Source organism: Gavia stellata, chromosome 1, assembly GCF_030936135.1.
Source record: "Gavia stellata isolate bGavSte3 chromosome 1, bGavSte3.hap2, whole genome shotgun sequence".
In the NCBI taxonomy this organism is placed as follows: Eukaryota; Metazoa; Chordata; class Aves; order Gaviiformes; family Gaviidae; genus Gavia; species Gavia stellata.
In genome coordinates, this window is record NC_082594.1 from 72,740,305 (window position 1) to 72,884,483 (window position 144,179).

The 144,179-nt window shown below is 39.2% G+C and overlaps 1 protein-coding gene across 1 annotated transcript; it reads right to left on the reverse strand.

Annotated features, from left to right (window-relative positions):
* Positions 1-7,309: 7,309 nt before the first annotated feature.
* On the reverse strand, positions 7,310-111,102 carry TMEM131 (transmembrane protein 131). The gene is given in 42 exon segments (XM_059815445.1): positions 7,310-8,069; positions 8,071-8,343; positions 11,609-11,772; positions 13,182-13,279; positions 14,321-14,417; positions 14,526-14,647; positions 14,993-15,164; positions 15,922-16,080; positions 16,230-16,354; positions 17,810-17,937; positions 19,174-19,349; positions 23,346-23,941; positions 24,523-24,681; positions 28,149-28,334; positions 29,226-29,412; positions 30,538-30,680; positions 32,007-32,158; positions 33,117-33,183; positions 33,572-33,681; positions 33,790-33,928; positions 35,861-35,978; positions 36,090-36,165; positions 36,318-36,470; positions 40,353-40,439; positions 41,794-41,898; positions 42,376-42,510; positions 42,597-42,707; positions 43,028-43,198; positions 43,300-43,453; positions 44,292-44,400; positions 46,122-46,230; positions 51,529-51,590; positions 52,572-52,628; positions 52,742-52,892; positions 55,909-55,989; positions 56,710-56,832; positions 57,683-57,799; positions 58,747-58,870; positions 68,363-68,431; positions 76,063-76,103; positions 89,157-89,218; positions 110,946-111,102. Coding segments are annotated over 42 exon segments (5,697 nt in total). The 3' UTR covers positions 7,310-7,997.
* Positions 111,103-144,179: the final 33,077 nt, after the last annotated feature.

The window sequence follows — 144,179 nt, forward strand, 5'->3', positions numbered from 1 at the left end:
TTGAACTCATGGTAGTTTCAAAAGACTGAGAGAAGAGGAGTCAACTGCTGTTCTCGTCCCACCACTTACTTACTCTACCAACCTGATGAAAGATTCGGTAGCAGCCCAAAGTCTGTACTTGCAGAGATTGAGAATGACCATGTGAGGGCATGCAGGGGTGGTGCAGGGTCATCCACAGTGTTAGTACTCCAGTGCCACTTCAGTGTCTCGCAGATGCAGGGCACGGTGTTCTTGTTGTTGGTTGAAGGGCTAAGCCAGGAGTCAGGGCTAAAGCTGAGTAGAAAAGTGGTACTTAGAAGGGCAGACGCTTTGAAGGCGCTTAGACCGAGGGTGGTTTTTGCTTTAAAACATTTGCTCTTTAATCAATATTTATTCATGAATCTTGATAGATAGGTGACCTGTGGTGACCTGAGTTCTTCATGGGTGAGGCATGAGGCTCTTTTGGATCTCGGGAAGAAAGGCACAATGGCAAATAGTGTAATAACATTGCCGTTTTAACACGATAGAATAAGAAGTGGAGTATAGTTAGCAAGTAAATCTCATGTCCCATCAGGTGCTGGGAACCCTGCTTTTATGCAGTATTGGACAGACCCCAGATGGATTCCCATGGCAGGCTGTGCAGATCCCGTCCCTGGGGAGGTTCTGTCCCCTCCTGCACCATGGCGCCTTTTGTCTTGTGTAAGGCGCAAACCCATCTATCTCCTCCTGACAGGTAGGAGTGTCCTGTCCTCTCTTTCATGATGTTCACCAGAGTGCAGCACTGGCAGGCACGGGACATTCCAGCACGTCCCCTTACAGTGCTGTGGGGGGGGGGCTTATACAGCAGTTAGTTACTTGTGCTAACCTATGGGCTTCTCAAGCCTGAAGTAGGAGACTCAGCAGGGCAGGCATGGCTTGTCCAAGATCACTAAGAATGCCTCAAATACAACATCTTCCGCAAGGCTCCCAATACAACCTGGAAGAGGGCAGGGCTTTGATACTGAAACTAGTTAGTGGGACAGAATGAACAATAAGAACTGAAATACTCAGAGGGGAGAGAATGTGGAGCCCTGGAAAAAAGCTCCGCAAAGGTCTTTCACAAGGATAAATTGAACTGAAAGGCTGGCTGAGGGGGCAGAAACCAATGTGTTGGGGATTTGAACAAAAATACAAAATAACTCCACAAAATTCTTCAAGTAGGGGTGTAGAAATGAGTTGTAAAAAAGTTCTGTGCGAATTGGAGGAGCTGAGTTTCTTGAACACGTACAGAACATCACAGGTTAAAAGGATTCAGTATTGGGGAAATAATTTTTTTAGGTGAGCAGGTATAGAAGAAAAGATACTGAAAGCATGTAGAAGGCAAAAGAAGGTGGTTCATTTGTAGATAGTTTGGTGAAAGAAATATTAAAATAAATATAGGAAATAAATAGTTTGATTGTATTAGGCTTCTCTGGCATGTTGTGGTATTATGCTTGAAGAGAAGTAAAAGCCCAATAAGCCTAACAGGGTGCCCTGATTTGTGGACTTTCACCACTGAACTGCAAGAACTTTCCAGTTCCTCTTGGTTTATGATTTTTGGCACATTACTGTTGAGGAATGATAGCTGTATAGACTGGCGGTGGGGAAAGCAGTGTTAGTTTTCCCAGTGTACAACTCGTTAAAGCAAAATGCTGCCTCTGTAGCTGAGATTTTTTTTCAAGGTTTCAGGAAAAATCATAAAGGAAGTTTTAAGGCCAGCTGACGCTGCTGTGATGGCCTGAATGCTGTTTGTAGCCACAGAGGGGTGCTGTTTATCTAGATAGTACGACTCTTATTCTTCACTGTGCAGAGAAGAAATTGCATTACTCAAATTTATTGAGTTAGGGGAAGAGTTTTCTGCTGATTTAATGCTGATTTAATCAGAATTCCTGAAAGCCTACTGGGATTTTTTTTCCCATGGGTTAATATTGCTGTATAGACCAAATCAGTGACTTTTCACAAGGAGGCTCTATTTAAAAACAAAGCCAGCAGAGTTAAATACTGTCCATTTTCTGAAGCTCTCTGGTGCCGAACCTGCTGACTTTACCAATATTCAGTTTCTGTTGTTCTAATAACTGCATCGTATGGATTTTTGCATGCAGTTGATCCATGCAAGGGCACTGTCAGTACCCAATGCGCCTCATTCTCATTCCACGTACCTGGAACCATGAGGTCAACTCATGGCCAGTGCCCAGGTCTCACATTTGTGCATCTGAGATTAACACTGCATAACGGTGAGACATTGTGTGTGCCACTTGTAGCATGGATGTTTGCTTTCTGTCTGAGCTATGACGAGTTACCCTTTTGGAGCATTTCTTTAGGCTGTTGAGTTCAGCTGTTTCAAAGAATGGAACCCTATTTTATCCTGCCTTTCCTCCCTCCCTTCTTCACACGTACATGAAATCTGAATTTGTCACTAGCTTTCTAAATGTAGCTAAACGGTTTTATTCCTTGTCTCTTTTTTCCCCTTTGATATTTCAAAGTATTAAGATACTTCATTCTGCCATGGCCTTTGCTTAGTTTAACTGAAGCATTAAGGCATTACTGATGTTCTCTTAAGCTCTTTTGATTCTTACACTCATCCCTCCCTTGAATTGGAGGCTGAGTCTTCAACCACAGAATAGAATTTGACAGGCAGGCAAATGTAAGCAAGGTTTGGCAGTTAGACCTGCATCAGAAGCTCATAGGAAGAAACTTCTATGTTGCTGGTTTGGAACGAGACATAAGTGAATGTTCCTTGAAATTATTGTTGTCCAAAAAGATTCCTAGTTTGTACAGCACAGCAGGAATTTCCCTGTGAGCCCTAAGCTGAGTCATGCCTATTTAATGTAGACTGTTGCTTAGTTTTTAGGGACTTTCTTCATTCTTTGTTGCCAAACTCTTCAATGTTGGCAGAATTTTGCTGGTAACTAACGTGACTGCTAAGGACAGGCTATACCAGGAGGGTGGGTGATGTAAAGTTGAAGGGGCTGAAAGTACTTTCCCCTTCCAGAGAGCCGACAACAGCCAGTGAAGGAGCATACCAAGGAGCATTTCAGTCTCTCGTCTGATTCCAGCTTCTGTTTCGCTCTTGAGAGGCAGTGAGCCATCCTCCCTAGCTTCTCTTGTCTTCTACATTGCCATAAAGCAGGTTAACGTCCTCTCTCCTGTGAGTATTGTCTTCCCTGACAATAACTTCAGAATGGACCGGTGAGTGGTACTGGGCGAAGCAGAAGCTGTTCCAGGTGCTCACCTTCCCAGTATACTTGCTTCCCAGCAAGTTCCTTGTAACTAAGCCAAAACACCACAAGTGACTTCATCCTGCCATGGACCCATACCAAAAACCACCCAGGCAACTTTCCAGAATAGCTAATTTTTTTTATCCTTGGGAATCTTTTATTAGCCCCAGAATTATAAAATGGGTGGCTTGTACCTCCTTCCTAGAGGTATCTCTTCCACTCCCCCCCCCTGCCAGCACCCCCCTCCCCAGCCAATACCTTTTGTCTCTTGTAGGATGCCAGACTCCAGATCCCCTGTCTCATTTAGGGGAAGTAACTGAACGGTGGGTTTTCAGCTTACAAGAGAATCCTCCTTGGACTCCAGGACAGTCTGTTCGCTTCACCTCATGTAAGTACTCTCTGGCATGTATCCCGTGTGGATCCTCTTATCACAGTGCTAGAATGTCCCACTCATATCCCACTGCCACTCACAGACTACTTGAGTATTATCTTGTAAAACTTCAGGAGAGACTGAGCATACCCCACCCCCCCAAAAGATCCTGTATTATCCAGTGTTAATGACATGCTGACTCAAACATTTGCTTCACAGCAGGCAGATAGGGAGTGAAGTCAGGTTCAGATACTGGGTGCTTCCTGAAGGACCACTATTTGGTGATCCTAGCTTTCCTTAGGAAGTGGCCGTAATATCTTTCTTGGCACTTCCCTCCACTTTCTGCATTTCTCTTGGTGCAATGTGATCTGCTGTTCAGGTCAACTGATCCAACTGTTGTTTTTGGAGCAGCTACCTTTACACAGTTCTGTGGGGGGAAAAAAAAGTTTTGTTCAGGACAGTCCTCATATCCCAGCAAATACAGTCATATTAGGGTTTTCATTGCCTCTTAAGACTCTCAATCTTTATTAGTCTCCCAGAGTTTAGGCTAGCGCTTCATTGTGTTTTCTCTGGCCTCTGCAGAGGCTTGTGGCTTTGCTTTCTGGTTGTTTGACTACTTCTTTGCTATGTATTAAAAAAAAAAAGTCATGTTCCACTTACTGCTGGATCACACAGCATCTAAGTAGCAAATTAGTAGTCGTATGGCTAGTAGTTGCATTTAGAGGGCTGCTGAAGAGCCTGCTGATCCCATCATCCTGAAGACTGCTTTAGTATTGATCTGAATAAAGCACCGGTTGAACATAAAGTCCATCCTTGACTGGCATTAGAGGAAAACAGGCACTGGGCAAAAGACTCAGTTTTGAAGCAGAACCTGTTTAAAAAAAAAAAAAAAGTGACTGAATGCTCTTCCAGTTGCAGCAATCGTACAGTAGAAGCTGGGTTACTTTCAATCCCAGTGCGTGGCTCTCTTCTAACAAACTAACTGACTCATTGTGAGCTGATGTCGTTGTTTCATGAGGCTGAAACACTGAAGCTCAGAAAACTTGCTCATAATTACAGACTGGGTAAAGAGACAAGGCAAAGTTAAAGCTATATTTAGTGTAAAACATCACTCCGGGTGAAATAGTTTCAGTGAAAGATAGCTTCTTACCCCATGAAGGTAAACATTCGTGCACTCTGTATTTTACCTCTCTTTGGGTCAGACAGACGGTTCATGGTCAGCTGGAATCCAGTGGACAACCTCAGTATGATCTGACTGTGATGCTCGTGTTGAGAATCTGCTGTTCACTCACATTCTGCACCCTATGTCATCCTAGAGTTTTCCCCAGTTTGGTACTTGTCTCGCAGGGCAGTGGCCAAGCTACCGTATGTACTGCTGCTGACAGCTGCAGCCTGGGCTGGGCCCAGACCTCTTCGTTGGTATGTTGGTTCATTCCAAGTGTCTGTATAAATAGTGAAATGAACAGGCCAGAAACTTTACAGGTTTTTAAAGGTTATCTGTTAGACTTGGCAGAATAGAACTGCCCTTTTGGAGCACCAAAATAATTACTAAAATTGACAGCAATTACTGCTTTTCCTTGCTGGGAACTTTGTATTCTGAGTAGCTTCCAGGTCTGCACTTCAAGCTGGTTTTGCCTCCTCTGGTCTTTTTACTCAAGGTGGAACTTCTCTCGTGGTCTGAGTTTCAGTCTTGGTCATTCTGCTTTTGAAAATAGAGTCTACCCTTGCTTCAGAGCTTTTGACCTTACTTCTCCCCATGTTCTTTTAAGTAAAGTAAGTCCTTCCACGAGGCTGCAACATTTTCAAGCCCATCTAGATTTTTATATGACTTCACATGTGCTTTGCCAAAACCTTATTTTCTTTTATTTTTATCTCATCATAAGAGGTCTGTCCTATTATTCTGTGATGTGTGTGGATGCTTCTGGCTCATCACACACCCCTAGTTTTCAGTAAGTTTAAAAGTGTTTTTAATGCATGTAAAGAGTGACTATACCATAACAGCTGGCAAGTAGACACCTCAGGGAGAAGGCAGCAAAATGTGTGTTGTACATGTACTTACCATACACAGAGGTTTCTTTAGAAATACCTTTTACCCAGATTTTATTTCACCTAAATTCTGTCAATTACAATTAGGACTTCTTTTTAAAGCAGCTCTTTCGCTTTCTTTAACTAGGCAGAGCAGAGTGAAGGTGGTCTCCAAAATAACCTTTGAGTGGAGGGAAGGAAGACAGGACCCTGAGAAGTAGGAAGTCTTTAGGCGTAGGACATTTTACTTATAAATTTGGGGAGAAGTACATGCTTTTCCTCTCTTAGGAAACTGAAAACTGTGTGTCAAAGATCTTGATAGTTCAGGTTGTTTCATCCCTGGAACTTACTTAAGTAATATTTAATTGGTGCTCAAGAGGAAACTCATCAAAAGCAAGAACTGAGAATATTCTAAAGGTGGCAGAGGTTATTTGCATTAACAAAAGGGAACGGCTCACATTTTTTGAGAAAAAAGTCTAAATCACTTGTGTGTTGCCTTGTCTTGTTCAAAGGGAAATGCTTTTAAAGCAGAAATCTTTCCTGTCCTCACAACTGCTTAAACCACTGAGGACTATTAGTATCTCAGAATTTGTTTCTGCTTCTATCCTCCACTGAATCCTTTCTAATATAAAGACCTGCTGGGAAAAAGAGGCAGCACATTACCTTATGCAGCTCCTTTCACCTTGAAGTTACTGCTAGTTATCTTCCCAAATTCCATTTACAGAGAAGCAGGCCCTGGCATGTCAGTAGCTTAACTACTTATTCTTTATTTTCCATGCAGTAAGAGACTTGTTTGCCCAGTTATTAATAAGGAAATTGCATACAAAACCAAGCTGAACATTTCATGACCTTGCATGGTTCTAGAAATACCCAAATTTTTAGAACAAGGGACTTCAAGCAGATTCCCATTTCAGAGATCTGTATCTTCAAGCTTCTGCTGGTGGCAGCAAGAAGACGGCTAGCTGACAGTGGTAGAGATTTTGTTTACATAGTGCGAGCTGCAAAAGCAGTCACTTAGTCTCAGTTTATTTAACCCTCATATTTTGTTGCATACAATATTCCTTGTAGCATAAAGTTTTTAACTAAAATATAGAGTTCTTACTCTTTAAAAGGATGGATTCCGATAAAAATCTGCTGCCGTAAATTTTACGTAGTGCCACTGAGTCATAAATTTACTTATGTTGCTAGTGTCTGTTAATGCTTTCTTGTAACGGAAGGGTTCATTTTTACCTGGCTTTAGCTCAGATGAATAGATGTAGTCACTGGGGCTTGCCTTACTGTTAATGAAGGGAAACAGGCACCTTCAAGGGACAGATAAATCATACCTAAAAATAGCGAAGTTCTTGTTCAGACCTATACAAGAACATTGTTACAAAGGTACGGGTGTAGCATAAACAGCAGCAGCTGCTACTATGCCTGATACTTGGAAACTTCCAGCAGTCTAGATGTTTTTCCAGCGTTTTGCTATCCAGCAAATTTTCGAGTGGGTGGCACTGTGTAACCCTGAAAACAACTTCTAATTCTCCACTGCTATACAAACCTGTGCTGCTGAGGAGCCAGGTTTCTTCTGCAGTGGAGTTTCTGGTAATATAGGCCCTGTGTGCAGCAGATTTTGGCCTGAAGGCTACCACCACCAAGTAGATTCATGCACACACAAGTTTAGAAAATACCAGGAGAACACAATTACAGCAGACAGATCTTGAAAAAAGCAGTATTTATTTTAAAGTACAACCCAAAGTTGTATCCGTAAGAAATGCACAAGGTATCTTGTTTCTTCCACAAGTCTTGGCTGTGTGCATTTCAGTTCAACTTAAAAATGCATTCAGGTTTACAAATGTACAAACAGCACAGAAAGTGTATTACAGTCTCAACAGAATGCTCTTACATTCAGCCATTTTGCTCTTAAGGTTTGGTGTTTGTTTTATTGGTTTTTTGTTGTGGTTTTTTTTTTTACATTCTTAGAACCTGTGTTAACAAAGACAGCCTTATTTTAAAAAAATACTCTGCATTTTAGCACAAAGTGCCTTTTGATTTTAAATTAGAACTTGGAAGATAATACTGGAAAAAATTTAAAAACCCAAACCGGTACTTTTCATAAAACTATTGCATGCCAGGACCGTTTTATAGTTCAAATTGTTTCCTAAATAAAGATGGCAGATGGTAAAATATGAAACCAGTGAAATTGTTCAGATTTACAGGCTTCAGCTGCAGTTGGGATTCATGACCACACCCAAACTTTTTCAAGCTTATCTGCAATCTCACACTACCATATTGCAGGACAGACTTTAAAAAGGAGCAAGTGATGAAAGCATGACTGGCAGGGCTGGGCAGGGGGAGGGAGCAATGAGCAGCAACAGCCTGAAAATGATGTTTCAAAAAATTTGCATTCAGAATTGTATCATGACCTGGATAAGAGTTCTTTCCTTTTGCTTAACTTCAGTTTTCGTGAGGATAGTGTGAATTAGACCAAGGATCTGAACTTCTTCTTCCAATTGTTGGGCTCCAAATTCTCCAAGGATTGTAAGTCTGTCCCATGTCTTCAGCAGGATTGGCAACGGTGGCAGCAGCGGGCGCAGGAGGAGCAGCAGAGGAGTTTTCACTACCCATGAGATCAATGCCTGACAACGTGTTTGTTGGAGTGGTGAAGGGAAGGCCACTGTTGAGATTACTTGACCAAATGGAACTGCTGAATGGAGTGGTGGACCACAGGCCACTTGGGTTGCCAAGGATCGACTGCAGTAAAGACAGAACCAGGTAAGTAGCAGTTCAGTAACCTCTATTTTCACCTTGTTTACAGCCCCCCGACAGAAAAGTATCTAAGAAGCAGCAAGACCCTTCTGTCTTCACTGCAACATGGAGTTTTGAACTCCCTTTACTAGAGCTTGCCCAGAGGACCCACACTACTAATGGACACTGAATACACCTGGTAAGTGGGCTGCAGAGTGCAATTACATTACAGGCTTTTAAGCTGTTTTCATTTGAGCTTATACATCCCCATACCATTACTAATTTATGTGCTACTAGTATTCAAGCTTTAACACGCAAGGGCCAAAAAGCTCAAGCTTAACTAAACTAGTTAGAATGAGGTAGATAAACATGGTTCAAATCTCAAAAAACCCAACAAAATTCAAGTTGTAATAGAAGGTAGCAGCAGAGTCAATTCCTTGATCCTTTTTTGGCTGTTTGCAAACTTATCTCCTTGTATTCAGACATGTCTGTTATAAACTGTACATTTTCGGTGAGCCTACCTATGTTCAGCCCCACTGTACCTCCCCATATTGCCAGTATGTACTTTTTCCCCTCATCCAGAATTTCTCTAGATGAAGGGAGAGGGGACTGGAGAACTGGACATTTGTCATGGAGTTCCAATAAGTCTGTCCTGGCTCAAGACATCTGGAAGTCTCTGACAAATGGTCATAGTGCAGATGCAGGTGTTCTGCAACACATGTCACAAATGCATTTAGGATGCATAGGACAGGTACAGCAAGCCTAGAGAACACACACAGAAATGAACAAGGCCCAGGTTTTGTCAACTGTTTTATTAAAGCCCAAACAGCAGCAAGCAACAAGCAGAGGAATCTAACCCATGGTGTGGTGGAAAGCGATACCCGGAAGCAGCCAAAGATGGAGATGAGAAAGGTTAGCATAACTTTCATGCTAATATTAGCACAGAACCTGCTACATGCAGGCTTAACGCACTACATATCTCAGCACCAACAGATTTAATGTGCAAATGCTGTAAATTCAATTTGCAAATACACAGTAAACTTGATACATCCAAAAGGCAGCGGACTTGTTGAGTATGTGCTATAAGGTACAAACATCCTTATGTTTGGGTTTACTGGGTGGAGATAGGGCATCCCTTCCCAAGATCTCAGCCCTCAGATAATGCACACTAAAGGTTAACCAGTATCAGTGTACTTTGCATCTGAAGGTTAAAGTAAAAATCCCTTTAGAAAAGTAAACAAGGTAAACTCTGAAAATGTCATCATTTCAGGTTTTTTTCTCCCCTGGAATGAAGAAGATCTGCTCAGTCTAGTCATACCTGAAATTGGTTGGACGCTAACACATTACAAAAGGGTCCTGAAAGAATTTGATGCCGAGGGCTGGACAGGAGTTTTGAGCATACTCAGGGGTTAACTGGGCCAACCTCATTATGACTCTCTGATGTCACTGAGAAGTTGAGCCAAACTAGGGTCACAGTTTATTACTGTTATATGACTAAATGGTTATATTTAAGCTATACAAGTGTTAGAGTACTAAGCCTACAGCAGGAAACACTCATTCTGCTGCTCAGACACCAACCCTCACACACAAGAAGTCCACTCTATTTCCTCCTGCGGGTGAGAGCCAGGAACTATTCCTATGTGTTCCAGAAGCATTTGGGAGAGCCTGATAAAAAGGCAATTGCTGGTAAAGTAAAAGCAACCAGGAAAGGAGTGGCAGGGAAGAGTACCCCGGAAGTCAAATGCTGTTTAGTACAGAGGCAAAGAGTTATGCATAAAATGGGAAAGCAAGAGGAATAAGGAAGGAGAATGAGCAAAATCAATGCCCCAGAAACCTTCCTAGAAAAGAGAGTAACACAGAAGTCACTATGTAAGTGCTGTTTGCAAGAATGTCTTTGGCTCTTGTGCCAGAAAGGAGAAAAGGATGGATCCCTGGCCTGGTACCCGCTCTCTTATCTAGCACTTAGAGCACGAGGGTTCAGTGGCAGGAATAGCTAAGTCTTCCTCTTCTGGCTCACCACAAGCACTTGAAAAAAATCACTGTCATTAAAAAGGCTTTGAACATTTCAGTCTGTTTGCTGCTTCTTGTTTGTTAAGTGATCTTCTCCTTGAATAAGGTCCTAAAATGCCTCCCCCCCCCCCAATCAAAGTATTTAAAGGGAGAGACTGACAATTCTTCTATACCATTTGTCTGGCTTCCATCTCGATGCTTCCTGAAGCACACTTACAGGTATTTTTCAGAAGCAGCCAGGAAACAGTTTAGGAGCTAGAGAGATTGTTCTGGTTGTCCTCAATCCCTTTTTCTATCAAATGCTGATAAATCTGCCCTCCATGTGACCAAAAAGCAAAAATCTCTCCTTACATAGTTTTAGTGAGGTTACAGCTACGGTTGTAACTGCATGCCAAGGGCAGGACCAGCAAGTCTGTGTCTGTAAGAAGCTGTGTGACCTTCTTCGGCTTCCCCTACCCCTCGCCTTCCCCCACTCCATCTGAACTGCTACCAGGTGAAGTAAATACTGCTTCTTACTCACTACAAAAACATTTTCAGAAGACAAGATGAAGAATGATTTCAGCTGGCACTGAAGACAGCTGTTGCAGTCTAAGTTTTATTCTGACAGAGAGAGAGGTACAAGGATGAGAGAGCAGTGCTACAATCTGTGTAAAAGTTGTTTTTTCTTCTTTGGCTATACTCAAGATCTCCATCAAAATCAGTAGTCCGTTTAAAGGCTTCACCTTATGCTCAGTCCTTTAGTGTTTTTTCTAAGCTGAAAAGAATACATTTGAGGTCTTTTAGATAAGTCTTTTTTGACCTTTTGTTAATTTACAAGTAGGTGCAACACTGCATTCAGGAAGCAGAATCAAAGTCTGAAAGTTACCATCTTGGCTACTTTGCAACTGTCCATCGAACTGGAAGTGACAGAGGCAGTGTCCAGCCGTGGCACAGGAGCAGAACAGCTCTTTCCACAGCCCTGAAGCACAAAAGTGTGTTCCATTCCCACGTAAGTGCTGCAAGATGGTCTCATGAGAAGTATTTTTATGTGAAGCAATTTACATGGATTCATCATCCGTAAGTGAGTGGACTAATCACTCTTCGTCCAACAGCCATGTCAACTTAACTACACAGAATGATGAATATGTATAACTTCCCTTTTCCTTTATTCTTCAGCTGATTTTTTCATCCAAATTTAAAAATCCTCTAAATTAAATCAGACGGCAGATACAGAACAGGTTGGTAACAGTACTAAAACGCTGTATTTAGACTGAATACTTACTGCAGTTGTATGAGTCGGGGAACTCGAGCTTGTTGGCCAGGAGGGCACAGAATCTGTAGCTGAAGGATCCCAGATGGATGATGGAACATTACTGAATTCACTCCAGTTTCTCTGAACATCCTGCCCATAAGCAGATCGAGCTAAACCAAGTTTGCTAAAAACCTCTAAAAATAAAATGAAATAAAACTGAGTGAAATTACTCTTCCTTTTTTTTCCAAGAACCTCAGCAGACTAATACTCTTCACAGTTATTTCCCATATTTTTCTAGCAGGTCCTGCTGCAGTGCAAGAACTGAGATTAGAAAAGGTCACACAGTTAATACAGATCTCATCTCACATGGCCTACATCAGACAGTGGCTACAAAGTTAGAATCATGGTTATTAGTGGGGAACAGAGTTATACGCTTACTGTGTATAATTCAGTATTGGCCTATGGGATTTGTTTGGTTCCTGGTATTATTTACCTGAAAGCAAACAGGGAATTGGGCAGAAGCACAGCAATACTGAGAGCCCTGGCAGTTCCTCCTAACAAGTTAACTGCAGGTGGAGTAAGCGACCGTGCTGAAGGAGCCTCTGGTAATCACAGTGCTTGTTTGCCTTGCAGTGAGTGCCCGCTTCGCAGGTAACTCCTGGTACGGGAGGCAGCACTGGCTGTGCCCCAGCCCAGAGCCCATCTCTGCTATGAGAAGGAGAGGGCAGCACCAGTGCTCGCAGTTCGCCTGGTCCCTGCAGACAGAATTGATCTCAAGCATCTTACTGCAGTCCCTCAAAGTCTGGTGCCAGGTGTTGCCGATGAAGATGAAAGAACCCCACAGCAGCAGCTGCTATTGACTGCAGACCCCCAGCATTTTTCAGTAGACACACAATTTTTTCAGTAGACAGCATTTTTCCAGTAGACTTACAAGCCATTTTGCAAATGCCACATATGAAGTTTGCTTTGCTTATTACCATCTTTGGCAGACACCTTAAAAAATACTGTGCATCCCCAAACACGGTATACAAATCTACAGAGAGCATCCATGCCATACAATATAGTCTGCCTGCATCAAGGCCCATCTCAGTAGTCACTTCCGGAAAGCTTACCTAAATATTCAAATACAGGAATTAATGGCTGGGTTTAGTATGCATGAGTTCATCATGCAGCTATACCGAAGCTAGAGGAAAACACAAGAGGAAAGCAACACAGGGGATGGGCCATTGCCTCATTTATACAGCAGTGGTTTAATGCAGGCATAAAGCGTTCAGGAAACCACAGGCCCAGTGGCGCACTTTGCTTCAGGGGGAAGGATGGAGGGGAGGAAGACTAAGGGGAAAACAAGTATCAAGAAATTTTACTGAAACTGAGAAACTGCAAGTATTTCCAGCCCAACAAACACTCTTAAGAGTTTCCACTAACTCCTCTCTGGGCTGAAACACAGAATACACCGTCAAATTTTTAACACGCTTTCCTACACAGTCATCCTTTTTGGGGGCAGGGATCGGAACAGTGCCTGAGCTTAGACCAGGGGAATGGAGACACACCATTTCTTTACTGATATTTGAACACAGAAAATATTTGAAAACAAAAAACTCACCTCCAGTTAAATTAAAAGAATGTCCAAATGCAGAGAATGAGTTGAGAGGCGTGAAGTCGGGACTGCTGGGATTGCTGATAGGACTCCACAAACCCGAACTAAATATTACAGAGTAATGGGAAAGCAATACACAACTCATTAGTGCAGTAGTACCAACAACACTGACTTACTAATCTATATACAAATATATACGTACAAATGTATGCGTGTGTGCATACATACATACATATGTATATATAATAATATATATATTTAATGGGGCTCCAGAGTTTGGAAATCAGCTTGGTTTTGTTTTAACAAAAGATTTCAATGAAATACCATTTTCCTGTGTATACATGTAGTGTGGAGCGACATACTACTCTATATACAATGCTCTTTAATCTGTAGACTGAGCTCCAACAGAAACCTGAGTAGCTCGTTTGCTCAGTTTTTCAGAACACGTATAGTGCCCAAGCCATAGCGCAGGTTTTTTTGACAAGCAGATAAAATGTAGAACCACTCAGAAGGCATACGAATGCTCACACTCCAGTTTGTGGGCAAGCTTCTTGAAAATACAGATGAGTTAACCGGAACCAGTGATAAACATTTACAAAAACAAACACCACCCACAAACTTCGCTCAGCAAAGCAATTCATTTGCATATTGAAACTTGAATTCAAGTCTCCTTCCTATTCCAGAAAGGTTACCAGACACTCACTGCTTTTTACAACCGAGACAGACACGCGCTGCCAAAACATGTCAGAAATGACAGCGTGCCTTGGGGAACATGACTGAGCGCAACTGTATTCTGCTCCTCCTCAGAACGCAAAGCCCAGTGATAGTTCTGGTCTCAGTGTTAAAACTGGGAGTGAAGGATACTGCTGTACAGCAAGACACTCTGCTTGTAAACTGTTTCAAGTGACCTTGGTTCACACTCCTCAATACTGGAAGAGCCAAGGTGATTTCTCATTGTTTGGATGCACGGGGAACATAAGATTGTTGAGTTACTGAGAATGAGGGGAAGAAAGTCACCATCACATCCAGAGGAAAAAAAAAAAAAAGAACCAGAATGAATTCTGTCACTACCTTCAAAATGCCATTAACAGCTTACAATCTTCTTTTCTAGGGGCTAGGTATTTGCCAAAGAATATAAAAATTACCTGTCAGAGCCATCACTGTCACCAACTGTGTGGGAAATGCTGGTATTGCTGGAAACGTCTGTCTTGCTTGGAGAAACCTTTGGTAATCCACTGCCACCTGCAAGAATATATATATATAAAACAAGTAAAATAAAAAACCCAATAAAGTAAGAGAGTATTTGGGAAATATTCAGAAATATTTAGAACTCCAAACTGGTTCTAGTACCTGGGCTCTTGTCATAACCTGCAGCTACAGCAGCAAAAGTGGGGTTACCATTCCTGCCTGGAAGAGAAGCTGCCTTTGCCAGCTTATGTTTGGTACCATTAGGCTGCTTGCTTTTCGTTTCACTTAAAGGAGAAAAAAAAAACAAAGAAAAAAAGAAAAAAAGAGTAAGGTTTTGAACTTCAGTATTTTGATTAAAAAAGCAGCAATTCAAGTTGGCATTCATGAAAATATTAACAACAGCTCAACAGTTCATGTAATGGCACATTTTTCTAATCTACCAAGTCATAAGAAACCCCAGAAAAATATAAATAGCATGGTAAGATATGCACAGTAGTATCTGCAAAAAAGCAGTTTCCATGGGAAGAGGAAATGGGTCTGCAAAAAGGGCAGTACACCCTATGAAGCACATGTGTTGCACAAGTGTTCTGTGCTTGGGAAATCGGTCAGAGGTGCAGATTTGGACTCACTTGCTGCAGCTGCTGTTCACAATACTGCTGTAAGTGCCTCCTCGCGGCCCAAAAGCTAAAGATGCAGGAGGAGGAGGAGATGGAGAGGCGGGTGTCGGCGAGGGCTGGCGCTGTTTCAGGAAAGCATCTGCGTTCAGGGTTTGTAGAGAGAGTTTATAAAGGTTGTCTGTAGCTAGAAAGAGAAACACAAAACACCTTCCTGTAGTAACTACTTTAAAACAAAGGCTTCTGAAACTTCTGCTACCCTTTCTGTTCAAATTGAGGAATTATGACAAAGGCTGTTCCCAGCGGTCAAAGAAGTAGCTCCTTCTCTATATTCACCTATCGTTATTCAGGTTTACTACCTATTTTCAGAGAGATTGTATTGCAATAAAAGCACCGTGATAAACTGATTTGTATGGAAGAAAGAACCTTTCTAAGTGAGCACTGCAGACAGGGATGACTCTGCTTGCATGCAACCAAGAGGAAGGTGATTCGGTTCCCACACAAGGGACTTAACAATGCAACCAAAAAGCTTATAATAGTGCCCCATGCTAACCACTGCATTAAGGTGTTTTCAGTGTTTCCTCTGAAGGACAAATCATGTTAATTAGTTTCAGCGTTGGCTGCAGCAGACTTGACCAAGCAAAACCCCATCTGCTTTAGAAAGTACATTTTGTTTTCGAGCAGTAATTCTCATTTCCTCAATTTCCCCAGCGGCTTCTGAATCCTGTTCATCACTGAAGAACTGCGGAATGGCCCATGTTCCGCCTATGTGGTTTTCAAACCTCCCAAATCGTATCAGATGCTATCAATATGATGCTTACAGCAGGGGATGGGAGCACAACTATGCAGTGAAAAAGAGATAGGAAGACCTATGATCAGACCAAGCCTACCTACAGATACTCATTGCAGAAGACTAATTCTGTCATCCTCTAGCAATTACTTACAGCTGCCAGCTTTATGAAGAGGCACAGAGTCCCACTCTGGTGGTGGAGAATCCTTTTCCCCTTCTGAGCTACTGGTGTTTCCTAGCTCCTGTCCAGAACCACTGGGGAGAAATTTTGCTAATACTGATGGCCTGCTCTCCATTAACTTACTGTTTGGACCTATTGAAACAAAAGAAGAAAAGCAAGTCCGTGGACAGTAAACTGAACAGCTTTCTTCTCACAACAGACTTAGAATTAAGCACTCAAGAGGGGTTACAAACAACTGAATAAAAGTCCTGAGGTATTTATAAAAAATAGCCTCACGCTACCTCTCGTTTTGGGGAGGTTTCTTGATTTAGACCCATTCGTCAAAAGGTGCTGCGTAGATATCTTGGATGGAAAGGTTTTGCGCTGCTTGTTTTCCAGCGGGGGAGTATAAGACAATTCCAAGGAACTAAATAAAAACAGAGATCCATTTATTTTTTTATTTTTAAGCTCTCTGAAGTGCTGAAGAGGAGATTTTTTTTTTACAGAGAGGGAGAGAGAGAGAGAGAGAGAGAGAGAGAGAGAGAGAGAGATGTGCCATACGGTCATACAAAAGACTAGTCTCCTGTGGCTTTCTTATGTCAAACTTGTGTTGATCTTCAAAGCTATCCATAAGCAGAGTTTTTATTCCTCCTATATGCAACTCCACCCTTCCTAGCCCTAGCTCATTTTCTACCCACACTGCTCCGCACATTTATTAGGGCTCACTCACCTTCCAGGAGAAGCTTTCATCCTGGAGCTCCAGGATTACAAAACCTGCTTCATTATACAGAGGCAACAAGAGATAGCAACTGCCATTTTTCTACTCTGCCCCCACACACACTTGTTAGATCACACGCTCCTGATACACTATTGCCCGGAATGTACAGTATCATGTTTTAGTCGATGACATAAAACTATTCAAACCCACCACCAAATTAATTTTTCTCTATATTGTTCTTTTTCTCCAGCTATTTGATTACGTCTCTCAAGCTTTCTAGGGAGGAACTATTTTACCCATTTCTTGTGGAAGAATTCCAAACCAGCTCTCATTGCAGCCTTTGAATACTGACATATGTAATGAACTTGTGATTTATATAATAAAGGAAAGTAGATAATGGTAAGAATAAGTAACATAAGGAGGAGACTTTGCCAGGCAATGTTTTCAGAAATATTTTGAAGAAAATTAATTTATATTGACTACTAATCCCCGTTAGTCTAGTATTAATTACAGCAACAGGGAAAACACAAGCCAATATACCATGCCTCAGTTTGGTGAAGTTTACTTTTGTGGCACTTGGATACCGATCTGATTTCAAAATTTCAGAACACTATTTCAGAATGAACTAGATACAGTAAGACTCAGGTTCTTCATTTTTCCCCTTTCTATCATCTGCAATCAACCAGCTGCCAGTAAGGGAAAGGGACTGGCAGCAGCAGCAACCTCCTTTAATAGCATATCCAAGACTCTGGTCTTACCCTACAATACAAAAAAGGAAATTGCACAGCTGTAATTTCACAAAGGGAAACTAAAGGCACTCATGTTAGCGCTGGCTTACTGTGCTGCCACTAGAAGCTCCTGTAGAAACATTAACCCTATTTTGTGTATGTGATACCTGTTAGAAAAAGCTTAACATTGCTTAACCTGATTTTCTTCTCTGGATTTAGTTCTTATTTATGCACTGTATTCCCATTAAATAATTTATTATTTACAAGCTTCAGATACTCCCTGATATCAGGAAGGAAAAGGAAGCTGCTTAAAGGTATCTGCTGTTGGCATTAGCCAGACTGGCAGCCACAACAGTCGAACACACAGATTTTTATCAATCCATCTTCCCTTCAAGCACGATGCTTTCTCTACTAAAAAAAGCTTTGTTATGCTTACCTGTTTTTCACATCTACAGGGATTTCTTTCTTGATACTTGTTAGCAGTTTTTTAGTTTTCTGTTTTACTTGGACTATTTCATTTTCAGGTTTTTCTGGTATAACTTTTCCCTTTTGTTTTTCAGGTTCCTATAAAGGACATTATAATAACATGTTAATATTCATGAAAAGTAAAGTCCCTCTTGCATCACAACATACGTAGTATAAATACGGCTGAGGAAAGAATGCTATTTGAAAACATGAGCATTTTCGCAGCACAGAAGGTATCTTTTTACTACTTAGTGAGTAAACCTATAAAATGTGGTATCTGTTTTTTCCTACTTGGAGAAGTAGAAATCAAAATATCTAGCAAATCAATGTGCTTCAAGCAGATCTGATGTTTGCAAATACACAGCTCCTCAGGCCACGGCCTCCGCGTCTATTTAAAAAGATGCTAGCTCTTGTACTGAGACCTATACTGCATCTGTTGTACGCAGTCCAGGCCGTCTAAAACAGACTCTTCAACAAAGCAAAGAATATGAGCAACTTCACCATTCAATTTATTGGGGTTTTTTAACCACACTTCTAAGACTTTCTGAATACAAGTATACCGTCAAATAGCCATCCTGAAAAAATCAAAGGTGATTTTCAAATGAAAACTTACTAAGCCGTAACTTTTAAAATATATTACATGGATTTCTTTTCTTTTTCCCCCCAGCTAGAATCCCTATCTTTTCCAAAGTTCAAATTTAAGACATGCCAAAATTTAGGCTTGGTTTTCTTCTCTTTGTGATTACCTTTGCTTTGTTTGGTTCCCTAGCACATGCTTTAGGACAACCTGACCACTACACAAATTGTTAGAGCTTTAGTTTATTACCTAGAAGCATGTAAGCCAAATGAGTAAAATAAAGGTAGGGATATTGTCAAAGGCAAATAAGTTAACTACCTGCTGGCAAGTTACCACCAGTGAACTGACCCTTTATAACTGATGAAATGCATGGTTTCAGCACACACCTTAATTATCAAGTAAAATTAGTGCCCATACTTCGGTGTTTTATTCTGCTAACAGAACAGGCTAGGAGCATGCAGAGAGACAATTACCACAATGCTGCTGACTACTGGTGGCTTATTCAAGCCACAGTCATTCAGGCACTTTCAGTCCTGAGACTACATGATTCAAGCATGTTCACACTCATAGAGGAGCAAATTTTATACAGAAGTGAAGGCAAGGATTGGGAAAGATGTTTTTTAATTAACATTATTCCTTTGTGAGGTATTACAGTATATGAAAGCTGGGGGTGGGGTGGGGGGGAAGAGACACTATTTCTGCTCTAAGAGGTGACACACCAGCTACACCAGAGCCCCCTTTCATGAGCAGTGCCATACCTCTTTGAGAAGTGGTTCTGTATCTGGGTTGGAGGTTTCGGTTGTAGTTGAAGAACTGTCATCATCTGCCAAGGAATCCTTCAGTTCGTCCTCCTGTTGCTTTCCTTTCCCTCTTCTATCCTTTTCTTCCCGCTTCTTCTGTGGCTTAGCCTTGCGCTGAAGTGTCTTCCCTTTCCCTAGGGAGATAAGGATGTTTCAGATTCTCAGCAGCAGTACTCCGAGATGGGCTAATTCACTTAATTTTAAAGGCTAACCCACATGATTAAGCCTCTGAGGTTTGTCATCTGTTACGATACACCAAACATTTACAGCCACTTCACACCAAATGTGAGCAATAGCATCAAACCTGAAGAACCCTCATCTCCACTGTCATGTTTATGCTCCTGAGCCCTACCTCCATTGCCCCTCTGTAGACAGTGGGCACCTGGCTACCTATAATTCTTCTCTGCTCTGTTCCTGGCATTCCTTTTAAACACCTTAGAATCCAATTTGACAGTTTCACCATGTAAGACTAGATCTAAAGATGAACTTCAGAAGTTGGTACAAGCTTTATCATCCGAACAAATGAAGAACAGAAATTATTAGCATGCTTGTCAGTTAAAAAAAGAAAAAAACTTGCAATAAGACTAGAGTAGATAAGAAAAAAAAAAATCACTAATAGTATTTGTCTAGCAAAGATGTAAAAAAAACAAACCCCCAAAACCTGAAATCTCACACTCAAGTATACTTTCTCCCTTTGACATATTTTATTTTTTCAGAGTGTACTATTCTAAGGGGTACGACTAAGCTGAATGTAAAATAGCTTGACTTGACACATTAAGTGTTACTGCATCTCAAAGTAGGGAAAACAACGTGTTAAACACTCCAGGAGATGTTTAATCAGTTTGCTTGAAGCAATCCACATATAAATAAATAATGCTACTGGAACAATTGATTGTTTTTCCTGCCATTTCTACAGGTTAACTGAAATGTAGTATAGTATAAGTTCAAAATGTAGAAGTTTAAGAACCTTCAAAATCAAGCCAGAGGTCCTGGCTTGCAAAATAGGCAGGATTAGGCTCCTGGGGAGTAAAAAAGTTATCAAAAAAAGCATCAATGCAGAGAAACTGTGCACGCGTGTGTGTGGAGTCATTATCCTACCATCGCCTCTTGTTATTCTCTTACAGGATGAGAGCATTCACAATATTCTTATGTCTTTCATTAGAGGTAACATAAGCCTTTACCAGTAAGACCTTTCTTAGATACTGCCCTTCAGACTAAGCATTCTCATTTATAAGCCACACAGTGCCTGCCTGCATACAGCTTCCAGGATGGACATAATAGTTCACTCATGTAAAGCTGTGCTAAGTAAGTGGATTCAGCCCCTCCTGGGATTTATACCAGCTCAAGTCAGAATTGAGTCTGGAAGCACAATGATAGCTGTCATATTTCATTTGGCAAAATGTTCCTCATGGAAAGTTTGTACCAAAACATGAATTTGCCTTCGGTATTTTGGCAAATACCTAATACATCTCAAAGGGCAGTGCCTTCAAAATTTGTTTTTTTCAGACTTAATGTTTTCAGTATCAAGAACAACAAAAATATTGGAGATAAAATACTCTTTTTAGTGTGAATGCAGGTAAAAGTGTAAATACAAGTAAATCTTTGTATGGAAATTTTCTAAAGGTTGGCTTCCAGCTTACTGGGGGTATTCTGGTTTTGCCTCAGAAGGCCCCGTTCTAAGTTTTGCTTCAAATTTAGTCTACATTCAGGATTGCTAAACAGTTTAATGTTCATCATTAGAAAATCTACGTAAAATGTTATGGTGATGAAAATATAATGTAAAGCAGCTGTTTAACAAAAATCTAACGTAGCCTCAACAGCAGTCTGCTAGGACTGAAGTATTAGGAAACTGAAACAGAAGACTATAAAGACGGGAATCCTGCACAGGATATTATGCCAGCCACTTTTAGTCCAGAAGCTGCTGCTTCTGCAAATGTTTGTGACTAACTCTAGCTGTTTATCTAAAGACAAATATCAGTGTGTGTGCATGGATTCAGACAGATAACAGAACTTCCCCTATGGTTTTACATTTTCAAAGAGGGCAAATGGAAATGGGCAAGTTTTATTTGATGCGCTGAGCTTTTGTGAGTCAAGTTATGGTTTACAGATAATGTTGGGGTTTTTTAATAAAGCTTGTCAAAAAGAAGTCTACATGCATAAGTCTGATTTATTGATCTGAGACGATGAAGGAATAAAACTATCTGGACTGCAAAATATAACATTCAAAATACATTTTGCAATACAGAGTATGTTTATTTAAACATATTCTGTATACCACCATGTCAAAGCACAAATGATGCAAAGCCTCTGTACTAGGAGGAAAAATGTGAATTTATCTGCATGAATTTGTAATGAGGAGAAAGTTACAAAACAGGAAAGTAATGCCAAAAAATGGAACCCATTAAGAACTAAGTATTTTATCATCATTTAAACAGCTTTTGAAATTGATAGACAAATCAATAGAAGACCCATCTAAGAAAATGCATTTAAATATAGTTGAAAAACTGTAATCAAAGGTGTATCAACACTTAGAAGCAGCTATTTGCTAAGACAAGCTCCCGGTACATAGACTGCTAGAAATTGTTATACTTACAAAAATGTTAATATAGGTACACCACGTTATTTGGATCAGGAATATGCTTTTGAAACCAAACACAATGGTCCCCACATACCGTGTAGCAGCTGCATCGTATAGCAGTATGAGTGCAGGAGCTGTTTTCCTTTTAAGTTGAACTACAAACAGAAGATGCACTCCAGAAGTGCTCCCAGCCCTTTCAGGCATTCAGTGGATCAGTCCACCGTAAATCCACTCAGACATGCCCCATGAGGACACTGCATCCTCGCTACCAGCCATTTTGCTTTCCAGAGCTCCAATACTGCGCTATTTGCTAACATAGACGCTGCCTATGAAACCTACCTACAGTCACGTCATTTGCTGGAGTACCATTTAACCTTTATGAAACGAATAACTGACAAACTGGTCATAATTCTCTAAATTCCCCCAACCACATCCCCTTGTCTAAACTAAAAGCAAAAAAGCCCAGAAATAAAGTAGCATATTTCAGCAGGATCCCAAAACCTCTCATCAGAGTCTCCACTTTGAAAGTCCAGATGCATCATCACATCCATTCTGAACTATTTAAAACTTTCTGCTCATTACTACGTAACAGAGTGAAGTGCATGATCAAACAGTGCAGTGCGTGATCAAACAGATGCTTCAGGGTTTACATGCCTTCCCACCATTCATTTTCTTAACTTAATCTCTAATAAGCAACACAGTATCAGTACTGTTTATGTACAATGGTGGTGTTAGAAAAAAGTGAAAGATCACTTAGAAATAAACACATTAAGATTAAATTTATAACCACATAACTCTGGGACACAACTGAAATGGCTAATACAAAAAGCATAATTGTAAGTTCTAATCTAACAAAGGTTTTATAAGAAGGAAAATAACTGACATATCATTTTAAAAGTCTGAATGTAACTTACTGGATTTCATACATTAGGTATTTTAAGCATTAGACAATTGAGAAGATGCATAAACAATTCAAACTCAACTCTAACCTCATGCAAAGATGAATGCAACTTATAAACACAGGTGCCATATACGAATTTGCTGACCGCCTGACATCAAGTACCTTCTACAACTGCAAGCCTGGGCATGAAGAATTCCATTCCCAAATAATACCACAGGGGTTTACAGCTCTCTCTTTCCTTCCCGTCTCAGTTTTCGTAATACACTAGGACAACTTCCTTTTCCTTTCCTCAACTCCCAGGCCCCACCAATGGTGGCGGTGGGAGGGATGGATGCTAACCCAAAGGCAAAGAGGCAGCAACCAAAAGCATCTTTCTTCTTCAGAAGGTCAGATGTCTAAATATTCACACTTGCTTTCATCAAAATGTTCCAAGAATTTTGCAGGAAGAATCACAACCCAGCATTGCACAGAGAACTTCACTGCCATAAAATAATGGAAGTGTTCAAGACACAGGCACATGCAGCATGGTAGGCAACAGCTGAGAAGCTATCACTTTCCATGCTATGAAAACAGGACCTTTACAGTTGATTAAATCTTGTTCTGTGGCTTACTTAATGAATCATCCTGTTAAAAAAAGCAGAATTGTATTACCTTTGTTTTTTGCTAGTGGAGATGGGGGCTGCTCTGTAAACACATCTGGGGAAGGGGATTCTGGGTGGTCAAAGTCTTTTTCCATAGTTTCTATGAGCCCAGTGAGATCTGAATCCTCTGAGCTATGCCTTCTGCTGCTGGCACATTCACCATGAGGCGGGCTGAGAAGCGGTAGCTGTGGCAAAGCACTTTCAGTCTGTTGCTCTTGCTGCTGCGGCCCAGATGCTGGGGGTTGCTGGAGGGGCTGCTCTGCCAAAGGTGGTGCCTGCTGCTGCGGCGGCTGCTGGTTCTGCCTCGTCCCCTTGGCCCTTTTGCCTGCGGCATGAGTCTGAGCTGTGGCACCTGAATCCAAGGTAAAGGGGCCCGCTCTGTTCACTGACTGCACGGAAGCTGCTTGTGCTGAAGTCCTATTAGGTATGCTCGAACTGTTTTTGGCTTTGATGTTTTCAACATCAGGTGCATTTCTATTGCTGTGAAGGTGTGCTGTTGCATTGCATTGTTTATGATTCCCTGCACTGGATCGTGAAGACGAAGTGCCTGCTCCATAGATCCCTCTGGATGAACTGTGATTAGAATCTGATCCGAGCGCATTCAAGCTGGAAGAACAACAAGTGTTTAAATATATTCCACCAGGTTTCTGTTCTTCCACGTGAAAAAAGAATCACTATGTCCAAAAGAAACCTTGAACTACACTGTTCTTGGCCTATAACCAATAAAAATGCCTAAAACTTGTCGGACAAGTCAGTAGCCTTTACCATTTCCTGTTCACTTGGTCGCTGTGCATATGAACAAAAACACAGTGAAATGATAGTCAATGTATATGTTGGAGGGAACACTGAAAGGAGAAGACCTTTTTTTAACTTAAGACACCAAAGGTAGGAACTTCCGGCCTGCAATTTTTCTGCAGTCTATACCTTTCATTTTTGAGAACATTACCAGGAAACTTGACAGGGTTTGGTTTTGGTTCTTTTGGTTTTTTTTTTTCTTTCTCTTTTTTTCCAAAAGATGAATATTCCTCACAATCACAAAATCCATCTTTTTATCCAAGCCATCTTTTTATAAGTAACTGGGAGGATCTTTATTCATTTACCTGTTCTAAAGAGCAGTATTACTTTCTTACTGGCCTTGTAACTAAAAAGGGGAAAATATTCCACAAAAACCCCAAACATATACTTACTTTCCGTCAGATGAAATTCCAACTATTCTCCTGAGATCAAGAGGCCTTCCCATATCAAAGGGAGGGTTTGAGGCCTCAAAGGACAAGCGTCTCCTAAATGGTTCCCAAATTCCTTGAGCTTCTAGATAGGCTGTTCCAATCACCAAGAGAAAGAGCACACTGCAGAGAAGAGAGGCAGTCATGTAAGTATTTCTTAGTTTTGAGCATTTTAAGGTTAATGAATCTAATCACACAAGACAAAAAGTTTCTATCTTCTACTGAAAAGCTGAAAATTGCATCCAAACCACAACTTTGTCTGATAGAAACATAAAATACACAAGTCTAGCATGATATACACATCACTAACACTGAGAATGGAAGCTAGATGCAAGTTTGACATGCAGTTGCCAAGAATATTAATCCAAAAGAAAAAAAAAAAGAGATCTAATTAAAATGGCATCCAAGTGGTCAGCAGCTCTCACAGCTCATTGGTGCAATTCCATTTTAAAAGCAGAAACCCTCTGCAGAGAATTCTACTGCTGCTCAGAGATGTAAAATTTAAGAGCATTATTTCAAGGAGTTTTACAACTAACTGCGTCTGCTGCAATACCGTGTTTAAGAGTTCTCCACTTACATAACGCACTGCAGTGAACTATATTTTTGAATGAAGCAATAAAACCACTGCAGAGACCTTCATCACACTGCTATCGATTTCATCTTCTAACAGGTGGGAGTTTCGGGGGGAGGAGACACAATGATGATGACTAAAGCTTGCCTTGCCTATTACCCTAGAAAGTTTATAAGAAAAGAACTTCAAATTAGCAACTTCAGTTTTTGTTCTCCCCCCTGTTCTGCTGCCAGTTTTTCTAAGCCAAATGTATGACAATCAGCATCAATTCACACAAAAGGATGAGATATTTCTTGCTTAATTTTAGCTAAAAGAATCTAGTCTAGATATCATCTTTTAAGTTTTAACTATCACCAAAAATACAAGCAACTCTGGATACTAACTCAGCTGTTGATAGCGGGTTATCAGTGCTTTTTTCCCTGCCCCAGGGATTAAAAAGGATTCTAGATGCATAACCAGATGGCAGAAGGTAGGAAAGATAATTTTCACCCAAGATGTTAACAAGCAACAGAAAAGTTAAAGAAATAGGGAATTTTTTCAGACAAGCTTACAGAAACTGTTACTGAAAAAAGTAACACTTGCTTGGGTGCCATGCCATTGAAAGTGGAATTACCTTTGGGATGTAAGGTATAATCTCTTTCACTTATTAATTGTAATCCATGATGCTATTTGAAACTTTCACAAGACTGATACCAACAAGAGCATCACATCTCCACCACCATGGTGCTACACAAACTTGGGATTTGGTGGGCTGGGCGGGCACTCTTCCCCCTCAAGCCCACAGCATTCCCCTCACGGCATCAGTGCTGGTCTCCACAGAAGTTGTACAGGGGAGGCTGCAGCAAAAGGTCACCTTGAGAGCTTCTCCTCCTCTACCACTCTCTGGGTAAGGACTCTACTCCCTCTACGTAAGCCAACTTTGGCTTTTTGATTAACAAATACCAGCTTTGAAATGAAAAACAGAACAAATCTTGTTTTGCGGTCTTTTTAATTGCACTTTCTGGTTTTGTTGTGGTGGTGGTGGTAGCAATGATGGTTTGGGTTTTTTGCTTTTAAAAAAATATTATTGGGAAAAAAACCCCCAAAAACCACTAGCCTAAAGTGTTCATGTCATTTAAATTACAAAACAAATTACTGTGAGGAACACCACACAGTGGGGAGTAACATGGTCCAGACACTCAAGAATGATCTTGGTACATCCCTCTTTCCCCTCACGGTTTTATCCTGGAGCACACATATGCCTAGTTGGTAAATTCTTCACAAAAACGACTGGCCTCTTTGTCATGTTTGTACATATCCTATCAAACTGAACTTCAAAACTTGGAGCCACAAGTATGGTAACAATCCAAACCAATAGTCATTTAGGGAAGGCAACAAAAAATGCCACCTTATTGAATTCAAAACATGAACTAGACAAACTCCTAGAGTTGTTCATTCCTAGAAATTAAGGATAGCTTTGCAACAATATGGAAGTATTGTTTTAGTGGCAACTAGCAAACCCCTATGTGATGACATGCTAAAAGTTAGAGGCTGTGCACAGGATCCTTCAAATATTATGGAATAGTTACATTGGGACTCTTCTCTAGTTTGCTGCTAAGAAGGATGTTTTGTACTTGTAGGAAAAAGACATAGTGTGGGAAAAGATTAGTATTCTCTCTTCTTTTGTAAAGTCTAATTAACAAATACAGTATGTATAAAATTATCCACATAAACTACACTTAGGAGCTGACAAGCATTATTCACTCTGTCAATAAACTGAAGAGAAACTAAGCTTATAAATTTCTAGCAAATATAGAGAAGAAAATCACTTAAGTACTTACTCAGCACTTTCCTAAGTAACGCAGTGTTAGTTAGGAAACAAAATTTCCTAAGTAACAGGAAAATTTTCCTAAGTTTCCTAAGTAACAATGCATTACTTCGGAAAGTGCTGAAGAGTCAAAAAAGAAAATGAAGCTGGCTGTAACTTTATCTTCTCTATTTCTTTTATCAATCCCTAGAAGGAAAGACAGCCTAACCAAACATTTATGTAATACAGTACAGCAAAACGGAACAGCCAGTATCTTCACATGAAAAAAAATGCAAGAATATGACATATCTGTGATAATGCGTTGGATTTGCAGCACACAGAAAGACCACTTTTTCATCACAGGCACCTACAGCAGCAATCCATCTCACACTAAGGTACAAGCTTAACACCAATGAAAAAGGAAAACAGCATTTGTTGTTACTGTAAGTTTCTATGCTAGGGTTTTCTCTGGATAAAGGCAGTGGGGAAAAGTGTCTTACATCCAAGAAATGAGCAGGGACACATTGTTTATAACCTCAGGTTTCAAATAAATACAGATAGGTAGAGGTTAGACTAGGAAAATGCACTGGAATTTTCAACTCATATTTCAACCCCTTATAGCTAACACGTGTCTGTTTGCTGAGAAAAAAGTGCATTAATATGCTACTACGTAACCTCCGAGAGTGCAGTGTTGCAAACAATGCCCTTCAGGTTCTCAGAAATCCCATTATTAGTATCACCAGTTGTCTGTCACATACAAGTGGAAGCAAAGTTAAATTCACCCAAGGCATCTGCTGAGCTCATTACAGTCACTGCCTCATATATCTCTAAAGCACAATACTCCAGAAGGATTCTTAAATTTCTATGGGAATTACACAGTTAGCAGTGCTTTAATACCTAATTTGATTCAAGTTTAGCTTAATTATTTATCAAAAAACCTACACATTACCAGGGTTAACAGGAGTATGTATCTCACTTAAGGAAATAGGCCCAAGCAAGAACTGTGTTACTTTGTCCTCAGTTTGAGCAGAAAGTCAGTACTCCTCAGCCTTAAACTGTTCACAGTCAATCCATAGGAGCGTTTATTAATTTGTTCTCCTCTTTGACCTCACGCTATTTTATTTTACACCAATAATAACATGTACTGAATACATATACACTTCTCTGTAACCTGTATTCAAGCAGTGGTAGTTCGTGCACATATATGCATAACAACAAACATATACACACTACCTCATTATTCCTGAGATGATTATGTACAGTGCCAGTTCCCAGTTGGGCCTGGGTAGTGCTTCTGCACACGTTGCTAACATGTGATATGGAAGGGATGCATTCAAGATAAATACGAATTCAGAGCCTGCTGCAGTGATGAATTTTAATTCACGTATGACTCTGGAAGCAGTGAAATCAGGTGTAAACCTGAAAACAAAGTAAAGCACATTATAACTTTTCATATGAAAAGCATGAAAGTTTGAGGTAATTTGTATTATTCATAAATTAAAAACAAAAACAAACCACCTCCACCAATTACTGCCATGACCGGCATCCCAATCAAACGTTTGTAACAAACTAATAATCATCCATACAATTAGCCTAAAAATACTTATGAGTATCTTTCAAATACCTCAAGATTTGTTTGACTAATTTCATAATTTTCAAAAACATCACCAGTATGTTCCTGTCTCATCACAAACTAAGATTGCTGCAGAAATACTAGTGAAGTTTCAACCACCTGCAATATCTTGTACATCCTCTTGCAGAACAGAAGCATCTTCTGAACTTTTTAGACACCATATTCTGAATAGTTAACTTGACATCCAAGCAGCGTTAAAAGATCAGTGTTTGGTACAATAAAAACTGACAGAACTAAACAATCATTAAGGCAACAGACAAAATAATTCAAGACTAAAATGCTGTGCATTACAATAATAATCTTTCGACTAAAGGCTCTTTTCTACATACTGCAATGCACCAAAAACTTATGTAAATCTAGATCTCATGTGCATTCACAACCCAAATGAAGGAAATGTATAAAAAACCATATAGTAACGCTATCCAGTAAGTATAACTTACTGAGTTGGAATAGTAATAAAAGTAATACTATATTCAGTCATGAAAACTGGAAGTTATTTAAAAAGTTTGCAAGAAGAGAGAGAAATGTCATGTTTTAGGTTATATTAAAAAATCCCAAACACTCAAAACTTAAGTAAAAAATCTTGGAATTTAACCAACAGTTTTCCACCGAAACAGAATTAGGTATACAGAATTCCTAATGTAAGACTCCATTTAGATGTAAGAAAAACCACTTACAATATGACAATGTCTTTAGAGGCATTGGCACTTAGTGCAAACTCATGACAGTTAACTACTTTAAATCCATATCCTTCACACATATAGCCACTGATTTCCATAGTTTTCACGTTAATCTGCAGCTGCCCTGTATTTTCCACTTTAAATGTTCTTCTCAGTGTGAAATTCGGTTCTTTGTATTTCATTTCTAGAAACAAACAGCAGAAAGTGGTTAGTGTTGTGCTAAACAGATATCCTTCACTATATTCATATTTTACAGCAGAAGAGAGTTCTGTCAGTATTATAGCAGGAAGGGGGACTAGCGAGGGCCATGGAACTCTTTACATAACCTGCAGGAACATCTCTCTGCAGCCAGATTCTCAGCACTGTCAAGGTAGGGCACTTGTACAATTCCAGAGCTCTCTAACTCATCAGGGAAAAAGCACAAACCCCCAAACCTCTGAGAGCACTGCTGCCTCACAAAAAATCATCTAAGCTGTAAAGTTCTTTGATGTACTGCTTAGTGTTGTGGTATTATGTGAAAAGTCTCAGCATGAGGAGAATTAAAACTTACTTTTTTGTGTCTTAAAAATAAAATCCATGGCTGAGCTACACATACCTTATTAGCAAAAAAACCCCTCTAAACCACAACATGTAAGAGATAATGACTAAACTGTACTTGAAGTTTTCTTACTCATCCCTCAAAAAAACCCAGAATAATCTCAGATAATAATTAACATGGCACCTTACAAATACACCTGGAAAACTGCAAAGCAGCAAAGCAGATTTTAATACCAGACACAACTAAACATCTTTCACTGGTTCCTTTCGTAATACAGGTAACTCTTCGTTCTCCTCTCAGAAGCAAGCCTGGGGCTACAGAGAAAACCTCTGACCCCAGAGTAGAATCTGGCTGGGATTTAATTTTCATCTAGCAACGTAGCCTACCTTTTTCTCTGTTGGCTACGTGCATAAAGATTCTGAAGATGCGAAGAAAAAAAAAATACACAGGAAGTTGCATCTGTGATCCAATTTGACTTAAATTTAGGGATTAGCGATTATCCTAGTAAATATACTAGGATCTTCACCTCCTCTATCTTGAATTTCAGTGGATGAAGGGCTTTTGTTTCATCTTTCCTAATTTTCACATTAAAATGAAAAAGGTAAAATATTTCATTTTCTGCCTAAATAAAGAAGCAATTTTAATGTATTTAAAGGAATTAAATTCCTGGGACATTAGAAGAGGGGAAAAAATATTTCCACACATTTCAAGTTGCACATGTAAAATGTAATTTTTTTTTCTGTTCAGCATAGTAGCTCAAGAAGTACTCACTTTCTGAGCAGTCTTTTAATAATGCTTCTGTGATTTTAAAGCGTAAAGAACTTCCTGGACCAGGAGGTTTGCCTGCAACCTTCAAGCTCTCAGTCGTTCCTTGTCCTTGTACCATTATGGTATCTATTACAGTCAGATTATTTCTGTGTACAAAGAAAAAGGGGAAACATTCATAAAAGGACTATGCAATTTATTGCTCCTGCAAGCTTCTCTGCAGACTATAAAGTTATATCCCAAATGTGGAGGACAGAAATACAACCAGTTCCACAGATGTTTCCAGGAAGTAAATAGTGGGGGTCTCAAACACAGTGTTTGCAAGACAAAAACCTAAGAAATCACAACATAGTGTACAAAATATAGAACCCAGTGAAGCACTAGTTACAGTTTATATTTCAACATCATATTAATGTATTACACCTGATACAACAGTGAAATAGTTATTCAAACAGAGCTCTTTACTAGAAAGATTGAACTTGCATTGCAGCTTGACCTTGCAAATGACATCTATAACTAGAGTCCCTACTTTCAAGATAGTGTAGTATGTATTTAAGTTTTCAAGTATCCAAGTATTGGTGGATGAAAAAACGGACATGAGCCGCCAATGTGCACTCACAGCCCAGAAAGCCAACCGTATCCTGGGCTGCATCAAAAGCAGTGTAGCCAGTAGGTCGAGGAGGTGATTCTCCCCCTCTACTCTGCTCTCGTGAGACCCCACCTGGAGTACTGCGTCCAGCTCTGGAGTCCTCAGCACAGGAAAGACATGGACCTGTTGGAGCGGGTCCAGAGGAGGGCCACAAAAATGATCAGAGAGCTGATAACACCTCTCCTATGAGGACAGGCTGAGAGAGTTAGGGCTGTTTCGCCTGGAGAAGAGAAGGCTCCAGGGTGACCTTATCGCAGCCTCTCAGTACTTAAAGGGGGCTTTAAGAAAGATGGGGACAGACTTTTTAGTAGGGCCTGTAGCGATGGGACAAGGGGTAATGGTTTTTAACTACAAGAGGGTAGATACCGGCTAGCTAGAAGGAAGAAATTTTTTGCGATGAGGGTGGTGAAACACTGGAACGGGTTGCCCAGAGAGGTGGTAGATGCCCCATCCCTGGAAACATTCAAGGTCAGGCTGGACAGGGCTCTGAGCAACCTGATCTGGTTGAAGATGTCCCTGCTCATTGCAGGGGAGCTGGACTAGATGACCTTTAAGGGTCACTTCCAACACAAACCATTCTCTGATTCTATGATAAGAACAGTGGATTATATATTTATATTAGAAAGTATGTACTGAATACACTTTAACTACTGTAAAACATATCACAATCACATTTAAATTAAATCCTTCTCCAGACACATATGATTCTACAATTATTCTTGTAAAAGTGATAGTTTCTTATTGACAGCTGATCACAAATATGATCTTTTATATAAATAAAAAACATCAGAAAAACTCACACTCATTTCGGAAATATCTGTCATACCTGATAACAATTAATGATGAAACAGTTTTATTAAGAACTGGAGTGAACTTTACTTTGACAGACTTTCTCTCACCAGGTTTTAGTATTAGACTTAAAACTGAATGACGAGCCAGGCCCTTTGTAAGTCCTACAGTGCTTTGTAGTGGCTGGACCTTAAGAGAGTGGGGAAAACAAAGGGACACTTTTAAAAATACGAAATTTTTACATATAGTTGATAAAAATGATATTATTTTAGCTAGAAAATTGGTCCTGTCATAAAGATGTGTACTACCCAATGACATATACTGTTTTTTTAACCAGAAAGTCTGATAGCACAAGAACTTCCCTACTTATTAGTAAGCTATCTGTGTTTATTAAGAAGCAGAAGAACACAGCAAGACAGAACTGAGCTAAACTACACTTAGGCAGATTCATAAAGTTCTAGTAGAAGAAAGAGTTCAGAAGTTCTTAAATGTATATTTTAAACACTAAATTAGCATTAAACCATTATGTAACATTTTCTATCCTCAACATTTTCCATTGTTAAAACATTTTTGGAATATATGAAGTGGAAAAAGCAAACTTAAAATAGAAGAACTAGTGAAAAAAGTGTATTTTGCTAAGTTTGCCTTCAGATACTGTGCAAGCATCGAAGTGCTAATCTAAAACAAACCGCAAATGGAGGGGAAAAGGCATATATATTGGACGAGAAAAGAAAGTGTTCAGGATGTGGCATGCTCTATATGAAAAAGCACGCTCTTAAAGTTGTCCACAAAACTCGAATCCCTTAAAATGAAGAACAAAGCAATGGAAAACTCAATACTTTGCTAATTTTAGAACTAGCAACCACTACACCAAAGAAAATAATCCTGTATCAGTAAGAGAATGAAATAAATGCAGTTTTCCTGTAACTTCCACAATTGTATTATGTTAGCATACAGAAAGAGTGACATTTTAACTGTCACATTTGAAGAAACAGTACTTTTACCAATTTCCTGAAAATATCCAACAGAAGCATCACATTCTTCACACATACTGATACCTAAACTTGAAGACATATATGACTGAACTCTTATTAAAACATTAAAATATCTAAATTTAAAAATATAAAGAAGGTATTGAAATACTTACGCAATTTCGGAAGACCTGGAACTCGAGAGTCCTCAGATTGAAATTAGTTGGCTTACTCAAATTAAACCTAAAACAGACATGCAATTTTTTTTTCCCCCACAAATCAGGGAAGATAATGACATACTTGCATTTACAGATTTTAGCACAAATCAAGAACCTATGGTAGGACTCAAACAATATGCAGCTGAAAGGATCATTTGATTTTTATTTATTTCCCCCTCCCATACATCAAGTTAAGGAAGAAATGTAAACATCATTCTAGCTTAGCAAAAAATACAGATGTGGGTTCAACGGCAATCAGCCTAGATTTAGTTCTCAACTGGCCTAATGTTTAAATTCCAGAAGTGGCCAACACTGTAACTACCAACACAGCTGCCAAATACTGCATGCATTTTTTGTAAAATGTGTTTTGGTACAGGGTGAGAATGCCCTAAGTACTCTAAAACAATACTTACCGTTCTAACATTTTATCAACAAAGGTGGATGGGTTAGAATACAGAGCTACAGGAAGGAACTGAATATACACAGGAACATCAGCTGGATTTTCTAGAAAAATGTCTTCTTCCTATTCAGAAACACAATTTTTGTAAAGTTTACATTAGAATTAATGTAATTAGAAATACCTATTAAAATGCAGTCCCTACAAAATGATATTATCAACAAAATAACTTACTGATGAGCTGTTTGTATTGGTAAGAGGGAAGCTTAGATGGCGTGGTGAAATAAGTATGGAAGGCCAGGACATTTCTGCTGTAATTTTCAACCGGACATCCTTCTGAAGATCTGTGTCTACTTCAAATACAGCATTCAGTCTGGAGAAACAGTTATAAAACTTATTTTACAGCAGTAAAATGGGAAAAGCCTGGAAAAAGCAGAGGGCTTAAAAGCACCCCAAAACTAACATTAGCTTTGAGAAATAGCACGGTACGTTATATTTATATGCACTTAAAAAACCCATTGAGGTTTGCCCATACTTACCGCTATTAAAAAGCACAACAAAAACCACCAAAACATGCTATAGGAGACCAACCCAAAGATTCTAAAGATGTTCTCTATTAAGTATTGTTGTCAACATCCATCCATTCCAAGTTCTGTTATGGCCTATTTATGGATAAAGGTGAGCAGAAAAATGTGGTAGGACTTAAGTGCTTCATCACAAATCTTTTGGTATTTGCATTTCTCTTAAATCACTCCTCTCTGGACAGCGAGACACAAATTTTATCTTTCATTAGGAAGTGCCTAGCTCTCTATTGCAGAAACAAATTTTGAGAACATAACTGAGATTCAGATCAGTAAGAAAAATAACCCAAAATATATTTGATGATTTGCAAAGGTATAAACAGTAGAAAGGAAAAACATCAGTCCTGCTACAGTCTGTTTCCAATACAACATCCAGACATCCACTATCCAGAAAACGTATTGTGCCTGCACATGTGTAACGTACAGTAAATCCGTATGTGTACTCTAGCTGCAATGGATACACGGACTATGTGCCTATACTCCTGTCTAACAAATCTAAAGCAAATCTGAACTAGTCACAGTTGGTGCCAGCTACTATTTCCATCAGTGAATGATGTTCTTTGCTATTAACCGACATCTGCAACAGACTTGACTCCTGTTCTCCTACAAGCTCTCCACTGTGAGCGGAAAGACGACTAACAGTATTGAGTTCTCCAGTCAGCAAAACAGATGAAATGCTAGACTCCAAATGCGCAAGTGAGAACCCCTCTGTATTCAGAAGGAGCAGTTTCTCCTTTGCTGAATGCTACCTTGGACAGCTGGTTAATTTTAAGTCTCTTTAAAAGCATTACATATTCTAGATTATATATATTATATTAAAGCATTGTATATTCTAGCTAGAACTGCTACTTATTCAGTAGTTTTTAATAGAATTTTCCTTTACTGTCCTCTTACTGTAAGTGATAGGACATTCTTGAAAGTTACTGGTGTGGCTAAATAGAGGATTCTGTTTAGATCAAATTTGTTCAGGAGATATTAATAATCAGCATTGTAACAAAAAAGTGATAAAGGAGGTATGCTTTTGTTACTCTATTTAGCTACATACGTCATTTTGTTTCTCCACAAATATGCATACCATTTTTGAAATGGTAGTCTGAATGCTATCATCACAGAAGACAAACGCACTTGCTTTTAATGCTAAGTTACATCTCTTGGAGATTAAATCACTTTATGTGTGAGAAGGCAGATGTTTAAAAGGTACATAGCAGTCTACAGAGTTTGACTTTTTCTAAACATTAAATAGCAATCATTAATCACCGTCTATTTAGCAAATCTCAAGGAAAAATATCAGACAATTTGATACTTCACTGAAATGCAACGATCTAAGAATAGTAGCAATAGAAAACCTTATGAAATCTTAGAGGGATACTGAGGTACTACTTTGAAAGAGATTAAGCAGGGATACGGCACAAACAGAATAATCTGGTTTAGGAAATTTTTGCAGAGTAGAGACTGCCTTGCTATTGCCATCTTTTCAAGAACCGCAGCATACTCCAGTGAATAGTAACTTTCAGTGTTCTGTTTGACCTGAAGAAATTATCACTGTTTTTTAACTTTTGAAATATTGCCTTTAAAGGTTTTGCAGAGAAAGCCAAGTAACTCCTTCTTGGTCCCCTCTCAAAGAGCACTGCAATATTAAGAAACCCTGTATTTTATAAGCACACATAACACAGAATTATCTAGTGATTTAAGGCCCGAGAAAGTAACAGGGATAAAATACTTACCTATGGCTTGAGTTCTCTTTTATTTCTGTCCATTCTTTGAATAAGTTCTCATGCAAATCCCAGTCAGAATCCCATGCATCATCTTGCATTGCTATGCTGTGCTGAACTTTAGATTCCGCTTTAAGAAATAATGCGTTTTTTTAAACTCTCTATGTAAAAACATTGCTTAAGGAGGAAACTTTTTTTTTTTAAAAAAGAGTTTCATTATAAAAAGTTGAACGTTACTTACATTTAGATAGAAAAGGCAATCCAACATAACAATGATCTCCACATTGTAAACCAGGATCAAAATAAATATTTGCAATCTGCAAAACAGGTAAGAGCAGATCAATTAAGAAACTGCACAGTAAATCTAATGACCAAAGAAAAAAGAAAGATTTCTGATGATCACAGAAACTTAACATATGCTATATAGAGAGAGAACTTGTAAACATGTAGAAATAAGTCATAAACAAACCTTTGATTTTTTTCCTGGCTCTAAATCTTCTTTATTACTTCTTAGCCTCTTATAATAAAACCTTACATCTTCTGACAAGGAGCGTATGTGTTGTATTTTCACTTTCTGAGAAAAGGAGTTCATAATGTTCAGGCTCTGGTGAACTACTTTGCCCTAAAGAAAAAAAAGGAAGAAAAAAGTCTGCAGGATATGCATTTTCCCTAGCATACATATTTATTTATGCAGGCTGGCAAAGACCACAGCAGAAATGAAATGTTAAATGGAGATTTTTAACTTTGCGATCTTAACAAAATGCCACTTGCAACACTTCAAGGTAAGTTTCTGTGAAGTTGTATTCCTTCCTCCATCTGCTTCCAAACACAGTTTCATCCCTCTTTCAAAATTAAGTACACCTTAAGTGTCTTGAAGAGCTAGGACAACAGTCCTGCTTAATCAAATCATGTTAAAAAAGTACCAGAGGAGGAAAGGCAAGAGAAAACGTTAGTTTTCTGAGCCTCCTATTACAAAAGGGAAACAAGTTTCTTGTAAGAGATCTAGTACATAGTTGCTAGCAATTAGAAATAACTTGAAAGGAACAGTAGAGTGAAGCTGCAGATTACAAACACTACAGGTGACAGAGGGCATTTAAAAACATAGGTGCAATCCTCCTTCCCACTCCCAATGAAATTAAGACACCAGACACTAAAATCACAACATTTAAAAAGAAAACAGAGCAAGTTTTTTCCCCACACCTTTACACCCTGCCTCCTCTTCTGAGCCAAACATTATTTTACCTTTTAAGCACAGAACATGCAGTTTAATTGTTTGTCACTATCAGAATCATCACAATGCTCAAGCTCTCCCCCTGCCCTCACTTGTAAATCAATGATTCTGTGGCCATGTTTTTCACCTTATCTCAAAACCCAATCCTAACAAGTATAGAGTAAACAATAATTAAAAAACAAAACAAACAAAAAAGTGCACAACTCAGGACTGGTGACAAGATTTCAGATTTATATAAAATAAATGAATACAAGCAAATTTTAATACCCAATACTATCTATCTTCTAATGAACACGACTAGAGTTTTTCATGTTCCCCTTAAATCAATACTGTCAGCTTTTTAAAAATTTCTCTAAGGTAAGGACTGAAGTGGAAAGATGGGAGAGATGCACTTTTGCAGGCTCAAAATTTGACTGTGGCCTCAGGAAAGTGTCACATACTGTAACAGTCTCAACAGTAGCAACTGCAGACGGAAAGAAACTACGAGAATAAATCCCTAAACAGTATAGTCCTGTTAAAGTGAATAGGAGGTATGTCTGAGCTTCATCTATGGAATCCTATCAGTAACAAACTGCCATCAATTGGGCAAGATAAAGGTTTGTTAAACTCTGCAGAACAAATGAACAGTATTTTACTATTTATTTTATTTTACTATTTATTTACTATTTACCCTTACACAGCATTTAAACATGAAACAACAGATTAAGATTTTACCCATCAGTAATAAGAAAAACAGAACAATGCTATTTAGCATACTGGTTCTCCAAGATGAGCTTTGATCAGGGAAGAGTTGAGACGTGGCACTGTGGGCTAGAAATGCCATTATGAAGCAGAAGCAACACACCTAAGATCTGTTTAAATCAAGACACTGATCTTTACAAGGCCTGTATACACTGTTAGTGTATTGCTGACAAACTTCTACAGAATACCAGAAATCAGAGTTAGGTGCAAATACATTAAAATTATAAACAGACAGCACTGGGAACCAGGCAGCTGCAGGAGAATTACATCCTAGGTATGAACTGAAAAGCAAGCGTTACTAAAATTGCAGCACATAGTTATTCCTGGAAGTTATAGCTGTCAAATTTCTCTACCAAACACTGAAACAAGAAGAACTAATGCTATTTTAGGCTTATTTTCATAAGTAATGGAGGCATTACAGAAGAACTAGATGGCAGAGTATAATGAATTCAGTGATCACACATTTAGTTTGAAATGAATCCAAGAAAAAGTAAGTCTGCTGTCAACGTTCTCAAATATCAAAAGAGCTAAGTGATGAACTAACAGAAGTAGTAAGTGAAGCTGACTGCTCTGAAAAGCTTGGGGCTTGAACACAGAAAACAGTCTAGAATCTTGTCAGAGGTGGCAATTATATCTGAATCTATACTCCCAAACAAAATGCAGGAGCCCAAAGGTCCCCTGAAAGAATAATTACGTGAAAACATTACTAGTAAAGAGCGAAGCCAATAAAAATCAGAGCAGTCTGGCAGTGAGAAAGCAGGATGACAGCAAGGAAGCTATGCCTTAGAGGCTGAGAAACACAGGTGCTACAAGAAGTAGTACCTGCCAAAAACAAAACAAAAGCAAACAAACAAACAAAACAACAAACAAAAAAATCAAGCTGACCAAGACCTTGGGCATACACTAAGATACATCAAGAAGCTCTTTGCCCATTCCAGTTAGAATAAAATAAAGGGAGATTTTAAAAAAAAAATACTTCTTTATGGCCCTAAATGGAACAAAATATTTTAATGTGGCATTCAAGAGGGACAATGACCTTGCCAGGAATTAGGATATATAAATTAGGATACAGAATACAGAAATTGTTTTACCTTTGGTGAAAGAAAGGGAAACGGACCTTTAAGTGATTTCAGTTTGTCAAAGGCTTATGGGGCAGTTAATAGATGAAGTTACAGATACCGTAGTCAGTGCAATAAATATCCATATAATGGTGAGGCCATATAGTCAAATAGGAAACATAGATCCTAAAGATATAACAAAGGGATCTCTGCAACTGCAGGCATGACCATTTGATCTCAAGAGTAGCAAAAGACTTCAGAACAATTTGTGAAGCAGGAGATCAGAAGGGAGATGGAATGGATAATGGGGCAAACGTAGCAATGATTTACTGAAGTCCTGCTGACTAACCTGTCTTCCTCCGATGAGACCTATTGCATTACATTTTCAAAAACTTATCATTTATCTACTATACATGAGGTAAAGCATTTGCTAAAGTGCCAGTGAAAAATTGCTATTTAAGAGTACACAAATTGTAAGATAAGCAGGAGATACTAAGGAGCTATTGGAAAAGGTGGTGAGAACAGGTGGTGCTCTACGACAGATTAAGACTATGACAGACAAGGAAACAAAAACCATTTCTACCAACATGCATGGAGTTAGTTTTATCCTTTCAGAAAACTGCCATCTCTATCTCCTTTTGCTACTCTTTTTCCCCCAGTTTTTAGTATCTCTCCCTGTGATTTTCCATCATACTACATTCCCCACTCATCAGAAAGTCACATGAAGTTCAGGCTTCAATGAAATACCAATTGCAAAGTCAATATGCCTCGACTGCCCATGCTTCTATGGTTATGCTGAATGACAAGTGAGAAGTATTATCTGGTTAATAGCTTGCTGCTTGAGTCTGTAGCCCTGAGCAAAGAAGCTGCTTTCAGCACTCACTGAATAAACACTACTGCAGGAGCAGGGATGAAAACAGCCATTTCATACTTTTGCAGAGAGCTGTAGACCCACACAGCTTTCTTGCTTTCCTGTTCACATACTCCACCATGTACACTCAAGGAGCTCTACTTTCAGTGTGGAAACAATACAATAATGCTTCCACAGAGATCAAGGACTTCTTATACTGAATTGTCAGTTTATTAGCTGACTTTGTTGTCTTCAGTATTACACTTCAGGAATTATGAAAAATGCATTCCATGCAATTTCATCTCTTACTTTTGGTGCTAATGCACCTGAATTGGTAATAACCACGTGACCACAGCTACGTTAGAATGAAGCTGCAAAGAATTAGGTTTGAGATCATATCAGTATTCCAAGATCGCATCCAAGTGGACAGTAGAGGAGATGTAGGGATAACTCATGCTTGGGACACGTGGGGGGAAAAAAAACCCCAAAATAGCAACAAACTGAATCATAACAGTTTGGTAGCACAATTTCTCCAGCAATTTGACATGCAACAGTTCGAGACAGTGGTTTCTCTTGAAAAGGACAGACAAATTAAAAAAATACAGCAAGACCCAACTCCCTTACCGGAAAAGAAGGTGGAAGAAAAACATGTTTTGGGGAGCAGGTCAATGAACCTACAGCAATCACTGCCTTCACTGGTATAGTTAAAATCTGGAAGAAAAAGAACAAGAAAAGTTTAGAAAAGAATACTTAAATTTCAGCCTTTAAATGTCTCTTCCACTTTTAAATTGCATAGAATAACAAAACCCTGAAATTCTACAATTAATGTAGTCTAGGTTTATATACACATTTAAAACACGGAGATGTGAATTAAGATTTCAACACATCATCATATTCAGAGCAGTCATTCCATATTGTCAGGAAGCACACCTTTGCTCAGTCATACTTAGCACCATTCTACATGGAACACAAAAGCATAGTTAAAATATAAGCTCTCCAATGGGGCTTTATATAGGTCTCACTTGAATGGAGCTTACTTTGTTGGAAAACAGTAAAATAACATCTTTAAAGTAAATGAGTATGAGGGAAATAGGACATACCGAACGTCTCAAAAAACATTAGAAGTCATGGTAAGACCTCAAGACAGATGTAGACTTAGAAAAAGGAGTGTGGAAGGGATGGCCATGAGATCCTTTCTGCATATTATTAAAACTACCAATACAAGTAGAATAACTTGTAAGAACAAGCAAGAAAATAAAACGCTTCAGATTCTATAACTGCAGGGTCACATACATGTATGGACATATTAAAAAAAAAGTTTAAAATCTCAGATAACTGGCAGAAACTAGGAATCTCCCATTTTCTGTAGCTTCATCAGAACCACACAATAAACTATATAATTTCCTGACTTCATAAGCACAGTGTCACATTTATTTATTTTCTATGTATATCACCCGAAGATATTAAATACAGATTCCATTACGTACTAGAATCTCTCTCTTCTGCAAAACAATTTATTAACAGGAAGGGCATATGACGTTCACAACTGGTTGTTCTTCTGTCCCTTACTAATCTTACTGTAAGAACTCTGTTTCATCAACTGTCAGCAAACTACAATTTCTCCAAAAACAACTTTCACATGGGGTTTTGACAAAAAAACCTCTGAAATTATAGCCCAATTTCAGTAACTGAAAATGTACCGAAAAGCACATTGTCAGCATGCGTTATGCCAAAAGATCCATGTATTGATGTTTTGAGGATTTGTTAAGGCATTGAAGAACCCATACCTCAAAGCATTAGGTCAGATCTAAATGGGTATTTCTGAAAGCCGGATGGAAATCATAATGAAACTCATTCTTCGTTCCTTCAGAGAAGACATAGCATAAGCAGCATTACTGTCATCTGATGCAGGGTTAACTCGCAGAGATAACTTGACCTCTAGAGGTACCTTCCAACCTCAGCTTCTCCCTGATACTGCAATCTATCCACTAATACAACTCTTAAAACACACTTAAAACCAGAACATATCATTTGGGCAACACCCATGAATAGACAATAAATATACCTCATAATCTGTCGTGATTTGTACAGCTCCATCATGAATTCCTTCAAGATCTTTTGCGATTAGTTTTACTCTAAACACAGCATAATAACCTGATGCTAGTATCACCTGTAAATGGTAGAAACAGTGTCATCCATTGTATTCCATTAAATGGAAAGAAATTTCACTAAAATCATACCCAACACCCTCTTATTTCTTTCAACTGAATCAAAATCCATTTGAAATAACTGTCAGTAGTAAAATTGAAAAATTTAAACACACAAGTTACTAATGCAAAAATAATCTATTCCTTGAGGTGATAAATTCCACCCTTCCCAAATAAATTGTAAGCATCATCTGAGGGCATGGAGGTTACTGTTCCCGAAGTTTTCCCTTTCAAAAATCTAACCAATCTGAACATAATACTGCTTCTTAAAATAAATTTTAAAAATTGTACATGCTTTATCATACTCAAATTCAGACAAAAATCAAGAATTCTTACCCTCCCTCCCTGCTAAAATGAAACTGTAAGAAGCTGCAGAGATTTGTCTCTTTTTTCCCCCTCCTAAATCTAGCTTTAAGCAATGGATTCAAAGGATTACTTACTGAAGACTGATGGGATGCACTAGCATTTTGTAGTTCATGGTGGTTTGCAATTATCGTTGTTCTGTTTCCCTTTTCGGTTGTTAGAAGTTCTATGGCCAAACCATCCCCTATAATATGCCAACTTTTTATAGCCAGCTTAAAAAGAACAAAAGGTACTGCTTTCAATAACAACACCGATGGAAGTTTTTTAAAAAGCAAACTAAAACTAAATCCATCCTTACCTCTATCGGATTGCTGTTGATGACTGCAAATAAAATGCTGGTAGCTTCTGTTGCACTCAGTATGCCAAAATCTATAAATCGTTCCTCAGTTTTTGGAGGCAGTACAAAGTACTAGAAAGATTGATGAAGGTATTTTAGCATAAGTTAAATATAAAATGTGCCTCAACTCTAAGATCATTAACAAATGCATTAATAAGTCTAACACAGCAGTACCGTGACATCAAAATTCTATACATTTTCTATGTAAAACTAAAGGGAACAAAAAAGAATTTTTGAGCAGTAACCAAAGCTGTTTAAGAAAAGAACTGGTAAAACCATTTTGAAAGTAAAAAAGTCATCCTCCCATGGAAGTAGAATAAAGAATTAAAAACAGTCCTATGAAGTCTGCCTCTAATTAGACTAAAGTGGCTAAAACAAAGGAAAATACTTACATCTAAAAATCCTGTGTATGCTCGGACAGGTAGGTGAAATTTAGAAGCATTGGTGATAAGTAAAATATTGTTATCTATATGAACAGATGATGTGGAAGGCATAAAATGAAGTGTAAAAATATATCTGGATTCATTAGGCAGAATTAAGACTGGTTTACTGAAGTTCTGGACCTAGATCAGTGAACAATGAAGAACAATGTTACAATTTAACAAAGTGCAGCACATTTAAACATTTACTATTAAATAAAAACCTTCACTGAAATGGGGCTTACTTTAAACATTGGTTTCACTTCTTCTGGTAACACAACATCATGTATAAGGACTGCAAAACTGAACGTGTTTGTTAGATAGATCGGTCTTTCCACAGAATCAGCAGCACTGTCACGGATGTGAAAGAGTGTGGCAGTATGATCAAATCCTAAATAGCTATTAAAAGAAAACAGTATGAGAAAAACGAAGACTTTCCTCAAACCTAAAGTGTTTTTCTTACACAAAAGACTAGAATTCACTCAAGCCAACAGCAAAAAAGGTACATACCCCACTGTATGCTGAAACGGTATTATTAGCACTACAAGGACATTGATAATTAAGTAATTCAGACGAGATACGAAAATATGTGAATCAGCTTATTAGGACGACTAAAAGAAAGTGTTGGGAGTATTAAGACATTTTGCAAATCATGCATATTCCTTATAAACCAAATCAGGCGTCTGCAGCACAAAGTTCTGATAAGTAAGGTTTAGTTTGTTTGCCTTTAAAATATTCTGTCAGTTCTGTTGCTAAACTAGCACCCCATTTCAACAATAATTTTAAAGTCAATTTAGCCACACTTTGTAAATAAGTAACAAAAAATAAGGAAGTACTGACAGTTCTTCCAAAATCTTGCTTAAAACTAAAAATATTTTCTCTACCCTTACTTCATATAGTGATAGAACAGCAAATGCAAAAGCAGAAATATTTCCAATACTGCATTTTTAAAATGTCTCATCTGCAGCCTTCAACTGCTCTAAAAAATGACTCACTAAGGTCACTTTGAACCCAAGCCTTGAAACCAGCTTATGCATTACTAAGGCTACCTCATTTACTACTGTAAAACCAGAAAAATTCAAATAAGTAATTGTAGTTCTAAATGAGCTCCAAATTCAGAAGACTTGGGTATCACCTCTTTTTATCCCCTCTCCCCCTAAGAAGGCTAAATTCCCTGCTACATCAGCTAATTTACAGCATTTAGTTTTTGAACTATGTTCAATTACTGTAAGCTCACCCATCCAACACTTCTGCTTGATACGGTATTTCAAGTTTGGAGTAGCTCTTCTCTTTCGCTTTAACAGTTATTTTCCCAGAAGACTGTGATGCTTTTTTTGCTTTTGATGCTGTACACACAAGAATATAAGTAGTTTGTTAAAGCAGACAAAGAAAATGATCCATTGGGTTAGACTTAGCATGAGTGGAAGAATAAAACCACAGAGCTAGCCAGGAGATGAAGTATCACGGAAGAGAAAAATGGATCTTAAGGAAATTTCAATAAGCAACTGACATGGAATCCAAGGTTCTGAATTCCTATCCCTTAACACCAGTTAGTTGACTGATATAGTAAGCTTATCTACGCTAGAGAAGCCTGGTTGTTCCTGTCAAATAAATAACTTGGACATGTCCAGACGATAATTCATATCCAGGGTGATCTGAATTCCCCATTTAAAGAGTATGGAATACACCTATCAAGGTGTATCCCTAATCAAGGGATTCAAATACTAGTTAGGAGGAACCACCAGCCTCTAAAGCCCCTGCATGTATTAGGACAGCTGATATAGCAAATATTTAGGGCTGGCTGCTTCACTGAGAAGAATTCACCAAGTTCATCCCTTAAAGACATTAAGCAGCTTGACTGGGGTTTTTTCCCCAACTCCCATTTCTTCCAAGATCTACTGTATGTTGGTCAGTAGGTCCTCGTATAACAATTCCCTCCAGCTTCAAAATCTGAACGTATTACCACCTCAGGTTGACAGAGTTCAGCTATTTCAGAATTTATTTATAGGCTAAAAAAATATTTCACTCATCTTACAAACCGTGAGCTATTAAAAATCTAAAGTGCTAATCAATAAGTAACAGTAATAATAAAAATCAATCCTCTCCTCTCTATCGTTACAACTTCTAAAATTATGTCTACCTGAAGTGAATAACATTGCATCTTATAAACTTCCATTTCTAAGCAATGCCAGCAGAGACACTACAGCACCAACTGCTATCTTAAAGCAGTAACATCTGAGTAGGTCAACAGCATTCTGACAGTTGATTAAAATATCTATAAAAATGAAGGTGCCTTTCTACAAAATGTCAGCATAATATTTACAGTCATACTACGTAGGAGGGCAATGACCCAGCGCTTCTTTCATAAAGATATACATGAAAGTCAGTATTAGAATACGTAACATATCTTTGTAGGAAAGGTACCAGTAAAAGCTTTTTCCACTTTCACCTCCCTTGTTCTTTAATCTGAATTCAGGATCGCAAAATAAAATAAGCCAACTTTCACAGTAAGGTTCTCAAGAGCATGACAGATCCCTACTTCCATGGTCATCCCAACATAAAATGTAATTTTTTTTTTAAAAATAAGACTTTGGATTCTTTTTTTAAACTTCGGAAGGATCAAAGGGCAATCCAAGGGATATACTCTCCTCTAATAGATATTACTGTGAGGAACACATCCTGGTTTGCTAGGATTTCTCAGAAACAAATCCCTATTTAGACTAACAACACATTTTAAATAATCTGTGCCTTAACATAAGATTCCTGCTTATGTTTAATAAAAACCCGATGTTCAATTTTTATATACACACATAGAAGATTGCTTAAGAATTCCTTCTCTTCTCACCAGTATTTACCGGTCTAAGTTACTTCCTGATTATGATCAGAGATGATCCCTTCAGAAATAACTTGTTAGAAGAACTGTAAGCCTTTTCCAGGTATGCAAATTCCATTTCCTTCTCAAAATTACGAATAACATTTTGTTTAGAGAGTGGAAAATAATTCATGAAGTTTCAGAAAGTTTTAAGAAGCACTTGAGAAGTTCTAAGAAGAAAGGAGCAGTACTTACCATCAAAGCTAATACTTGCGACTTTGGTATATTTACTTTCAGAGGCTTTTAACGTAACTGGCTTGAAATGTACTGTTATAGCTTCGTTCTGTGGTGTAGGTCTAACACTCTGCAAACAATCAAAATATGAAGCACCTGTAAATTTATCATTGTTAACACACAGTGCAGCCTTCACGTATCCTTCAAAGTGATACAACAGCAACTAGTTTTGGCTGAGTTCTTACAGGTCTGTCTTTCCTATAACAAAGCAGCATTATAAGAGGCTTGAGAATTTTTTTCAGGTCCTGCAAATTACTGAGTCAGTATGCAGGAAAGTGGGCAATAGAGTGCTGCTCTCCTTGGGAATGCTGGATGAAGTGACAGTATGGACAGACACAAGTCAATAAAATAGAAAACAAGCTTTATTTAAATAAAGATTTTTTTATTATTATTCTTAATGCTGCAGGATTACAATAGCTAGATGATTTGTTTCCGGTGCACTCATTAACGAAGTTGTTAACTGACTTGTGTAATTACTGGTGACGATACAGACATCTACCTTGCCTCTGATCCCATGCTAAGCCTTCGGAGCTGCCATGGGGGTGGGGAGGAAATTATTAACTGTATAGAGAACGGTTTTGTAGATCTGAGATGACACTCATTTTATACCAACATTTTACAAGATCTCCTTTTGTATCTGAGGATCACTGTTTTAAACTAAATGGAAAAGGTGAATTGAGCATTACTGGAATAGCAACTGTGTCAGTTATTAGCCAGAGCTGATTTGTATACATACTCATTGCTTTGCAGCAGGATTATGGATTCCATGTCAATATCTGAAGACTCTATAAAGACTGCTAGCAAACCCTTTATCTAGACTCCACGGAGAGAAAATGGGCATGGAGCATTTAAATGCTGTTTTTCTTGTTTTGCTTAAAATTAGGATGGCTGCCATGATTCCTCCTTCCCACCTGTCTTCTCCTGCTGTACAAACAGCTCAGCTGCTCATGTAGCAGCTGTTAAACTACTGCAAATTACAGGATGCTGTATTAAGGAAACTGAAATGAGTGCTGGTTTACCTTATGCTGGGCTGCAGAGGTTTAGCACGTGCTTCATAAGCAGCTGAGCCTTTCTTCATCAGAGAGGAGCAAGGCAGACAGCTAGTGGTACAAACCAATTACAGTTCTTCCAAGCTAAGCTGTCCTTGATTGTAAATTAAAGCCATAAAATCATGCATACATAACTAAGCTCTGCAGGCCACATGATCCTTAGAGGAAACAAGCAGCACTGCTCCTGCAGCTAATGAATAATCTCTGTTAACTTAACTATAAGTTCTGGATTTTGGATTTATAGTACTGACCCCTGCCAATGATCTGCATACACGTGGTGCAGATATTTGCTCTTTCTCTTCACGAGTCAATTCATAATTATCACAGCTTTCTTCTAAGGAAATCCATACTACAAAACTGAGATCTCGAGGTGTCTTTAAAAAAATCTCTTAAAGCAGACGAAACCAAAGCTGTAATCAAGTTCATAGCTTTTGCACAGCAGAAAGGATAACCATTTCTAGCAGCTCTTTTCATGCAAAAGGCTGGTTTTTTAATTTTTGAAGTTCGAAATTATGCTGATTTTATTTAGTAAATCAAATTGGAAATATTCAAAAGGGCAGCCTGTTACCAGAAAAATGGCAGATTTCAGAGGTGCATCTCAAACCACAAATGTAACAAACCTAGATGTATTTACTCAAAATGTCTACAGCTAATGGATTTAGTTAAGGAATTTAGCACTGTTTTGCTCAAAATTTCTTAACTACATCATGCACATTTCTCATTTGTTGCTTGATTACATGCTACAAAAGGAAATACAGAATTAAGACAACTAAAGGAAAAACAAACATCCTTAAGAATCCTTTCAATTTCACTTTCCTCAAATTTTAACCTATTTCAAATAAAGCCCAAGCAAAACTTATCCTGAGATGTTCCTTAAGAATCATCAAACATGGACAGGTCATGAGAAAACATGCAAAACAAGTTCCGTCAAGAATCTAATACCACCAATTTTCTCAGAAAATGTCCTGACAGCAACTTCTATGGGGAAAAAGAATTTAAAATAGGCATGCTTCATTAACACATGGCTCTCCTATGGAGTGCCCCAGTCAAGATTTCTGACCCTGCTGTATGAAGATACATTCAATATTTAGCATAAGAGCAGAAGCATAAAAGCAGAGAATGAGGACGTTAAATGTTCTAGAGAACAGAGAGGGGGGAGAAAGCTTTGTCCTATTGCAGCAGTTACTGAGAAAGACTTAAAAGGTTTAAGGACTCTCAGGCTATACCTATTCTAATAAACTAAAGAGAAGATTATGGGTTGAAACACTGGCGCATGTTCATCCATACTGTTTATCTGTCAACAAGCTCCCAAGCATAGTTTTGTCCACCTAGCATATTGCTCTCAAGACTGAACAGGCTGTAGACTCTTGCTTACAGATAGTAAAGACACAGCTATCCTGCTCAAAGAGGAAAAAGCCCTGTGGCTACGCTACAGGCAGCGGACTAAGGCCGGTTCCATTAGTGTCAGAACCACCTCTGTACTGTTTTATTCACTTTTACAGACACAATTATTTTGTCAGAAATAACTTGCCTTTCAGTTTAAACAGGGACACACCTAACTAACTAAAGTTCACTTTAACCATAAAGCACCATCCAGAACAGCCATGGAATAAACTACTACCAGATTTTAATCCTTTAAGGTAACTTTCCCTTGAAAACTTTGAGATGTGTGCACTCAAATGTGCAGGCTGAAAACATAACACGGAAGTAAACTACTTCTTGCAGGTTGATAAGAGAAAACAAGTCTACTCTAAAATATGTGAATTGTGACAGAAGTAATTAAATACTTCCTTACACAAACACTTTTATTTTCAAACTGATAGAACTCAGCTTCAATATACAGCTGTCCTGAAGTTCCTGGTTCTTTATGCATCAAACATGATCAGAGCTCAAATTTTAAAGTGTGCCTTTGCTTTTAGCAATCAAATGGGTTTAAACTGCCTTAAGGAAACACAAAATTTTCATTCTAGAGAAGGGATAAAAGAAAGTGTTCAACAATCTACATTTACCAGATTTTTGACAGCATGGCTTAATTGCTGCAGCATGACAACAGTTCATCCAGTCATGAAATAAACATGATTCTCCCTAATAATGTACCCTACAAAATGTAATTAAGGAAGTTTTTATAAAGAGTTTTAGAACTCAAAAAAGAAAGTCAAGTGACTCACTCTTATTTTCCTTAACCAATTTGTTGGACCACAGCACGACTAAGTACTTAAAGGCAGAACAACGACAACTCTGGCAACAGTATTAGCGGTCTCTCATACACAGATGACCCGAAGATATTCAGTTCCGCCAGCATGCAGCTTAAATATATGCTAAATATAGCCTTGGCCTTTTCTTCTGACATTAAGATGAAATTTGTCAGAGCTCTGTCTCACTGCTTTTAAACCCTAGCTCTAAAGGGTCAGAAATCCATTTCTCAAGCTTTCTAGAAGTAAGCTAGAAGGAACCAGGTTCCTTCAAAAATTCTTTACTCTTGCTTACCACTTTGAAACTCCTCGACTGGCATAGCAGCAGAAATTCACACAGTGCTTCAAATGCTAGAAAGGTTACAAACTTCACAACAAAACTGTGCCTTAATGAGAAGAACAATTGACTTGATGTCCCATATGTGACACACTGAAAAATACATCATATCTGGACCTATGTGGTAAATTTTATCATTGCAAAAGTGAGTCCTAAAAGCTTTAAGACCACCAAATTCACTGCTTGGATACACTGTAAAAGGATAATTCATCTGGAAAAGTTCTGTCATGACGTGTATAATGGTTATCAAATGATAGCCTTCCATTAGACCGCATTCTATGGTCTATTGTCTACAGTCCAAAGACCATAGCTTAAAAAAAAATGGGTAGGTTTTTTTTTAATGGACGAGTACGAATTAGGTATTACATTATCAGATATTAGAAGTGATACTGATGGTTTGGATATGTGGTTATTTGCATTGTATTCAGGAAGTATATTATACACTTTAAAAACAAAACCAAACCACTCAACACAAAAAACTGTCCCTATGCGCAAATCTAAGAAGATGGCCATGATATAAGACAGAAGACGCAGTTGGAAAAATAATTTAATAAATTTACCAGCCCTCTGATTGTAGAAATCATATACGGGTCTTTTTTTAAATAAAAACCCTCAATGGAAGGTGGTTCATAGCTTATAAGGCCACGAGAAACCTTACAGGATCATCTGACCTCATTAATGCAATAAGCATTAGGACTTCGATGAATTAAATTTGGTTTGCACTATACTGCGAGTTTCTCTCAACTTCAAAATTATTAGTGAACAACAACTTAGCAAGCATTGCAATGGACTGTTATCACAGTGGAAAGTTATCCTTGTTACTAAAAATGTGTCCTGTTTCTAGTTTAAATTCATCTAGCCTCAGTTTCCAGTATCTTATTTTAAGCTTTTGTTAGACTTCTACTATTAAAACACTATTCCCTACAGTTACAGCTATAAGCCTTGAAAACACAGAAGTGCTCTCCAAGAGCTCAGTAAGAAACCTTTGCCAATCTTTCAGTCATTCTTCTGTCTCCTCTGGTTTCTTTTCAACACTTCAACACTTTTTGAAGTGCACTGGACAAGGTATAGCTAGCTATACAACTAAATCTGGAAAACAAGGAAGACAAGAAGGGGAGAAGAAAGAAATGAGAAAAATAGTGGGCAATGAGAAAAATTACACAGGAAAAAGGTATGAATGAACAAAGGAGGACTACCAGACTAGAGCCAAAATTCTGTAATAAAAATAGAAAGTAGAAAATCCAAAACCTAGAATGCTGAAGCTGGCTGCACTTTATGTGCAGCTGCAGTGATGTCACTGGAAATGGCTCTAGAGTGTTTGGAGGCTTTTTTCTGGTTTCAAGCTACAAAGCAGATAACCTCAAGAAAACGAGGGTCATTTTACAGTCTGCTCTTGAAAGCTGCTCTTTGCTCATCTTAAGATTGTGTTGGGCAACCACTTTATACACTCTCATGAAGTGTGTGATGAGGACAAAGAATCCCAGAGACTCTCCATTAATCTGTCGTTCACTGAACAGGAGTTACTGTTCTCAAGTATAAAAGCTTGCAGAGGTTCAGATACTGCAGGCACAGCCCGTAAATGCTGAAAGAGCTGTTCAAAGAAGACTATGAAGCAAATTAGTTTTACCATGCATATAGACTATTTGTCTTAATAATAAGTTACATTTTCAGTCACACATCACCTAGCTTCTAATTCTGAACACTACATGGTGAACCTGTGAATGATCAATTTTTATGAAAGAAAGTAAATCCAAGTAGAAAGTTTCAAATTGAAAGGAAATAAAACTTACTGTAATTGGCACATCTTTTGTTCCTGAATTTAATAAATGCAGATTTAAAATTTTTGGCAGATCTGTTAAAGAACAAAAAACACACCTGGCTATTAGGCTATTTTAACATAAGAACCTTATACAAAGTCATCTGCACTAGCTGGTTTCTCATATAAATCCACTGTTGTTCAGTGTTAAAAAGTTAGACTAACATGACAGTACAGCCAGTCAAAATAGCCAGTCCCAAGAATCTGACACACTCAAAAACTGCATTTTTGTGTATTAGTAGGTATTACATGCTTCAGCTAACCACTTGCACTTCTAGCACAATTAAGAAATGAACAGGCTAAAAATACTACAATGAATGATTTCGCCAGATGCACCAATATTCAGCAGAAACTAATCTTACTCTAAAATCTTTACATGTTAAGTAAGTTGCAAGGAAAACTACTTCAGAAGCTACCTTTCTTTAGCTGAAAGAAGATATATACTGTTTTTCTTCAGTAATGAGTCCCTTCTACAGTTTCAAAAGATACCTTCAGTTTTACTACTTCCTGCCATATATTTATTATTTTTTTATTTAATCAAACAATATTAATTTAAAATGTAAAATGTTAGGCACAAATGTGTAAGCGGCACTTCAAAAAAGAAAAGATCTTATCGTAAGTAACAAACTTGATTAAGTTTGCACACTTTCATTATTCCCTGCGTCTGAAAATTATTACAACTTATGCAGATGTAAAGCAATCTTTCAAAACAAGTTCACAAAATTAAGTAAACTGACAATGGTTTTCAGACTAAGCCATGCGCAACTGTGTAAGACTAATGTAATTACTAGACTTATAAATGGATGTGCAAGCTACTGTTTGCTTGTACACATCTCAAGTATACTTGCAGGTGAATACATTTGTGCAGTGTTGTAACACATTGTTATCCTCCTTTTGAAACTCCAGCTTTTAAAAAGCATGGTTCCACAAGCAACCCTGAATAGTACGAAAATAACTGGGCTTTTCCCTCCCCACCCTACTCCTTATAAATACTTTGAGACCTGAAGTATAGTTTACCTTGCGTTCGTAGTGTACCAAAATCTAGCATTTCTGTTGACGAATAGATTCCTGGCGCTTTAAGGAAAAAAAAAAAGTTACCATTTTCTTATTATACTAAAAGTTAATTAAGCTGAATAACTTAACCCCCCCCCCACAAACAACGAAACCCCAACTACTTTTCTACAAACCTGTTGTAACTTCTACTTCAACAGGGAGAATGATAAATTCTGTGTTGTCTGAGGCATTTGTTTTTATTCTAATGAAGGCTGTATGATTATCTGCTTCTCTTGAAGAAAAGCTGGCTCTCATCACTCCTTTTGTTTCATAGGGAGGTATTTCCTGATAAATAATCAAAGCACATCTATGAGAGTGCAGTAATTACAAAAAAAGCTGCCACACCAAAAAATTACAACAGAAGCATTGAGTATAATTGTATTAAGAGAAAAAGCTGCCATAGCACTAAGAGACAGGCTGCATGTTATTAAAATTACCATTAAATTTAGTAAGGATAGTTGTAATCATCTAATATGACACTGACTAAAAATAGGTATATGCAAGAGGACTTTCATGTCCCATTTGATTAAGTTTTATGTATTAAAATTGTGATAAAAGACAGAATCTACCAATAAACAAAATTCACTCATAAAAATGTTATTGAGTGTAGTAACATCAAACATTGCTTTTGCATATTCTGATTGTTTTTACTCCAAAGCAGACACAAAGCATACTGTTTCAGTGCTAAACACAAACTGAAATAGTGCAGAACTGCAAGTAGCAAGAAGGTTATGGAGCTGCAGGTTTATTAGTCACCAAGCAATTTACACCAAAAAGTCAAAATGTGTTTTAGTTTCTGTACCAAGCCTATTCCATCAGTTCCAATCTGCATTCAGGGTTTGAAAGACAACTCTTTCTGTATTTGCTGGACAGAGCTGCAGCACAAGACTAGCTTCAGAACCGTAGCTGAAATACTAACATTGCATATTCTTCCCATCACATTACAGAAGGACTGGGGAACTAGATTTTTCTTCTTTTTTAATAGAAGATGAAACCTTGATTTGAAATTTGGACCTTCTTCCACTTCAAATGCAAATAAATATGGCAGAAGGTAGGAATTTTTGATGAGTAGTCCTTGCATCAGTTAATGTTGTTTCAGTTGACAGCTTCTTTCTTTTGTGTTTTTGATGAAGGAAACTGGATAATCCATACAGGTGCTGATTGTCTTACACGTCTCTTCTGTGCTTTCTGTAGTACAAACTCATACCCATCCATTCTGGAGGTGAAGTCATTTTCCATGGCACAATGACTGCAGATGTACTCTTTGAAAACGGTTGAATATCAAAGTAACTAGTTTCAACTGCTACTGCCCAGTGAGTCCCTAAACTAGGAAGCTTTCAAGTTGTTTTCACACTTATTCACAGACCTAATATAATGCAGCTGTTCATTAACGTTTCAAAGGATGTGATTAGACTCCTCTGGATGTGTAACCAGGGACCCAAGGTTTGTCAGATCCCTGAAGTAACTTTGAACAGTGATTACAAAAATACTCCTGCATATGCAGGCTGCTTCATCCAATCATCCAAACGTTTGGCATCAAAACAGTTTTAGACAACAATGTACATCCATATGTCAAAGTATCATCACCATATTTTAAGTAATTTCTTCTACTTTGCAGCTTTTTCTAACTGCAGTGCAGCTCTTGACATAGCCAATACAATGATCTATTTGGGTATTTTCTCCTACTAGTTTAATTTCTTCTAGTTGCCTTATTGTTTCGAAATACCAATGGTTGATATGAAAAACAAGAGGATTCGTGCCAACTAGTATTAACCTAACTGCCTTTCCATGCAATGAGTCACCATCCCTGGAGATTTTTAAAAGACGTGTGGATGAGGAGCTTAGGGACATGGTTTAGTGGTGGACTTAGCAAGGTTAGGTTTACGGTTGGACTTGAGGATCTTAAAGGTCTTTTCCAACCTAAATGATTCTATAATACACTGGAAGCTTTCACATGCATGCCATTATTACTTTAACTGGCAACCTGGCCTAGAGAACCTGAAAAGCTACATGCTGAAGAAACAGAACTAGAAATAAACCAAACATTTAAAAATCTTCTATTCTCCCATTTGTGGCTCTAACATGTTTGTTACATACCTACTAATTGCTACAGAATTCAACATTCCCCTCAAGTTCTTTTGACAACAAGGAAGAGGCTATCTTTAGAAGCAATGCCATTTGACTAAAATGGTGTCAAAACATTACGACCTTCATTTTTTAAAATTAGTTTTAATGTTTACACCTAACCCTCAGCATCTGTTTACTCTTTCCACTGCATTTTTTTAAAATGCTTGTGATCTGTATTCATACTCGTTTGCAATTTTTGCATCTGAAACTAAGATAACTGCCTTTCTCATGGATTTTGTCCAGAAAAGCCAGGAATTAAGTTTTGCGATCATCCTTCTCAGATCAGCTGGAAATATCCTGGCTTTACTCATTACAACAGATGTAACTGTCAGTGACTGTAATGATACACTTCAGCAAGAGACAAGTTTTGGGGCCCAATGACTTTATAACAGTCATCAGAAAAAGGAATAATTCTAATTAAGGAGGAAAACAGGTTTTGTATCTAGTTGGACATTAGCAACAGTGTGATATATACAGCACGGAGCCAACTACTTTACCTTCAGGATGCTTCTAAATTTTATTTCACTTCAAGGTATCAGTATGTGTTACTTCAAAACTACATTAAGTGAAGAACACAACAAAACAGATTTAAGGGGCCAGACCATGAGTCTATCCAACCCACTACCCCATCTCCAGCAGCAGACACGAAGAGTAAAGAGTAACTGCAGGGCATGCATGCAGCTAGACACACTGCTGTTTTACCTCGTAGTCCTTAATAGATTCTCCTTCCCTCATTCATTCAGCTGCTTTTTCAACCCATGTATGCATTCATAGTGATTTGCAGGAAGGACTTTCTCAGTTAAAAAAAACCAACAAAACCCAACAAATTCCATATATTTTCCCTGTGGGTTAGATCCAGCTCACAGGCCATCAGAAGTACTACACTGTCCTGAATGCTTAGGTAGGTGTAATTCATTCTACTGGGAATCATCTTATTCCTCTCATTTCAAAAAAGCACAGCTCAATACAGATGGGTTCTTTTAATTAAACATTTCCTTCAATTCCTATTACTGTACAATTAACAGACCCTGTTATCTTTTCAATTTTTAGGGGGTATTTTTAGTGATTACATGACAAGAAACAAAGTTGGTAAAAAAACCCAAAACCTAAAATCATATCAAAATAAAACCTCCCCAGACAAGTACAATGAATGCTGCAAGACAAGACTACTCACCCATAGCTTCCTTGTACCTCCTTGCTGCCCTGTTGGAAGCTCTAAATGGAGATCACCTCCACTGGAATACATTTCTACCACCTGAGGTAGATTAAGAGGAAAAAGTTAATACTCAACTTTAAAGGCATCCTATTTTAATTATCAGGTATTATAATGTGCAATGGCATGGGTTAGCAACTATTTGACCACTGCAGTATCTTATAAATTCACTTTTAGGGATGATACAGCCATTTGCTAGTACTATGCTTTATGTGCTTTCCATAGCATTTCACAGTTTGTGGATCACTTACTTAACAGCATCAGATCATGTTTATCAGCGGACTATTTACTTTTTTGGTTAGGTACAGACATCAATCCTGCCTTAACATAAGAATGCTTGCCAGTGTTACATACTAGGGTACACAGTAAAGACACCTTATGCTGTGCAAAACAAGCAGAAGGAAGTTAAGAGGCATGCCTGGATTAAAAGCACAAGATCTATTTTATTTTGTTTGCTTCAACATTTTTCTTAATTACCAGTGAAGTTTCATTCTTTATCTTACAGTAGTTACAACCATTTTAAAAATGGAAATTTCACAGTAAAACCTCAGTTTAGCAAATTAAGATATCTGTGAGCATAATCTACAATTTCTAGAATAACTGATTCGCATTTAAACAGAAAGACATTTATATAATATGAAAGACTTGGCCTCAAATAGCTTTGAAGTTCAAACAGAGTTTTAAGGAGTACCAAAATAAACAAAATTTCAGTTTAATATCATAAATATAAACGAGCATTTAATGGTTTTCTCTTAGGCTCACCTGCAAAGGTTCACTGTGCGGGTTATGTATATTTATTATAGGAGAAAAACTGCTATTTACAGGAACTCGTGCCCCAATAAATGGGCGCAATCGATAGGGGTTCGGTACTCCAATGCCAAACACCTGGTTCAGAAAAAGATAAACAAGCTTAAGTAGCTGTATGTAATTGTTGCAGAGCCTAACATATGTGCACCAATTTCAGTAATCTACCAAGTACTCTTTTCGATTAATTTTATAGTATACTTCTAACCGAACATTTAAAACCAGTATCATGCTAAAGCACTGAAATAAAGAGACTGGTTTAGTGTGCAGCTAAAGGGTATTTCTCATAGCTACTAGTTACTTACACTGACATATTTAGAACACAGAAAGTCAAAATACCATCTCTTTTTCTGATACTCTGAAATACTAGATACCAGCTAAAGGTTAAAAAGATGTGAAATATCCTTTAATCATACCATTATGAACAGACTATCCATATGGGAAACATTTTTGTTGTTGTTTTCAAAACATTGCCATGGTAAGAGTCATATTCTTTCAACAAGAGGATTTACCTCACTTTTCAGACTCTCTCATCTGTCTGGTTTATCTTTCTGAATCTCAAGTGAGTAATTTTTGGCAGCTTAATGCATAACATTGTCTTGTCACTGGATCAGTTGAGTACAGAGCTAAAGAATAAGCTAGATCATTGCAATGAGCCACTAAAATAACACACACAAAAAAGTTGTTGGGAGGATTTTAAACCCTACATAATTTCACCAATCTGGCTTACAGTACTACCCTACAGACATTTACAATGGTATACCTCCGTGTTATAACAAGCAGCAGGGATGGAAACTTCTTCAACTGGGCTGATAAAAAAGCCCCACCACTATTGTGCAAATATCCTTGGATGGTTAAGCATGCCATAATAGATACTGCTCTGGTTGATTCACACTTCACAACTTTTTCTGAAAGAGTGTAATTCTCTTACCTGGTAAGTAAATACCCCATGATTAGAAGTGTTAATAAATAAAGTGTTCTCTACATTTCCCACTACTCTTGCAAGGAAAACTACATCAAAGGACGTATTCCCTCCTGGAAGAATTTTCTGGAAAACATAAAAGCAAGCAAGCAGAGTAATAAGCAAAAATGTTTATTGACATTCCACCCTGCAGATGAACAATAGTTTTTGTGCTACAGAAGATCCCCGTGTGTTCTTTATGGAATACGTAAGTTACAAAGCCTACTGCAGATTTAGAAAAAAAAAAAAAAGTAGAAGTTTTAGACAAAAATGTGTAACAAAATAATAAAAATACCAATATTTTACAACTATTATCTAGTGCAGGATCCTATTTAATTGAATTTTGATGTTGAATTCTGAACTTAAGAGTTTAGCTTATCACAGAAGTATTTTGGACTGACAGTTCACAGAACATTGGAGAAAGGCAATAACTACAAGTCTTCCATAAATGAGAAAGGTTGCTTATAGACAGTTTTCTGAAGTTTTTGTGTTTACATGGCCCCTGCTAAGCCACAGGCCCTGCAGAGAAAACTGAAACTAGAGGACTATATCTGACAGTAATGTGGTTAAGAGTTAACCCTGTTGACACCATGCTTATTAACTTGCAAGTTCCTGTAACATGACTGCAGTAGTCCTAAGTGCACTGGAGTGATTGCTTCACATTAACACCACTTCACTGGACTTAAAATTTTCAGAAAAATTGTAAGAACAGCTTGTTCCTTTATGTGCTCTAGGGCAACGTACACTTAGCCACTTCAGCAACAAAGGAGATCTGCTGTTAAACCGTCAGTTACAGTATATGCCTCCAACGTAGTCAGAACCCCTATGCAGTATTTCATTCCTTCTCTTCTAGTAGGGTTTGTGTGTGTTTCTGTGCTCAGCTCAGATTTGCTTGGTAACTGATATGAGATCAAGAACTGCAGTATCTTAATACTTTTAGGTATGTAATTATTGCATTAAGTAGCTCATTTAAAGAAGAGAGGGAAATCAAGCTCCCATTTTGGGGGGGTGGGGGGTGGGGGAAGGAAACTTACCCTATTTTGAAAAAAAGATGCATGAAAATGTGATGTTGTTGCAGATATTGATACTAATGTTATTGTTTCTTCTGAGCTAGGGTTATGTAGGTAAACTTTTTCCATTTTTGGCATTCCAACCGGCCTGTTGAAGCAGAGAGAGAATATTTTTAAAGTGTTAGAACTCTAGAAAATAGAGCATTGGGCTTTGTCCCATTAAACCAGATAGGAACAGAAAAAGTGATGTGATGAACACTGACAATAGAACTTTGCATTAAATGTTTTTCAAGTAACATATGTAAGTTCTACCTTGAAGAATTTCTTAGTTAACATCTTTTCCATTATTTTATTGATTACTTTTCCTAAAGGCTTACCTAACACATTGTATCATCCTCTAAAATGACACCTATCCAAAATGAAATTCTATTTTTCAGGTTTTTACTTCATAATCAGAAGAGGCAAAGTTTTCCTGTGCTAGAACCTCTAAATAATTATCTTAACAAAGGTTGCACACAGCAATCCAAAATAAACAGAACACACCCTAGACAAAAGTCTAAGCGCAATTTTTTTCTTGATAGATTATAAGCAGTCTTACCCAGAACCCAGAATTTTTCTGGTATTATATTTTATAATATGCTCTACAGAATTAAGTACCCAGACATGTGCAGCAACAACTATTCTATTTTTATATTGCATTTGAATTCATACTTTAAGCAAAAAAATAAATTCTAGAATTTATTTCAAGCATTTCTTAAGAAGTCTAAAAGGCAGAAGTCAAACAGTTAAACACCAGCAAACTTTTTCCATAACAAGACATGCTAACAATTTATTCCACACAAGCTTTAGGCTTGTTCCTTTTTGGTTACAACAGCTGACGTGACAATAAATGCTTCAGTTTCACCAATTATTTTCCAGACTTTGGTATCTCTTCACAATTTTTTTCATGCCTTTCAACACATATGTGTTAAACATCAGCACCAAAGCACTAATAAAGCGTGTAGATTATGATTTCCTTCAAATTAAATTTTGGAATTCAAAATAGTTAACTCAACTTTCAGGCTACATGTATTCCATGTAGCACTCCCTCCCATGTCACCTGCTCCAAACATTGCAAGGACCGCAAAACTATTGACAAGAATTACTATCTGTAGTACCTGAAGTGATGATGACCAATAACAGGCAGTTGTTCTGCCGTCCTCAGTTAACTTTAACAGGCCAAATTAATAAGTACTATTGCAGTTGCACAGTTTTTCAACTTGGAGGGGGACGGGGTGTCTCAATAGATACAGCAACTTAAGTTTGCTGTAAATTAAATGTTGCATTAAATGGAGGACGTAGTGACAGTAATCAAACTATATCACAATTTACAAAGTGACTGCGGTAACAGAACCTCCTACTTATGAAACACGGGCTAAACAGATAGATGCTAAAGACCATTATATTAACTCAAAGACACAATTATTAACCTTCAATAAACTGCATCATCACTAACAGTAGAATATAGCTGCACTCTACTACTGTAAATCTCTTTGCTTTGCCTGCTGAGTCCTCCTAATTTCATGTCTCCAAACACTTGTTCTTGATCCTTCTTTCGCTGTCAAAAAAATCTCATTTTCACTTCTCTAACTTAACTAGTAATAAAGACAACAATTTCTCTCCTCACATTTTAAAACCTGTACAAACCCAGGTAACCATAACATCCATGTTAAGCCATAACATAAAAGTATTTGTATCTGTTACCAGTATACGTGCAGATATTAGAAAGGGAAATGGTTTATCAGCTGTGATGTTTTGCATTAACTGCTGTAACTGCTACATTGTTGATCAATGGAATCAAACAGTAAACCTATACACCTGTTCTCCATTTGCTATGGAAAAGCTTGTCAGAGAAGGAATTTGAATGAGAGCCAACCCTCCAAAGTTCCCCATCTCTACCCCACCCCTAGCAAAAAAAAAAAAAAACAAAAAAAAAAACCCAACCCAAAAAACTAAAACCACCCACAAATGCACAACTGAGAATGGCGTCTGCTGATACAGAGTTACCCAACACCCCCTGAATTCTGAACTCACTGCTTCAAACACTCCTTCACTGACATCAGTACAGATAGGCTTGAGTATTTTATCTGCTTGGTAACTGTGAAAAGCATAAGCAAGCTTTTATAACAGTCAGCAGTTTTGCAGCAAATTTGTTTAGAGAAAGTGGTCATGCCTTAAACAAGTGCCCTCTGATTCTAACAATGCCAAAAAAAAAGGGGGGGGGGGGGGGGGGGGATAAAATAGTCCAACTCCTTCAACATTGAAGAAAGCTCTTTCAGTCCCTCCTGAGGATCAGCTGTCTGTTCCCTGGTTCTCGCTGCAATTTCTCATTCTCCTCACTGGAAGACATGCTCCCAGCACCCTGTTGCAACTCTTTTGCTTGCCACAGTGCAGTTTATGGATACTTCTCTTCCCCAGAGCATGTTCAGTAGCTCCCCAAGATGGGGAAACCGTCCTCCTCCTCTACTACAACGCACTCCAATCAGTCTTCATAAGAGGAGCTTAAGAGCTGAAAACAAGAATCAAGCAGAACAGTTGCCCGCTAACCACAACAGCAGGAAGCGAGAGAAGATGAGGGAGATTTTAAGCACTGTATTACATGTGAGCAAACGACATGACTAGCATATCACCTGTGGTGTCTACAGAGAGCCAGCTGTGTACCAAAAACCTAAGATCAGAGTTGACTTAAGCAACACTTTTTATGATGCATAATGTGTGAAACACCACAAAGCCAAGAAAACTATGTTGAATGAACGGGTAATACTGAAGCCAGCCTGTTCCTGTCAGAAATGTAGTTTGCAAGTAACACTCATTATCCCAGGAAATGTTTCCAATATTAACAATCTTTTAAGGCCTTCATGCTTTTTCAGTTCCAAAAAGAAAGGAATAAGACAGTATATTTGAGAGGCTAAAGCCTATAAAAACAACTAGTAGGGAAGCAGCCATGACAGACATCACAGTCCACTAACTTCAGATTCCAGACTAAACCACCACAGTGTAATTATAGCTGATAAAGGCAGAAGTCACTAAAAAGGAAATGTGTTGCTAGGACTATGTTTTATTTTACTATTTGTTGACCATTCTGCTTTTGAAACAATGAGTCCAGTATTACGTTTTGCTCAGATACAGCTTTCCTTATATTCTTTAAGCTTGATGTTAGCCAAATCTACAGAAATAGGACAAACCTCACTTGTTTTTTCTGCTAACAGACATGGTAAAATCCAGGTAAAGCAGTGTGCACCAGAAACCTTTAATGAACCTACATCCCAGGCAATAATCACATAAGGGATGCTCTCCAGGCTGCAGATTATCAAGCCGCAATGATCTGCACAAGTATAGTGTTATCTGGTGCCAAATTTTGCAGCAGAATTTCCTGGAGCAGTCACAGCTAGCACTTTTCATTGCAAGAAGCTGACACATACACACACCTTCAGGCAAACATGAACTGTCAAAGCATGTAAGATTTTGCTCCTGATCTTTTGTTCCTGCATAATGCTAGGTCCACCTACACTGATAAAAGGCAGATATGACAACCTAGATGAGAAGATGATAATTAACAAGGGTGAGGTGCCTGTTCAAATGGGTAAAGAATCTTGTGTTCACCTTCTTTAGTGCTGCAACTCAACTCTTTCCAATGTCTGAGTTAGTATCTGCAGTGTATTCTAAGCATGTGCTTGTAATGGAATTCATTGCTGCTCTAGGGATCAAGAGGTAGATTCTTTTAACAAAGGCAACCAGCTCCTGCAAAAAGTTGGGGAGATAAGTCCTTGAGTTATTGGCTCAAACTTAACTTGCAAAAATATCTAGCTACTCACTGTGAAGCAAATATGGATTGAGAAAATGCCCTTTTTAAAAGAGTAATTACATTTTTTCTTACTGCATATAGATACCTCTGTAAAACGCTCGCTTGATTTATGAAAACGGATACAAATTTATTACTGAAAAGCAAAGGATATAAATTCAGCAGATACATTCTTCCTCTTCTATCTCCTATTCTTTCTAATGAGACTGGAAAGAGAACTGAAGCCAACCAAAAGCTTCTCACTTAGATTTTGGAATGCTGGGAATATAGATAAATATACTCAAGATTCAATTCAGGTAAATTCCTCATGCATTTGAGAGTTTAACAAATCTATCCCCCCCCCCCCTTTTTTTTTTTTTTTTAGTATCTTTGGCAACTGCTGAAACAATTGTAAGACCAGTTGCCGTGCAGCGTATCAAAAGTTTCACGTGGGTCAGATCAGTATCCTGTGTCAGACAGGAGCGAACAGGAGATGCCTAGAAGGCCAAAGTGTAATAATGTGGAAAGCATACAAAGTCAGGTGCCCAGAAAACTCTCCTAGCCTCTAAATATATGCAGCTTGGGAACTTCCTGAACCAATGCAGATGGTTCTCCAGTCAGAAGATCAGAGAGAGTGAGCTCCAACAGTAAGAACTTGGGTATGACTTGTAATGTATCCAGCTACTTTTAATGAAATGAAACGAGCTGGTCTTACAAGGCTACCTCTAGAGACTGAAAGGGAATGCCTTTTGTACTCAATTCTGAAGAAAATGCTAGTTCCTTAGGTGAAGGAAGCCTGCATGATGTGCAAGACTAGAGAATTAGTGACTAAAGCATTCTTCCTGTTTCACATGAAATTGTATGCATCACTGGTTGAGTGACACAGGCAAGTTGCTTCTTTAACTGAAGTTAGAATAACTGAAGCACATAAGTTTGAGAATGCAAATGCATCTTTAACTCGGAAAAGCAAAAGAAAACAGAAGGGTTTGGGGTTTGTATATGTACTAGCCTATAGACCAATTGTTTCTCAGCTTCCAGATTTCTCTGGCTTTTAACAAATCAAGAAAGTTCTTTTATACTACACTTCACAAAAAGTTAGTGCCCATGTAACATACTAAATGGAGCAAATGCCCCATTTTATGTTAGGAATCTAACTTAGATCACATACAACAAATCGTACCTTTTCCAAACAGTAAGCAAGACCCCGTATACAGAACACCAGTAGTAGAGTCTTATCCAATCATGTCACCAACTATGATTTGAATGAATTTAAGAGTGTAATAAACTATTATTTGCTTCGGCAGCATTTTGCACTCTAGCATGATATGCGAACAAAACCAGAGATAGATCTGGACTAAATGTCAATTTACCGTCAACAGTTTCTTACATTTAACAAACTCCAAGGGAAATGGACAATTCATTTTGCAACATTTTTTTAAAATTCCAACAAACTCTCACAAATGTACTGTGTAAACTTTTGGCTGCACATTTTAGGTACCCTATAGGTCCTTTCACCATTTGTAAATATACTTGTTTAAAATGTAAGAAAACTAGCAATTTGGATGAACTCTCTAGTTCTTAAAACTCTCCACTATTAAGTGAAGATTAAGTTAAGAGATTAGAGTTCTTGAAGAAAATAGACCAATTTGCTAAACTTCCCATCCTCTTACGTTACTTCAAACAATGTAAGGTCTTAAGACCTGCAAGAAGGTCTCAAATAGTTGAGCATTACCAAGCAATTGCTTTCAAGGCCAGCTCAAGCTTTCATAGAATATCCTGCCAAATACTAGAGCTCACAAACAAGAAACATGAAAAAATTACAAAAATCCCCTAAGGAAAACATTTCAAAGGAAATGCAAAGTGACATTGTTTATCAACATAAAACCGGAAGACAGATTTTCAGAATACTGCCCTACCAACAAGAAAACTTTGCCTAGAGAATGGGACCTTGCTCAAATTGAGTGAAGCAAGAACCTCCCATTCACCACAGAAGCACATGCTGACCATTTGCTAAAAGTATCCCTTCACACTTTACCAATCATTTCTATGAAGCAGGATTAAGATGTCAACTTCATCTTTAAAATAATTCCACATTTTAAAATTTTGATGGTAAGCAGTTCTGCATTAGTATCCTAAAATACTCAATACCCAAGTGCTCTATTACCAGAAGTTGCTTCTAACAAAAATTTAATTGTGAAGAGCTTACAAACTTTACTTTTGATATCATCAGAGTTGAATTAATGCAGATGAAGGCAATGTATCAAGATCTATGAAGTTCTCCTACAAAGCAGGTGCAAGAATCGAATATAAACTGCCCTGCAACAGTAATCTTCAGTCTTCACCCAGATGGGTCACCTGCAAGAGCTCTAATATGAAGACTTGTCTCAAACACAGAAAGCCGTATAGGTAATGATTGTTTTACCAAAATAGCCTCTGAGCAACCAACTCCCAAAGCTATGGAAGATGACGTAATGGTTACTGTTCGTATGTTAGAACACCTCAATTATTCCATTCCCATTTAACAACAGGGGAGAGTAACAGATTAAAAGAGAGATTACACGGAACAGAACGCAGCTAAGAATAAAGGCAGCTAGTTGTGGAGTTGGTTTTGGGTGGAGGTTTTTTTGCTTGTTTTCTTTAAAGCCCCAAATCTCCGATATCCAACATGTTGCAGAATTTGTTCCAGAGGAAGACTGGTGTTGCTTCAGAAACACAAGCAGGAGGCTTTCACATTAAATAACCAAATGAGTATTTCACTTAGTCCAAGCAGTTCCCTGGAGCAGTGATACGGGAGAACCTGCCTCAGTTCCACCCCATTCCCAGAGGCTTAATGTATACAGAGAACATTTGGGATCTCTTCAAATGAGCTAAAGATTTGCATATCCTAACATACAGCATACATTTCCTTTGATAAATGTGAGATTACCTGGACTGCCTTCAAAGTGGTAGGACATGGTAGTGTTTATTTTATATTAAAACAGGATTAAAAAAAACCCCCAACTGTTATAAAACAGAAGTGTAAGGCCATTGTAATCTCATCTCCAGGTGGAACACAGAAGTGTGTCTACAGCACCTATTTATCAACTTAATACTGATTTTGATTTTTCTGAGATCCCTAGATAAAATTACTTTTAATAAATATTATTCCTGCTCAAGTTGGCATTTTTTTGAAACATCTGATTAAACTCACACACTCTTAGCAGACCAAAAACGTCATAGGAAGAATGGGTTAGCTTACAACTGAAATTAAATACTACAACTTTCTTCAGCCTAGGAATGACACATGTTGACAGCTCAGCATAAACATGAACTTTGAACAAGCTTGCTCTACTAAATGCTACATGCTACCTATTAACAAAACACTGTTTAGGTACAATATATATTTAGAAAATAAATATGCATTTTCTGCTTTTCATAAAATCCATTATCAACAAAGAAAGAAAAGCCAGAATTTGAATGTGAAAACCCTGTCTATTTTAAAAGGCAAAAAAGCCAAAAGCTTAAATCTGCATTATTTGACTTCCAGGGTGCTTGGCACCTGCAGTTTGTTCCCACCATAAGGCTGAGTTACTCAGCATTTCTCAGAGTTGGTCCATTTTTATTTAAATGCCAAGTACAGATTTTAAAGTGAACTTTGAGGCTCCATATCTAAATATTTTCTAAAACTAATTTTGACATCTTTCTGAAGCTTTAATAAATCAGAAGACAATTTCTGCCTGAGAACTACAACAGATAAATTAATCCACCATGTACTGTTAGAAAAAAAATAAACAGAACACATAATGAACCAAGATCTAACATGAAGGTTCCTTATTTTAACTGACAGAAGGCAGCGATCCCCCAGTGCAGTTCTGCATTTATTGTACAGAGCCCTTCCTAAGTAAGAGATTTGCACTACTTTAACAGTGTACTAGATCAACGCTATTTCTTCAGTGCTTTCAGCTCTGACAAGAACAGCTTACATAAAAAGCCAAAATATAATGAAGAACAGCTTCAAGTATTTATGATACTGTCTGGGATCTACTTTTATCAAGAAGAAGAAGAAAAAAAACCACAAACCAAAACACAATCCTTGGAAATCCACAAAGCAAAGAAACAAATGTAGCTGTCTTCAGATAAGCATGCAAACTATACATGACCTTTAAAAGCAAGATATTTCAGAGCACATCAACAAAACACTTTACTCAATATTAGAAAAAGGTGTATAAAATACATTTCAAATGTCAAATTCTGTAATTACTACAAACTGAAACATTTTAAAATTTTAAGAGAAAATATCTTCAAAACAATAGGTAAGTTTACAGTAACTCTAACAAAGAGCAAACTGCTTTACAAGTTTGAGTTTGTACTGCACTCACCAGTATAATTTGTTAACTATAACCTAATTTTGTTATAGCAGAGATGCAGTAGAGCAGGACTTACCACTAGGTATTTTACTATTCAATTTAAAGGCTCAATATCCTCTCACCTAGGACCACTTACTGACATTACAGAAAACAAAACAACAAAACCACACAACATCAAAAGCCAGATTCCAAAATTTTGAAGGAATAAAGAAGATGGGACAGAATCATTTATTACGTCTTTACTCAGAAGTAAAAGTTATAATTTTGTTAGACTGAGCACAAATAAATTCTGTGAAATGAGGCATTTTCATATAGCTTTGCTGTTTAGTGGCATTACGCTTGTTTTTTTGAATACAGGTTATTTCTGGAAAACTGTATATTGTTTGCAGAGTAGTTACAGCTTCTCTTCTTTCAGAAACACAGAAGTATACCCCATGTCGATACACAGGAGCTTCCTTGCACATCTCTGTACTCACCACTCTGTACAATGGTCTTTCCTACAGACAAGGGGTACTATATTTTTATTAATAATCCAAGGCTGATCTGTAAATAAAGCAGTCTTTCATCCAGCAGCAGTGCTGGCTGAGAATGGGGGAAGCAATAGTCTGCTGAGGCACACCTGGGCTGTTTTCTTTCTTCCAGGTTGAACTGTCAACAAAATGTTTGACATGTCCTCACTCCAGTTTATATTTTGTCAAAGTATCAATCACGCACAGAGACTGCATCGGTGTACACCAACTCCAGAACTGATTTGGCCCTTAACAAGAAGGATTGTAGCTACCTATACACAGTAACCAGTAACTGGTAAGAAAAGTTAAGACTGAAGTAGTTCTCAGAGGAACTGATTACAAACAGGTACACTGTTGAAACTGTTAAACTTCCTTCCTCCTCCCCTTCTTTTATCTTTTAGAGAAGTCATAGCTAAGTTTGCTGTAAACCATTACATTCAGCCGCTGAGAATCAAAACAGCAACCAGCTGCAAGGTGGAGCATGGAGCTAGGTTCCTGGAGGCTGTTTGTTCTCCTCGAGGCTGTATTTTCACAACTCTACATTACTGTTCTAATAGCTGCAGATCCACTGACAAAGTTTTTTTGCCACCAAAGCAACAGTAAAATGGATATGCTACAGTAGATGCTCCCTGACACACATTATGTACAAGCAGAAAGGTAATCTCACCTCAGTATACTAAGTTCTAGACTTAAAACTGTTTCCACACTGCAGAGCAGCTGTACTTACTTTTTAGGCACTTGTACAAGTACCTATACTACCAAAACCATGGCAGCTGATAGGTCACTACATGATGTTTAAGACCAAGTACACCAGCTCTCTGGAACAAGTAGTTCAACTACACCTACGGACAATCAATCAATGCAATTTATGTATACAACCTTCTCCATCAGTTTTAAATGCTCTTGAATTTTTTTTTTTTTTCCTATTTTTATAACTAAACAGATCAAAAGACTTTTCAACTTACTGTTCATGGAAATCCAGCATCGGTGGCTCAAACCGGAGAGGTCGGCAATTTCCCCGATACAGGGATACACTGCAAGAAAAATTAAAATGCTGTAAAAGATACTGTTAAATAATAAATTTTTGCTCCCTTCCCATCTCAAATTGCCCTTTCTCAGCAAAAGGTTCATTAATACTAATAACTGAGCAACTAATTCAAAAGAAGAAACAGCCTGACAAACCTGTCCAGTCAGAATACCATAATTTTACCAGCCACTTACACGATTATGTGGTGTCTCCAAGAAAGATTATGCAAGAGTACAATCTTGGAAATGGACATAACTGAACTGTTAGTTTTCCTCTATATAGTGATGGCTAAGTGAAACAGTAAGCTAAATAGGTTTATATCATCTTTCATAGCAATATTCAAACATCTTCCTCAACGTACAACAGTAATTTACATACACATCATGAGTATCTCTAGCTACATCTATACTAGTACATAAACAACCTTGGACCCATTTGATGGTGCTGAGGCCACACGGGAGAAAACAGCCCATGTCTGTACTGTTAAAAACTCATAATCTCCAGAAGGTAGCGACTCTGCTCTAGAAACATTGCTTAGCTTTGCCTATACTAACCTCCCACTGGGAACCCTTCAGCAGAATGCTAGAGGATGAAGACTAAAACTTAAATACCACTCAAACAATCCAACAGCGATGACAACAAAGTATCTGGAAACATTCTCTACTATGGCTTATTTTACCAGTACACTTATATAGGGCACAATCACTAACCCACAATATAAGTTACAAGAAAAAATACAAAACAGTTTCATTGACTGAAACATTTTCTTATTCAGAATGATGTGATTGCAACCACGCTTAAGTATCTCTGTAATTCAGTAACACTTTATATATGAGTAAAAATCATATTCATACAATAAAACATAAAACAGGGAGACAATAACATAAAAGAAATAAGCAGGATAGGCTAAAGAATGGCTCAAGACCAACGGCTTTCTTTTTTCTTTAAATGCCTTTGTTACTGATATTCAAATAGCACTCTTGTTTTAGACCCTTGTTTTCTGACTTTGTATCAATCCTAGACGCCCAAAGACAGAGCTGCAGCCACGTGTCCTGGGTAAGCAAAGCTGCTCCACAAACCCAGCTAGGGCAGCAGAACCATCCAGTTCTGCCTCAACAGAGAGAGAAGCCAGGAGATGGAAGATGCCCTCAGACAGGCACATGTGGCTCGCCTTACGAAAGCTGAGGCCTTGAACTCAATCTAATTCCATCCAGCATACTTCCAGGAAAACTAATTCTTGATCAAATTCAGGTGTCTTTCCATACTCCAGAACCACTTCAACAAGAAAGCTATTTACAAAAGTAAAAATTTAAGAATAGGGTATGAAATCTTAACTGTATTCTCTAATAGCACAGATTTGGGCAATGACAACAGTGTAACAGATCAACAGCTTTTTTTATAAAAATATAATGTCTCAATGACTCACTCTAGTACTCTACAACTGAATCTTCACACTTCAAGTATAATACATGTGTAATAAGGATTCATGCTGATCGATTTACAGCTCTGAGTTTGGATGTCGAAGCATCTCCACTACTACTTAGAGCTTAGTCATTAAAAACAGCTTTGTCCACATAATAGAAGTAAAACACTATCGGGACAAGAGTAAGCACAGAAAGACAGTCAGCTTTAGTGTATGCTTATATGTGTGTGTGTGTGTGTGTGTGCGGTAATGCACTCACATGCATGTGTATATGTGTGGGTATATAGAGATCACAAAACAATAGAAGTGAAGGTGTAAGACACACTAATAAGAACTGCATTCAGATCTACAGAAAATTACAATTCTTGCTACCATTAATTGCTACTGTGACTCATTACAGTTGTTGAATAAGAGAGAGCTTGGATATACCTTCTCAGGCTAAAATCAAGCCTTGTGGAACAAGTGCCCAACAAAATGATGTTTACAAAGACACTGGACATAAGAGAATAAAGTTGGAAGCTTAGATTAGCAGTGATATTTTGAAAGAATAAAACAAGTTGATAATAAATCTTCGAAGTGATCATCTCACTTTTCAAAGTTTATGGTCCAATTTTAAAAAACATTTAGAGTCCATTTTTAAACTGAAAAGGACAAAAAGCTCATGTACCTCCATTGTCAAGATAACACTAAACAGAAACTACTCTTCAGTAACGATTTTTAAAATAATTCTGTCAATTTCTTCCAATTTCAAAACTCTGAACAGTCAGCCAGCACCTCTTTTTTTTATTGGTAATTATTGGTAAAAGGACATATCAATTCCTTTTATGGAGAAGTTATCAGAAATATTTGCAGTATTTACAAAAGCAATAATGAAGATCTTTATTTCAAATGCATTGAAAATACAGTCAAGAGTAACTCGACCTAACTTGAACAATCAGGATATACACAATTCTCCACATACATGGGAAGTTTAACACTATTTTCTCAGTCTGCATAGCTATATTATCCTGGATAGCCGTTTAGACAACACAGAATTTTTAAATGGCTAAAGTTTGATAAAGGCAGCTACATCATAATGAATGTCAACTATTATAATAAAAGTAACAACTGTAATAAGATTCAAATAGGAACAAGCAATATTGGAATTCCCAAACTTTGCCTACTGAAAGGCCCAACATGAGTCAACTTGCAGCAGACTTACAAAATGATGATAATGTCTGCTCTGCTGGGCACTTGCTCACTGAAGGCTGGATACACCCATGGGTAGGGCAACTTTACAGCATAATGACATTTAAGTTAATTACTATTGTATGTATGTAGAGCTATGGCTCCCAGTCTTATATCAGAATTTAAGCATTTTTTCTCTCCCTATCCCTCCAAGTTTTCTAACCTTCAAAGTCAAGAAGAAGAACATGAAAAGGAAAAAATGCATCTGAATGAGAGAGGGCTACTGAAATCTGCCAACAAGCTCCAGCAGACCAAGAATTGGCCACGGGTCGTCTGAACCTATGAAGTTTCAGGAATGACTAGTTCCTGGCAATGATGTAAGATGGTCCCAACACTTCTTCCCTTCTGCAAGAATTCTGATTTTAAAAAAAGAGACTTGAGAGTGAACCACATGCAGTCCCTGACACGATCATTACCCTCACGATACCATCCACTCTGTCATCCAAGTGAGAGGGCATTTACCTCAACTACTAAAATAACTACTGTACTGCTACTACCCAGAAGCAACCTACTACCAGATGCAATTCACTGAAGTGCAATTTCATGTTTCAATAAGTTTAGTCACAGACGCAGTTACAAAGATGGTCAAAATATCAATGCCTGGAAAGACCGTAGGTGATATGGACGTCCATCTGTACTGAGACACACTTTTCATCTGTCTATGTACATTCTGCAGCACTTCTATGTTTTGCTGTTTATCACAGAGTACTAGGCACTCATACTTTTCAATAATCCGTGCACACCTCTGCATTTGGAGATGAAGAAAATACTTGTCAAATATAGTATTTTAAAGATTCCTGCAAAGTTGGGCAGTAACTGTTTCTCTGTATCCTCATTTTACCTTTCTAGCTGTTCTGGGATTTCTGGAGGAGGTCTGTGCTCTGTGGAATCTTATCTGTACCATCTTTAATTGCTACTGTGGAAAATTAAACTCTAAGCATTACTCTAGATGTATTTTTCCCACATTAATTTACCAGTTGTTTAAAGGGTTTTATTTCCTCTCCTGCGCCATAAATTGTCAAGAAATAAAGACAATGGCATTAAATTGTCAAATAGCAAGAGATCTCATGATTTTATTTAGCAACACAAACTATTAGAAAGCCAATACTTTGTTATTTCTATTACCACAACATAAAATGAAAGTGTGTCCAAAAATAACCACATAAATTTTTAAAATGACAAATAGGCAAATAACTCACAGTGAGTACTTTTTGTGCCAGAACATCCTTGAAAGAGCCACCTCAAAACCAGAACATTTTTGGCTAAAAATTAAGTAACCAATCATATTTACCTGAGTGCATCCATGACTTGTTAATATTTAAAAATAAGGCTGAGCTGCATCTATCAGAAAATGTATTTACATTTTCATAGTTAAAATTATTTTAGAAATATGGGCATTAAATACAGCTTCAGTGAGAAAGTAAACTCCCACAAAACATTTGACCACTTCGGTATCTGGCAGTAGCCACTGCTGTAAGTGTAGATGAATAAAAAGACTAGCAACAGAAGTTTTTCATAAACTACATCCAGCTAGTGGTCGGCTCAGTTATGCCAACATTAACCCTGTATCAGGAAAACATACTAATGATATCAGACGTTAAACTTCAAAGCTAACACTTCCTAAGAGGGTTGTATGTGGAAAGGGTGGGGAATGAATAGGGAGAAGCTTAAATAGATATACTGTAACCTGACCATGGGCAAGAACAAAACAAATTAAATGGCTAGTTCATTTATCTCCTTCCAATTAGTGTTAAAAAGCAGATCAAAGAACTGAATAAACTGTCTAGATAGGGAAGAAATATTGCAAGCTATACCAAGAAGGAGATACTATAATCTCTAATAAGGACCATGAAAGACAAGTCATCTAGAGAAGCACGTGAACCAAAAACCTAGAGTTTTTAGCAACGCCATCGAAAAAATATCACCTAGAAAAATACTTGAAAGAAAGATCCATGTAAAACCAGTAACGACACAGAGAGAGAAACAGACAGACAGAAAACTGGGTATTTACTTTGTAACATGGCATCGAAGAGTTTGCAATGCAGATCTTTATCGCATTGTGATTAAAGCCCAAATAGGCCAGCATGCTGAAGTGGAAGGACTATTTCTCCTGGCAAACCTGGAGATTTTTCAAATCTGTAAACCAATGTTTTATTAGAGCATACTCTAGAAATTAAAATTTCTGAACTGAAATTTCAAACACAGAAAGCAATCTTCTCAGATGAAAAATTAAAATAAAAAATCCTGGAAGCATATCTAATCCATGGCACCAGTCTCATTCTAAAGGACCATCAAATTCAGTTGTTTCCTGGGAGACAAAAAAATTGCACATAATCCCTAGGTCCCAATAAAGGCACCTTCTTTCTGCCACTGAGACTCAATGATTTGAGTAAGATACTGTTCCTTTTAAACTATCTCCATAAAGTCTGACTCTACCCAAGACATAAAATACACTAATCATGGTTCTCAGAAGTTAAATTGTCATTCCTAAATTCATGTTTTCATACTTGCATCTGACTGACATACTTCAGCGCATAGCTACAGCTGTTTAAGTTCCTGTCCACAGCTGTGTCCCCTACCATTTTGCAATCTCCTAACAGGTCGTGGAAGAATGCAACAAATGCCCACAGCACAACAGCTCCAGTTCACAATCCGTGTACAAACCCATCATTACTGGCAGGGTGAAATAAGTCACTGGACCATGAACTGCTGCAGCTGAGCCACAGGCACACATACTCACTTTATCTATCACAGGAGAGAGAATCCTTGGCAGGAAGGACAGGCAAGCAACAACTGGGTCACTAGCATCTTAAACCATTCATGCTGTTTCTGAATTACAAATGACCAGAAGTCCAGCTGATTTAATATTACAAACAATGATAGGGAAGAACACAAGGATCACTTAGCTTAAGCTACTTCGTTTACAGAAATGGAAGTTTTGGAAGTTAATATTAGTTGTACTGCTCTGTAAGCTATTTGCTTTGATTGTGTTCTTTCGGAAGCATTAAGGATCATCTTACTTATCTTTCAATATACAAGAGAAGTTCAATAACGAAATTTAAGAGATTCTTTTACTGCTGGGCAAAGTCTGAGTCCACTACAGGGTAATGAGCACAGGGCTTCACACAAGCAGTTTAAGATAGCAAAATGAGGAAACTCCCTAGTAAACAAATTATTTAAAGTACATAATTTTAATTTGATCTTTAAAAAAATATTTTATTTTATCTTGACCAAAATGCTATGATTTGTATGATTACAGCAACCAGGCAAATTAAATTCAAGGAACTCTAAATGCTTCGTAACTTTACATGTGGTAATTCATCCTTCTATCACAGTACAGTTACACACATGGAAGTCTATATATAGTATGTGTAAGTGGTTAACAGAGAAACCGGTATTGAATACATCTTTGGAAGTGATTATGGGAGCAGTTTAGTGAAATGCATATTCTGCTTGCTTAATCCAACGTTAACAGGCAAGTAGAAAACAAATAGTTTAGTAAAAGCACCAGGTGGAAAGTTTAATTTGAGGGACTTCAAAGATGAGAAATAAATGGGCAGAAGTCCTGAAGGCAGAGACGGCCTCTGTTGCTGGGGAAGGGGAAAGAAGGCAGATTCAGGGAAGGTACGGCACCACAAAGTTTTGAGTTTCATACAGAATGACTAAGCTAAACTTTTTTAATTAAAAAGCAAATGAGAAGTTCGTATAATACAAGTTTGACAAATTTCACATTACCATAATACACAAATTGCCTCAAGCTTCAGATCAAAATATGAAGTAACTGCCTTATTTCAATACATAATATTAACTCTTCTCTTTTGCATGATCACAATAATGTGAATTTATGTTTTCATTTCACCTGGAGTGAAAGACCTGACACATCTTCATAAGATTCTTTAGTACCTTTATGTTCACTCTTTCCCTCAAAACCCTGAATTCCAAGTATACTTAGAAACCTAGTACTAGGTAAGCCAAAGTCTACAGTATTTTCATACAACTGAGGAGATTTACATTGCAAGATTTAGGCCTGTATCTAATCAGAAGGCAGCAGAGACTGGTGGCAAGTGATACAAATAGGATCAAGGCTTTTAAGCGTAAAATGAAAAGCATTGCTTTTTTTCAGAGATTTTTCAAAACTTGTTGCAAAGAGAATGCTCTTAAACCCATGTTTATGCAACTATTTACATAGTAAAATAAGAAATTTTCATATACTCGTCTGAAAAGAAAAAAGAATAGTCCTCTTACTAGATTTCCTGGGAAAGAAATGGAAACATCCCATGAAAAAAAAAAGATCTAGCTGTATTTACTGAAAATAAGCTATGCTTTACATGACAGTTTGTTGAAGGCTACTGTATAAGAAACAAGCTTCATTATTACTGTTGAATGTACTCATTAAATACAAAGGAATATTTGAGGAGTCTCCAGAGAAAAATTAGGGACCAGAGAAAAAAAGAGGCCACTCCTTTTCCTTCTCAGATACTATACATGCAACGTTCTTCGCTAACAGTTTATGTCTTGGGGGGGGGTGGGGTGCGACAGGATGACGGAACAGACGGACAGGGGCGCAGAGAAGAATCTATCAAAAATAACATCATAAAGTTTTTCTTCAAAAGGACCCAAGCACGTAAACAAACCCAGTCCTTTCTCAATAAAACTTCAGTAAAATGATAAAAAAAAAATTAAAAATCTACAAGCAGAGTCTCAGTTTACCTCCTCTTTATTTACACGTAATTACTCTGTGGTATACATTACAAAGTGAATTGAAGAATTCTTCCATTTCTTATTCCATATGTGAAGTGATTTAGCTGTCCAATATTAAAAATTGTTTTACATTTTAGTTTAAATTTCCTCTGTATGAGACAAATAATTGAAAAATTACATTATTTGTATTTGATCTTGTTTACAATAAAACTTTATTATTCTCACGAAAAATATCACAAATCTCACAATAGGATGGCTGTACTAAACTCCCAGAAAATCATGCTTACCTTTTCTGTTGATATGAACTGAGGCCTATAGTTGTCTCAGTCTGTAAAAGAAAAAAATAATTTTAAATTTAAGACACTGACAGCATTAGAGTTCCTGTGGGGAAAAAAAAAACCCCAGCAACTGTAACAAGTTAGTAGATCAGATCTTGAAAGACAAAAGGAGAAGTTCTGAATCTGGAACAGAAAATGCAAATTGGTTTTTACCAATTAATTACTTAAAGATATTAAGCCTCTACCAAAAGATTTTTTGGCCCTGGACAAGAACTGCAGTCAGTTCCAGTGGTAGGAACTCCTACAAACTTTAAGACAAGCAGCAACTTAACAACTTAAAAATTGAGTGGAGGAAAAAAGTCCAGGAAATTATAACATTGTAGGGAGCAAAAGAAAAACCTAGCATAGACGTAAGGAACAAATTACAAAGAAAAACATATAAAACAAGTAATAGCCAAGCAATTATCTCACCAGTGTAATTTAATGAACTAGAAAACAAAGAACACTATAATCTCCATTTGTTTAGGAAATTTCATCTCGTTCCCTGCTAATGATCTTCTAGCCTCTATTATTCATAACTTTACTACCACTCTGCTGGACATTACAGTTAATTACCTGAAAACAAGGAGGTTAGGTTGTCTAGGAATTTCCAACTAGTTTACCCTTGTTTAAGAAATCCCAACTGGTTTAGAAGGCTGCATATGGAATGTCCTTATACAGCTAACGTTAAAACCCACCTGACTCTGAAAACTGCTGTCTTCCCATATGATTTGGGGATCAGACTGAGGATTTCAGTCCTTCTCTTAAAGGCATTTCATGGCCAAGATGAGTATTTATCTTCTGGGAGTGGGAAGAAAGCTTACAGGTCTGATAAAGTCTATGGTGCACCTTGGCTCATCTGACACAGTTCACCTCTATTATAAAGATGTAGTTTGTTTGCAAGGGGAACACAAATTTTTTATATCTCATTTCTGAACTAAAATCAAGTCCCTTGGCTGGGCACTTCACTACTACAAATTACACTTTCTTTCTTTGTTCTTCCTAAGATAAAAGTATTTTTTCTTAAAATAATTTTTTAAAAAATTGTCTTTACTCAAAAATTCCTCTAATAAAAGAATCTGTATTTTATTTTGCTTTTTGGAGACACTTCTTTTGAAATTTTATAATTACTACTATTAAATCATTTAGTCTGCAAACATGAACGTTTGATTCATGTCAAGAATCAATTCTGGACTGTAAATCTAAGTAGTGTTTCAGATTTAAAACAAAATTATTTTGTTTATTGACTCTACAATTTGTATCAAACTAAGGAAAGCTGGACTTGTATTATTTACCATTGTAAAACAAAGCTAATCTGTTTGTAACTTGAGGATTTATTTGCAATTTTCGATGTCTAGGCAAAGCATCAATTAGGGTTTTTGTTTTAAAACCTCTGAAACAGAGGGGCAGACTGCCTTGCTAAAGGGACACTGCAGGAGGAAGGGGTTAACATGAAATTACTCTTTGCAGTACAGTACGATCAGTGCAGTTTTTCCTCACTGAACAGAATGCTAAGAGACAAGGTAAGTTGTTTTATATCGCCAATTTTATTATAATTTAAAAATCAGTAAGTATTCAGTTAAAGTCAGCAAGCTTTCATTTAAACTTACATATTACGTTTGTACCGTGATGAGGAAAACAGGCATACACTGGCTTGCAAATTTTTCCATTAAGTTTTCCTAGCTAAGGTATACTAATCACATACTGATAAGCTTTTAACTTCTGTTGTTACCCTCCGTTTTCTATTTCCAGTAAGATATAAGTAAATACTTACAACCTGTAGTAAATTGTTTCAGAATAGTAAGAGAAATTCAATTAAAATGAAAAAAGCAGAAACTTAAAATCAGTTTTAGTAAATTGATGAATGCTTAAGATACGAAATGTTTTGGATTTAAAAATTCCTAGGAAGTACTGCCTAACAAGTTAACTGATGAGCTCTGAAAGCTAAAGAATTTAATCAGAAAAAACAGATCTCTGCCTTCCATACCTTATGTTTTCCTCAGACTGGAAAGGTGAGAGCAAACCTTCCAGTTTTAAAATTCTACCCGTTAATTTCTCAGCTTAAAAAATAGATAGGAAACTGAATCAAAGTGAATCAGCTGAAAATATTTTCTCTCCATCCAAAAAGGACTTGTGCTGTCAAAAGCTGGTTTAACACTTCATACAAGCACTTGTTCAAAACATTAAGCCAGTGATTTTCTCTAGTTCATAACAGCATGATTTTATAAGCTCTGCAGAAAATATGTATTGCTTGATTATTTTAAAAAGTTTTAATAAGCTTCTAACAGCTACTTATAATTACATATGCTTATTCTTATTATCTGCTTTTCCATCATAAATTTGACAACATGAATCACTGTCTGCCTTTCCAATTTTTTTTTTTTTTTTTTCATTTTAAACTATGTAACTATTGCCTACAGCTTGCAGATGTACCCATTCTCTCTAAAAGCACATCAGACTACACCTGGCTCTGAGGGCTCTGCAGGAGATGTTGCACAGCCTACTTGGTAGAAACAGACTAGTGCTTGCTGATAAGGACTAAACAGCCTGAGTTATTTCACTGCAGCCGAGAGGCACGCTGATCTTCGCCACAGCCAGCTACCATTGATCTAGGCTAAGAGACAAATTGGTCAATAAATCTCAGCATTTATGAGCTTTCTGCACATCGCTGATGCATGTAGGAAGTGGTACGCTCCAAGTGTTGATGATGAGGAAGTTCTGGATCTGAAGATCTATGCAATACAATCACTAATGCAGATGTACCCAAAAATGACCTAAATCCATTTTAAGCATTTTCTCTACTAACTGAAATAATTTGCTATTTCTCCCTACCAAACAACTGCATATATCCCTCTCCTTTTTACTACAGCACAGTCATTTAAAGCCATTCTTCTCCTGATTTCACCAGTTCTATTCTTCCATGCCATGCATTCACATCACTGACTTTCCTGTCTACTGGAGGGAGACAACCAAAATTGCTGAGACAGTGTTCCTGTGAAATATTGTTATACAACTGTACTGGTTTTGGCTGGAATAGAGTTAATTTTCTCCATAGTAGCTAGTATGGGGCTGTGTTCTGGATCTGTGCTGAAAACAGTGTTGACAATACAGGGATGCTTTCATTATTGTTGAGCAGTGCTTACGCAGCCTCAAGGCCTTTTCTGCTTCTCACCCCACCCCACCAGCGAGTAGGCTGGGGGTGCACAAGGAGTTGGGAGGGGACACAGCCGGGACAGCTGACCCCAACTGACCAAAGGGATATTCCATACCATATGATGTCATGCTCAGCATATAAAGCTGGGGGAAGAAGAAGGAAGCGGGGGGGGGATGTTCATAGTGATGGCATTTGTCTTCCCAAGTAACCATTACATGGGATGGAGCCCTGCTTTCCTGGAGATGGCTGAACACCTGCCTGCTGATGGGAAGCAGTGAATGAACTCCTTGTTTTGCTTTGCTTGTGCATGTGGCTTTTGCTTTACCCATTAAACTGTCTTTAACTCAACCCATAAGTTTTCTCACTCTAACCCTTCCAATTATTTCCACGATCCCACCATGCGGGAGTGAGTGAGCAGCTGCGTGGGACTGAGCTGCTGGCTGGGGTTAAACCACAACAACCACCAAACTTACTCTATGACATTAACAGATGTATAAACACCTGTGCTGGTGTTGGCTGGGGTAGAGTTAATTTTCTTCATAGTAGCTAGTATGGAGCTGTGTTTTGGATTTGTGCTGGAAACAGTGTTGATAAAGCAGGGATGTTTTCGTTACTGCTGAGCAGTGCTTACACAGCACCAAGGCCTTTTCTGCTTCTCACACCACCCCACCGGTGAGTGGGCTGGGGGTGCACAAGAAGTTGGGAGGGGACACAGCCGGGACAGCTGACCCCAACTGACCAAAGGGATATCCCATACCATAGGACATCATGCTCAGCAACAAAAGCTGGGGGAAGAAGAAGGAAGGCGGGGGGACCTTCGGAGTGATGGCATTTATCTTCCCAAGTAACTGTTACGTGTGATGGAGCCCTGCTTTCCTGGAGATGGCTGAACATCTGCTTGCTGATGGGAAGTAGTGAATGAACTCCTTGTTCAGCTTTGCTTGCCTGCGCAGCTTTTGCTTTACCTACTAAACTGTCTTTATCTCAACCCATGGGTTTCCTCACTTCTACCCTTCTGATTCTCTCCCCCATCCCACCTGGGGGGAGTGAGCAAGCAGCTGGGTGGTGCTTAGTTGCTGGCTGCAGTTAAACCACGACAACACCCTGTATTCCTTACCAATGTCCTTGAAAGTGCATTATTCACTACAATTAAATACAACCTTCCTTTCAGTAATTGATTTTTCTTTAGAAACATAACTAAAGCACATAATCAAATTACCAACAGTCACCTGGCAGTCAGATGATGGAGCTAACAGGTTCAGATCCTCTGACAGGGCAACCAAAATAGTCATTACCAACACTGTTCCATCCTTGACAACTAGCTTTGGCTCTAACAAGTGAGCACATTCTATTAAGTTTTACATTATTCGGTAAAGAAAGTTCTTTGTTATCTACCCTCTTAAGCATCGTAACTGGCAGTCAATACCCCTAATGTTAGTCTTAGTCTAAGGACCCACCCAGGCCAACTTTTAGACAGAGGGCAGTGGAGATCAAATTTAGCTCCAGAAAAATACAGAAACAAATGGAAATATGTGTCATTGACAATAGCTGAACTAGTACATAGCCATGGCTGTAGTTAACTGTTGGGAGTTAAATTCTCTGGCTGATCATACACTCAAGTCTTCCCTCCTATGTTCTGAAATTACAGATATGATATGAAAATATTAGTCTAATACCTGTACATAACTTTTAAAATCACAAATCACTTCAGGAGGACATCATACGTCTGAAATATATTTAAGAGCAAAAATCCATCAAAGATTCCCACTTATGAGGAAAAGCCTGGTTTCTGCTTTCAGATGTCTGTTAAATACAAGCAAAATGACTAATTTCAATGATGCTTTTTGTGTTTTGAGCAGGGGGTTGTTTGCTTTTTCGTTTGTTTGGGGTTTTTTGTGGGTATTTTGTTGTGTGGTTTTTTGTTTTGTTTTTGTTTGTTTGCTTGTTTTTTTAAATCACAGTCAATCAAAAGCAAAGAAATAGCATACCAACTTCAGCAGCTCATCAACCATAGCATCATGGAACTAAACCAAAAATAAATCTGACATGGCAGTTTCTATAATTACCACTCATTTTTATTACACACCACTCTTTAGAGTCATGCAGTAAACAAAACTATACAAATGTGTTCAGTTACATGTTCTAAATATTTTTTTTTAAATTTATCTTCAAGTAAAATTGTGGACCTACTGTGCTGCAGTCTGGCATGCCATTTTTCCTGTGCGACTACACAAAACTGTCAAACATAAATGCTAAGAACTAAAACTATGTACCAGATCAATCCACTATTTAAAGTGTAGGTTTTGTTGAATACTGACGGTTTATCAGGTAAAGAGAAAAAAAATTATTCTCTTTAATAAATACAGTTTATTCTTTTCTCCTGTAAAGGATACATCTGTAATACAGCAGCATTAGCTAAACATGATTTATAGGAAAAATTTATTAACTCTTATCTGTACAGGAGTATTACAAATAACAAAATACTACCTTGCAATGTACAGATCAGGAAGAAGGATGCATGTGCACACTATTAATATTTCAAGAGACATAATAAGCTCAGTTACAGGGAAAAAAAATTCAATTGGATTAATTTCCTGATCCAGCTGACTGCCTAACAAAAAAACCTAAGGTCAGCACAAAAGAAACAGTAGAAATATACAACTGAGTGGGAAAAATAAGCAGGAGAGGGAAAAAATCACCCCTTTTACCAGTACTGGGAGTTTATAATCCTTCCATTGGAGATAGATTTTTTTTTTAATTTTTTTTTTAATTTAAAGATAGCATATGCATTTAGGCTCTTGCTACTAAAAGTTGCCTGCTTTAATTTATCTTTAATACAACCCTAAAAGGATTAAACTATAAACCAAAGGGATTTCAGAGTAAAAATCTTGAGACAGCTTGCACACAGTGAGTTAGAAAATTCGAAAGCAGTCAGCCAGCACCAGTTTCAAGACTTACTCTTTCTCTCCAGAGGCTCATAGCCTCAAGAAAGGTTTCACAGATAATCTGTACCTGAAAGCACACCTTACAGACTCAGTACAGTTGTGGAACGATACCAGACACCAATCTTGTGCACATGGAGAATCAAAAACCAGACCTTACAATCTGAAGGCTGTCTCTAAAGACATACCCATGGTTGTTAACTTTAGCCAGAAAACAAAAACAAAAAAATCCCACCAAAAAAACAACCAACCAACAAAAAAAAAAAAGTTAATTTTAATGTCTCACCAGTTTGTTACAATAGCTATTCTTCACTTCTTGGTAAGAGGTCATATTACCTAGCACTACATTCAGTCATCTAAACATAGGCATCCGCAGCCACTTGAGATTAATGTCCTAGGGCAACCTGCCTGGTCTCAGGTTCACATCCAGAAAGGCACACAGTTTCTCCTATGCCCTGTGCCATATCTGCCAGGCCCATGTAGATGTCTGGGACAGCCCAGGGCATCTCAAATAGCACTGGTTACCTGTGTTTAAGCAACTGAATTAAAGCCCTGAAGTCTTAAACAAGGATTGGGGGCGGTGAAGCAGGGAGACCCTCTTAATCAAGACCTGAGATTTCTGGACACCAAATACATTTCTTTCATGTTACCAAAATTCTCAACAACCAAAGCTTTCTCTATTCCTACGCAAGAGTATCCGCACTAATTTAAAAGACTCTTTCAGTTTTAATTTTGTATGAACATTTTACATATTTTTATCTTACAGTAAGGTTGGTTCCTTCTTGTGGAAGAGCTATGTGCTGCTTGCAACTAAATGTTGAGAGACAGCAAAACCAATACATGGCAGCTTAAATCTTCATTGCTGCATTCATGAGCCCTATGTTAATAAGTAGGATAATTAAAAGATACATAACTAATGATTAATATCTTGCTTAACGTAATGAAAAAAATGAATGCTGTAATCTGGAAGATAGCTGAAAGTGGGCTGAACTCAGTCATTCTTGCCTTGCTCTTTCATGACCCAAACTCACATAAGGAAATAAAAACATCAGTTGACTTTAGCTGATGCAACACATGCTATTGACATTGGTTTTGCAACAGTCACTTACTCCTGGGCATCAATTAATTACTTTTAAACTAAAGCCTGGGGATGGCAATTCTTCCTGTACAAGAAGAAACTGCCATTTTTTTCTGAGCAGCAGAAGGTCTTCAGCTGCTCACAAGCAACGGTGATGAACTGAGATGGCTTTTATTCTTTTATAAAAATCACACACATTAAAAGGAAGCTCCAGAGGCCATCCAGTCAATCCTTGGTCAGGAGAGGCCTAGTTAGCGCAGGTCACTCACAGCTTTGGGCCATCGAGCTCTGAATATCTCCAAAGACAGAAATTCTACAACTTCTGTGAGTAACCTGGTCCAGTGTTTGATCACCCTCAAGTTTAAAAGCTTTTTTTCTTACATGGGTTTGGAATGTCCCATGCTGAAATTTGTGTCCAAAGCCTCTCATCCTTCCACTGTGCACAATGTAAAATCTGGCTCTTGACAACTCTACACTGCCCACAGCAATTAGTTTTCCCCTTGGTCTTCTCTTCTACAGGCTGAAGAAACACATCCTAATGTGAGAAGCATTCCAGCCCCCTTGATCATCCTGGAATCCCTCTGCTGTACTTGCTCCAGTATGTCAGTGCCTGCCTTGTACTGGGTAGCCCAGACTGGATACAGTACTCCAGCTGCAGCCCCACAAGTGCTTAAGTGGGGGTAAATCACACCCCTTATCGTCTGGCTCCACATTTGTTCATACAGTTCAGAAGGCTGGCGGCCTTCTTTGCTACAAGGGCACACAGCTAACTTATGTTCAGCTTGTTGTCTACCAGGACCCCCCAGGTCTTTTCTACAGTGCTGCTGTCTAGCCAGTCACTGCCCAGCCTGTCCTATTACACAGGGTTATTCTCCCCCAGATGCAGGACTTGCATTTGCCTTAGCTGGATGTCATGAGGCTCCTGTCAGCCTGCCAAAGTCCCTCTGAATAGCAGCCTTGCCTTCCAGTGTATCAACTACTTTGCCCAATTTGGTAGCATCTGCAGACTTACTGAGAGCACTCTCTATACCATCATCTAGGCTGCTAATGAAGACATTAAGCAGTATTGTCCTCAGTATCAAACTCCATCATGGGTAACCGACTGCCAGCTGAACTTCGTACTGTAGAGTACACCCATCGAGGTCAATGGTCTAGCTGCTTTATTGCCCATTTATGAAGTCTGTATCTTAGCAGTTTGGCTATATGGATAATAATGGAGATCATATCAAAACCCTTTTAAAAGTCAACATACAATATCAAAATTTGAGGTAATAAAAAATGCTTTTAAACTTTACACTCTGAAAACACTATTGCTGATACACCAGGACCAAATGGTTGCCACTTCTGTTAAGATACCTCTTTACCGTGCCATACAGAATGAAGCACTGATCATGCAGAAAATAATAAAATTCTTCCAGTAAGAGATCAGCATTGCTGATTCCCATGCATGTAACTCAGTCCCATAGCTTCCTCGTTGCAAAGCCACCGCAAGTCATGTTAAGGTCCTGTCTATTTGACATTTAGGACCACTGTAATACTCATTACCAGCTTTTGTGACTAGCAGTTTACAGCAGTTTATGAACAAAGACAGGAAATATGTATTAAGTATATATAATCACACAAGTTTTCTTTTTCCCCTATTCTAGCTATTTGCAAACCAGTAAGTATCAGCAAAATAATTTCTAGGAGTTTGCCTGTTAAAAACGCGTTTCATTCTCTTAATATTATTGCAGCAAGGGTAAGTGTAGCGATTCATGTTAGGAGAATTTGACTGAAGAGTCTTACTATTTTCCTTTTTCATTGTAAGAATATGCTACTTTAAAAATACTACTACGTAAGCATACTTTCCAAACAGTTTGAATAGAAGATCGCTCACTCTGGAAAATAGTGGCCCCAGCTACATTGTTCAAGCAAACATTAGATACCTAAGGCAAGAGCTCTCACAATAAACAGAATGACCTGAGAAACAGTCCTTTATGAACTAAAAGCAAATGAAAACTTTGCTCTGAAAAATGAATTTTACTTTACTGTTCAATTTTCAAAATGAAGTCCTCAAAAAGTGAGGCAGTATGTTGGCTTAACATGAAAGGATAATTTAGTAAAAGTAACAGTTGTAGTTTATTTCAGCACTCCTAATATTTGCAGATGACATCATAGTCAGGGACTTGAAGCATCTGTCAGGTCCAGACAAGGCTTCAAATAATAACGACATACGGAGGATATGACCTGACACTGACAAGGCAAAGTTTAGCTGAAGGAGTGCTCAAACCTAAAACTGGGAATAACTGACTAAGCGGTAGTACACTAGAGAAAAGAATGTGTCTGGAGACCATAGTGAAATACAAACTATATGAGCAAACAAAATGCTGTCAAAAAATTACAAGTCATTTTGGAATCACTAAAACAAGTTTTATTACACAGGGAAGCAACTACTCTGTCCTTTCTCAAAGCCTCAGAAACTTGTGAAAGTTACTTCTCTAGAGGTTTTAAGAACAAAAGAGTCAAGCATCTACACACAACACTACCTGTAGAGTCCATCTACACACAACACTACCTGAAGAAAGTACTAGGTGATCTCCTGAGGTCCATTCCAACCAAACACATCAATGACTCTGTTAAGTGCTAACCAATTATATAGACATCTGCAAATTGCCTGCTATTGCAGAAAAAACCCCAAACCCTACATTGCATTGAGCAATGGACAACTTATATTCAGGATCTAAATATGTTTGGGATAGAAATAAATTATTTGAAGAATTCAAAAAGTTGTTGAGTCCTTAAGGGGACTGATTCATGTGAAGAATAGACAGAATTAGGAAATTATTTCATTATTGTAATTTAATCCATGGGCAGAAGTAGCATAAATTTATTCAGATATAAACCTTTAATCTAAACATGTATGCTGAAGAATAAAATTCTCACTTTTGCTCTATTAAGACAGAGGGCAAAGCTACATGGTGTAGCACTTTCTAATCCACATACTGGAAGTCCACACCCTAAAAGTACAGTCTCTGCTTTGCTACTGTTATCCACTAGAATGAACTAACGAAATTTCCATTGCCAGTTTATTTTTACTAAATGCAAGGTTTTTTTCCTTAAATATTTAAAGATTTATGCTCTTTCAATAAATAACTTTTTAAAGTCAGTCTAGTCGAACCCAATTTTCCAACACATTTCATTCATTTTTTACAACAAAACTCCTAAAATGTGATTGTGTGTAGTGGTTTCATAACATAAGGAGTGTTTCACCGAGAGCATGTAGTCCAAATAAGTACAAAAAACAGTATCAAGAGGATGTACTCTAACTGGAGGGAGGTGGCAGGAATCCCTCATGATTAAATTATGTAAGACTGTAAGGCATTGGATTTGCCTTACTTGGAAAGCAACTCCTTCAAACAAGAAAAGGGCTTGCTTCCACTGTAAAGATATCCAATTCTTTGAGGGGGGAACAATAAACCAAGACTGGAGATTGCTTAGACACTTCAATGTTTATTAATCACTTTATGCACCGAATTGGTTATTTTTTACATTAAAAAAAAAAAAAACCAAACACCTGAGGGTGACATAACATTAGACAATACTGAGTTACTACTACATGATCATGTTTGTTCTGTAATGATGGATGACCTACAATCAACAAACATTTGTGAAAACTTACAGAAAGCTTGAATGAGAAACATTCAATGACATTACAGTAGATTTAAAACTTTAGTAACTGCAGTTCACAAGATGTAAATCTGTTTTTACAACAATATATTTGCTTTGGTTTTATTTTTTAATTGCAGTAAGTAGTCACAAGAGGTCACCATATTAAAATCTACAGAAAATAACCCCAAATAAATTGTAAGCTAGAGAAAACATGCTGTATCATTCTGATTAAAAGGAACTGGTTTCACTTACATAGATATTTTTGGCTTGAGACACAACCATAATATAAAACGTATAAACCATTTATTAGAAATCTTGTCTCTCTTGCTTTGTTTTAAATCAAATATTCAGCAGTGTATTAGGATAAGTGGCAGCCAAATGCAATCCAAAGCACTGCAAAGTTTACAGTGCAACATCCAGAATTGCTTGACTTTGTCCAACCATAATATTTAAACTAATTTTCTTGTCTCTGTTTCATACTGCAATAAAGTTGGAATGATTAACAATCCATTTTACTTTTCCATCTTTATATGAATTATTGAGGTGGTTCACAGCAGCACCATTACTTTCTAGTCCTGAGAACTATAGTGATTAAGAGTGCTAAAATTAATAAATAAGATAATTTCAGATTTGTAAGATTAATTTTAATTAGTTTAAAAAGAAAAAAAAAAAGAATGCTGCGGAAAAACCCACCTAAAATGTAGTGTCGATAAGTGAATTCGACTACATCATTTTTATATTAAAAATTGGGCCAACACCTGTCTGTCATTTTTATTAAACCACTCTTGTCGAACAAAATATATTCCAACAGAGTATGTAAAAGAAACTAAGCCTAGTGATTTTTTTGTCTTTTATTTATACTGATATGAGGTATCTCCATGCAAGTTAAAGAAATATTCTGAGTCAGAAACTGCAGTAACTGAGACTGTGACCATTATATGGAAAACTTCCACCATTCTACTCTGTATGTCCAAAAATAAGCCTACATAGATATCTATTATGAGAATTTGTTTAGTACATGACATCTAAACAACTGTATAATGAGGAACCTGGGGCTTTTTTGTTTGCTTGTTTGGTGTTTTATGGTCAGGGGGCGGATTGTTGGGTTAGTTAGTTTGTTTTTATCTGCAACCTTTTCTGTCACCAGTTTAGATTATTTTGAAGGATCTTATTCTTGTACATTATAATCTTAAAATCTGTAATAAGTTATTCTTGATTTACATTAAGGACCAAGCAGTGGAAGAATGAAAAAAAACCCCAAACAATCAAACAAAAAACCCAAACAACTTAGGTAGGTGGAGGAAAAAGAAAAAACACCTTCATAAATTTGAAACAAATAATACTGTCACAAGCCCAGAACTATACAGCTTTTACATTTGTTGACTCTTCTAGACTAGCTAGGAGGTAGGAATTGTAAATCAAGCACTGCACTGGTAACTAATGAAGTTAAACACACTCACGTGCCATGTGTTGTAATAATTTAAACAATTAATTGCTTTGTTCTTTCTCCTCTCCTCCCTATCAACTACCAGGACTAACATCACCAAGATATTCTCAGCATAAATACAATCCACAAAATGCATGCGTATGAAATTCTCATCAATAGAACTTCAGAACTCTGCAGCCCTAAAGTATCACGCCATGTTGCTACGTCTTTCATCCCAACTACTACCACCATCTCAAAATACCAACACCTATTCTTTAAAGTCAGCTTTTCATATGTTTTGACTCACGCCAAAAGAAACCTCACAAGAATGGCAACATTATACCTGAAAAATCCGTATTTACAACACCAATTACCTCACTGCAGTAATTTGAACTTTCTTTAAACCCCGTAGTGACTTGGTCCCAAGAGCTGCCTTTACATTTGGGAATCTTGCAACACTTCCCAGTTCCTCTAGTAGTGCTATCCAATTGCATCCCAACTCTATATCAAGATGAGTCTTAAACAGAAAGCATCCCCTAGTTTTTCTGAGGAAAAAAAACCTGGACAAACAGGCCAGACAGAACCTCTGGCAAACTCCCCCAGTTTCCCAACACAAAAGATCAGAGAACCAGAACCTCAGGACACATCAAAGCATACTGTTGAAAATAACTCTAGAAGGTCCAAAAGTTTTTTGGAATTACTTAAGTTTGATGCTTGCTTATGTTCAAAAATCCACTCACCCATGAGTTTCAAAAAGCTGCTATCAAAACGAAGATGAAACATTGCTAGTTCAGATGATTTACTCTGACTACATACCTGCAATAAGTCTCCTTCATCAAAACGTAGCATGTCTATTATGCCATCCGACTGAATGAAAGCTGCAAACAAAAACAAAAAATTATGTTATTTGACAGAAAAACATTTTGTTATTAAATTAAAAAGAGCAACTTAAGCATCTAAAATCTGCTGTACCTCGTTTTGTAGACAGAGCTATGACAAACCAAAATAACAACACAGAGTCTAATGAAATACCAAATACGAATCTGTGAAACTAATTTTCCTCTGAGAGCTCCAATTTCAAGATGTTTGTATTAATAAGTACCATACTTCACAAATCAGTCTCATGGCATAAAAATGTTTAACTCCAAAGTGAACAACTTGTAGGTTCCCTAAAAAGACTGGCTGTACCAAGCTAACTCAGTACTTCAACCAATGTGACTAACTGGGTACCTAAACAACTGAGTTTATTGCATCTAAGCCCACAAAGAATTCCAAATTCCACTTACAAATGGAATTTGTTTCATTTATACATCTAAAATCTTAACTGTACATCTGGAAAGCTTTGTTCACACTGTTCCCTAATCCTCAACGTGGCAATGACTGTCTCCACCTTGACAGTAACATAATAAAATTTGAAACCATTTAGAAGTGTTTGCACCATATGAATAAACTCGATGAAAAGTTCACGCCTCAGTCACATATAGTATCCACAAATTAAGCATTCCTCCTCCACTCATTTCCTTTAAATGTTTGGTCAGGCAATTGTTCTTCAATTCCTCTCAAAATGTAGGGAATGCTACTTGCTTGTAAAGACAAAGAAATAAGGGCATTGCCCTTCCTGTAAAATATAATAATCTGTACAAGAATGAACATGAGTTAAAGAGGAGAGAGAAGTTCACAGAGGTGTAAATTTTACTCCCCAAAAGACTACTCACACACACACACAAGCAGGTCTTTAGCACATAATACAGTAACAACCTCAAACCAGAAAATTGTATTAAAAAAAAATTCCCTATAAATAACTCCTCCCCTACCCTACAACCTTTTTCCATGACTGCCTTTACCATTCAGCTAGATGAACCTGAGTGATAACACGCCCCTCTCTCTGCAAAGAGGAACAACTTCAATAGGGAGAAGTTAAAGATTTCCCAGCACACAGAAGCATAGTGTGCACTTCTGGAAGATGGAATTTGAATTCCAGTCTGAAAAAGGAGATTTAAACCTTCATCTCCCACTTTGAAGGTCAGTGTTCTAACAAGAACAATTATTTTAAGGTCACCAACATTGCCACTTGTCTCCACGATGTGTTGAAAGAAAAAGTGCCATTACTTTCACAAAGCAAAAATAAGAAAAAAGCACTCTTGGGAGACAGGAGTAAAGGCACCTACCACACAGAGAAACACTGTTTTTGACACACATCTGTCCCAAGCATTTCCTCACTGGCTGCTTTAGTGACACCTCACTCAGCACCCAAAATTCAATCTGCTACTTAACATATCACTGTTTGCACATCCCATTCTGCATCCCTGACTCACGCCTAAAAAGTACAAACTCCACAACCTTGCTTTCATATGACCAAAAGTAAAAGTTAACATAAACCAAAGATTGCTTCTGTCATCTCAAAAAGTATGTAAAAAGCACAAACAAATAAACAAAAACCCCAAACAACAAAATTTTATACCTCAGAATTCTAATGTTTAGTGACACAGGCTGAGAAAGCAGCCCAGCTCGCGTGGAAGTGTGAAAATCCCCACACAGGGGAAGGGGGGGGCTCAGATTATAAATATGCATGTCCTGCAATATTTAACAGTGGCATGAGCAGTACTAGTCAGTCATGTCCGTAATATCTTCGACATTTTTTGGGGGGTATTTATTGTTATTACCTTAATGATTTCCAAAACAAACAAAAGTCATCCTTAATCCAAGAATTGGGGGTTTGGTCAATCATTTATATTGAAGAACTATACAGAACATAGGGCAAGAGATTAGAACAAAACAAAACAGGATTTAAACAGGTGTTATGAGATCAAGTCCTACAGCTTATGAAGATCTGAGCTTTCAAAACTTAAATTACTGGAGTATGTTTATCAGTTTAAAGTTTAATCCTAGAAACAAAGAACAAGTGGATTCTTGTAAATTTAAATGGCAATAGATATGTAAGACATTCAAGTCACTGTTTAATTTTGTCTTTAAAACCACTCAAAAAATTCTGTAAGTGAATCACAGCGCAAGACGTAAGAAAATGAAGTTTTGACGTGTTAGGTTAAAAAGTGAAGTATGACCGTTAATCACAATTTCATAGAAATGTCATGCCTATCCTCTGTGCAAAAAATCCAAATTACAGATTAGCTGATATGGAGGGTAAATTCTCAACTTTTAACTTAGGGAGAAATCCACAATGAAATTACGTTTTCTCATGTATGTTAAACTTGGATTAAATCAAAATCACAATTTAATAAAAGAATTTATCAATACGAGCACACCTTCCTAACAGACAAAAGGAATTGCACCTCTGAGGTTGGGCTTTTTTGCATTCTTTCGTTTTCTAGCTTTCTCCTTTGGAAACAAAGAATACACAGAACTTGACTGTGACATCAGGCACAAACAAAAAAATCATTAGAAAACAGCTTTTTATATGCATAATCTATCAACCAACAACCAGTAAGGGTATTTCATCAAATCACAAATTCTTAGTATTTTCCTAAGGCTTTTTTCCCCAAGGCTTTTCTCCCTGTTTTAAATATGATACACTGTAGGTACAATGAGCAGAAAGTAGCAACAATTCTTCCACAAGGATAACACACAGAAGCTCACAGAAACTAGCCAAAGCTTTCTACCCAAGCAGCTTGAATGCAGGCAACCCTTCTGTAAATCCCAAACACTTTCTCAGCCACCCTTCAGTTATTTCATCTTTGTTGCAACTTATGAACAAAGCAACAGATGTTACAGAACATTTTGAGTAGATGACACTGTTAAAAAGAAGTGCCATTCATCATTGTATCATGTAAGAAATGTTTTCAGAGAGCAGACGACAGTTAGTGCCAGGTGTAGTCTGATGCACTCTAAAGCTTGGCTGCTGCCCATTTTGCAGCAGTTGCGTCTCAACTGGGACTGCGATGAAGTTTCTGTGGTTATACCTTTTACTTTGTTTTAGACTAACTTTCAAGCCTTTGTTTCTACTTTACCAGTTATTTCATCAAAGCAAGGAAGTGGCAAGTAAATACCTACACCTTTGTGAGATGAAAGCTTGTTTTTGCAACTGACTTCTCAGACTCTTAATTCGGGATGAAGCAACGAGTCACCTCATTCAAATGAGGCAAAGCCAATTACATTTTAAAAAGCTCCACTGATGAGTCATAAAGAATAATCCAAATCCCTGTAAAAGCAGCTCCCAAACTGTCCAATATGGACCACAGAGAGGACAAAGTCTTCTTCATAGTGAAATGCAGATGGTGCCCGAAGAGCAGAATGCTTCCTTCTGGGTATTTGCCCATTCCAGAATTAGAAGCAGTTGCTCACCATTGGCACTTGTTACTACCTGAGCGAAGTGAGTTCACAAACTTCTGCAGTGCAAGTCCAAAAATAGTCTCTTCTGTCCTTTTACACAAAATATGTATGTCACCAATAGAGAATAGGTTATTACCAATGGCAAAAGACTATGTAAGCAATTAAGTATGAGATCACTTGGGCATGCTTTATTAGGTGAACCATTCCCCACGCTACAGAGGAAGATGACTGTTTCTGCAAAGTCCCTAACAATTTCTCCTGGAAAAACTTCTTCTCAAAGTCTGCGCTGATACAGTCACGCTCCATTATCAGTCTAATACTTTAGCCAGTACTTTAATACTCCGGAATAGTAAACCGCAGCAAATTAAGAACTGCTGACTGCCATTTCGGTCACCCCTGTCACATGACTGGCAACTGCTACAAGAGGGGCACAACATAACATTTGGGGTAGGAAGCATTTCAGCTGTCACAGCACGCTCTGCCGCGGCACAAATCAGCAGCCAAGAAGCCAAATTACACATTAGGAAAATAATTTCTTCCTGACCCTACAGGCAACTGAAGCCCTGAAGGCTGATTATAATAGTTATTAGTCAAACTTTAAATGTTATTAGCATGTTCACAGCCCAAAGAAGGAAAAGGATGAAGATTCATATCCATAGATTTCAAAGCCAGAAGAATCAGTGTCGCCTTTCCTCCTCACCCATGCTGAACAGAATATTTTCTTCTAAGAGGTATACACAAATACCTCTCAGCAGAAAACCTTTATCCTTTCAAGCACCTGCAAGAAGCAAATTTATCAGATTCATGAGAATCCATGACAATTTCAGTCACTCTCACTGAGGGTATTAAGTAATTTCAGGGTCAAATTTTTCCAGCTTCTAGCTTGCCTATCCTGGTTTCCTCTTTTCAGACAGTAGGTCACTATTAACAGAAGGGATATAAGCAACAGCAAATGCTAAAAATACTGTAAGTTACATTTTCTGCTTGTTTTCAATTTACAGCCTTTAAAATGCAACTTCTTTGATTAAGTCAGCTTTTCTAGGAAAAGCCCATAAAAGATATCAGAAGAAGGCAATGAACGTAGGTCTTTCCACTTACTCCAAAACACCTTTTTCTACAGAGAACATTTTCTAAGCTTTTTCAGACTCTTTAAAAAATGGCAAAACAAAAACCACCACCACCACAGCTATAACCCCTGCCCCCCGAACCACAGCTTTCTGGAACAGTAAAAATACTATCTAGTCATTATTGCCAGCAGATTTCTAAATGCTTTCCCCAGCCCTTTCCAACAACATCACAGTGCTTGATGGTAAACACCTGTAGTCATAAAAATGGGAACAGTAGTGGTCTAAAGAGATACTGAATTCACTTAAATTCCTCAAGGCTTAAGCAGCATCCTCTCAAAAGTTTATATAAATTTTGCTCAAACACATTCCTATTTTAATTGCCACTATCCAAGCCTTTTATATTTTAGCTTAAAATAAGAAATGTACAGAAGCATCAAGTAACAAGAAGAAAATTTTAAAATTCTACACTTCTCCAAAGTAAACCGGAACGTAGTATCAAAATCACTTTAGCCTACACCAGTCTTTAGATGTGCTTGAATTACACATAACGGAATAAATTTGCATGTAATGCGAGACCACTGAATATACCAAGACTCTGGGTGCACAATGATAAAAAAAAATTCTCCACGGTTCACAGGTTATGAGACCTACTCCGACAGATCTGATTTTTAAGGTGGCTTTGCAAATTTTTCTTTCATTTAGCCACTGTCAATTTCTTAATTTCAATAGGAATGTATATTTTTGCATATATGCTTATAAAAACACTATTCTGAAATATCACCTAGTTCTGTAACAGCTACTCCATAACACAGTGCTTTCATTTATTTTTACATTAATCATTATATATCCTCTTACATGCTTGTAAGAACTGTTTTGTCCCTTAACTCTTGCCTAAACCAATTTTCTAATTTTCTTATAAGCTGTATTTATACAATCTGGTATCATCTAGTCTATGAACTTTCCCCAAATTCTGGAAATAGTGTCCCAATTTACTAAAATAGGGCCAGTTCAATTATTTAAATCTCTCCTAATTTACACTAAGTTTTTTTAAGAGTCCAGTTTCTAACCCTTTATATTAATGACTGAGCTCACTTCAAGGTAACTAGAACCACATGAGCCAATTACAATGTACTAAATGCCATTCACTTCTGTCTACGTAATTGTAATTACAGCATTTGTATCACTACCGGTTAAACAACACAACTAAAATTGGACGAGTTGATTTTAGAGCTTTGACTATGAATTAACTGCTTATACACGATCACACAATTTCAATCATCCTGAACAGTGGAAAATTGAGCAGCATGTGAAATACAGGCAGGGGGATATAGAATGATAAAATAACATTATTATGAAAGGAAAATTACCTTGTAAAAAATTAAATACCACACAGGTAAAGAAAAACAGTATTATACTGTAATGCAAGCAATCGTTGTTATTGGCTTCAAGAATACAAAAGTCTGGTGAGCCTCAAGGAACGCATCCCAGCTCAGTGTTCAACACAGTAACAGCTGTTTAAAGAAAGGCCTGTTCTCCAAGACGGGAGAGTCAGTGTAGCTATCAGACTGAATTCTGCGTACGTCCCAACAGGTGACTGTTCACTGGAAATGCAAGAGATCATTCTCTTATGAGCCAGTGAATCTCAGGCAAGAGGCTCCGAGAGAGAACCTCCAGCCAGCAGTCTTCCTTTCCAGCTAAATCCTCTTGCACTTACATAGCCAATTCGCTTGTTTCTTTTACAGTAGAGTCCATAACGAAGGGAAATGAATATTTTTTCCAACAGACCTCAGGAAGAGCCATCACAGCCAAGACAGTAAATACACACAAAGTAATAAAGATCACATGCAAAAATAACTCACTTTGAAGTCTTTTTACACAGAAATATATTAATTCCTTTTTCCTCATTAAAACCCCTAATTACCACCCCTCAAAAAGCCAGCTTGCCAAATTTTTGGTTTCTGTTTACATACTAGAGTTGAAATAGAAACATTCCTAGATAATGCACTTTAATCTTCATGTGAAACGAAAAAGCAATATATTAAGCTAAAAAACAAGATAGAATTTTCATTAAAAACCTCATTTTGTACTACTGATTATAAATTATTTTTATGACTTTACACAACACATACTCAAATAAGTTCATACACACCAACCTATGCCCAAGTTGACACAAGCTTAACAGAGACAGTAGATTACTTGCACTGCAATACCTGAGTGCGTGACTCACTATTCCACAGCGAAGAGGGAAAAAAAGGTCAAATAATTTGTATTTTACTGCACACAACAGCACAAATTTGAGTGTATACACTGTTACCCAACTAAGTCTGCATACAATCTTTCGCTAATTTACTCACGTCACTTATGACTTTAGATACAAGACAAGCTTCTTTACACAGCAAGGCCCTTTCCTAGTAAGGAGAGCTGTCACATTACGTTCATCCACTCATCTCTTTTCTCCTTAGTAAGGCTGATGAAAATTTTTAGGAATTCGGTGATCAATTCATTTTTTAAAGCCAGGCACAAAACAGAAAGTGACAGCACAATTCTGATTCAGAACACAGGCACCAGACAGACAGCTACCACTTAGTCTGAGAAAGGAAGAAAGGGGGTGTCCGTCCTGAAGACACAGTTCACACATCTGGCTCACGACACTTATTTCATGCTTCAGAAGATGGTGCAACTGCTTGAAGGTTTCTTTTACGGAGTTTGCACTGATTGGATGTGTGGTGTAATAGACATATCCTTGCAATAAAACTATAGAAACATACCCAGAAACAAAAAAGCTCACTGAAAGTAACAGATACTACATCTAGCAGTGTGCTTTCATTTAGTTATTTTTCTAAGAAAATTACTTCAGATTATTTTAGATGGACAGAAAAAAGAATCACACATTATTCAAATACCTTTATTCTCAGATGCTTAGTCTGTACTCAGCCTGTTATTTCCACCTTACAGTAATTTGCATTTTCATCCACTTCAGACAGAGCAATTTTTATTTTAATCTGACCTTTTTGTAGTAAGAGTTTAAGATGTTACCTGCCATTGACCAAAATGGTCTATTTCAGATGGCAGCAATAAATACCATAAAACTTCACTTTAAAAAAAATAAAATAATCAAATACTACTTTAAAAGTTGCTAGATGCTCTAAAATACCTATTAAAAACATTTGCTTTAAGTTGGTGCTCTACTTTTAAACATTTCAATAATTTCATTTCTTCCTCCAAAGACATTTAATTGCTGGCTCCAAAATGCGTCTCAGGAAATAATATCCAATCCTGTTTTTTCATGAAGATTTCATAGGGGGGTAAGAATAAGAAAACTTATTTTCAAATAAATAAATAAAAAAAAAGAGAGATAATTCTCTCATCTAGAGAAAGACCTTAGCACCCATTATTTTTAAGCCAAAGAGAACAATACTTCTGACGCTCATGGAAACGTCTCATAAATCATTTAAAGAGAGGGGAAAAAATTAAAAGGAAGTTAAAGAGAAACCCAACATCTGCAAATAGCATCCTTTTTTCTGGCTTTGGGCCATACAAAGTATGGCTTTTTATTCTTTCTAATGATGTCGATTTTAAATATTTTTAAATTGCAATATGCTAAATTAGGTTATACATTTATAAATTTGTTGTGATTGAGCTTGTACAGACATAAAATTAATTGGAACTAGCCTCAAAAACAAGATAACCTGTCCTGCAATGAGAGAGGGGGAAGGGGGAAAGCAGCAACCCCTCCAAACTATTCTTAATTCTTCATCACACTTCAGTTCTCAAATTTTAGATCAAAAACTTCTAATTGTGGCAACAAGTTTTACTACTCATGTAGCACTGCAAATTGATGTGCGCATGGATAACATGGCCTAACTGGAATTCTAACCTTTTCAGCATATAGGAACATTTGATATGTAGTTTACAAGAAATGACAGTCAGTTCATAGGTTCTGCAGCCTCAGGAGAACAGTGCATTAACTGACGCTAACTGTAACTATTACCATTAACGCCAGCCTTCCAAACTTGCACTCTTACAAAATCAGCCACTGAACAGACCCATGAAACCTACTTACTCAAAAAAATTGATTGTGCCGACACAGTGCAAAGACCTACTTAAAAGGTACATCCAGGCTGATTACCTTACCAACCTACACAGAGAGCAAGAATTGTTCTCAACACTGTAGAAAAGAGGAAGGAGGATGGGATTTTCAGAGTTCCTGAAACAGAACAGGAAGACAACCGCACCAGACAGATACCTCCCAACATCTAAATGTCTTGCCGGCAATGCGAATGCAATCAGACAAGAGATACAGCTTATGCTCTACGGACACAGCTCAGTTTTCAATCCCTACTCCTAACTTGCTACCTGCTACAGAGGATGCTTTGTATCACTCATCTTAACCCATGTTATAACACAGCAACAGTGGCCTACCGAGTGACAGAGTTCTGCTCTTCTCTCTGCTCTGATCCTCCCCCCCCTTTTTTTTAGTCACTTACCAGGGTGGAACTGCATGAATTTATAGAACAACAAGGGAACTTGGACAACACATTAACTTAGATTTTACTGCATAACACTTGCAACTTGTCTAAGACTAAATTACAACTGGAGAGAAGAATCATTGGGAGGGAGGAGCACAGTGTCTCCACCCTCTCTGTGCTCATGAGGCAACAGTTACTCAAACGTCCACTGGAGAAGCTGTTAAGCCTGGAGGACAAGTAAAAGAGCAGCAAGACAATGCTTCATCAGCTACCAAACAAAGCCTATAAATACAACGATCGAAGGTCAAGAAAAGCTAGGAAAAGCCTAAAGTTAAAGCCCTAGTGTTAATGATGTGGCACTAATGCTACCTATTGATTGTTTAGCAAAGCAGTCTGTTGACTTGCCATGTGGGACCACAGACCAGCAGGAAAAAGCTGGCTGCAGTATCTGATAAAGCCAGAAAAGAAATGGGTGGAGAAGAACAACTGCAGCAAGTTTTGAAAGAAGATAAAATATAGGACAAGAAGAATGAAACAAAAGAGGAGAATTCCAATTTGGGGGAAAAATCTGAAACCATTAATAAGAAATTAAAAGTGCAAGTAGGCATATGGAAATCAAATGCTTAAGTATGTTTAACTGCAGAAATTCAATTCACCTACCCAAAATACCTTGGAAGCAGTTACCTCCCCCAGAAGTTAATAAACAATCTCCTCTGGTCAGACTCTTTCAGAAACTGCTATGATGACACAGACTGACACCCAGTAATTCCAAACCTTTAGGCTTAGTTACAGAATATGTTTTGAAGAGACATCTGATTTTCCTTTAAAGACTACAACTACCCCACATCACTAAACTACCCCTTAACTAAGAAGACAGTCAATTATCTTCACTCAAAAATACCTCATTTCTATTTTGACATGCCTAGCACCAAGTTTCAATCTAAATATGCACACCTTTGCTAGACTAAATGGCCCTTCAGCATTCAAATGTTTTTTCCCCCAATACAGGTACTTTTAAAGCACAATTAAATCATGCCAAATAAATAATTTTTTTATTGAATTTCTGAGTTCCTTACTCTAGTGTCTTTTTCCCTAGAGAAATTTAATTTAATCAAAGGAAGAATTCATGGGACTCATCAAGTACTGGAACTCTGATCAAATTTTCCCTGATGAACTGGAAGCTTGTTTCAGTCTTTTCTCCATCAGATAATGATATTCAGTAGCACTAATTGACAGAGTAATTTCACCTGTGAAGATTCTATTTCTGTCAATGAAAATGATCACACTCCTTCAGCATCACATATAACCAGGTTTCCCCAAAACCAAGGAATTTATTCATCTTTTCATTATTTTGGAAGACACAGTTTAATCAAAGCTACTTGGGCAGATCATGACCTAGTTAAACTACACGAAAGGCAACTGATGAGGTATACAGAATCATAGAATCGTTTAGGTGGGAAAAGACCTTTAAGATCATCAAGTCCAACTGTTAACCTAACACTGCCAAGTCCACCACTGAACTATGTCCCTAAGCACCACATCTACATATCCTTTAAATACCTCCAGGGATGGGGACTCAACCACCTCCCTGGGCAGCCCTTTCCAATGCTTGACAACACTTTCAGCGAAGGAAATTTTTCCTAATACCCAATCTAAACCTCCCCTGGCACAACTTGAGGCCATTTCCTCTTGTCCTGTCACTAGTCACTTTGGAGAAGAGACCAACACCCACCTCTCTGCAACCCCCTTTCAGGTAACTGTAGAGAGCGATGAGGTCTCCCCTCAGCCTCCTCTTCTCCAGACTGAACAACCCCAGTTCCCTCAGCCGCTCCTCACATGGCTTGTGCTCCAGACCCCTCACCAGCTTCGTTGCCCTTTGTTGGACACGCTCCAGCACCTCAATGTCCTTCTTGTAGTGAGGGGCCCAAAACTGAACACAGTACTCGAGGTGCGGCCTCACCAGTGCCGAGTACAGGGGCACGATCACCTCCCTGCTCCTGCTGGCCACACTATTTCTGATACAGGCCAGGATGCCATTGGCCTTCTTGGCCACCTGGGCACACTGCTGGCTCATATTCAGCCAGCTGTCAATCAACACCCCCAGGTCCTTTTCCACTGGGCAGCTTTCCAGCCACTCGTCCCCAAGCCTGTAGCGTTGCATGGGGTTGTTGTGACCCAAGTGCAGGACCCGGCACTTCGCCCATGCTGAACCTCATACAATTGGCCTGGGCCCATCGATCCAGCCTGTCCAGATCCCTCTGCAGAGCATTCCTACCCTCGAGCAGATCAACACTCCCACCCAACTTGGTGTCATCTGCAAACTTGCTGAGGGAGCACTCGATCCCCTCATCAAGATCATTGATAAAGATATTAAACAGAACTGGCTCCAATACTGAGCCGTGGGGAACACCACTTGTGACCGGCCACCAACTGGATTTAACTCCATTCACCACAACTCTCTGGGCCCAACCATCCAGCCAGTTTTTTACCCAGCAAAGAGTGCACCCATCCAAGCCATGAGCAGCCAGTTTCTCCAGGAGAATGCTGTGGGAAACAGTGTCAAAGGCTTTACTAAAGTCTAGGTAGAAAACATCCACAGCCTCTCCCTCATCCACTAAGCAGGTCACCTCATATGATAATATAAAGGCAGCTATATCATAATATGAAAGTTCCCCACACTCACACCTTCCTTATCTTCTTATATTTAGGAGCAATAACTTAGAGGGCAAGAGTAGTCTCAGTGCTTTCTGTCACTGAATTAAGTGGCAGGACGGCTAGGGGCAAGGGTCTCAGTAGATAATGGTAATTTCTGGTACCTCTGGACTGCCCATTACTGGCTCCACAGACTGAAGTTACACACAGGTCCAGAACACCAAAGCAAACATATGAGAAGGAAATGGTTTCCAGTGAGGACCAAGTACTCCATGTCCCCTGCTGCAACAACGGAACAGCCAAACCTGGCAACATTCAATATCCAGATCTCTCAGTATTTCCCCAGATATATGAGTTGCACAGATTGTTAAGTATTACTTCAATACATCTTGCATATTAACATGTCAACCACAATCCAATTTACTGTCATATTACCAGCAGCTAGCAAAGATAGAAACTAATGGCTATATTATCCTTCACATGAAAGATGGGATACAAATATTCCTGTTGAAACAAATTTTTCAAGAGAAAGAATGAAAACTAGGGGACAAATAAAGCCTATGTGATGCATGACTACAGAAACAAGGAATGGACGTCACGATCTCTTTTTTATTCTACGCTCACATTTCTTTAGTGATGCAGCAATACATGAAACTTCCTGGATGCAATCAATTACAGCTCCGCTTCTATCTAAATTATATCTAAATTACTACTACCATAGCACTGTTTTCACCACGGAGTTACGTGGAAACCCAGAACTTTCTTATCTTATGCACATTCCCATCAGTCGCGACAAAGTTACCGCAACTTCCAACCAAGTTGTTAAGATTCACGAGGGAGACCCAAAACACAGAGACTGAGCAATTCAGGGTGGAATGGACTTTAAGATGTCATCTAGCTCAACCTTCTGCTGAAGCAAGGTGAATGCTGAATTTGGACAATGTTGCTTAGGCTTTTGTTTAGCTGGGCCTTGAAAACTTCCAAAGTCAGAGATTCCACAACCTCTCTAGGGAATCCGTTTCACTGCCTAACTGTCCTCATGCAGAAATATGGTCTCATTATGGCAAGCCAGAACATTGCAGTGATCCTGACTGGAAGACCATCATACATCAAGGAGTCGGTGATCCATGCAAGAGCTGACCTGAGCAGGCCCATGCCTGTGCTGGGCTGCATGTACAGGCTGGCTTTCAGGCCCATGCTGTGCTGCATATACCCCCCCGGCTGCAGGATGAGCTCAGCCAGCTCACTGTAACAGAGGAGCCTGCAGGCAGCTCCCACTTGGTACCAGCAACTATGCCACCTGGGTGGCTTTGCCTCCATCTAAGAGGGCAGCTAGAAGTTCTCATGTGAGCATCCTTTCTGCTTGACTGTAGAAATTTTGAATAGAGTTGTTTTCTTGTAAGGAAATCCAACAATACCTCGAAGGACCAACATGGGGTAATCCTTTCTATGGACGGTGTCTGCACAGTACATTGCACATGGACTGAAGGCTTGTTCGATGCTGCAGAACTCAGGATTCCCAGCATCAGAACAGACGTAAGATTATCCATACTATTCTCTCTTTATAGTGTTAGCTCTAATAAATAGCATTCTCAATATTTTACAGTGTCTGAGTGCCTTTCTTACTCGGATCACCACAGACGAGCACCTCCTGGTACAAAACAAACTTTCCCTGTTTCACTTTATGACCATTATCTCTCAGGCTTCTGCCATGGATCTCTCTAAGGAGTCTGGCTCCACTTTCTTCACAACCTCTACTTTGATATTGGCAGGCTGCCACGAGGTCCCACCAAAGCCTCATCTCCATGCAGCTTTGGGTCCCTCAGCCTCTCTTCATACGTCACGTGCCCACCGACCATCTTCGCAGCCTTCCAGTAGGACGGTAGAGAGCAAAACTGGATGCAGTGGTTTAGGTGTGGTCTGTTAAGTGCTGAGTAAAGAGGAATAATCACTTTGTTCAGTCTAGTGGCTACACTCCTGTATGCTGTCAGGGTACATTGCTGACTCATGTATAGCATTTCCAGCTTGTACCGCTGCAAGTGATTATTCTGTCCCCTATGAAGGACTTTCCATTTGTCCTTTTTGGATTTCATGAAGGTCCTGTCAGCTCATTGCTCTGTCCTGTTCAGATCTCTCTGAAATGCAGCCCTGCCCTTGAGCATACTGACTGCTCCCCAGATTTGGTACACTCCAACTCCAGATCAGTGTCAAAGATACTAAGCAGGACAGGTCGCAGAATAGAGCCAGGAGGAACTCCTTGTAACCAGCCTCCAAGGTAGAGCATGAACCACTGCTGGAAATAAACCAAAACCAAACACACTGCAGTTTATCTAGTTTCCTGGGTAGTTTTTATCACTATCTACAAATTCCACCTGCAAATATTTGTACAGTATGTTGGTGTAAATCACTGATTTATTAAGACTTTTTCTGTATTGCTAGATGATTCCATATTTATTTACAAGCTTCAGATAACCAGTATTTAAATTCACTTAACATACTATATCAACATCTCAAATGGGGGACCCAAAAATCCCCTAGTGGAAGCAGATGCCATGAAAAATAGCTAATTTCTTTACTCTATCTCAAGATCAGTATCTTCCATCATCTTCAATCTGAGTGAGACATTTTCAGTCTGCGGCTTATCCATTACAAAAATAAAGAAATTTCATAAGCCAGTCACATCAAACTATGCTGAAGCCATCCAATTTCACACCGAGGAAACTAACTGGAGATGTTTCCAACAGAGTATACCTGCAAGGAAATGAGAAAGCTATCCGTTTTCAAAAGCTAAAATTCCCTCTTTAAAAAACTCCTCTTTGAGAACTTTTCTGAGCCATTTTTTTCTCCACTACCACCCTCCTCTACAAGGACCCCATTCTACTTCACATCTATGGATCTAAAAAGTCAATTTGATTAACAATGGGTAGTGGAAACAAGTGTTTCAAATTATTTAAATCAGTACCATGCTTGTCTACAACTTTGTCTCCTATTCTATCATCACTCACTCAAATGGTGGTTTAATCTCTTTAATACCACTATTAGCTGTACTTCTGGACTTAAATAACTTTTAAAAAACCCTATAACCAGCATCGTTTGGCATTTTTTTAAGTTTAAGTAACTTCAAAAAGTCTGTGCACATTCTATTACACAAAATCTGTACAGTGCAACATAGATCTAGATGTTCAACTGAAAAAAACCTCAGATAAGCCTTAAGGCATCATTTTTAAGACATATTGCTTTTTGAAGAATAGTTAATGGATACATCGGACAAATAACTTTAAAAACCTAAGCATGTTGTACTAGAATCAACTAAACAGTTCCATTAAATAACATTTTGTAATTTAATACATAGACAGAAGAAGCCGTTAGGTACACAGTTTCATTTCCTGCACACCTCCTTCCATTAAATTTCATTTAGGTACCCTTAAAACCAGTTCAATAACTACAGTAAAACTCCAGCTGTTCTCAAATGGTTCTCTACCGCTATGCATGCCAGGCAGTAGGAAGTATTAAAAATGTTTCTATGACAGTCTTAGTGAGAAGACGGATCTAGTAAGTGTAAGCAGGAAAATCTCAAACTAGTGTAAAATTCTACAATTTACTTTCTCCTTTTCAGAAAATGGAATTACATTACAATCCTTCAGCTCTTTGCTATTTCCCCGTTACATCCAAGGTTGTTTTTAAAAACAGAGAGAGCGCGCCATGAGTGCACACACTCCTGATTCAGTTCCTTTAATATTCCAGAGAGCACAAGTTATCCAAGCCTGCCTATCAGAAAATGTTAAATACATATTTTAAAAAGCATTAAATGCAGATGCTGCATCACATCCTTGCTATAGTCAGTAATTATTCCACGTAGACAGTTCAGAAAACAGAGATATCCCACATTTCTGCATCACACGTCAAAATTTTATCAGCTGCCTCTAACAAACCCATACCTGATGCAGGATTATTCTTTGCCTGTATTTATGACTAGAAAGATAAGTACCTCCCCTTTCACTCTCATGGTCATTGGTTCCTTTGGTTTCCTAAATCAGGCATCTACATTTCCAGTTTACAAGCTTTACAAAATGGAAAAAGGTAAGCTGGTGGCAAGAATTACTGCCTCCATATCTGCACTATTTAGTAACAATTCCTCCCTACAAGAAAGGTTGGTGACAGTGAGCAAACTAAGTTGAACTTATGTTCCTATTTCCAAATTAACGAGCTGGATTACTAATGTCAAACAAGTCAATCACAAAATAAAGGCTGTTTCAGCAATGCACTGATATACTTCCTATGCAAGAAGAAATTCTCCATCCTCTATCTGGGTATTAATAATTAAAAATGCTGAAATACTAACACAATTTTTTAGAAAAAACAGAAAGGATTTTTAAGATAACTGTAGCTTAAACTCTAATTTGGCAACTACCGTAAGTGAATGGATAGAATCAGTTGCTTCCATAACAAGCACCCAGCACACTCACCTTTCGGAACCACAGAATAACACAGGCTGGAAGTGACACCAGAGGCCTCCAGCCTAGCCGCCTGCTCAGAGCGGGTCCAGTTAGAGCAGGCTGCTCAAGGTATTACCCAGTCTAGCTTTGAGTATCCCCACTTATTACCATGAAGAGTACGGATTTACTTCAAATGCTGTCTCTTAAAGAAAAAAGACACCTTCTCGAAGCTCCTCTTAAACCGAGGTAAGTTCATGCCGTAGACTGACAAAGTCAGAGACACCACACTGGATAGCAGTTACTAGCAAGAGAAATAAAACGGATCTTTGTTGACTTTTATTCTTGCTGAACCCACAAACACAGGAACAAACCAAACTGGTTCTAGCCTGTGCTTCAGTCACACAACTTTTACTGCTGGTTATGCATGAACCACAACGTCCGCCATTCACTGTCAAACTCCCAGCTCATTTACCGAGTTTACAGTTTGAAAGATTCTTTATACTTGTAAACTTAGTAAATCACACCATGGAAGCATAACATGTATGGCTTTAAGCAGAGCAAAATTGGGTAGATTTTGAAATAAAGTGACACACAGCAAACGTCCAAGCTTTACTGCAAACAGCTGAAATTTTAACATGCATAAATGTATCCAAATGACCCAAAGTAACCCATATTGCAATACTGGCAATCAATCACAAAAATCACAGCTGAAAGCTTTAAATAAAGTAATGCCTATAGACTTCTGCAAACTTTGGAGGGGCTTCATCATGCTAGGCACTATACAAATACATAGCAAGCTCCTTCGAGAGTTTACAGCCAAGGCCCTGTATTGCAGCACACTATCCTTCAATTCGGCCTCTACAGGTGAGGGTATCTCAGTCTGCCTCACACATGCAATATAACTGGACACTGGTGAGGGAGAAAGAGATGCAGAGGAGGGAATAGCAACCATTTTGAGATGACATAGGTCATAGAGAACGTGGGGTCTCAACTTCCTGCCCATTGCATTACAATTTTTCCTTATATTTAATTTAGCCCACAGACTCTGCAGACAAGTAGGAGACCTTTCAATCCAAGCACATGGTTAATATTTATCATTCACGAGAGCAAAGACATAGTGCAAACCTCATCAGCTCTCCCACACTTAAGTTTCAAAAACACAGTGAGACAGCATGGTCAATTTTTATTCACCATGTGTTCCTCACACTGCTCATGATTTTGATGTGCTACTTCAGCTGCTAGAGTGTTTTCAGTTTGATTGAGGTCATTCTTTCTGGATCACATTTTGATTTAAGTCAGGGTCAAAACATTAGCATTAAAATAAATGATAGCATGCTTTATATTAGTTCTGACTGCGGGATATGACAAACAAGAGGTGTATGTGAAGAGGTTTTTTTATAATGCTGTTTTAAACATATAAACTTTCTCCCACATCACTTTCCAGCATTAGTCTACTTTCAGTACCCATATGAAGTACCCTGGACTGCCATTTTAGATATAGGTAAAAAGCAAAAAAGAAAAGCTACTTGCCTGAGATTAGACAGAATGACAAAAACGGAATCAGAACGCCAGCATCCCCATGCACTGTTCCAATGACAGCACTTTCCTTTACCTCTTCCATGATTATTTCAGCTATCATTTATACTCAGTAACCATCTTATTTTCTAGGATGTTAGTAGAGAATACGTGAAGCTTTAGAAAAAAAGAATATTCCGCCTTTTTATTGACCTATCTGGTACCAAATCTTAGATGTTTAAATAGAAATTTTTCCCAGATCCAGCACTAAGATGTAACTTCAAAAGTTACAGTTAGGGATTGAGCCTAGCCTAAATATCAACCTTGCTCTAATTGCACCAGTCTTGTGAGCACATAGGTAGGTAAGAGAACTATCAAAATAGTCTCAACAGGCTTCCAGCCAGCTGGCCAAATAAAAAGTGATTTGAAAGAAAAAAAATTTGCTGTTGTATAAAATGAAGATTTTTTTAAAAATATAAATAAATATAAATTAATATAAATAAAGGAACAAACACAAAACAGTTCTTAGGTAAAAAATCATGCTGATGTTAGACATTTGTCTTCAAAACTACTCACCATGAATGAGGCTTATGGCATGGCTATGGCTTCCTTCAACCTGAATACCAGAAGGCTGTTGTGTGTGTGTCCCCAAAAAAACAACTAAAAAGTAAAAACAAACCCCAAAACAAACAAACAAACCCAAAGCAAGAACTGCACACACTCATATATAAACAGAAAGTTGTCCTCAAACCATGTGGCAATACAGGATGTGATATTTATACTACGAAAGGATGAGCCTACAAAAAGCCTGAAAATCATATGTATTAGCAAATGAAACTCTTAAGTTATTTTTGCCCCTCCTAAGTGGCAAGAGGCTCTTTGAGAGTGAATGCAGAATTTTTTTCCTGCCATGTCATTCTTTTGCTATGGGTTCACTGATTTCCTAAGTGAAAAAAACAAAAAATTTTACAACCTTCTCAGTCTTACTCATTCCTCAGCAACACATGGGCACATCAGTGTTTAGTCTGAAATTGATGTTTAAGTTTTTTTGGCTGGTCCCCATGCAGTTTTCTCTGCTCTCATATTTGTTCAGATACCAGTCACTTTCCACAAGTTTTATTTCTCTAGCACAGAGAGAGTGTACAGCAATGTCACTGTTCCCCATGAGTTTGATTTACAGCTTGTATACACAAAGGAGTTCAGTTTTGCTTTTTGCTGTTAGACAAATGGCAAAGCTGTTTATGTTACATTTTTACCCTCAAACTCTTTAACTAGGATTGCGGACCGGAAGCAGTCATGTCAATCTGGAATACTCCAGCATCAATCCTCTTCCTACTCGTGACAGCTCCATAAAGAACTGCTTGGTGCTCCTTCTCCATACAAGCTTGAAGCCAGCGTTACCCTTCTGTGCATCAGCTCCATCTTTCCCCCCCCGTTTCTCCTCATCTACATGCAAGTTAAGATGAAAATAGTGTCCTCCACCTTCATTTTTCAGTTTATTTTGTGATATTCTGATCTGTTCTTCTCTCACTCCTACCGTTTATCTGAGTACCTGCTTCTACCAATTTTTTTCTGTAGCAGCTTTTCTGGAATATATAGTGCACTGTGTCTTACTACAGTCAGTTTTGACTGAGCAGTGTAGAAATAGCACAGGAGCAAGAATGCACAACCTCAGTTCTAATCCCTCTCCACAGCTTCCTTCCTGCAGCTGTAGTGAAACATATGTATGTTGACATTTGGGGGATGGAAACGATATTCCTAGCTATTTCCTTACTTCCAGAATTTTTTTTTTAAACTATGTCTTACTATGTTTAACTTGACACAACCTGGCAGAAGCTAAGACGCTGAAGAATAGAGCCCAAAACATCCTTCCCTCCTTTCTTCTGAACTAGCATTTCATTTTGAGCTCCCACCTTGGCCTAAAGGCCCACTGTCCAAGCTGGTCCTTCCTCACCTATGCTCAGTTACTGCCCCTTGCAGACTGGCACTTACTTAGATTGTAGTTTAAGATCAGTGGGACAGAATCTCACAAGTCACTATCTAACTTTGTCTTGCTTTAAAACTCCATTGTTCTTTTATCCAGGGCTACAAAACAGGCATCGCACTCAGAAGAAGGAAGACTCCAAGACAACAGTTTTCAGTGTGGGATCCACAAATGCAGATCATCAACAAATTCTTCTAAGTAATCCATAAAAGATTAATTAAAAAAAAAAACAAAACAACAAAAAAACCACCAAACCAAGACTCATGAGTAAGCTTAAATGCACTACTCATAGACTACACTCAGGCATCAGAAATCTTGGGAAGAAAAATAAGTATCAGAAATCAGAAAAGACTGAAAAAAATCTTGTCTTCTGGATAAGAATCAAATTCACTTTTTGAAAATGACAGAAGTGTTGCTGGGATAAGTTTTAAGTAATAGACTGCATCAATAGAAGGAAATGGTATCAGTACAAACTATTCCATTTTCTTGAAGGACTTCAATCATATCCGTTCAAACTCTGTGAATCTAAACCTGCCTTTGTTTATCTAGGAATGCTAAGGAAGTCCACAGAGAAAAAACAGTATCTCCTTCAAAATGAACAAAGCCAGACCATGGCCCCAGCTGTCACAACTTTCAGGGTGTGAATCAATACCATCATACTGGTATACGGCATCTCTGATAAAGCTTATAAACTCATATAAGCTATTACCTGTAAAGGACTGCAATCAAATTCAGAGTTAAAAATAGGTATTTCTGAAGCATTTGAACTCTTCTAGTAACTCAAGACACTACAGACTGAACTGACTTACAAAATTTCATCACTCTGAGGATACTGTATCTTCTTCACACTGTTTTCTAAATGTTAAATTCTCTGAACACAAAGCCAAGTGAACAAGAGTGGCTGTGACTCAAAATTGATTGGTTTTTATTAACACCTTAATATCAACATCATCATATTTGTAAAAAACAAGCTACTAGGAAATTACTCAAATTGAGCTCTTCATTAGAAAATTAAAGGCATATCTACAGCTATTCTGATACATGCATTATTAGGACGCATTTCTTCCCTCAAGTCTGGTCTAGAGACATGACTACAGCCTCCTTGCTAAACTCCTATTCCATGCCCTTCTTATTCTTTTTTGTTCTTATTCTGTTTCATCCTCTCAGACCTCATCTGGCCTGATACATTTCCATCTCCCTCAATATACCCTCTTCCAGTGCAAGCAACTTGCTTGAAAAGTAAATTCTCGCGTCAGCCAAAGTAAATCTGTTTCACCTGCTTCTGTAATACATTACCTTTATCTGCTGCTTTTTAACACTGCCACACAGCCACACTTTTAAGTAGACCATGAGTCTGCACCTTGGAAATGCTTGAAAGCTGTTCTCAGCAATGCTGCAGAATATGCTTAGGTGTTTCGCTTGGGGCATTTTTCCCTTGTTAAACCACAATGAAAAGACAATGTGCCAAAATCAAAGACACCCGACGTTAAAGAGTCCCCGTCTGACTTTCACTAAAGTTTGGAGAAAACGCCATCGACCTCGCGAAGGCGTCAGACACCTGTCAAAAGTTCGAGGAGGCGAAGGGGGTCTCGCTGTCACTTCCGAGCGTGCATTTTTGCCCTTTCTCAGGCAGGTTTGCCCGTCTGTTTGGCTTGGCTCGGTCTCCTGCTGGAAGCCTGCCGCAGGGCAACCAGCTCAACGCGAGAAAGCCTTTTTTTTTTTTCCTTTTTTTCCCTCCCTCTCTCCTTTTTAAAGGGCAGCTGCAGCCCCAGCTCCATCCCCGCCGCTGTCAGGGAGGAGAAACCCCACCGGGTTCGCCCCAACGTCAGCGACTCCCCACCACCACCACACACACACACGCAGACCCGCAGACCCGCCGGCGCACCCCGGCAGCCGCGGCGGGGGGGCGGGGGAGGGACGGGCCGGCGACGACAGCGGCAGCGACTCCCCGCGCGGCAGCCGCACGGCGGGCAGCGGGACCCGGCGGCCCCGCCGAGGGGGACGGGGCGGCGAGGCCGGGACCTCATCAGTCGCCCCCCGACACGCGCCCGCGCCGCCCCGACCCCCACCCCTCCCACCCCGCCGCAACCACCGCCGGGGAGCGCGCGGGCCGCGGCCGCCGCCGGCCCCGCAGCCGCCGCTGGAGGAAGGGGAGGGGGGGGAGGACAAGAAAGGAAGGGAAATCTGTGTCTCACCTTCCTTCTCGGCCCGGGCCGTGTGGAGGAGCACCGCCAGGGCGAAGCGCAGCGCCGCGCCCCGCCAGACAGCCGCCCAGCTGCCGGCGCGAGGGAAGGGGGAGCCGGGGGAGCCGGGGCAGCCGGGCGCCGCCGCCGCCTCCCGCCGCGCCGTCATCGCGCTGCCGCAGCCGGTGCGGGTCGGCCGTGTCTCCGGCCGGGCCGCGGCGCGCGCGCGGAGGAGCTCGGGGAGGGGCGGGGGAGGGAGCAGGGCCGGGGGGGGCGGGCACTCCGCAGCGCGCTGCGTCTCCTGACGCGTGTGTCACGGGCGGCCGAGCGAGGGAGGAGGGGTGCTTGGCCGGCGCCGCGCGCGCGCCCACAGGGACATTCCACGGCCTCGCGCGCGCACACGCACTCGGAGGCGCGTACCTGCTACCGCCCCGCCCCCTTCCTGAGGGGGTGGGGTCACCACGCGAGGGCGGAAGTAGGTGCCATTTTAAGTGCGGGCACGCCGACCCTTTCCCCTGTCCGGGGTAGAGAGTTTGGGGAGGGTTTTGGTTTGTTCTAGTTTTTTTAAATGTGACTTTAGGTCTTCTGCAGGTGCTGACTGTTCCTGGTGCGGTCATCCCGCCTCTTTAGTACTCTCTCCTCCGCCACTCTTGAAGGGTTGGGGTGTCGCTCTCATTGTTTCCCTACGGAGGGCATCGGGGCTTCTCCTGCCCGTATTTAAGATGGTGGCGAGACTGTGACCGCGCGCAGGGCTGCGGCGGTGGGAGGTTCGTTTCCTTTGGTGCGCGGGGCGCCCTGTGCGCGGCGTCCTGCGGCCTCGCTGGCGGGGCGAGGCGGGGCGGGGCGGGGCGGGGCGGCGGCCGCCCGGCGGGGACGTTTCTCTCTGCTGTTTGCGTCCTTTTCCCGTGCCTTCGCTTCCCGCCCCGCGGCCGCGCTGCTGGAGGCGCGGGAGGTTGCGGGAGAGGGATGTCGGTAGCCCTCCCAGTGAGGGGATCCGCCCCCCGCCCGGGCTGGGCCTGTCCGCGCAGCACCCTCGCCGGCAATAAAATCGGAGAAGAGGAGGTACTGCGCGCCTGAGGCGTAGTGTGAGGCCTCGTGCTAGAGCAAGGGCGCGATACCACGCGTCTGCCACTGATGAGGAAAGACATGTACCTGTCGCCATCCGTTTCAGTGACACGGGTGGCTGTAGGGCCTTTGTGAAATGCGTGAAGCGAATTTGCAGTGGGGGAGAAGGCACGTCGTTTCAAGTACGAGGTTGCGTATCTGCCAAGTGGATGCAACGTTGCACTGGCAAATGGGTATGTTCCACCGATGCTGAAAGGAGCTGTGGTACCAGGCGTGTGGCGTGGCGAGGCTGCCTATAAGAGATGTGAACCACAGCCATTACTTGCTCTGGGTATCGGCTGCCCAAGATCAGGACTGATACTGCCAAAGTCATCTTGGATAAAGCAACAGAGGGAAAAGTTTGGTACAAATAGTCTCTCATCACTGATGAACTGGCTTAGCTTTTTAGAGTAAAAAGTTGTATGCACCCATGCTCCATTCTTAATCATTCATTTCCCTACATGACCAACGTGTACATTGGGTTTGAAGTGCTTGAACATGTGATTGAATTTCAGTTGTCACAACAGCATAATAGATTGGGATAGCGTAATAGATCCAGAGTCTCTAAGGGACTGATTAACACACAGCCTAACTAAAACCAGTAACACTTACTATGGCTTTTAGATAATCATAACATACAGTGTTCTTTATTGTCAGAACACCCCAAAGACACCTTGAAATTCTGGATACTGTTGTTTTGTTGAACTATGGCCACAGCATCAACTAGGTTTATTTTCAAGGGAGAAATGGTAAGTTAGAAGCACTGGGTCAAAGCCTTCCCCAGCAACAGTGATCATTTCTAGAAGACATGTGAGAAATCAAGTTAAAGGCTTCTGTGTAATTACTAATCTTTCAACCTTGTATAATCTTTTGATTATTCAAAAAGGACATACATGAATTGAAATTTGCATTGAAAAAGGACATACATGAATTAGTGACTTAGGAGCATGAGTCTGTGTTCATGGTTCTCAGAACCACCCAAACCACACTAAATATAAAGCCTGATCACTGCTGTGAGCAGACACCCGCATGTTGACTTCTGTGGGGGATAGGTATGTACATCAAAGAGCACAAATCAAATCTAAGTAAAGAACTTGGAAAGACAAACAGCAGTTAGTGCTGCTTCTTTATTACAGTGGACCCTGTATGATCTTGATTTTACCTTCTTAACTAGGCTTCTGCTAGTTAATGCATTAATGCATTAAACTAATGCATTACTTTTCTAGAAAAAGAAGACGGCTATTTTCTATCTATCATCTCTTGTATTTCAAATCCAGTGTTGCACAACTGAGCAGCCGGACTTTCTTGCTCTAATTCATGCTGTAGAGCATCCTACCCACTAAGATGAATGGGAACTCTAATGAAACTAAGATGTAAGGATGGCAAAATCTGCCTTGGAGTAAAAATGGAATGGCCAACTGTGTTATTAAAAAAAAAAAAAAAAAAAAAGCCATGATATAAATGAGAGAACAACTGTGAGTCCTATCATTATGGTATGTATGAAGCTTAAACCTAACAGCATTAAAATATGGGCAGTTTTTAATTGTTCTATATACAGAATGTCTTTCTCAAAAGATATTATTAGATGTGTAGAAAACAAATAGCTCGCAGTACATATTCTCCCTTTCATATTTGTCCAGAACTCCCACTGTTTTCTGTGCAGGAAAAAACAGTACAATATGGTTCAATGTCTGTAAATGATAAAGCAGAAAGCATTCCGTTAATTTATTTCTGAATTGATCTGGGTTATATTATTTCATACGCATTTGAGGTTTGTCAAGTTGCTTGGTTTATTCATGCAGTGCATATAAATATTTGGATATTGCAGTATTGCTTGAGCCTGTTGAACAGTTTTTTAAAATCAATCCCTATACTAAAAAAATCCAAAACCTTCTTATAATAAACTATGATGAGACACAGAATATAGTTGTTATGGAAATGTATTTGTGTTGATAAACAGAAATTGCGTGAATACTTACACACTAAAGTTCAACAGCTGACTTGTCAGATGAAGAAATGCCCTGTTCTACTGGACAACACATCAGAAAGACTTTGAAATGGGGAGCTGTACTCTGAATTCCACAGCTATTGTCAGCTTTGTTAGCGTGATTGCTAAAACAGAGTAAATTTAATGCCAGAAAAGGTATGGTCGGTCTACCTTCGGTCTTGCCTACCTTCAGTAGAAAGGTGTGTCCTTAAAGACTGCAGCATTTACTGACCTATGGTAGTTTTAAGTATTGCTCCTATGCGCACCCAACTGTCAGGGAAGTTACCTTTGTTGATAGTTTACACTCTCTTTCTGGGCAAGGATCCAGAACTGCTAAAATACAGATGTGTGGTTTCTGTCCTGCCACCTTTGCTATGGAGGCAGAAATTTCTGGGAGAGTGGCAGAGCAGTTAGTTAGAAGCCGTAACCTTTTCAACTGCTGGTATTCATTAGAGGTTATCTGTCAGACTCCAAAAGCCATAATCAAATGTTTGAACCACCTTGTCTCTCCTGCAGGGGGTTGCCTCTTCTGTGGGACACGGATCAAATCCAGGGGATGTTGCACTTTAATAAATGAGAAATGTTCGTGGGGTCCCTTTCTCAGGGAGGACAGGAACTCACAGTGGGAAATACAATCTCTTAAACTGGCATTGAGATTTCTGTCACGAATGTGCCCCGGGTTACTTTCTCTGTGCTTTTACCAAATACTGTACATGGTCAATAGGTTGAAAATAAACCAAGCAAAGAAAGAAACGGTGAGAGATGAGGCTGTTGGATCATCCAATCAACTTTCCTGCTAGTACAGACTTACTCCTTGTAGCTTGTTTATTAGTATTTTTCAAATGCTTTTTTAAATAACTAAAAGAATTCCCACCACTACTTCTGAAAAATTTGCACAAGCTCTGCTCTTTACTGCCAACAAGATTTTCTGATATTCAGTCTTTCCCCACCCTCTTTTCATTTACTCCTACTTGTTCCCATATGTATAAACCCAAGTATTTCCTCGCTATCCTTAAGGTTTGCATTACTTAAGCATTTGCTGGCTGGAGACATGTCTCCATCTACCTCTGCTTTAACAAAACTAGATGTATTAAGCTCTTTTAACCTTTCTTTATAAAACCACTCTTCCAGATAATTCTTGCTGCTGCTCCTTAAATTGCCTCATTTGCCTCGATGTTATGATAGATTGCACAGAAACGATGCGCATACCAGCATTGTTTCTGCTAGGGAAAAGTTGTCCTTTCAGAAATGTTTCAATAAGCTTGAGCTGCCAAAATGAGTTTGCATCACTTAAGTGCTTTGCATCACTTGGCTACGTTTCTGAGCACCCTAAAACTGGGTTTACCACCCTGTGGGTCTGTGGTGTGTCTTTTACTTGCCGGTACTTTGCAGCTCTGGTACTTGGCCGGACCTGTGTGCTGAAGGCAACCCTGCAGTGAGGACAAGTGGCTCAGGGCTCCCCCCCTCTGCTTCATTGTCCACGCCAGCTTCAAGTCATTGGAGGGCTTTGTTTCCAACATTTTATTTATGGCATTGCGAAACTTGTGCATGAAGAAAACAGAGTAGATATGATATATTGGGGTTTTAATATTCAAGATTGTCTACAAGACTTATTTTCAGTGAACCCTTGTTACTTTTTACTTAATGACTTTATTTTCTAGATAAACAGTGGTAAATTTGCTTTTTTATTATGTTTTACTTCTGTTTTCTGTTCACTTGATCACTCATATGATCATACACCTAAATAAAAATCCAGGATATGTCATACAATTTTTGTTAACCCATTGAGAGAAAATATCCTTAATATCTTTTAAGAATTTTACATTTTATGAACTAATTGTAATGATCCAGAAGTTACTTTCTCAGAGAAAGGGATGATCCCCTTCTGATCAGGCTTGTAATTTATGATACACACTTGCCCAATGAGAGCCTGCTTTCAGCTTTGCCATGATAAAAACCATGACACTCTGTGTGATTTTGATTTACCATTTTCCTCTAATAAAAGTAATGATGCAGTATTTTGCTGGCAATAGTGCTAGCTGTAGTATCACTATTGTGAACTACGATGTGAACTGTTGCTGTGGATACATACCTGGAAAGTTGCATGCAATAAGCATTAGTCTCATTCATTTGACCATCACGTCATGTTTCCCTACTGCTACATCAGTGTCATGCAATTACTGTATCGTAGCCCCCCTGTCCTACTGTGATCCTGGCACTGGACAGACTTGCCTGGTCTGATCTGGGATGACCTAATTAATTGTGTCTGGCACGTAGGTTTGATATAGAAAAGGTGAAGGCGCCCAGAGGAGGCTGGCTAGAAATGGGTCTTGTGCAGCTGTAGTACAGGGACACGAGCTCTCTGTGCTGAGTGACAGACCACTGTTACTTGACCTAATGCATTATCAGTGTCCTCATGCCCTATCCCATGCGGTGCTGTGCACTGGGACATAGCGAACTTGGGACATTCAGCACAAAGGGCTCAATCCTGCCACAAAGTCCAACGTAGCAGAAGACTTCAACACGAGGTTAGCTCTGTGCATGAGAGTACGGTCAGTGAAGGGAACTGCTCCCGTTCAACTGTGTATTTGTTAGATGCCTTGCTGTTATGCTCCAGACTTTCCAGATTCATCCCTCAAGGGTGCAGCAATACACCCCCTTTTTGCTGCAAGCACAGTAGTATTGCCTCCTCAATGTTTGGTAACCTGGCAAAATTGCTGTTGTAGCTGACAGGTATTTTGGTGTGACAGCAAGGTGGGTGATATTTATTCCCCCCGTACTCCACACTGATTCAACAAGACTGGAACTTTGTAACACAGGACTCCTCTCAATGATCATCTGGTAGAAAACCAAGACTGCTGACATGGTATTGTAGTGTGGGACCCACAGAATCATGCCAGATAGCTGCTAATTGTGTTGTAAATTCTGTATGTTGGTTTTTTCTGCTGGAAGAGGAGGCATCTAGTGCAAAAACAGCCTTGACTGCAGAAGCAATCACTGATGCATTAGAAAGACAGAGAAAAGAAGAAGAAATAGAAAATGAATGGGCCCAAACAGAGCACTGACCAGCCAAATACCCTGTTCAGCCCGAAGATACACAGACTGCATTGTTAAGTTCCTAAAGCTTTTCTGCGTGTTGAAACTTCATTGTAAACGTGTTCTTTCAGTTAAATGGGATTCTACCAAAATGGTGATATATTCAACTATGTGTATGTTTTCTGATGAGCACATCCAACAACATTGCAATGATGTGCCAGTGCCAAAGGGTATCCATGCCTGGGTGAAAAGATATTCGTTAATACTCAGACTGGTGAAGTACAAGTGATTTTCATGGAAATTTGAAAATGATGAGCACTCTTGATCATTTATCCAGTTGTCTCCATGCAGATTCAGAAGCTCAGCCACAGACACCTGAAATTCTGTCTAGAGTTTATGCAGTCCCAGATTACCTGTCAATGCATGTGGAACCCAGATATCCCTATGCCATAGGAGAGCGTTTTTATGAGGTGCTGTTGGTTTCAATTCACAAGCTGAACAGAGCAATAGATGAAGCATGCAAAGAAGGCACACATCAAGGGCTGTGGATTCCGGTTGCTGCCTGGGCCCCTGATCCTCAAAGAAGGAGACGAAGTCAGAGACCAAATTCAGAAACATCTGCACACAGAGATCAACTTGTGGCATGAGGTAGGATGAAATTCTGGTGGTAGAATTTGATTAAATGCCGTAGAATTTGAAAGCAGCTCCATCTGCTTCTTCCTGCTTTATGTGCTTGTGGTATGTTGTCTTCTCTGTCTTTTTAAAATCTCTTTTCTGGGGAGGACCTTCAATAGTTTGATGATTAGCTGCTTCTCTTTGCCCTTCAGACAGATCTAGACATTTTCTCCATCTTAACTGAGTCATATGCTACATGATATGAAGACTGCGTAGGTGGATGTATGGATTTTCCTGTCCTTTCAGGTAGCCTATGTTATCATTAGTACTGGCATTCTGGGTACAGGCTCTTGGGTGTGCACTTCTTCTTTTTTGGTCTTCTGCTGTTTTTTTCATTTTTGTTTCTGGGTTGGATTGTATAAATGATGGCTCTTCACTGTTGTCCAACTTCCCCTTCGCTGCTGTGGGTAAGCATCTCTTTCGGTTCTGCATGTTAAAATAGAAAAAAAAAAAAAAAAAAAAAAAAAAAAGATGAGACCAAAAGCTAGAGTAGACTGTCATGGTACAGCTTTGTAGCTTTGGAAAGACCTTGCCTGGTATTTTATTGCTGTGGACTGACTGACATCACTTTAAGATGTCTCCAAGTGCTTACTATCTCATCTCTCACACTGAGAAATAAAGGCTCCCAAGAAGCAATACAGAGATATTTATGGATAAGGATTAGCCCCAAGGTGTATAGACTGTACTAGTATGATTGTTCAAGGCTCTATTCCCTCAGCTTCCATGTTTATTTGTGACCTCCCCACCTTCTTTTAAAATGTGCTGTTCTGTCCTTTTTGTGCTGTAGGCTCTAGGGGAAAGAGTGGGTCTGCAAAGATGAGGTAGGGAGCCTCGTGAGTGTCGTCTTCTGCCGTTCATCCTTCAGAGGAGATACCAGATCTCTAAGGGCAGAAAAAAAGAGAAGTGGCACCAGCTGAGCGGGACAGCGGTAACACAGCTCCTGCAAGAGGCTTCAGTAACGGCGTGGGGCTGAGCAGTCCCGCAAATGGGATATAGCTGGTGCTTCAGGAGTTGGCTGCAGTTCCCAATGCCGGCTCATCCTAACTGAGCTAGCATGTCTTACTGTCCTGCAAAATTGTATCTAGTGTCTATCAAATCCCAGTCTGCATAAGCTGAGATATGTCTGAGTGTGAGACATGCCAGTCTTTTGTTATCCACCAGAGTACAAAAAGATTCAAAAGATGAAGCGCTGCCTTGGATGAGGAGCTGCGGGAGGTTGGAGGGCTAAGGAAGCCTGAGTTGAGGCTCCTGAATAAGTAGTCGATTTTCTTGAAGAAGTTTGTTTTTAATAAGAACCAGCTGCTCTTCTTCCAGGTGCTGCTCTCCCATCAGCAACACAAGAGCTGTCAGCCTTGCTTGTCCAAACTGAGGTATAGACATCTGGGCACAGGACAGGGCACAGGAATTTCATCTGACAGAAAGAACAGGGGGGAGAATTGAGAACCCAGAGAAGACAGAACATTTGGGAACTGATGCCCTCTCTGGAATATTAAAAGACCTTATACATACCTCATGGGTTATGTCTACATAGATGAGTGTGGAGAGTTGCTTCCCTGCTCTTACACTTTGAGCTACCAGGATGCAGGCCACCTCTGATACAAAAACTGAAACCACAGCAGTGTGATGCTGTGCTTGCGTTTGCCATAACTGCTCTCTCTGCAGGACTTACAACACAGCTCTGAGCTTTTGGTTAATGCAGCTACCTGATGTCCAGACCAGTCTGGCTTACATCCAGCTAGCTCAGACCACAAGCAACTGCATTCACCACTCTGCATGGACACTTCTGCTTAGTTGCAGTAGTCAGCTCTCCCAATGGCTTCTGCAGCATTCGTACACGGACACAGAGCAAATTGGCAGTCATTGCACAGTGGAAGCAAACTGTTCTTGTGACAACAACACTCTTTTATTATTTAATTTCATATTTCATAGTATATAATCCCTTTGGATTGTTCAAGTAAAATGTAAAAATGACAGTATATTGAAACCAAAGAAAAAAAAATTAAAACCAGAGCAGTTCTAAACTGACATATTTTAAAATATTTTGAAATGAAATTAAGCTTTTCAAAGACAAATGGATTTCTTGTGGCTCCAAAACAAACAATAAGCAAGAAAATCCAGACTTACTTGTGCAGAAATTATTTAGGTGGTGAATGGGGGGGGGAGATGGTCATAGAGGGCTGAGCTGAATAAAGAACATTTGCAAGTTCTTGAAAAACCCATGTAGGAGGGAGTCCTGCAGAAAATCTGTAAAATGACTATGACTCAGCTTGATCCAGATAAGGTTTTGATAGGGGGATAAAAGACAAAACCTCTGTTCTGGGTTGCTGTGATTGATAGAAAATTGAGTAATAAACAACAGTTCTGTTGATGTCTTAATCATAGCTTATACAGAATTTTCTCTTGCCAACACTCCTCTGCTTCTCATTGTACTTTGACACAGCGCGATTGCTTGAGTGTCTCAAAGTGAACTCAATAGCTCTTCCAGGAGGAGGCCTGACTTCTTGTAGGCCACCAAAGCTGCACGTGTCAGAAGAAAGGGACTAGATGAAAAGCAGCCAAGGGAACTTCCTGGCTGGGGATTGTGCAGCCAGCCATCAGCCCGCTTTCATGGAAACACTAGTAACAGAAACATCCCCAGAGAACCATATGGGCAAACAATGACAACAGATGGATCTGGGGAGTCCAGCTTCTCCCTTAAGCAACATCTGCTGGTGTTGGAAGTATCCAGAAAGCCACACCACACTTAAAACAAACAAATAAATCTGCAAGAAGAAAAAGAATAAACCAAGATAACACATTAGCTGCCAAAGTACATACTTGCCACGATAACCTGCAGTTTAACAATAAAGCTGCGTGAAAATGTTGCATAGCGGCAGTTATGCCAGATAGAGAGCAAAGATCATTCAGTATTGTAACCCAGAGTCTGAGCCTGACAGGGGCTGGTCACGTCCAGAATCTGCGAGTACTAAACTCTTGATCCTGCTCAAAACATGGTTATTTACCATCCCTTCTAGTTTACCTGCATGTCCCTTTTAAAATATGGGAAGGCAAAACACTTAAAAATACTGGTAAGTGAAGCTTTCTTAGATTCTTGTGCGGTTCATAAGTCTTGTGATCCATTTAAAGTCGGAAAACTGAGATGCAAAATGGTTACATTTGCAGAAAGACAGGAAGAGGGAACACCAAGGCTTTGAACGATGTTGTTTCTATAGAAGACCTATAAATTTTTAAGAGAAGATACGAGAAACCATATTTTTGAAATTACTGTCCTTAATAAAAAAAAAATAATTGGTGCTACAGTGACATTCTGTGAAAATCTCAAACTTGTTACTGCATTTGGTCATTGATCAGTAAGTTGGTACCTTGGTGGCTACCTATATAGACAGCTGTGCAAGTTTCTGGAGCACAAGTGAAAACTGAGTTATTTATAGTTTAATATTTATTTTCTTTTCATGCTTCATATCTTTGAAACCAGTGTCAGTTTTTAGCTCTTCAGAATACAGAGGCACCAGTTTCATTTTTGCAAACCTACGTATTTAAAAGGAGTGTGTTTAAACAGTGCTGGCAACTTTGTATTTCTAAATGTTAGTGTTCTGGTTTTCATCTAAATAAAGCAAGCAGGATTTGCAGTTGAAAATTAAATTCGTAAGCTCAGAAAATATGGTTAGGAAAAAATATGTGGAAAAACAAAAATGCCAATTAAAAATATCTGTGTTAAAATTGGACCGTAATGCCTGCTGCAATGTTACTTTTACTGATGCAGTTGCTGTAGAAAGCAGAGTACTGGAACGAGGTACAGAAGCACAGGAATTAACTTCTAGCTACTCCAGCAGGGCAGAGCCCTGTGAATCACACTAGGAAGCACAGATCAAATCCTCCTATGTAAACATTGTACGGGGCTGGCACTAGTCCTCCGCGCACCCTAGGAGGACTGCTGATGTGGCATTCCCCAAGTGCATGTTTGCTTTGCGTAATTGTGGGCAGTTGTTCTCGGGCGCAGAAGGCCTAAGCGTAAGCCTTTATATCTTCTGCTTGGGGTGAAGAAAAATAGATGGGGAAAAGCAAACTCTGAACGTGGCCATGGGCTCCCAGGGCCACCTCATACACCTTTCGTGGTCACTGCCCTCCCCAGAGATAGGATATCGTCCCCCCAGCACACCAACATCGCACAACCAGGTCCAAGCCCACGGAGACCCAGGCCACATCCCACTGTCTCTGCATCGTGCATGGGCTCCACAGCCATGTTGCTGGTGTCCCCTCAGGTCTCCCAGCAGTTTTCCGCTTCAGTGCAGAGTGCTGAGGACCCATCTCCTGTTTCACACCAATGTTTAACTTGCTGAATCAGGACTCTGTGAGCTGATTCAGACCGGGTTTCTGGTGACTAATGCCAGGTACTCCCTTCCTCCGAGGCAGTGGTAGCTCCTCAGTGCTCCCAAGCCCTGTTCAGCCAGGCAGCTACAGGACTGGAGACCAGATGTGCTGCTTTCCCCCGCTGAACAAGTAGTGACAGATAAGGCCTTATTTCAGGTGGCTGGGTTTTATTTATACAATAGTGTCAGTTTGTAGTCTGAACTCCCTCCCCCACCCCCCCCCAAAAAAAAATCTGTGTAGTTACATGATCATAAAGTATAATCCCTCTACACAGAGATGCTATAGTTTACAGGACTGATCTTCTCGAACAGACTCTGGGTGGGGTACTGTGAAACTCCTGTTTTGCTCTTCTCAGTCAACTGGGATCAGGTATGGAATAAAGAGAATATCTTAGGAATACTTTCAGCATTGAAGACTTTATGATAGGCATAGTTTTATCTATGTAAAGCTGTCTTCCACCAGTTTGTTTTATCATTCACACATAGAAGTCTAAGACTTAGAGGAGCACTCTGAGTAAAAGCTCTGGCCCAACTTCGATTTGCCTCTCCTCACCGATCAAAAACAAGAAGTGTAATATAATACAAACACAGCAATTTCCCACTACGACAACCATACAGTATCGCCGCCAGGCGCTCTCAGCAACTTTTCCCTATTTTGTTTAGGAAGAATTTGAAAGCATTAGCAGTTTGATCACTGCTCTGATCTCCGTCGTTGCAGGAAGCCCACCAGTCTTCGCAGGCTCCAGCGTGAGACCGCCTGCTCAAGTCTGGGGGATACCCCGCATTCTTCATTCTAGATTATCGGTGACACAGAAATGTTTGTTCTGCCGACCAGGCCCATCCATTGCGTGCAATTTGTCTATTGAAGGCTTCAGTGCAGAAGCCAATGATACCCCAGTGAGTTAAACCTTCTTAACCAATCTTGTAAGAAAGCTTCAGAGATCTTTTGGCCTGGGCTGGATCTTTCTCCTGTGGGTTTTCTTGGGTGTCTTCAATTTTCGTATCTTGAGTTAGGTAATTTATCATCCTCTGAAATATCTCTGGTGTATGCATGAATATGAAAGGTAGTCTGCAGAACTTGTGGTGGTTTGTGCTCTGTCTTAATTTGTCAGTGTAATTGGATGACCCAGACTCCCCGTCAAAACCAATATGACATTTTGCTCTGGACTGCAGGAAAGTGTGCCACTATTTTGAATTGCATTTCGTGTAGTTATTGCAAAACTTTGACTCAGTTGTTGGGGAAGTCGTTGAGGGGTTTTTTTTTCTTTAATAGTTGCGGTATGGGAAGTCCAAGATTATGTAGATGCGGTCAGGCCATTTTCCACCACCCAATATAATCCCTCACAGTTATCCACTGTGACAAGAAAAAAAAAGATGCAAGGGCACATTGTGGTACGTCACCTGATACTATACCCAGTTGCGTTGCTCAAATCCTTGCAAATTTAAGGAAAATGGGTTGTATTAGAGAATTAGCTTCTCTTCTTTGCCTTCTGTGAATTTTTCCCTGATTTCTAGACAAAGTGGGATGTTTCACACTTCTTTGCCATGACATGCTGTGAAACGTTTGGCTACTGTCCTTAGGGTCTAGTAACGTCAATCACATTTTTTGTTCTTACTTGGAGCTCAACTTTTGCTGCTGCATGAGGCAGCGACCTGACAAGGAGAAAACCTGACAGCACAGCTGTAGTTTCAAATACTCCAACAGGTTCACTTAGGTGTGCTGTTGCACAATGACCTAGTTTGGAGTTATCACGGGGAGCAATTAATCTTTGTCACTCATTCCAGAAGCACCTGAAGCCTGGAGAACTCCCTGGAGCCACGTCTCTTCCTGCCAGCTTTCTGTGGAGAGGTTCAGTTCTGCTCCAGAGCACATATACTCGCTTCAGTAGCCCAGAACCACGCCAGGGTCCCTAGGTGAAGGCAACTCTCAGTACAACAGCAATAGAAATACTGATCACATAACATAATCCACTGAGTTTTCACACACACCAAATTTGATGGGAGATTAATTTCTTTTGGTGTCTGCATCAACCAGATATTAATAGTTCCCAGTGTTATTCTGGCAGTACGTTTCTTCCCCTTCGGCTCCTAAGTATTTTTCGTGGATCATATTTTCACCAAATCACAACCCTTTTCAGCTGTTGATTTCTGCAGAGAGCAGCAGGTGCCTGGGCAGTTCTTCACACGTGTTGCTCCGGTCATTGTGTGCCGACATCTCTGCAGCTCCTGCTTTCCTGGATGAGGCTTCCCTCCGTTTGGGCAACTCCACCTCCTTTGGCCTTTGTCTCCATATCATCTGCAAGTACCATCTGGCCCAGGCCTCCCTTAAGAAACAGCTTCTTTCATCTGGCCCATGGGATGCCTATGAATGCATTGCACTTGGGCCTCCTCCAACTCTTCAGTCACTTCACTAGAAATGATTCCTTGAAATGCTGCATCTGGTCTAAATGACTCACCCTGAGGCTGGGAATTCACAGCTGATACCTTTAAAAAAACACCCTAAATTTCTGTCTCTGTGTTTATAGCTTGTTTGGTAGCCTGTCCGTGGCATTATCAGTGACATTACCTTCCTCGGCTAACGAACTATGAGTTGTGTTTGTGCAAACTCTTTTCAAAGTAAATGTTAATACAAGAGTTTCTGATGGCCTCACCCTGGGCGCACAGTCTCCATGTATTACTCATTCCGAATTCAATAGACGAAGTTCTGCCTCGCTTAAACCATCTTCTGACCAGAAGGCAGAAGGAAACCCCCAGCAAAAGCTTCCTCAATGCAAATAACTGCCTCTGTGGAGGTTGCCCTATAGCTGCCTTTTGGTTTGCTGTTTATTCAGCATTTCCAAGGAGCCATGTTTCTGCTTTTTGCCTTTCTGCACTTCAAGAAAAGTTTTGTAAGTGTCTGCTTTGCAAGATGCACAGCCTGCATATTAAAAATCATGGCAAAAGGCTTTGGCCTTGCCATCCAGAAGCACCATTAAGATGCTGTCCTGCTTTCCCTTTACCCTCAGAGAATATCAGCTCAGTGACTGGAAAGTCCTCCTACTCAAGGCAAACAAATTTCTTCTTAGAAGAAATGCTTTTTCTGTTTTGAGCCCACTGCCATGGGTGCCAAGTACTCAAAGGCTACCAGGGAAAGGCAGTAACGTGCCCAGGGCGGAGAGCAGCATCGCCTTCCTTTACTGCCGCTGGCTCAGTGGCAGCAATTACAGCATAAAGCTGTAGAGCGTGTTATTAATAAAATACAGCACCGTCCATAGGTGCTGGAGGAGGTGCTGTCTGGCCTAATCATTTTAAACTACTTATTCCCTCACCTATCTGGGAGAGTGCAGGGACTGGGGGCTGCAACTAGAGGCAACTGAGCTGCCAGAAATGTCATGGTTAAGGTAAAGCCACGCACAGTTTTGTGTGCAGAGGAAGGCCTAAGTCAAGTCAAGGCAATGACAAGAGACTCACAAGACTCCTCTGAGCCTGAATCTAGCCCTTGGGCTGGGAGCTAGACCTGCAGAGTCCTGCTTTCAGGTGACCAGTCTTGCTGCTAATACACTTTTCTCGGTAAACGAACAGCAACCAAGGCAGCTTGTCAAACTGTCTTGTCCTCATTGTCAGAGTGAAAGAATATTGACTCATACCTCTGCCAGTTTGGTTCATGGTTGCTGTGTGGTCAAAGATTAGTAGGGTAATCTAAGGTGCTGATCCAGGTGGATTACCAATACCTTTGCAATAAAACATTTGTTTAAGACTTTGTCTCGGGTAAAATGGATGTTCTTATGAAGGTTAACATTAGAGTCGCACGTAATGGTTTTTTGTTCTCATTTTTTACTTCTTCACAGGAAAGAAAGGCCTAGAATAATTTCTTACTCTGGCAGTACAATTTCATTCAACTTTATAAGCTCTGTAATGTAGAATGACTTCATATAGCACAACAGCTGACATGTAAAGATAAACAGCATTATTTTATTATTTTTGTGACACACTTGACATCAGTCCATGTTTATTCATACTTTGAGGAGCATATTGATGGGTAGGAAAATTTGTTTTAGTTACCAAGCAAATGAATATTTTAGCTCATTTTATTTATGGTGTATATCAACCCCTGTAGTAAAATGCAGACATTTAGGGCAAAAGTCCTTTCTGAGGCCCATGGCTTGTGATCTCAGATTTGTAGGCAGCAGACAGCTTTTTTATTCATTTATGTCTGTGGGGGAACTAGAGTTAGTAATGTTGGCAAAGTAACAGCTGCTGAATGTTATTTCCATATGAGCTAGCAATTATAGCACGTGCCATCACCTGATAACTTAGTTGTTCTCTTGTACAGTCCTCACTCTGATGGTTTCAGATATTTGAATTCTTTCTCCTTCTCCCAGGGTATCAGATGGCTCTAAACAGTGAGTGTGGTCTAATAGGCTCTATGCAGAAGGCTTTGCCTTTTTTCTTTCCCTGAAGGGGAAATTGCTTAGTAAGCAGGGCCTTCTGGGCTCATGAATAGAAATAGCGGATGCATGGCCGAGACCTCTCTATCTGTGCCTGTCTCCTTCTTGCTGAAGGAAGGCCGCTTTTCTTAATTTTTTTCCATCATTATGAGCATGAGAGTTATTGATCCCCCATTGCCAAAGATATCTATCTGAGATCTGCCCAGCCATCTGCTGTTCCTCTGGGACTGCGATGCTGCATCTACCATCCCTGCGGTGTGACTCCAGTGCTTTTCTTTCACAGAGGAGGGAAACAGTCCTTTGGCAGCCTCCAGCTCTGATCTCGTCATACCTGGTAATCCAAGTGCCTCTGCTTACCTAATGATGTACTGTAAACTTTTTCTTATCAGTAAAAGTCTCTGGCAAAAGAGGAACCCAGGAGGTTATATGAAGGAAAAAAAGACCCAACTATAAAAGCATTTATTTTCTAATGTGATCAAGAGATCAGTCACAGGCTGTTCCTCTTGCTCATTCTTCCAGCTACTAGACACTTCTTCAGAGTACTATATAAAACCAATAAGCAGCTAAGTGCTTCATATTGCTGAAGAATTGATATGTGCTTCGGTTCTTCAATCTGTTCCATTCCTATGAAGCCAGGAATGAAGAACACCTATATTTTAAAAATGCTAAAATAAATCACTTAAATACAACTATTTGAAGTGGAGGAATACAATAGGGAGTTCAACTTTTTCTGGGTGTTCACAAAGTTGTGCATTCTGCTTATCTTCCTCTGATGATTTTCCGCATCTCCATTGTCCCACCGCTTTTTGTGCTTGACTGCTGAACAGCTTTTGGTCACGGGCTTCTTTTGACTAAGCAGATACAGCTGAAGTTTTTACGCTGTTTGAATTCTTTAATTGGAAAAGACTCAAGACAAATATGAGAGGCCACCAGATCCCTTCCTGCCATCTGTAAATAATTTTCAAAGACTACAGAGAATGTTGCAGACATGTCAAGTTTTCCGCAATCTCAGAAGGAGGAAGGGAAGATCCTAATGCAAATACCAAGTAGAGTATGTTATCTGTCCTGGAAGGCCATCACACTGATCAAACTGAAAACATGCTCTTCAGTAGAAAATTGCCTGCAGCTTTAATTAGCTGATTTTTTTGCAGAGTACCATATTTACCAAAGTGTAGGGCAACCTTGAATGTAAGGTGACCTCTCACTGTCTGTTTTAGCAGGAAAAAAAAAATCAAGTACCATTGTGTGCTGAAAACTCCCTGAATTATCATTGCAACCCAGAATGATCCTACCTCTGACAAGCCACCCCTAATGCCTGATGGGGATGACAGAATTAATGCGGAGCAGGAGGTATGCTGGTTGTAAGGGCTGGGCTTTGCTCTTAGATGAGGCAGTTGCTGGTTCCATGTGAAGTCAAGAAAAAGCCAGCAAATAAGAGCTGTACCTCTTTAAATCTTGAAGGGTATTTCCAGGAGAATTTCTAGAGAGAAGTGTACAGAAATGATACTAAGGACTTACTTCTTCAGTAAAAAGCATGTGGTTTTGTGCCGATGATACATGGATAATGACATGAATGCTACCTGCAGGCAATTATGTAGTTTATGGGATTCTACAACATAACCCATACCTTGGTGGAAATAATTATATCAGTAATTAAAGGTATACCTTACGTCTAGATCCTAGGATCAACAACTGTGGGAAGCCACAGCAAGTTCAGTATTGGTTTGGTAACCAGATTGTAAAAGAAGGAACCATGAGCTACAAATATTTCTTGTTAGCAGCAGTGCCTTCAGCTGGCATTTCAGGATGCTATTATAAGCAGTACTACCCTAAGACATCCTTTTGAAACATTTGATAAAGTCAGAAAAGAAATTACATTTTTGTGCAATTTTATCCAGGAAATAAGGCACCTCGAGACAGTCATGCCTTTCCTATATGCAGCCAGCCAGATCCCATGCAGAAAAGCTGCCTTGTGTTTCTGAGCGCTGCTTTGCTCTCTGTGCAACTTGTGATTGCAACAGTAAGATTGAATTTGTAACATAACAGCTCAAATGGAAAAAGTGCACATTAATTCCAGAGGTTGGCTAAAAGTCCTAAACATGGTACATCCATCCCAAACTCTACACAGACTGCATTTCAGCACCAGAATCTCTTATGAAAATTACTTCATTTACTTTAGTTGATTTATGATTTAGGCTGCAATTTCTTTGGGAATCAGATTAATGCTGGTAAAAGTCTAAATGCCCAAGTTTCCAAGGAGAAGTCCTCTCTCTGCTTCCTGCCCCTGCCTCTGGTTCCAAGATCTGGCAGAAAAGCCCCAAATCATTAAAGGTTTATAGATTTATTTAGCTAGAAACAATTTTACTGTATGTAATAACAGGTTTGAACAGAAAGAGTACTCAATTTTTAAAAATTTTGCAATTCTTGTGACAGATCCAAACTTCTCGGAAACTGCTGAAGACATCCTTCAGATGTATGGTCCTGATTACGCTCATAATTGTGTGATTGCCCAGATTTAGCTGTAGCATTCAGACTTCCAGCCTACAAGAAGTTTGTTGGGGGCGATTCCCAAACATTTCTGTTCACTCAGCCAGGCAGGACATAAACTATCCTCTAAAAACAGGGAAGCCAAAATAAAATTATTTTGTTTGAACCTGTATCCCAATGTTGCGCATAGTTATAGCGCTCAGAGTCACATGAAAACATGGCTTTGAACCACAGAAGAAAAGTCATGGCTCAAGGATGTATTACACATACATGAGGACTACACGGATGACTTGACAGCTTACAGTTGCTGGGGAGGAATACATTTCAGGAAGGCCAGGGCTGTAGATCATTGCCTGGCATCTCTTCAGCTTTGTAAGCTGTTGTCTCCAGGATCGGGTTTCAGAAAGGAATGCCGTCACGGGAGATTTTACACTATGACTAAAACTGCTGGCTTTCCAGCAGGATGATTAACCTCCCGTTTCAGGCTTGGCGCTTGCTTTGTTTACTAACGCATCCCCTAGTTGTTACGTGGCGGAAGAGCAGGGGTACACACTCTACCTTGGGAGCGTATGTGTGAGCAGAGAAAGTACCACTAATCTCCCCAGCGTTGTAGTCTCTCCTCCAAAACAATAGGAAGAGCCCGCATCTGCAGTCAGGGAGCTATTACAAGGAAAGAGCATCAAAAGGCATTGGAGTTCACTGTCAGCTTTGATCCCAGCAGAAAAATTATCTACAGGCTGCAATATATCTTCTGTTACGTTCTCTGTGCTGGGAGGGAGGATCCACTTTGCAGGGTCCACTGCAAAGGCAACAGCTGCAGGGAGGTTTTATGGCCACGCGGTTCTACTAGAGATGTGGCTCTCTGGTGTCAGGAGATTGACTTGGGACAACTCCTACAAAACGTACCTTTTGCTGTACGGCAACAAACCACCAGCCAGAGATCAAACGTTTGCCTGCAACTGCGCCAAAATATCATTTTCGGTGAAATAGTTATTAGTCAATTATTACTCTGAAAGATCAATAATACTTAAATGATGACAGTTTCTTAATGTCACAGAAATACCAAGTTTCTTTGTAGCTGCTTTTCTGTAGTAGCAAAAATATACCTCAAAATACAAAAGTTCGAAGTGGGAAACCATGTAAGCATTGCTAACTTGTGCTGTGGGCTTGCTTCAGTCACTGCCGATGTTCACGGGTTCTTTATGAGTGACAAGGTTTTATCTTGAATCCCAGCTTCCTGAGTCATGAGATTTTATGCAATTCTTCCCTCTTGTCCTTCCCCTCCTGTCGAAGGATGATGTCGGCAGCCATCATGGAAGTATTTGAAACCGCAGGCTTCCTGAAGCCTGAAAAAAGAGAAAGCAAACAAACCCACCTTTAATGTGTACGTACATACACATGCATACACCCATACACCCATAGGTATATGTATATATGGTATGGATGGGTGCGTCCATGTGTATCTGTCTATCTGTATGGAGAGAGGGAGAGGGAGACAGAGAGACATAAACATCTCATGATCTTTGTGAAGGCAAGGATTTCAGTTTTTGGAAGGCAGTTGCTGGCAATGCCAGCCCTCGAAAAAAAACACTGATGAAAGTTTGGAGGTACATAGCCAGTTTGGAGGAGACTCAGTATGCTGCCAGACTAGGCCCTTTAGGAGACAGCACGCTCATGGCTGGGTCTTGCAAGCACTCAATCCACTTAAGCAGCTTTTGACGTGGATGGAGGTGGTAGTCAGCGGGGAGTGCGAGCTACCCGTGAAGGAGCACAGGAGCTCCATCTCTTCCAGCAACAGATTCCAGCACCCTGATACTGCACTTAGTTTTCTCACTTGTGGTAGTAAAGTCTGCATCATACTTTGTGAGGTCAGAAGCTAAGGATCCAAAAATTACATGCTTCCTCATGAGTAAGCTTTAGCATGATCTGGAATGACTCACCAGGTTAAAGGGTTGTAAGGCCAAGGCATTTATGAAAATATGCTTTTAAATATTGGCTGAGTTTTCTGAGAAGGAAATTTTGTATAAAAAGCATGAAGAATTGCATCCAGTAGGCATTAAATATTTAAATACATTTTTTATAATTCCATATGCTGTAGGTTTTCTTAGTTGTCTTTATTTTTTTCCTATATGCCAAAATAAATTTTAAAGCAAAAAACCAATACATAAATGCTGGCAAATATTCTTACCATCCAGTATATTTAGACTTATTTAATTAACCTGTCAGGCTTGGTTTTTACTAAGCTCTTTCTGTGGCTGTGACAAATTATATCGTCCAGATCTGATTATTCATTAAATGTCTACTGTGAATTTCAGGCTCCCTCATGCTTAAAATACAGTGCATGTTTAATGGGATTAAGAATTAAAATATGTTTCTTAATTTTATTTAATTTATGACTTAAAATTACAGAATTTAAATTCTAAGGACGCTACAGAACACATCAATTAACTGTGCTGAGCTAATTAACTTTTATAATAATTTTTTTGACTGCAGCACATGTATGTTCAGACCTGAAATAAATGACTGAACTGTTTATTCCTGAGATTAGTTTAAAAGCTTTGTTTTGATTTCAGTGGTGGGCACATTTTAACCCACTTTTGGAGTAAATAATGGATGACTGAATCCTCATTGCATTTATCAGAAAGATTCAACGATGAAATTAAACATTATTTTAGAGTATTGTTTCCCACTGTTTCTTGAGTTGCATAATAAGGCCTTGGGAAGCTTATTGCAGGACTTAGATGTGAACACCTCACTGCTGCACTATAGTAAACTACAGAGATTTTGTTCTTCTGCAGTAGGGGAGCAGGATTAGAGTTGAGGTTCTCAGTAGCTGCTGCTCAGCCTGGCCCAGTGCACACCGATGGCTATGGGGTGGCTCCCACAGATTCCTATAGATTCTGGATTAGATGGATTAGAGCTGTGTTGCACAAATTGCAGTTGGTACTTTATTTTCATATTCCTGTTTCTCTGGAGAAAGTTATTTTATCCTTTTTGTCATGAAGATGACATATCACTTTTTTTTTTTTTTTAAATGAACTATTGTCCCCGTATGGATGACTTTACTTTCTCCATTCAAGGCTATAAGAGAACCTTAAGCACAACCTAGGGTACAATTTGCATGAGAAATTATTTGTAGCACACAGCCAACCACCGCTTCATCATACTTACAGGAAACCCCCTCCCCTCTCAACAAAGCAAAAATTTAAAAATAGGACTCTGTATGCAGAGCCTGATGTTATTGCTGCTGTCTTCAGCTGCAGTCGTGTCATTTATGACAGTTACGTAGTTTGCACAGCACAGGTCTTTACAGGTGGAGAATACGCAGAGAGAAATGCAATGTTTATGAAAATGCCATTAGAGTAATAAGCAAGAAGGAGGATGCAGCGTGAAAAACAAGTTTAAAGGACGACACAAGCTTTCCAGAGTCACCCCGATAGATCTTTTAAACTGTCTTAACTGGGAAGGAAAATAACCCCTGGACAATTTGCCAAAGGTTGCTTCTCCTTCACAAGTAACTTCAAAATCCAAATGAAAGACTTTTCCAAGAGATATTTTCTGCTTCATCTACAGCTACTGGGCTGGGGAATGCATTAGTTCAAGCAAGTCCTACAGCTTTTGTTAAGAAGACCTCACCAACTCTAAACTGAACTGAAAATCAACAAATCTTCGTGTGTTACTAGGCAAACACCTGTCAGGAAGATTAAGATTTAATGTTAATCAGTTACATTTCTTGCAGCCCTTTTATCTGTGATATCTGTGGTGATACCTTATTCTCTCCTCTCCCTCCATAACATGTTCCTTTGTGGCATCCTCTTATGAATGGAAGAAGGCCCCCCAAGGTCACCTCATCTTCCTGTAACGTGTTTTCAAGTCCCTCTTCTGATGTGGTGCCTGTAAGAAAACAGCTTGAGGGAAGCACCTGTAGAACAGGAGCTACATTAAAAGTGTAAGAAACTGTGATGCAGGTTTTTTTACATTTGACAGTCTTCCCCTCTCCAAAACGGGTACGAGGCTTGTTCTCTTCGAGTCTCATCTGCAAAGGGCAACTCAAGTGCAACATGGAGCATTAAGAACCTGTGGGAGGTTCTTACAAACATTAATTAAATATTTAAAAGTAATAATAATATGTACACCCAGCCCCAGTTAACTGAGGCGTGTTACGTAAGCAGCCATTTTGCTGCTGGTAGACTTTCTTCGCTGCTTGGCAAAAATAGCTGGGAAATAGGTTTTTCTGATTTGTAAAACTGGCTTGTGCCACTGCCAGTTTCAGACAGTCACATGAATACAGTTTTACAATCTGAGATAGAAAGCCTGCTTGAAGCCGTAGTAGGCAACAAGCCCTGACTGGTAATAAAATAATCCTTAAATGCTAGATGTTCCTCACTGTTGGATTGAAGGGGCTGCATTTAAGGTACTGCCTGACATTCACGGTGTTCAGGATGAATTTCGCCATTCCATTTTTGAGGAAAGAAATGGGGTCTGGAGTTAGGGATGGTTTCAATAGAGAGCAATTAGGGTAAGGCAAAAAATCAGCTATTTCTGTATTTTCTCCCTGGCCCTGCCCTGGTGACTCCACGTGTGGCTACACAAGTAAGTTGACTTTGGGCAGAAGGAGGTAACACCTACCTCCCCACGCTGCCGTGAGATTAACTTCATCTTTGTAAAGCGCTTTGGCAAGATTATGTGCTAAGTGTTATTTGGGACTCCTACACTCCTGCCTCTGACACCGCCTCAACACCCAGGGCTTTGGCAGGGGGTGGAGGTGCCTGGTGCAAGCAGCGGCAGAAGGACGCGAGCAGCCTCTGCCACAGCCGCTCTCCCGCCAGTATTAACATATGAAGCCACCTTTGTGAAGCTGTGCTGTGCTTTAACTATGGCTTAATTTGCTCTGCCTGTCATTTTTAACATGCAGCTGTATAGATTTTGTTGTCTTCGATTGGTTCTGTGGTTATACTTATATTGAGCAGGATTATCTTTTGAGCAGCAGCGCAGATCGGTGGGAATAAGAAAACACGTTAAAAGTAGAAGAGCAGGATTGTTCTATGCTTAGTGTCGTTTCTCAGATGTTCTACTTGCCCGTCTCTGCTTCTTTGGGAAATGGGAAGCGTCCTTTCTCTCTTTTTCTAAGCATCCACGCATTTTCCTGCACTTGTGGGAAAAGCAACTGGGCAATGACCTAATTCGATGCAAATGAAAGGGATTTCCTAGCAAAGCATGGTAATTTGCGCAGCGCTGCAGGTATGTGAAAGCACTGAATGGTAACCTGTGAGTACTGAGAGGGGAAGACCTCTGCCATAACAGAGCTATAATCACTTCGCACTTTCACTAATTGCCAAGAGCCAGAGCTCTTAAGTACCATGCCATTTTTTTATATAAAATCTATTAAATTGCTACATTTTGGCCATTTTCTTCAGCCATTTCTATCAGCCCTCATAATTGCCAGCCCTGAGTAGCAAGTCTTGGAAATGAATACAGTTCCTACAATCCTCCATTTGTGAAACTGGTGGTGGTAGAGGACACTCTGTAAAGAATAAAAAGGAGAGAACTGCTCATAACAATATAATGAAATGGGCTGTAGGCCCGGCTTCCCCTCTCAAATTTAAACCAGGAATCATCTTCCAAACACAGAGCCTTACCTCAAAGCAGACTCTTACATATCTTATCACTGTTATTCTGTGTCATGGGGATGCTGACGGTCACTCCCACTCACATTTTCACATGTTTTTCAGCAGACCGAACAACTAGGCAGGTTTTCAGGAATAGATAATATGTGTTGTGTTTTTGTAATAGTTAGGTTCTTCATTCTCAGATGTTAACCTCTTCCAAAGCTTTCTTTTATCACTTCTATAGGTCTGACAGATTGAGCGTGCATCATTAAAAAAAAAGTCAAAAGGGACAGCAGTAAAGAATGAACAAGTGAATTCTAGCTAACTTAAAAATATAGTAACATCTTAATATCTGGGAAGTTCCTCAGGAATCTGCTAAATTAACCTATTACTGCATTCCTTAAAGTTTTGCCTGAGACGTGTTTTTATGGGGGCTTAGTTATCAGTATTAATTCCCAGAGCTGTGCATTTTTACATTAGTTTTACTGAGTATATGGGGATGAGAGAGAGCACTAGCATAAGAAAACCATTAACACCAATGGAAAAGGAAATAATAAAAAATAAGACACGTTTTTTTTCACATTTCTACAAAAATAAAACAAAAGAGAACATGCAGGTCTATACCATTGTAATTCATAACCATTTAATTATAAATGCATAATTCAATGAATAGTTTTCAAAAAGGCTGCCACAGATGTGGCAATGAATAAATAAGAATATTCTACAGTTCCCTAGTCTAGCATATTCCATTTTACTGTTCTTTGCACGTATTAACCGGAGAGTAAATCTGACATCAGCCTGAGATGAACGTAAGTGTGTTTCATTCCATGTTAGTGAGAAGGACAGAGAAACACAGAGGGATTGGGTGATCTGCATAGAAATGTCCTGATGCTCATTCCTTTCCTTCCTATGTGATGTCAACAATGAGCTGAAAAATAATGTCTGAATTGCACCTGCATGTACATCAGCTGTTTGTCTGTACATTTTCTGAACGTTAGCACCAGCCAAGCCATACACCAGGCCATGCATATAATTTTATTTTTATATATGCAGAAGTATGAAGTAACAGACTTCTTTTCTGTTATATTTTAAACTACAGCATGTTTATATATTTACCAAGCATATCTGTGAGAAAGGAAAACACACAATGAAAAAGATAACAATTACTCAAATTTTTTATTTGAGTAATAAAATCAAAATTACAATCAAAATTATTTAAATGCTATATATATATATGGCTGTCACAACAGAGAATACTTTCTTCTTACAGAGCAAAATAATCTTTAGCTTAAGGAAAAGTAAAGCAGGTGTTCATATAAAAGAATAGCTGCTGAGCTTTATTTTTCATGTTTTCAAAAATCTAAAAGCTACTTCTCTCAGGGAAGAAAAAGCTTATGACTAAGTTAATGTTCAACCAGAAAAATAACACACTCTCTTTCAGTAAAAGTTTGGATCCTTTTTGCGTACCTGGAATGAATGCTCGCATTTAGCATTTGACCCCAGAACAGGCAAATTAGGAAAAGTGAAAGGCTCAACTTTAATCTTTTATTACCAACTAAATTACTAAGTTGATTGTTTATCACTCATACATATTGTAAAGTTAAACATTTACACTTCTGTAGTGTAGACAAGACACCGGGATTTGACTCTAAAAGGAACAGGGTGTGAAAGATACAGTGGAGAATGTCTGAGTTCCTTTTAAAGACAGGAAAATCCATATCAGCACTCCAGGCTGTATTTTCAGCCTAACTAAATTTCATGTGCGGATTTACAGTGACTTTTCCTTCCTCTCACAGATCTTTTTAAGAAAAGTCCATCTCTATTTGAAAAGTTTTTACATATGTGCTGAAGGGATTCATGTATACACTTAGTGAAGCATATGCTGGGGACCTTTTTTGTTATTACAAGAATATTTTACTGAATAACAAGCAAAAACAGGGAGGAAGAAATGAAGTGTGCCCTTTCCTGAATACAAATAGTGAAGTACCTGAGGATGCTAATAAGCTGTGCTGACTTCTGCATTTTTCTGTCTGTCAAAAACATTAGCCCTCCTCCTCTGCCAGCTGCTTCAACCTCTTCCTTTCCCAGAAAATTCCGATGATATAGTTGTGTATTCCAAGTATGAATTGCTTCAGAGTGATGGAAATTACAGGACAAGGTAAAGCAAAGCAAATGTAGTATCAAAGTAACCGAAAGAGCAGACTCTGTTGGAGCAGTGCAAAGTAATTCCATTTTACTTGCTACATGTGCAGATCCACCAAAGTATGTGGGCTGCAGAGGGGGCTTCTATCTTGCTCTGGGCTCATGGGCTGTTCTCATTCAGTCCATCAGTTGTGATCCCTCAGTTCAACGCGTTTAACCAGGACTAAAGACTAGGTTATTCTGGCTTCTGGTTTCCAGGATGCTGCTAACATTTTTCAAAACCAGATACTTTTTGGCAAGATGCTGGTGCTGCATGTTTACACCTTCTGTCCAAAAGCGGAACAGGGGCTGTTAGAGCAGTGAGATTTGTTCTGTTTCTTTGAGTCTGCTCTGGGGAGACCTGAAGGGGAAGGCCGATGGAGTCTCTGGGAAGACTCTTCACCAAGAAGCTGAAAGCGGGCGAGCAGGGCTTTCTGTAACAGCTTACTCGGAGAGCTCCTTGTTTGCTGTTGGAGGCAACAACATTTTCTGTGTTTACCATTGTCACATGATGACAATATCAGAAACACAAAGCTACTCAAAAGTTGTTGCATACCTGTCACCGTGTGCTTGTTTAAATACTTGTAAAAGTAAATGATTTAGCAAAAAGAATATGAACTGTAAGTGCCACCACCCTTTTCCAAGTTGGCTACACCTTAAACTGCTTTTGGTGCTCATTTTTATGGCTAAACTCAAAACTCAAAAAGTTCTTTGGGGTTGAGACCCTTTATTTTGCTGGCACAGACCACAAACTGCGGACACAGTGTGTAATCACAGCTTTATATAAATATTCATTGCAAGACCACTGCAAGACAGACAATTTAACTGCATCTGAAGCCAATGTAAGTAGCTGCAGGAGAGGGAGTCTGATGTGATTGTTGTTTGCAAATGTCCTGGGCATACTGGGGATTACCTAATGGCAAAGGTTTTCTTGTTGAAGTGGATCTTTCTTTGGTGGATCTCTGGTACAGGATTCACAGCTTTTAGGTGCAAAATGGTGGAAAGGGCTTGTTACAGTATTTTCTTAAGCACAGCAGAATAAAAAGCAAAATATACTAGCTCTCTGTAGAAAAACAAACATCCTGGGCTCCAGCAGTTTTCCAGACAGACTCGTCTTCTCCTTATTTCTATCCTAAATAGTGCTTTGGATAGTATTTGAGGAAGGATGAGGAAGGGTAATGGTAAATTGATTATAAACTTCTATGAATTAAGAAACAGGACGTAAAGTTATTAATTTTATGGATAAGTAACAGCTGAATCACAACTGAGGCTTGAATTGGCAGGCTCTTTGAATCTCTATTCCAAGTGAAATTCCAAAATAAAAAGTCATTCCAAAACAAAAAAATAAACTTTGAGATTTCCCATGGAAGGAGATTTTTGGATTTTTTTTGAGGACAGCATTCTGAATGACATACTTGTTTGTCCTTTACAAATTCTTTCTTAAGGTCTTCGAACAGCTAATAGCTCTGGCTCTTGACCATGCTGTGACGTAGGAAACTCAAGAGTAAGGAAACCAAAAAAGCCCGATTTCTTCAGATTTTTTGACTGCTGAGAAGCCCAGCTTTTGGAAGTCCTGGAAGAACCTTCATGTGAGCATCTGTTGTGGAACCTGGAGCCGGGTTACTGTGGGATAATTCATACGACGACATAGACTAATCACAAGGGCCCTGTCATTTAAATGCTCCAATTACTTTTTTTCTGCAATAGCTTCTGCTCTTCTCCACATCCCACAGTGCATTCCAGGGCTACTGTGTTAATTGGAAGTATATTCCTGTGTGTGAAGTGGACTTTAATTAGCACCTAAGGGGCACATTCTGGTGTCCTGACTCATGCGGCATGGAGGCGTACCTCAGAGTCACTCCATCGCCGCCTGTGGGACCGCTCATGAAGAAAGGTGCTTCCTGGCCCAGACAAAGGCTGGCTGGGAAGCTCCGAGCCACCCAGATGGGACAAGGGGCTCCACTGACTCTCCAGCATGCAATGCCATGGCCTAGGGCCCTATAAAACAATAGTTAGACTAACGCTTCCAATTATTTTGCTCAACTAATGAGTAATATGAGTGGCTCCAGATTTTAAATCTGTGAGTAATGTAGGAACACTGTAAAAATTGGGATTGCAGGCAGTCTTGTAATAAATTAATAACTTTGACTATTATGTGAGTCATCTGTAAAATGGGCCCTGAGTTATGAAGACACACACCAACTGTGGGGGGTATTATGGAAATTAAAATTAATGTGACATAATACTACTTCAATTACAATAAAAGTACTGCTGCTGGAAGTGATGGGAAAAGTGGGAGGGGCATAACTCCACTGATTAGCATAATTACATCCATGCAGCTGGTTTCCAAAAGCAGGGTGCAAATTGGTTTCAGCTCAGTATCAGCACCTCCTGCCAGCCATGCAGCAAGACAGCCGTGAGCAGACATCGTGGCTGCTGCTCCACAGGATGAAGCTGGCAGCTAGGGGGGAAGGAAACAAAAGGCACTGATTAAAACAAAAAGCCTAGTCGGCAGGTTCCTTGATCAGTTGTGCTGGTTTTGGCTGGGGCAGAGTTAATTTTCTTCATAGTAGCTAGTATGGGGCCATGTTTTGGATTTGTGCTGAAAACAGAGTTGATACACAGGGATGTTTTCGTTACTGCTGAGCAGTGCTTACACAGAGTCAAGGCCTTTTCTGCTTCTCACACCACCCCACCAGCGAGTAGGCTGGGGGTGCACAAGGAGTTGGGAGGGGACACAGCCGGGACAGCTGACCCCAACTGACCAAAGGGACATTCCATACCATATGATGTCATGCTCAGTATATAAACTAGGGGGAAAGCTGGCTGGGGGACCACTGCTTGGGCTGGGCATCGGTTGGAGGGTGGTGAGCAATTGTTTTCATTTGCGTCACTTGCCTTTCTTGTTTGTTGTTGTTGTTATTTTCCTTTTCATTACAATTTTTACTATTATTATCATTATTTTATTTCATTTCATTTCACTTATTAAACTGTTCCTATCTCAACCCACGAGCTTTCTCGCTTTTACTTTTCCGATTCTCTCCCCCATCCCGCTGGGGCAGGGGGGGAGTGAGCGAGCGGCTGTGTGGTGCTTAGTTGCCAGCTGGGCTTAAACCACAACATCAGTATATAATAAGGGGGGCTTTTTTGCCTTAATGCTATTAATCGCCTTTCAAAGCCCTTACAAAATGCACTTTCCTGATGATATAAAACATCCCCTCCAGCATCAGTTCTCTGACTCTTTCCTCTTTCTAAACCCACGTGCACTCAAAATCCTCACCTGGAGGACTGTGGGTGCAGATGTCACTAAATACAGCTTCGCTGGTGGTTACTACGGAATGATGTGTGTCACTGTCCTTTTCACAGACATCATATGACAATCCCAGCAGGAAGAACCAGGGCCAAGTTATAAATCACCTGGGCAGTGTCCCAATTGTGCTATCTCTAAGAGGCACGTCCTGCCCATAGTGACAACCTGGGATTAAAATGTCAGCAAGTACTTCATGGAAGTTGTTATCTATGAATTATTTAATAACTCCATAGAGTATTTATGAAAATATGCTGTAAAGAGTTATTCAGACTTTAGAATTATTATCTTAATTGTGCTTAGACTGGAAAAATAATTACAATACACGGAGGTTACTGATCTCTTCTGGATGAGCTCAGTGGTAGTAAAATCTTTTAAAATGCTTTAAAGTGAGGAGATGAAGTTATTTAAACATGAAGTCTGGCCTAAAAATATTCTAAGCAACATGTCCATCACAAATGTAATACAGAAGTATAGGAAAACTAAAAGATGAAAAAAGTGTCTTAATTGCTTAACACATTTCTTTTCCTGTATTATCAAAATTTCGTGTAGGATTTTATCAACACCAAATCTATTTTGTATTGTTAAAAGACAGTAAAATGTTTTAAAATATAGCATTAATAGGTTCAATGTCTCCTGTAGAACCTGATGTAACTCATATAATGTGAAAAGACTGTATATCTGCCAATGAAGAGAAAACCGATCCTTAAATATTCTTCTACATTTTGCAAATTATACACTAGAACTTTTTTATAGGAAATAACTGTCCAGTGTACGTCCTGCTGGGTAAAGAATTGTCATCTGTGATGTATTTCTTTTGGCCAAATAACCCTTAGCATGAATGAGTGTAGAGTTATTCATTTATTGTTCAAAACACAGGTCTTGGTATAAACAGTGACTGGGTATCAGCGTTGCTTTCAGGATTGATATTTATCATCTCTCAGAGATTGTTGTTGGAGTGATGCTGCATTTACAAATGGAAATACATCTTTTTTCCCCCTTTTAACTGCCAGCCTTGCAATCTTAGCTTAAGATTTAGGAGTCAGCTTTGAGACTTTTCCTTTTGGCACATAACCCCCAGCAGCTTGGGTTCGGCAGAGCTGCGAGGCCCTCACCCACACTGTTGGTCCCATCTCCCCTGCTGCCTTATGGAGGGTTGGTGCAGACGTAAACAGTGGGAGCGCAGCAAACGGCGAGCTCTCTGCTGCTGCAGCACAGACCACTGCATCTGAAAACAGGCTCCTCTCCCTGAGATGCATGAAGGTGCATCTGTCTTGGCCGCTAGCACAGGTCTGAGCCCGCTGGCGGGACCACTGCCCATCATTCACATAATTTCTAAAGTTGGAGAGACCATGAACGTTTCTTACTCGGCAGAGGTGCAAGCTGGCACACTCAGCCTGGGCAGCCAGAGCATACATGGGTATGGGGAGATGGCAGCCCATCTCTCTCCACTGGCTCATCAAGGAGGGGAGGTGACTAGCTTTGATTAATCACCCATTTCGTAGACGACTGAAGTCACATGCGGCAAATCCCTCTCTGAGGGCCTAATTGCAGCATGCCACCTGCAATTCTCATCTCCAGTTATACCTTTTCATAACGCCACAATACTACACTCTACGTGAAAGAAAGTAATACTATTCAGCTTAAATAATTTTTCAAGCTGATGCACTGCCTATTGCTCTACGTTTACTGCTTGAAGAGCAGATGAGTCCAGATCAACTTTACCTAAAGTGGAAAAAGCTGCTTTCACAGTTGTCCACAGTAAAATACCCAACTTGGTCTACACTGGAGCAGCTTACTGATGTAGGCTTTTCATCTGTACATTAAAGTGTTGCATTTATTGTTACATAATACTATATACGTTGCAGAACAGTAGCGGGATATTTTGGGGCAGCTCCCATTCTTCTCGATTCCCCTTCTCTGTTTCCTGCTGTTCTTGCTTTCATCTGTAGCTGCCGCCTGCTCACCCTCACACTGCCTTCACCTGCAGCAGCCATCGCTTCGGGGACTTGGACTTACTTTCCTCAGTTGGTGCCTCTCTTACCCCACCCTTGCTATAGTTTTGGCAGTAATACAGTAATATTACAATATCTCTTGTCTAGACTTGATTAGAAATCTTAACATACCCACTTTGATTTGCTGTTTCAGTGAATTTCCTGTTATCTGCTATACAAGATGGGCAACTTTAAAAAAAAAATGTTTTTAACAATTAGTGGTCTTTCTTTACTGGCATTCCCAACATTCCCTGGTCTCAGGCTTAGCCACTGTAACAAGGATTTCTAGTGAATGCGTATTTCTCTGTAGAAGGCAGACAACATGACAGAAATATATGTAGCGCCCTGGCAAACACTTAAGGAAACAAAATGCAATGGCAGCATTCCTTGTGCATGCATTGATGGCTGGATTTAAGTATGAATGGCAGGGTCACAGCACAGCTAGATTACTATGTATGCAGTGTGGCTCTAGGTATTTAAAAATAAAACAACCTGACTTTCATAAAGACTGTTTTCATTATAAATTAATGTCCTTTGTGTTGGATTCAGCCTCTAGATACTATTAAAAAATTGCTTCCAACCTGGCTGGAATCCCAGGGACTCTGATGTATCTTGATGACTTTGTCATACATGACCTCTCTCTGCCCTTTCACACCAGATCCTGCCAGAAAGATTTTGGTGGTTTTGATGATGCTCACTTCATTTGCAAAATTGTTGTTTATTAGTGCCCAACATTGAATCTGTTGGTTTCCATAAACCACTGCATGACTATCACTGTTGCTCCCTAGTGCTTATGACAAGCCAAACCATCCCTTACTGGAGGAAACTGTTCATTCTCCATCTTGCCTTGGAAGAATGAACTTTTAGCTTAAGCTTTTGGCTTATCCTAGTGTACTCAGCTTGCGAAGCTATTTACTAGCTTTTAAATGTTTCTGCAGAATGTTTCTTAGATTTTTTAACTCTTCTGGCACCCAAACAATCCAAGCATCTTCAGTTTAAACTTCTGTCAGTATGTGTATATGAGCTGTGCCCCAAATGTCTTTTCACATTCAGTGTTTTTATGATGGTGTAAAATGAGTGTTTGAACCCAAAACAAATTATAATAAATGTTTTACTTGGTCTTATTTCAAATACTCCATTGAAAATTTCCCCTCCAATGCAAATTAATCTACTCCTTCATTCCTTCTTTTACTCCTCCTGTCTCTCCTTTACTCCTCTCTATCCTCTTTTATTTTATATTTTGCATTTAGCATTTTGCATTCCTACTCCTAAGAACAGCTGAATGGGCAAGACCTTCTTTGTCATTTTGGTCCCTTGTATAGCAACCTCTATCTTACAAACGGTTTGTGTCCCACCAATACTCCAGCTTTAGGTCTGTTCCAAGTCCTCACTGTTGTCACATTTAATAACTTTGTTGTGTTTTCTGAACTGGAGTTATTAATGGCTAGCTTAGTCTCCTTCATTTGCCTGTTGTACCAGCATTGGAAAAAAAACCCTCTTACTTTCTCACTTTCGTTCTATATGCTTCCCAGCCTCTTTACCTGTTCTGGCTTTCCTTATTTCTCGCTAAACTATTTCTAGACTACCAGTGCCTATGATGTTCAAAGGACTTTCCAGATCTTCCAGAGTGGATATGCGCTGTCCTGGGGGTTCACAGCCCAAAGGATATTAGCAGGCAGATGTTAGTGGAAGCAGGCAGGGACCTTCTACTCATGTTACATAGAATCACACAGAATCATTAAGGCTGGAAAGGACCTTTAAGATCATCAAGTCCAACCATCAACTAACACCACCATGCCCATTAAACCATGTCCCACAATGCCTCGTCCACACGTTTTTTGTTTTTACACCTGCAGTGATGGTGACTCCACCACTTCCCTGGGCAGCCTGTTCCAATGCTTCACCACTCTCTCAGTAAAGAAATTTTTCCTAATATGCAGCCTAAACCTCCCCTGGTGCAACTTGAGGCTGTTTCCTCCTGTCCTGTCACTAGTCACTTGGGAGAAGAGACCAGCACCCACCTCTCTGCAACCCCCTTTCAGGTAACTGGAGAGAGCGATAAGGTCTCC